The sequence below is a fragment of the Scatophagus argus genome, chromosome 6, assembly GCF_020382885.2.
Source record: "Scatophagus argus isolate fScaArg1 chromosome 6, fScaArg1.pri, whole genome shotgun sequence".
Taxonomy (NCBI): Eukaryota; Metazoa; Chordata; class Actinopteri; family Scatophagidae; genus Scatophagus; species Scatophagus argus.
This window is the reverse complement of record NC_058498.1, coordinates 26,350,470-26,494,648: the sequence shown is the minus strand read 5'-3', so window position 1 is coordinate 26,494,648 and position 144,179 is coordinate 26,350,470. Positions and strand designations below refer to the sequence as shown.

The 144,179-nt window shown below is 40.4% G+C and overlaps 2 protein-coding genes across 13 annotated transcripts; both read left to right on the top strand.

Annotated features, from left to right (window-relative positions):
• Nucleotides 1-31,947: 31,947 nt before the first annotated feature.
• On the top strand, nt 31,948-111,775 carry nfic (nuclear factor I/C). Of its 12 annotated transcripts, XM_046390806.1 has the most exons (14): nt 31,949-32,140; nt 52,607-52,777; nt 53,952-54,128; nt 54,420-54,603; nt 64,014-64,088; nt 64,476-64,550; nt 65,872-66,004; nt 74,551-74,672; nt 77,036-77,149; nt 77,256-77,413; nt 79,304-79,487; nt 82,501-82,589; nt 109,406-109,480; nt 111,607-111,775. In XM_046390806.1, exons 1-14 carry the CDS (start codon nt 32,060-32,062, stop codon nt 111,646-111,648), a joined length of 1,680 nt encoding a protein of 559 aa, XP_046246762.1. In that variant the 5' UTR covers nt 31,949-32,059; the 3' UTR covers nt 111,649-111,775. The 12 variants fall into 12 exon arrangements, with proteins under 12 accessions (XP_046246768.1, XP_046246762.1, XP_046246764.1 ...); XM_046390808.1 differs by lacking the exons at nt 109,406-109,480; nt 111,607-111,775 and adding an exon at nt 90,613-90,696; XM_046390807.1 differs by lacking the exons at nt 109,406-109,480; nt 111,607-111,775 and adding an exon at nt 83,908-84,974.
• A 3,633-nt stretch (nt 111,776-115,408) lies between these two features.
• On the top strand, nt 115,409-143,754 carry sass6 (SAS-6 centriolar assembly protein). The gene is made up of 16 exons (XM_046390804.1): nt 115,409-115,654; nt 119,682-119,742; nt 121,477-121,556; nt 121,670-121,774; nt 122,525-122,693; nt 123,184-123,261; nt 131,494-131,613; nt 131,824-132,015; nt 135,956-136,150; nt 138,317-138,406; nt 140,151-140,330; nt 141,604-141,685; nt 142,497-142,600; nt 142,694-142,809; nt 143,089-143,180; nt 143,389-143,754. The coding sequence occupies exons 1-16, from the start codon at nt 115,593-115,595 to the stop codon at nt 143,439-143,441; spliced, it is 1,779 nt and encodes a 592-aa protein (XP_046246760.1). The 5' UTR covers nt 115,409-115,592; the 3' UTR covers nt 143,442-143,754.
• Nucleotides 143,755-144,179: the final 425 nt, after the last annotated feature.

Genomic DNA, 144,179 nt, shown 5'->3' with positions numbered 1-144,179 from the left:
GTAACATAAGGGCACACACATTCTGCATTCTGTGTGTCTATGCTGTGCGTGTCAGTATGCACGTGCAGCACCAGGCAAGCTATAGCGTGCATGCTATTCATGTTTTGGCAAGTGAAACTGTGTGCAGTTTTAAGATATAGTAACATGATGCAATAGAAGTAAGTTTTTTAAATGGAACCATGATCTCACACTAACTAAAATGTTGTTGAATGACCTTTGTAGATGGATATAGCTAAATTCTTTGGATGAAGCAGAGACAGGAGAGAGATGAGGGATCTGGCTGTGCTTGGTGATACACAAGCTAACTAGCAAATGTAGCAATTTGCTGCAGCCTTCAGTCAGCACAGGAACTCACAGAAGCACTCGCATCCTATTAGATATGATTCTGATTTATTAAAACGTTATATCAGACCCATATATCAGTTTGTATGCAGTCTAGTCTACTAAAATAGTATAAGGGCAATCTGTGACACTAAAGTTTAAACTACATTTTACACAAATTTATATAAATCAGAATCATACCAGATTACTGCTGTATGTAAATTAGCTGAGCAGAATCTATTCTCAAGTTACATAAATAATTAAAACACTCACACAGACAATCAATAATGAAACTGCTATCTTGTATTTCTTTCCTCTTTCCTCAAATCTGCACGGATGTTGATCCTCACACCCCACGAACCACAAGTTTATCTGTTTGCAAATGCTACAACATTCCCTCTACTATTGTTGACTGCTAAATGTCATCATGAGCCACCCAACGTGTATTCTGTTAACAGAACAAATGATCAAAAACATTGAAATAAAATTAAAATCTCTTCAACAAAACAATATCATATTGTTTACACATTGCGGTGGAGAGCAACTGCAGCCGCCTGGCTAAAAAACGACGACCACCTCAATCTCGCCATTTTATCACTGCCCACGCATGCATGTCAGAGTAAGTTGGGATCAAGTTGGACAATACCATGGCAAATGCGGTTCCGTGTATGGACTCGAGTCCTTCCGAATCACTCGATATACTGTTGTGAGTTACTTGAGGCCTTTGAGTCACTTGAGTCAATATCACTAATGTGCAACCCAAGTCCACAGTCCTCTTGGGTCATGCAAGTCCGAGTCTGCACAATTAAGGGTTCACATCACTGTAAAACACATGGTATTTTCGCTTCCAATGAAAGACTGGAGCAGAGCATAATACTAATGTTGGTCTAAATACTTGCTTCAAACATTAAAACTTGCTATGTGGTGGGTGGCATGGTGGTGCAGCACTGTCACCTCATAGCAAGAGGGTTCCATGCTTGAATCCTGGTGTGGGCCCTTCTGTGTGGAGTTTGCATGTTCTCCCTGTGCCTGCATGGGTTTTCTCCAGGTATTCCAACTACCTCCAAGACCAAAAAACACATTAGATTAATTGGCTACTCCACAGTGTGTGTGTCTGGGTTATCTGTCTTTGTGTGTCAGCCCTGCGAGTGACTGCCAACCAGTCCAGGTTGTACCCCACCTCTAGCCTGTAGTCTCACCCTGACCCTGACAGATATGCGGTCCCTGGTGAATAAGCAGTATAGAAAATGGATGAATGGATTGCTGTGTGGTGTCTTTCAGCATCATGTGTTTGACATAAATAAAGTTAATAAGGGTATTAAGCAAATGTGATGTAATGTAATAATACTGCTGACAACCCATGTTTCAATTCAAACTTTAAATTATGCCATTCATTGTCATTAAAACCTTCCTGATTCATTCTAACTATTTGTTAGCAAGGATGTGTTGTAACAAATAGCATAAATGACATGGACTAGCAGTGGTTGCTAATTGACTCAGGCCAATGGAGTCAAGTTAGAAAAACTTCCTGCATGGCCAGAAACATAGACAGTCCAGCTCAGTTGGTTACGCCCTGATCCAAATGAGCATGCAAGGATGAATGTGCAGGACTCACAGCACCAAACAGATCCAGGTGCACAGGACTCTGTAACCAAGAGCCAAGAGCCAGTAAAAATATCATTACTGTCACTGACTCCTGGGGAATATGGAATATGTATATATGATTATCTACAGTATACTTTAATTGAGATGGCTGAAATCATAAAGTGACTGGATTTTTGAAATGTTCCTTTTTCTGAAACTGTTCTGTTCCACAATTATTAATTATTATTGTTTCAATGTAGAATGCAAATGTGAAGGAAAGTTCAATGAGTTGAATCAGGTTTTGTTATTATTACTGATATTGTGTCCCAGTAGAGCTGTAGGTTGAATCCCTGTGATTGTGTCTATTTTACTACTGAAGTGGACTGCAAAATCTTCACATGTGCAGTTAGCAGACATGCTACAACACTTCAGAAAACAGGGTTAAATAAACAATCAAAAGTTGAGAGGAGGGGTTTGGGATTGTTCAGGTTATCAGTTTTGAGGAGTGAGTTTTCTTGTTTAATTGCTTTATTGTAAATAGTCAGCTGCTCATGGAAGATTTTATAATTGACTGTTTGACTGTACAGTTGACTGTATTCTTTATCCATCTTCTTTCTGCTATGTGACACTTTTCTCGAGGGATGGGAGGACTAACTTTTTATTTGTTTAATTTCCTTGTTTCTCCCAGGAGGCGTTAGTTTAGCCTTGATATTTTTCATTTTTAGTAGGGCCGAGGGCGGCACGGTGGTGCAGTGGTTAGCACTGTCGCCTCATAGCAAGAGGGTTCCAGGTTCGAATCCCGGTCTGGGCCCTTCTATGTGGAGTTTGCATGTTCTCCCTGTGCCTGCGTGGGTTTTCTCCGGGTTCTCCGGCTTCCTCCCACAATACCAACAATCAAACATGCACATTAGGTTAATTGGCTACTCTACATTGTCCCTAGGTGTGAGTGTGAGAGTGTGTGGTTGTTTGTCTTTGTGTATTGGCCCTGCGATTGACTGGCGACCAGTCCAGGGTGTACCCCGCCTCTCACCCGTAGTCAGCTGGGATAGGCTCCAGCCCCCTCGCGACCCTGACGGATAAGCGGTGTAGGTAAAATGGATGGATGGTAGGGCCGATTTGTCAAGGACTGACATTAATTTACTGTAAAAATTATCTACAATAAAATCACATTAGGAAGATAAAATGTTTGCAGGTGTGGATGTCATGGAAAAAATAGATCTAATCTATGAAAGAGAGGTGTCTGTGAACTCTGAAAGAGAGATGTTTGGGTGTGCCTTGAGTGAGAGGAGTCGGTGAAGTGTCAGTACCTGGCAAACTCAGTCACTAAAAAATAATGACACATCTAGATTTAATCTGAAAAGTAAAATTGAAAATCTGGACTATAATCACTATAAATGTCAGCATACTATCAGCACTCCCTACAAAGAGAGAGCACAGTAAGTAGTTGATATAGTGGAGGTTTAAAATTGTCAGGCCTAAGCTTTCAGACAAAAATGTTAAACAGAAATTAAAAAAAAATGTTGTTATGCTTCCATTGTCTTTTAAGGCTGATTATTTTACTCAAAAACAAAACTGCCATTGAATGCACATAGTCCCTCAAAAAATGCAGATACTGCACTGTGTAGATTTATGGTAAGATATAAATATATGTCCATGTAGTGCAAACAGTGCAATGGTTCATGCAATGGCAGATGGATTACGGGGAGATCAGGGAGACAGCCTGGGGGAAGAAACTGTTTTTGTGTCTGGTAGTCTTGGCATACAGAGCTCTGTAACGCCTACCAGAGGGAAGCAGATCAAATAGTTTGTGTGCAGGGTGAGAGGGGTCTGCAGTGATGCTTCCTGCCCGTTTTTTGACCCTGGACTGGTATAAGTCCTGATTGGAGGGCAGGTCGACCCAGATGATTTTTCCTGCAGACCTGATTATCCGTTGCAGTCAGTGAGGAAGTTCCACTGAGAGGTGGAGGCCGGCACTGTGAGCTGTGAGAGCTCCTGGTGGAGGGTTTCTGGAATGGTGGTGTTGAACACAGAGCTGAAGTCCACGAACAGGATTCTGGCGTACGCCCCTGGGGTGTCAAGGTGATGGAGGACGAAGTGCAGTCCCATGTTGACTGTGTCATCCACCAACCCGTTTGCCCGGGTGATGGATGTGAAAACCGGCACTAGAAGCTGTTCAGCTCCTCTGCCAGTACCTTGTTACCCACAGGGTGGGGGGATGGGCTCCTGTAATTGGTGATGTCTCTCAGGCTCTTCCACACTGAAGTAGGGTTGTTGGCTGAAAACTTGTTTTTCAGTTTCTCAGAGTAGCACCTCTTTGCAGCTCTGATCTCCCTCGTCAGTGTGTTCCTGGCCTGTTTGTACAGGGCCCTGTTTCCACTTCTACGGGCCTCCTCCTTGGCCTGGCGCAGCTTTCTGAGTTTGTTGGTGAACCATGGTTTATTGTTGTTGTATCAGAATCAGAATCAGAATCAGAATTCCTTTATTTATCCCTGGAGGGAAATTCTTGTTCTTACAGACATTGCATATGCAGTATTCCCGACCAAGAAAGGAGAAAAGTGCGGAGTATAAAAAATAGGATAAACAATAAAGATAGGATAAACAAAAGCTAAAATCTCAAAGTACAGGTATTTACAAAAACTGTATTCAAATTTTTTAAGAAAATTTAAAATGCAGGTATGTACATGTGTAGAAAATCAATATATACATTGTATATATAAAGTGAGTGTGTCCGTCACAGTGTTGAGTTTAACAGTTTGATGGCGACAGGCAGGAATGATTTCCTGTGTCGCTCTGTGGTGCATCGTGGCAGTAAGAGTCTTTTGCTGAACGAGCTCCTGTAGCCGATCAGCACATTGTGGAGAGGGTGAGAGGGAAAGTCCAGTACAGTCCTTATTTTGGACAACATCCTCCTCTCAGACACCACTGTCAGAGAGTCCAGTTCCTCTCCCACAACATGGCTGGCCTTCTTGATGATTCTGTTGAGTCTGTTAGTGTCCCTCACCCTCAGGCAGCTGCCCCACCAGGCAACAGCATATGTGATGGCACTGGACACCACCGACTCATGGAACATCCTCAGCATCATCCTGCAGATGTTGAAGGACCTCAGCCGCCTCAGAAAGTAGAGGCGGCTCTGGACCTTTCTGTAGACCATGTCCACGTTCTTGCACCAGTCTAGTTTGTAAATGTGCAGAAGGTTTTGGTCTGCATACACGGGTCCTCACAAAAACTGATGTAGGATGTCACAGTGCCAGTCAGTTCATCCAGGTCTGTGGCAGCAGCCTTGAAGACACTCCAGTCAGGGCAGTCAAAGCAGGCCTGTAAATCCACCTTCGACTCAGCTGTCCATCTCTTAACTGTCCTCACTACAGGCTTTGCTGATTTTAATTGCTGCCTGTAGGTTGGGATGAGATGGATCATGCAGTGGTGATGAGGACTGCATGATTTTCTTAACGCTGTGACATCTTCACATCAACCTTCATTGACAAAAAAGCCCGTTCCACCTCCCCCCGTGTTTTCCAGAGACCTCCGTGATGCTGTTGGCTCAGAAAAGCTGGAAGCCTGGCAGCTGGAGAGAAGCGGCTGGGATGTGTTCGCTGTGCCAGGTTTCAGTGAAACACAGGGCGGCGGAGTCAGAGTTTTTGGAGATTAGAAACAGCAGTTTGTCCATTTTGTTTGCCAGGGAGCGAGCATTTTCCAGGTGAATAAATGGGAGTGCCGTGCGTAATCCCCGTTGCCTCAGCCTAACGAGCGCTCCTGCGCGCTTCCCTCGACGGCATCTCCATCTCAGCGTAATTCCATAGAGAGCCGCTGCGCCACTGACCAAAAACTCTAGAAAACTTGCAGAATTGTGGAAAAGTTGTGGAAAATTGGGTAGAGATGTATCTCTTATGCTTAAGAGTTCTTCTTTGGTGTAGGATAGGCTCTGCAGCGGGTGATTAAAACAGTCCAGAACATTACTGGTAAACCATCTACCGAGCATCAGTTACAGCGGTGAGGTGAGGGGCCTGCACAGAGTTCACCATGCTGCCATCCAGCAAAAAATACAAAAAAATCCATTGCCGTACCACTAGAGTATAGACCAGCTTTTACGTTCAGGCTTTGAGATTCCTTAACTTAAACTCTGCACTCACTTCTGGAGAACTTATTTTTGTGATGTGATTACTTGTTCATCAGTTTATACAATTTGTGTGGCGGGAACTATAACCTGGATTTTGCTTTATAATCTTGTGCTGTTAATGGAAATTTAATTGCTTTTGAAATCGTGGATCTTTAACCATTTTAACCCAAACCATAACCTTTTACAAACCTAACTAAATAGTTTTGCTACCCTTTTTTGCTACCTATTATCATACTCTTTTCACAATATGTTATTTGTTACAGTATGCCTGTTGCTGGTAGGCTCCAACAGTTACCTATATCATTTTGGGAGTCCCTTGCAAATGACCTACCTCATTATTTAGTTATGAGGATTAGTTGCAGTCACAATGCATTGTCAAAGCTGAACAGTGTAGAATAAATGATAGTTTTCTGAGAAATAAAAAAATAAAACAATTCCATGTCCTATCAATTCAGAATATGTAACCTCATGTCCAACCTCTGTGCAGGTGATGTCATCTTTTGTCAATGAGGAAATGATAATTTATCTAGTATTTTGTATGATGTGTTTTTATGGATTATTACTGTGTTCTGCTTTTTTTTCCTGTTGCGCTTATATGTAATTCTTACATGTGGATTTGGTCAAATTAAGAAAAGGCCAAGTGCCTCCCTCTCACTTGAGTCACATCCAATTTAGGCTTAAAGAACTCACTGGGTGGCAAGTGAACTGTAGGGGGCCAACAGGCAGTAATGACGGAATGGAGAAGAGGAGGGAGGAGAGGGAGACAGACACATCAGAGAGGATGAGGACTTGAAAGACTGAAAAGACTGAAAAAAGACTGAAAAACAGTGAGAGGAGCAGCTCATTACCAGAGATCATGCAATACTGACACAAATACTGTGGAGAGTTCGTTGCATAACAATACAAGCTAAAAACAGCTTGTAATTATACTTCAAGGCAACACAAATGAAACTGTACAGATACTTATGGATGGCGAGGTAGACATATAAGGAGTGTTTAAATTGTGCTTTGACTTGGAATTCTTCACACCTGACATACTTTGTTCAATGTGAAGACAAGATGTATAATATGTAGATGTTTCTGACTCCTGTTCTTCAGTGAATGTTACATATACATTATTTTGACTCCTCCCTGGCCATGCGCTTATAGGTGACTCTGTGAGAAGTGGGACATACTGTATAAAGCTGAGTGAATGTAATGTCACTATGGTATGAACAACATTTTCTGTGATGCCAAATCTGCACTGAAATAAACCATATACAAATATCAGGACTTTCAGGACTAACTTGGGCTGAACTACTTTTTATTCTTTTATTTATCAAAATACAACAATTACAAATTTTACCATATCATTTATTGTTCCTGCTGAACAACATGGTTTGAGCTTTTAAAAAAGTTTACTGTTATAGAAAACATGAAGTCAGCAGGCTGTTTGTTGGGAGTAAAGTGGCTAAAGGCCAGTTCATCAGATTTAGCTGTAGGCATGTAAAGAAGGTCAGAGTAGAAGTGATGGGCCAGTCTACCAGTAAAATCTTAACATCTGTTCTGAAACTGACAGACCAATGTGGTTACAAACTTGACTGATGTGATCAGGTATTCAAGTCAGAATATGAGCAGGTAGGAGCAGCATACTGCCGATAGATTTGATTTGATTTGTCTTGAAAGAAATGATTCATGATATTTTAAGATGCTGAAAGATTGTCTGGGAACTGAATGGAGACTGTGAAGTGCCAGTTATAGTGTAATAGATCTAAGCCTTGTTTAGGCTATTATCATTGTCTCACAAATGCCCTCTTCTTCTTGTAATTATTACTGTACAGCTTATCTGTAAATGTCACAGAGGAGAAGAAGATTGAGTTGAAGCCATTTGGTCCAAGCCCTCTGACTGTCACCTCTTAATAATTACAACAACTACCATTTCATCAGGGAGGCTTTTTGCTTGCCAGAATGTTTTATGTTAAGAACCTATAGTGGCAATGGTGTTTTAGACAGTACTTTAAGTCAGTCAAGGAGTTGAAGCAGAGATGGGGTAGTTTTTTCATATTCAGCATTAGTGAAAAAAATATTCATATCCCCTCCATATGTAAAGGTACACTCTAAGAAATTAAAATAAAACAATGGGAAAAGTACAGGTAGTTCAATAATGGGACTTTGTGCTATAATTTAAAGTATGGAATTTATTTGCTAAAGACATCCATAAAATAACAGAAAAAAATACTGTCAATGGGACTTAACTGCGTAATTCAAAAATTTCATTTTTCTGTTAATTAACAATGAGCTCACTGTATAAAACAGAACATTTCTGTTAATAGTATTTCCACAGCACAAAAACTAATCATTTTCTGTTATGTAAAAAATTTTCTATGTTATAAAATTGGATATTTTCTGTTATTTGATAGTCTTTCCTTAGTAAAGAAAACATGACATTTTCTGTAGTTGAGTAGTTCTTCAACAGTATTAAAACAAAACCTTTTCTGTTATGAGAAAATCTCTCCACGGTATCATAGAGAACATTTTCTGCTATTTCTTAGTCTTTCCGCAGTATAAAATCAGAACATTTTGTGTTATTTGCCAGTCTTTCCACAGTAAATAAATATCTCTAAAAAAAAACTTCAATAACTTGGTCCTGCAATATCAAAACGAAAAATTTAGTTAATTTGTTGTTTACCCACAACAAAAAAACAAGAAAAATACATTTGTATATGCTACTTGCAGTAATAACAATAGATTATAACTTAATTAAAAAAAATGAACTTTTCTTTTAATTAATGGTGGACCTTCAGTGAAACGTATATCTCCGCGGTGGTGGGTGGCTTGGTCCGCAGAGCAGGAACAGGAACAGTGGACCTCTGCGGCAGCTGGGGGCTCAATCCGCGGAGTCTGCACCGGCAGTGGGGAGCCGGGGGGGGCAGTCTGGTGCCCCAAAAACGAGACTCTGCGGGGTTCATATTGGTCAGAGAGTTCTGTCAGGGGGGTCGGCGTCGCTGACGCAGAAAAGGGCTGATCCCTGATGCAGAGTCAAAAGGCGGGCAGGCGAGGCAGAGGTCTGAGCAAAAGTCTTTATTTAACAAAATCTAAATTGAAAAAAAAGCACACTTAATGTGGCATGGGGTCTAAGAAAACTGTGGCAAAAAAACTCCTGATGATACATGGCATGACAAGGCAAAACAAGACAAATGGTTTCCTGGCATGATCACTAAAGACATAGAAAAAGTAACGCTCTGACAAAGGTGGCTGGGAAGACAAGGACCAAATAGACAAGACAATGAGACACAGTTGACACACATTAGGAGGGAGAAAGCAATCAAGAAAATTAAAGCAAAGCTACAAGAAAACAGGACACACAGGGGAAGTGACGCTTTTCAAAATAAAACAGGACATGACAAAAACCTTGAACATAATACATGGAAACATATGACAAGACAAACATGAAACATGGCACATGGACTGAAATCAAAAGACAAAGCATAACAAAAAACACCAGGCATGACAGACAACAGAAACTCCTCAAATGACCCTGATCAAAAGTTGACATACCCTGGAGATTTTGACCTGATAACATCCACACAAGTTGACACAAACAGGTTTGAATGGCTACTAAAGGTAATCATTCTCACCTGTGATCTATTTGCTTGTAATCAGTGTGGGTGTATAAAAGGTCATTAAGTTTCTGGACTCCTGACAGACCCTTGCATCTTTCATCCAGTGCTGCACTGACGTTTCTGGATTTTGAGTCATGGGGAAAGCAAAAGAATTGTCAAAGGATCTGTGGGAAAAGGTAATTGAATTGTATAAAACAGGAAAGGGTTCTAAAAAATGTCCAAGGAATTGAGAATGCCAATGCCAATTGTGCTGTATAAGCCCGTGCTGCTGCCCGTAGACAGACCTGTGGTCCCGCAGGAGTTATGGAGGAGATGCCGGGGTTGCAGGTCCGGAGTCAAACGGAGGGAGAGGAGGAGAAGACATAAACCAGTGGTCCCAGTGATCATAATGGGGAATGTGAGGTCTTTGGGGAATAAGATGGACGAACTGGCAGTGCTAGTGAAGACCCAGAGGGAATACCGTGAGTGTAGCATATTTTGCTTGTTGAGCTCCCAGGTTACAGACAGAGGTGACAGAGACTGTTCCAAGAGTTGGAAGAAGGGTGGCGGGCTTGCACTTTATGTGAGAGGTGGTGCAATCCCGGACATGTCAGCGTGAAGGAACGGATCTGCACCCCGGACATTGAACTGCTAGCAGCGGTGGCCTGTGGAGTGGTCAGCTCCACCACGGCCAAACTACAGACTGAACACCCGGATGCATTCATAGTTATTACAGGAGATGTTAATCATGCTTCACTGGACAAAACTCTCAATAGCTTTCACCAGTATGTCGACTGCCCCACCAGAGACAATAAGACACTGGTTCTCCTGTATGCTAATGCCATGGATGCATATGACGCCACAGTCCCCAGGTCTGGAGATAGAGAGGAGCAGTGGAGGGTCCAGCATGAACTCAGGACATATAAGGACAACTACAGGAGGAAATTGGAAGCCAAACTCCAGCGGAACAGTGTGAGGGATGTGTGGATGGGAATAAAACACGTCACGGGGATAGGCAGACATTAGGGAGCCTGGATAGAGCAAACCAGTTTAACCAGTTTTTTAACAGGTTTAGCTCACCTCCTGCCACCCCGTCAACACTCCCAGCCTCCCACACACCCACACTGTCCCAAATGGCTCGACCCAACCCCCAGCATTCTCCTGTACAGCACCCCTCTATCTACCCCTCCTCTCTCTCCCCCACCTCCTCCATGGAAGACATCATCATCAGCCCAACAGTGACTACAGGCCAGGTTAGGAGGCAGCTGGAAAAACTACATCAGCGGAAGGCTGCAGGTCCTGATGGCATCACACCTAGGATCCTGAAGACCTGTGCCAGCCAGCTGTCCCCTGTACTGGGACATCTGTACAACCTGAGCCTGAGTCAAGAGAAAGTCCCGACACTGTGGAAGACATCCTGCCTTGTTCCAGTCCCCAAGAGGTCGAGGCCATCTGACCCGGCAGACTACAGACCAGTTGCCCTCACATTTCATGTGATGAAGGTCCTGAAGAGACTGGTCTTAGCCCAGCTGAGGCCACAGGTGAGGACGTTTCTTGACCTCTTACAATTTGCCTACCAGCCCCATTTAGGAGTCGACGATGCTGTCATCTACCTGCTGCAACGAACCCATATTCATTTGGATGGTGGGAGAGGCACTGTGAGGATCACATTCTTTGATTTCTCCAGTGCTTTCAACATCATTCAACCTCTGCTACTGGGTGAGAAGCTGCGGGTGATGGGCGCTGACGACGATTACTGACTACTTGACAGGCAGGCCACAGTTTGTCCGGCTGGGCAACGTCCTGTCTGATGTGGTGGTCAGTGATATAGGAGCTCCACAGGGAACTGTGCTTTCTCCCTTCCTCTTCACCTTATACACCACTGACTTTCAGTACAACTCTGAAGCATGTCACCTGCAGAAGTTTTCTGATGACTCAGCTGTTGTTGGGTGTATTAGAGATGGAGAGAAGGAAGAGTACAGGACACTGGTGGACAACTTTGTGGAGTGGTCCGAGCAGAATCACCTGGGACTGAATGTCAACAAGACCAAAGAGGTGGTGATCGATTTCAGGAGGAAGAGGACGCCTTCACAGCCACTACGGATCAGGGGGGAGGAGGTGGAGGACTACAGATACCTGGGAGTGGTGATTGGCAATAGACTGGACTGGACTTCTAACACCGAGGCTGTGTACAAGAAGGGGATGAGCAGACTCTATTTCCTGAGGAAGCTGAGATCCTTCAACATGTGCAGCAAGATTTTTTTTCCCCTTCGGGGATAAATAAAGGAATTCTGATTCTGATTCTGAAGATGTTGGAGATCTTTTACCAGTCTGTTATTGCCAGCGCTATTTTCTTTGCTGTGGTGTGTTGGGGCAGCAGCACCAGAGCCAGCGACACTAACAGACTTGATAAGATCATCAAGAAAGCTGGCTCTGTACTCGGTCTCAGGCTGGAGTCTTTTGAGACCGTGGTGGAGAAGAGGATGCTGAACAGACTGTTATCCATCATGGACAATGAACAGCACCCTCTCCACCACACAGTAGACAGACAGCGGAGCACCTTCTTCCACAGGCTGCTAGAGCTCCGCTGTCGAATAGATACAGGAAATCTTTCCTGCCACATGCCATCACACTGTACAAGAACAGCTAAACTCTGGTCATAACATACTCACTACGCACTTTATATGTTTTACTCACTCAGTTTATTACACCTTACATTCTACTTCTACTTTATTTTGTACTACATTACACTGTTTATTGTTGTATATACATGTGACGAAGGACACATCGTCACCTGGTTTGCACATATAGCACCACGCACTTTGACTGGGTATGACTACATATGCACTTTAATAACTTCACAGACACTTCAAGAGCTACAGCACTTTATTGAAGATTTGCACAATACATTTTAACACATTGCTTGTTTACCCATTTATATGGATATATTTATCTTATGTATTGAATATTTATCATTATATTCATTGTCCTTTTCTCAGGTCTGATATTGACTTGGGTGACATGGTTGGTGTGTGGGCCACACAGCTGTACCTAGAGGAGAGGGACAGAGTATTAAATGTGTATATTTAATATGTGGTAATTGGTTAGAAATGAGGTAAGCTAAACTGTATTGGGTTGCTCAGAGAGTGTACTAACAAGATCAAAAAGTGTTGTGTACTCACCAGTTGTTGTGCCTTCAGGGTGTGCGGGCAAAAGGCTTCCCCAGGCAAGAGACAGTGTGAACTGGTGTGGGGTGATGAGTATGCGTGCAGTGTAGTACAGCAAATGTAAGGTGATTTAGATGTGTTTGTTTTTAGTAATAGTTGGGGTAAATGGATGTGTATAGGCTATGAAATATGTTTGCATGTGTATAAAGAAAGAAAAATGGTGGGTTACTTATGTTGGCTGGCAGTGGATCCCCGTGGGTGGAATCTTCCAGGGTCATTAGCTGAGACACACTATATATAGCCGCCATTTTAACAATATGGTGTGTTGCTGCTTAAATGATTCTGTGCTGTTTGCCAAATTGAATGAATAAAAGAACCACACCTGTGACACTCCTTAAACCTGCCGTGGATTATTCTTTTTGCTGTACCAACCAGCTGTACCAACCAGCCGTAATTACAATACACTTTTTTATATTGCCTTGTATATATTTTTTATATTGCCACTTTTTATTTTGCTATTTTTAACATTTTGTTTAGCTTGTTGTGTGTATTGCTGCTGCTGCACTGCAATTTCCCAGCCTGGGATCAAATAAGTATATCTGTCTATCTATCTAATCACGAGTGTTCAAATTCTAATTAAACCATGGTCAGGTAGACCAACAAAACTTTCAGCCACAACTGCCAGGAAAATTGTTCAGGATGCAAAGAAAAAACGACAAATAACTTCAGCTGAAATACAGGATTTTCTGAAAAAAAAGTGGTGTGGCTGTTTCAAGATGCACAATAAGCCCAGCTTATGAACACAACTGTATGTTAAGTTATGCCAAAACACAAATGACCTGCCCGCAGCTGGCAGGCAGTTTGGTCACCTATGAACGTGAAAGTCACCTAGCTTATGTCGTGAACCAACACATTAGCAAACAACTGCATTGCCACGACTAAACTAGAGGCCAGAGAAGAAATTTAAATTAGAACTTGTGTTAGCTACTTCTAAAATGTCAGGAGAACTGTAACTTCTTTAAAATCTACATGGAATAATTACCTTTTACAAGCAAAACTGAGCCGGGGAAGATTAATCTTGCCACTCAGAACTATTGGTTGACACACAAAGTGGAGAGGAGGGAGGGTATGTTAATTGTTTCATGTGAGCGCTCCTGTTCCAATTGAAAAAACTGACAATAGAACCATAAATTCACAGATACTGACCAATTTGGCATCATTGAGAACAGTGTTTATTTGTATTGATGTAGTGTTACAAAAAATTGCATACAAAGATATTCAGGTTATAAAAAAATCTGTTATTTAACTATTATTTATCCCAAACCTGTGAGTTTGCTCACTGAGATTACATTACATTACTGATATTCAACAACAATTCTGAATCATATGTAACTTACACATGACCATCCCAGACAATATAACATTTACAACTCTTAATACTGCCAATAAAAGTCAATTTAATCATTTTTCATAGACATACTTCTGTGTGTAAGCACAGGATTTTTCAGAGTAGGGATTAATTTCCCATCATGCAGTTTGTTACTTGAATAAACAGAAATACACCTGTGAGTACAAAAATTATACAATACCAGAGACGCATTATGATTTTTTTTCAGTCTGGACACGCGATCGAGGCTAATACACACGTGACATTCTATTCCACCCTTTTGCAGTCTGTGCCCCTATCTGAACCCCTCCTCCCCCCAGAAAAAAGGAATCCTAGACTCACCCCTGTCAAATAAAACGGAATAATGGCGAAAAGGTTAGGTAAGAGAAAAATTGATTCAGAATGCAGGGTATTTACCAGACAGAGACATGGCTTTGGCTTTACTGAAGACCTCAGCTAAGTCATGGTAACATGGCGGCACATTAACTAGGTCTAGGTTTAAGGGATCGGGAACAGCAGCTGGATTACTGGACATGGGAAGACAGGAACCAGCGCAATCAGGGCCCCAAGCGGTAATCCTCCCACTGCCCCAGTCAAAGTCGGAATTATGGGCCCGGAGCCAGGGGTGACCCAGAATTATCTGGTGGGCCACTGAGTCAAAAATATGAAAACTCAACATTTCAGTGCGAGTGTCAGGGAAAATTAGCTTCAGGCTGACACCTGGCGGGGTTACGGATGACGAAGCTTCTACTCACCAGGAGCTGCTTCCCGGACTCTGCACTGGCCCCCTTGATATAGCAGGCACTTACTAAATGGCCAAGCTGTCCGCAGTAATAGCACCTTCCGTCCCGTTGACGACGGAGACGCTCCTCTGCTGGAAGGTGGATCCAACCCAGCTGCATAGGTTTCTCCGCGGGGTGGTTAATGGGAACCAGGCTGGATTCCGGCGGACAGACGTGGTTCGGGCGATCCTGGGAGTCGCTCCTCCACCCGCAGTGTGGCGACGCACGAGCCCGCAGCCGTCCCCTCTCCTGATCGCGCTCAGTGAGTCTTTTGTCAATCTTAACGGCCAAAGCAATGAGTGAATCTAGGTCTTCTGGTTGACCAGTATCAGCTGTTCTTTAACTGATTCTGAGAGTCCTTGAAAAAAAGCGTCATTCAACGCCGCCTGATTCCACTCACTTTCAGCGGTGAGAGTATGGAAGTCGATCGCGTAGTCAGAAACCCTACATTTACCTTGCCTTAACTTGAGTAGGGACCTGGCTGCTTCTCTGCCTGGCGTGGTGTGTTGAAACACCTGCTCGAGTGTTCGGGTGAAACTGGCGAGGGAAGAGCAGGCTGCCGATCTGCTCAGCCGTAGCCCACGCCTCAGCTCGCCCTGTGAGGTGGGAGATGATGAACGCCGCCTTCATCAAGTCCGAGGGAAAAGCCGCTGCCAAAAAAGGTTTAACGTCACCTGATTCCCCGGAGAATCGCTCAGGGCGAGAGAGCTGAAGGCACGATGAAGCGGCGCTAACCAGTGGCTGTGAGTCCGAGGGTAACCCCGGAAGAGTGGCTGGGTTAGGCGGCGCCGCTGTAGGAGTTTCTCGTGGCAGGTGACTGAGTAAATCTCCTAGCTGTGAGCCCAATGCTGTCATCATGGAGTCCTTGCGGAGCGCCAGCTCTCTCAAAACAGCACACAGAGACGTGAGCTGCTCCTGTTGCTGAGCTTGCTTTTGTCCCTGTGCCCGAAGGGCTTAACGAACCGGATCCGAGTCGGCTGAGTCCATAGTGGCCAGTTCGTACTGTCACGGTCCTGACAATGCAAAAGGAGGACTCAGCAGCGCGACTGGAGACGGTAGAGCAGAAAACAAGGTTTATTCAGGTTGGGGTCGGTACACGAAAAAAGACAGTCAAGATCAGGCAGAGGTATCCAAAAAACGAGCAGGGATCAAAATCACAAGAGACAAGACTATGACAATGCTGGAACGCGAAGCGAGAAACAACGACGAACTGGCAACAAGACAAGACACAAGAGGGTATATATACACAGGGCTAATGGGGAGTGATATGAGGCAGGTGCGGGGGAAACAATCAGGGATCAGGTGCACACAGACGGGGAGGAGGCAGGGCAGACAGGAACCTGAAACAGAGACAGAGGTGAGTGATCGTAAAATAAAACAGGAAGACAAGACATGAAACATGAGGGAAAAATAAAACACTTAACAAACAGGGATCATGACACAATGTTTTTAATATTTTTTTTCAACAAAGTCCAGGTGGAGGGATCTTCTAATCTGTGGACCCGTCCTCCAGGAGGAGTGGTTCGCAGTATGGACGGATAGAGAAGTCCAAATTTAACACTTTTGATGTCAAGTATGGTCTCCAGATGAACATATTTGGGATGAATTCATTGTAACTGGACTAAAGTATAAGCCTAAAAGATGTATTTTACCAGTGATGCAGTTATATTTATTATTAGACTATCTTGAAGATTTACATTAGAACACAATAGAAATTATATCAGTGCAGTACTAGGAAGTATAAGTGTGTTGTGCACTAGTAGGTGCAATTTGGTTATTGGCAAAAGAGTCAATGATTATGGGAAATAATCATTAAAGCAAAAATTAGTGTATGCTTTATACACATAAAAATCGGGGCACCACCCTATCACCAGGGACCAATAGCCAAATTAATTAACAGGAAATAACAGTATCTTAAAATTATGAAAGATGATTCTGAGCACTGACTGTCATGAATTCAGCTGTTATTACAAGTACTTTCACAATAACCACAGACAACGACAGGTTAAACTATAACAGGATTTATTAACCAGCAACAACCATCCAGAGATAAGTATCACTTTATAATAAACACTATTGTAATCTAAGTTTATCAACACACATTAACTATTAACTAAAGATAACATAGGTAAAGCAGCAAGAGTATATGTATACATGGGTATACATATATACAGGAGTGTATGTGTGTGTGTGTGTGTGTGTGTGTGTGAGAGAGAGAGAGAGAGATAGCAGTGTAGACCAGGATGGCAGAGGGATGACGCGGGGGGGGGGCGTGTCCCTCGAAGCCAAGATACCGGGTCGTCGCGTGAGTGACGTCAGCAAGACCAAGATGGCGATAGAGTGGCACGCAGGACATACAGCTCAGAGCCAAGATGGCAATTGCCCACATAATGTGGCTGACATGGCAAACAAAGACTACAAAGGCAAAGACCCTTGAGCGTCACGTGTCTCGTGAGGAGATTTGTGTTCGCGTGCTTGGACTCATGCCCATGTAAAAATGTGTGTGAGAGAGATAGGAGAGGAACTTGAAGAATTAAGAACCCAGTAAAGATCACCTCTTCAGTTCTTTCGAGACTCACACTATCACCACACAATAGCGGAGTCAGTAAGTTTATCTGCTCAAATATTGATCTTTTAACTGGTGACGCCCAAGCTCACGGAACTGATGGATTTGGGTGATCGGTAACAAAAATTAAATGAGTGCGGCACTTACAAGCGAAAGTCCACATTAGCAACTCTATCTTAATAATGCCGGTACACAAATAAAATGATTGCAGCACATATAAATGAGAGTCACACGTTAGCAACTCTATCTTAATGCTGGTAATAAAAATTAAATGATTGCAGCACATATAAGTCAAAGAAAATCATGTGTAAATAACCCTACTTTACACTATCTCTGCCTCAATAATGCGTCTGCCTTAATAATGCCTCCGCCCAGACATAAGCCTCTTACTGTGAGTTGCTCTGGTCCTTCGGAGTTGGAAAATTAATAGTCCATCTAAACGTTTGCCGCGTTGCGGTGCTGGCGATCCGTTGTTTCGCTCCTTTGGCGATGCGGCGTGTCACTATGGGTCCCTCAGCGGCAGCGGGGAAAATCACAGATGAAGAAAAAGAAACTAACTTTGTTTCGTCCTTAAACAAAGTCGGCACGTGGCTCGTTAACGTGCGATCAGCTGATTGCAGCAACCCACGTCGGCAGAAGGAAAAAAGGAAAAGTTACAAAAAAACACAGCAGTCTGTTTCTCGGCCTGTGAGTTTAAGAACTGTGACCTAGGATTTTAAAGTGATGATAATAATCAAACATTTGACTGTTGCTCCCTTTCGGCGAGCTGGACACCTCAGAGAGCCTGGAATAGCTCTCATCGTCACAGCAAGCACAGGGAAAAAGCAGTGACTGAGGGTCGCAGTGAACTTTTATTACCTGAGTGACGTCACCTCGGACCACTGTGGAGATGGCACACAGCCAATGTGTGCCGGTCCTGAGTTCGAATTCAGGAATTTATGGGTGGGTGTCATGGGTGGGGGTCTCTAACAGTTCGTCACTCTAGCTCAGGTCTCTTGGGTTACATGTAGGCCTCTCTATTGTTCTCCAGAGTGCATGGCCAGAGATCCCAACAAGTGTTATGTTGCTTTTGTTAAGAGCTTTCCTGTGATGTGTTGTGTTTGATTTGCAGTGTGTTTTCTGAATTCTGTGCAAGTTGTCAAATTGATGAAGATGTTTTCTTAATGTTACAATGTGTTGATCTCTCAGGTATCATGGACCACACCAAAGAAGGTGATATGCACCCCAAACGAACTAAAATTTATTCAAATAATGATTAATTACTATTAATTCATTGGGCATGCTGTGGATATTGTGATGTGTGTGTTCACTGACAGTGTAAAATAAAATTATGGAACCAAATCAAAGCCAAAAGTTGAATTCATTTGAAAAAATAAATGCTTAGAGCCATGTGGAATCATGAGTGATAGCATAACAAAGTAACAGAGAAGGCTGAAGGCCTTCCATGGGAACATACTGTAGATACCGTGAGAAGTATGACACCACACTTTCTATACACCATATTCACATTATGGGCAGTGAAAAAAAATGGTATCATTGATAAGGTTCCGTTTAGGAAGCCGTTCACCGAACTTGGCACCAATCACAGTACAAGAGTAATAAACTATGCCATATTGTGCAGTTCAACAGCCACAATTTAACATTTGACGTTTCAGACTTCCACTCCACAACCAGCAGGTTGAAATGTCCGCGTGGGTGAAATGTTGGCTATTTTTTCTTTTAACAGATAACAACTTTATGGCTAATTTTTGTAACATAGGGGCATACTTTAAGGAGAATTTGCTAATTAAGCATAGGAATAGCAGAGTGCACATTAGCTGGCATATCCTGGCTACTGGCCAGTACCATGCATTGTTGTCCAGCAGAGGAATAATTCAATTTAATTCAATTTGGTTTTATTTATATAGCACCTTTTACAATCAAAACTATCTCCAGGGGCTTTACAGGGTTAAGATAAACAAAGAAAAGTTAAGATGCTTATAATACTCTGACTTACTGTTCACTTTATATTCAAAGTTGCACAAAAACACCTCCGCACGGATACGCCTCGCCTCCCCTTCCTCCTCCTTACATGATCAACCAACCAAATCACAAAACAGGAACACATTCACATCCACAACAACTCTCGTGAGATTTAATCATTCATGTTCAAAAAATAATTTTAAACACACTTCTGTTTTTTATTTATCAACATATTGTGAACCATTTATGCCTTAAAGTGTTATTTAAGTGTTATTCTATTTTATGACTTTTAACTTCATAGGAACTAAATGTATTTAATCCCTACCAGGGCTACATTTGCAATCTGTAAATTATTTATTGATCAGATGATTTATTGATCTTGGCAATCACAACCAGTCTCCATCAACAAAAACAGTAATTTTACTCTTTAACACAGGAAACCAGGCAACCTGGCCAACTTGTACGTGGAAAAGGTTGAATGTTAAGTCCTGAACTCCTTCAGAGCAACAGCACCCAGCCACTGGTTCAGATATGTGAACGACACATGGGTCAAAATTAAAATCCAACAGGTGCAAGCCTTCACCAAACACATCAACTCAGTGGACAGAAACATGAAGTTCACAAGAGAAGATGTCAAAGATAATTGCCTTGAAATGACAGCAGCCTCCACATTGGGGTGTACAGAAAATCCACACACAGACCAATACCTAAACTATACACAATACCACACAGAACCCGACAACACACATCTGATAATATACTGAGCAGCACTCAGGCCCAAGAGAAAGAGCGCAAACACCTGAGGGATGCCCTCAAACTTGTAGCTATCCCAGTTGGACATTTGTGAAAACAGCAACATGTTCCAGAGAGTCATCAACGCTATGGACTCTAAGAACAAGAAAAACAAATGCAATAACATAGTTATTCCAAATGTGTCTGGAATATCTGAGAAACTCAGCAGGATTTTTAACATGACATACATGTTTCCGTCAAACCCAGTAACTGACTGCACATCATACACCCACAAAAGTAACCTTGTTTATGCGGTCTGTATTTATGTGGTTGAGGCTTGATGTCGACGTCTTCATTGGCTAGACAGTCAATAGGTCGGTGAGTTTCTTTGTGCATTTCACCTGCATCTTAATTCTCTAAGTCATTTGCATCAGTGGAGAGTAGATAAACTGAAAGAATAGATGGGGTGGTAGACCATGTGTTGAGGGTAAAGATCTAAGTACTATCCATCAAAGTATTATCATTTCAATGCAAATGCTAATCGAAATTCCACTACATTCAAACAATACTATCTGGCTGGCCTATGATCCTCTCTACTTATCGCACTAAAAGGAACACATGCATCCCCCCAGAGCACTTACAGGTTCACATTCAGGGCCATTCACACCTGTCCCTAACAGGTGCAACAGGCATTCCCCCAAAAAATCCAGAACATTCAGAGCCTTTTTTCTAATGCTAATGCTAAATTGCTACTTAGGCAACCCTCATACAGAAGTTAAAAAACAAACAAAACTACAGTGTTTAATTATGGTCTAAGCTAAACTAAGTAAAAATTTAACAGAAAAGCACATTTAGAACTTTGTTACAATGAATCACCTAACACTTTGAATTTTGAACTACAATTTTTTCAATTTGTGACCATGTGAGAAGTGCAGTGTCCTTAGGAGCACAGACTATTTTGACTACCACTCTGGTCCAACATGGTAGAATTACAACATAGACATAACAAGCACTAAATCAAATTTGATGAATGTTTTCCAAAATAACTAAATATGCATGTGTTCTAGACATTGTAATAAACACAAAAATTTAAGGAATTTTACTTCAGAAATTTTAATCCAGTCATGCAAAAAAAGGAGATGAGCGCAACACAAAGTTTGCAGGTAAAGTGAATTCATGGCCAGATGACCGGACCTATAAACACTTCTTCGATTCAATAGCATTGTGAGGACAAACAATAGGACCCATTAACTATGTAAATGTGGTCTTGAGAAAAAAAATGTTAAAAGTGATATTGTAATTCTGCAACAGTGGACTTTTGGGACTTTTTTGTGTGCAACTACGCCAGTCGTTGTTTATTTGTTTTATGGGCTTTGGCAGTAAGTCCAGGTGCAATATCAGTGTGTAAAATAGGTGAGGGAGATGATATAACGGGAGCTACTGGTATAAAAGTCTAATGGCTGAGAGTAAGAAACTTTTTAGTAGTCCGTACCCGGATGCTCTGATAACGTCTGCCAGACAGGAGCAGTGAGAAGAGTCTGTGACTCTTGATGATGTTCTGTACTTTTCTGAGACATCATGTGTTGAAGATGGTTTGCAGAGAGAGGAGGTGACAACCAGTGATTCACTCTGCCGTCTTCACCACCCTCCAGAGAGAACTGCAGTCCGCAGCAGAGCAACTGTTGTACCAGGTGGGTCTCCTCCTGAGTCTCCTCAGGAAAGACAGTCTTTGGTGTGCAGTTTTAACAACTTTCGTGGTGTGAGTGGTCCAAAAGAGGTCTTCACTGATGTGCACAAGAAGGAGTTTAAAACAGGCAACCCTCTCCACTTTTGACCCCTGATGTAAATGGGGTGTGTCCTCCATACTTACGCTCCCTGAAGTCAATAACCATCTCCTTGGTCTTTATGTTGAGAGAGAGATTATTATCTTGGCATCATGTTCCAGGGTATGAACTTCTTCCCTGTAAGCGGTCTCGTTGTTAGAGATGAGACCTACAATGGGACGGTGGTGTCGTCTGCAAATTTCAGGATGGCATTGGAATTGTTGTAAGTCATCAGGGTGCAGAGGAGAGGGCTGGGAACACAATCCAGAAGGGCACTGATGCAATGTGGAAGAGGAGAAGCTGCCTATGTTAACCACCTGGGGACTATCTGTCAGAAAGCTCAGAATCCAGTTACAGTAAGATGAGTTTAGACCAAAGATCCTGAGCCTTTGGATGAGCTTTATAGGTATAAGGGTATTAAATGCTGAGCTGTAGACAACAAACATCATTCTCATGAAAGTGTCCTTGTGGTCCAGGGCAGTTTTCAGGAACGTGAGTGATGGTGTTGTCTGCGAACTTATTTGGCCTATATGCAAATTGCAGAGAGTTTAAGGAATCATAGAGGGAGGTGCAGATGTGTGTTTCAGCTAGCAGTTCAAACCTCCATCTTCAGAAGTGCTCATGATGGTAGAGGTTAGTGCAATAGGGCGGTAGTCATTCAGGCAGGTGATGGTGGATAATTGTGGTTTCTTTGAGACATGTAGGAACTGTGGTATGCTTCAGGGAGTGGTTGACAATGGAGGTGAGGACCTCTGCCAGCTGGACAGCGACTGCTCTGAGGACCTGACCTGAAATACCTTCTGGTCCAGGTGACTTCCGTGGGCTCTCCTCACGTTAGTAAGCCCGTTGTCAGGGTCAGAATGTGTCCGTCTAGATCTTCATCCAGCCTCACAGCAGGGATGATGATGCTGGCCTCAAACTGGGCATAAGAGTTCAGATCAACTGGCAGCAAGGCACTGATCTGGGCAGTGCTGAGGTTCCTCCCTTTATAGCCAGTGATCGAGCACAGTCCACACCACAGCTGTCTGGAGTCTGCTGCAGTTGGACTCAAGTTTATCCCTGTAGTTCCCCTTGGCATCTTTGATGGCTCTGCAGAGGTCATTTTTGGCCCTTCTCAAAGCCTCCAGGTCCCCGAAATTAAAAGCAGATGCACATGCACGGAGTTTGGCATAGTCACTACCATTAATCCATGGCAACTGACAGAGCAATTTTTCCTGTTTTAGTCTTTGCCCTTAAGATGGGGAGAAGTCCCCCTCCCAGGGACTCCAAGAAAGTGCTCTGTACTGTTGTTTGACCCATAGGCTGGAACAACAGTGAGAGACCTGTCCTTGACCCGAAGGTGCAGGGAAGTGGCCTTCTTGTTCACTGGGGAGAACTCCAACACATTGCGGCTGAGCTGGGGGGCTATAAGCAAGTCCACACCAGCTCACCACCTCACACAATAGGCGACTCCAGAATAAAAGAGAATCCTCTCTCAAGGAGTTGGGTTCCAGAGCCCAGGCTGTGCGTGAAAGTGAGCCCAACTATCTCTAGCCGCTACTGGCAGCCGTGGCCTAGAGGTTGGAGAAGCGGCTTGTGATCGGAGGGTCACTGGTTTGATTCCCCCACCGGACGGGCAGGAAAAATTTGGGTGTGGTGGAGTGATTAATGCAAAAAAATGCCCCCCCCCCTTCATTAGCCGGCTGATGTGCCCTTGAGCAAGGCACTTAACCCCCCAATATGCTCCCTGGGCACTTGATGCTGCCCACTTCTCCTGTGTGTGTTTCACTGCATGTAATTTGCCGGGTGTTGCATGTGTGTGTTCAACTAAGGATGGGATAAACGCAGTAGTCAAATTAAGTATGTGTATGTAAAAAATATATATACTGCCAATGAAGTTGATTCTTCTTCTTCTTCTTCTTCTTCTTCTACCGCTCAATTTCCCGCACTAACTCAGGCTCTTTATGCCCAGTGAGGTGACATTCCATGCCCCCGACAACATAGCCCCTAGGATCATTGAGGTGTTCAAACCCCTTCACCATGTTAAGGTAGCAGTTCAAGGAAAAGTTTTATAAAATAAGTAGTGGAATACATTGAGATTAAAAAGGAATTTGAGTACAGGACATTAATTTTCAAAGAATTAGTCCTGCCAGTCAGCAACCATGGTAAAGCTTCATTGTTTGACATTGGCTTTAACTTGTGCAATCAAAGGGGAAAACTTGGAGGGAAAAATACATGGATTCATAGGTATCGAATTATTTTGATTTATTTTGATTTGTTTTGATTTATTTTCGTCTGCCCTGTCAGATTGTCAGTTGATGATATTGGATTGTTGAAGTTTTAATGCAAGGTTGTTAATTGGATAACAAGCGCTCTCAAACTTGTTAACTTTGTACCCTTAGAATTAGCTAAAATCTTTCAAAATTCATTGGCTAACTGCAATGCTTTTGATTTGGTTAGAGACATACAACAAATAATGATGAGTGTAAATTTGTTGCAACAATGCATTACTCCCTCAAACAAATATTAAGGAGATTGACAAAGGTTCTATTGCTAGTGTAAACAGTTGGCGGGACAAAGGACACCATGCAGTGGTGTCAGTGGTGTCTGATGAAGACTGAGAACAATACAGGGGATGAGTAAAATTCTTTAAAGCCTCATTTATATCTTAGGGTTGGCAATCAGCAAACTGTGGAATAATATGAGAACCTGCTTTTAATCTTAATTGATGCGCTAGAAGCCTAACCGCCTATTTGCTCAGTGTCACTGTTCACAGCAGGGGCGTTGCTAGACATACACCTCTACTGGGGCCACTTCCACCACCCCCCCCCCCCTTTTTTTTTTAAATACTGGTGTATATGAAATAAGCTATACTGCTATAATATGTTCTGCTGTCACATTCCAACTGAAGCAACTATTGGTAAAGGTAAAAATGTAGAGATATTATTAATGTAATAATATGTATTAATTAATTTAATTAAAGAATATGGTCATGACCTGCTCTAATTGGAAAGTGTCATGAGATAACTTTTGCTGTGAATTGGTGCTATATGAATAAACTGAATTGAACTGAACTGAATTGAATGTATGAAGGTAATTATTTCCATCCATCCATTTTCTATACCGCTTATCCGTCAGGGTCGCGGGGGAGCTGGAGCCAATCCCAGCTAGGTAATTATTTCAACATACATAAACATTCTTATCAGTTTTTATAGCAGAAATGGCATAATTGTACATGCAAATAATAACTAAACCTGGCTCAAGTCACTGAACTTTCTTGCACATTTTCATCTACATTTCACAATAATAATTAGCAATAACAGAACAATTTCAGAATAAGAAACATTTCATGAATCCAGTCACTTTATGATTTCAGCATTCTTAATTAAAATAAACCCAGATAAGTTGACTGTACTTAAACCATTTGTGTCAAGTGTTTGTTTGTGTTCAAGTATAGTCAACTTAAAAGTACAATAGTCAGAATTTAACATATTTAAGTTATATGCACTTAGAAAGAAAGAAAGAAAGTGACATATTTTGTCATTGGAGGGAACTCACTCCAACGAAATTCGTGCTCTGCATTTAACCCACCCAAGTGACGTGCACACACACAACAAACCCGGGGCAGTGGGCAACCGCGTGCAGCGCCCGGGGAGCAGTGGGGGTTAGGTGCCTTGCTCAAGGGTACCTCAGCCATGGACACTGGTACGGGGAATCGAACCAGCGACCCACCGGTTACGGGTCCGATACCCTAACTGCTGATGCCCCTATGGTTTAATAACAATAGAAAACAATTGTGGAGTCTACTTAAAAGTAGTACAGTCAAAACTTCAAATACACTTAAAACTCTAGTTGTATTAAAAATATAAATACATAAAATAAAAAATATAAAAAACTAAACATTTAAATAAAGAAGCCAGTTTAGCATGTGCAGCATAAATATGCATGCGCAAGTATGTGCAAGTCCAAGAAAGTAGTCCGTAATATTGCACTTGTGATACTGCACTTGGATATGGATAAAGTGTTTGTAGTGCAGATCTGTGTGTCGGGGGATCTGCAGGGCATGGCTGGAGTTCAGCAGTCTGACAGTTTCAGGGAAGTAGCTGTTTCTGAGCCTGGTAGTCTTGCTCCGGATGTTCCTCAGTGGCCTGCCTGTGGGAAGGGGTTGGAAAAGTCTGTGTGCAGGATGGGTGGAGTCCTTCATGATGCGGAGGGCCCTCCCCCTGCGTTGTGCTGTGTAGAGGACTTAGGTGGGAGTGGGACTGCAGCTGGAGACCACTTCCACAGCTAGGGGGTAGGGCGCCTGTCCCTGTCCCTGTCCACCACCATCTTCTGGTCTTCTTCACATTGATGCAGAGGTCCACAGTGTGTGACTCAGACCAAGGGTGGAGAGTTTCTGTACCAGGGTCTGGGGGATGATGGTGTTAAAAGCAGAGGAGAAGTCCAGGAAGAGCAGGCAGACGTAGGAGTTTCTGCTCTACAGGTGGGTGAGGGCTGTGTGGACCACTGATGAGATGGCGTCATCCGTGGAACGGTTTTTCCTGTAGGCATACTGGTGGAGGTCCACAGTGACATCAATGGAGTTTTTGATGTGGGCCATGACCAGCCTCTCGAAGCACTTCATGACTACCGGGGTCAAGGCTATGGGTTGATAGTCATTCAGGCCTGTCACTGTGGAACACTTTGGGACGGGGACAAGGGTGTCAGTCTTTAAGCAGCTGCATTCTTCTGCTAAAAACAGAAGAATGCAGGCAGAAAATGTATTGTCCAAGGAGCACGCAAAATGCTAGGACCTTAAATTGCTCTGTGAAAACTAGAAAATGGCACAACTTTCTCTGTAACCTCCAACGGACAAGCACAGACTCTCTCACAACAGAGCAGCACTGTGGCCTGAGGTAAAACTTGATAGTTTAAGTTAGTTAAACTTACAAAAATGAGTACACCCGATGTCTGTCTCATACTGTCTCATACGCTCTTCATATACCGTACTTATACTGTTTAAGTAATGCACTAAAACTGAGTAAATACCACTTGGTATTGGGGGTTTGCATAGAATGAACAGTGTACTGTATTTATTCTGAAACTAAAAAAAATGTATTCCCCAGGAGTTTGAGTGTCTAAAATGACTTCATTTTTTGAGCATTAAACTGTAAGACCTATTTTTGTGTTTCTGTTTTATTTGTATTTTATGTGGCTAATTCATATGGTCTCATTCATATGGTCAGTCATATGGTTCATATGGTCACTATGTGCATATATGGGATTAATGCATGGGAGGAATACAAAGGAGACATCATTGCAGCTGTGTGAAAGACAGTGAGCAGACCAGGATAGTTAGCTCAAGATGTTAAGGATAGCCAAGAACTCTGTTGAAGTTGTGTTTGAAAAAGACGTAGGACCATCATGTCAGGCTAAAAGAGAATTATCCTATTTGAAACATGCCAGATCTGCACAGATTTGATCACTGGCAATCGGCGCACAATGCATGCTGGTTAGATTTTTGTTCAACTTGATCCTGGTTGGCTCTAACGTCATGCACATGCATGCAATGATAATTTTGCAATATTGATGCAGCTGCAGTTTTTGAGCGAGGCAGCTGCAGTTGCTTTCCAAGAGCTGATTGGTTAAGAAGTCAGTGCAACATTATGATGTCTGACATATGCTTTTCCTTTTTTGTTGCACTGGAGAGATTTCAATTTTATTTGAATAATTTTGAATGATTATTCTGTTAACAGTTGGGTGGCTCACTTTCCAATTAGAGCAGGTCTAGACCAAACTCTTTAATTAAATTGTAATACAGAGAGCCCAACCTTCCCCTTGAGCAAGCACTTGGCGACAGAGGCGAGGAAAAAGAAGGCAGAAACCTCGGAGCAGACCCTGGCTCAAGATGGGCAGCCATCTGCCTTGACCGGTTGGGTTGAAAGAGAGAGAGAGAGAGCAAGGGAGAGAGGGAGAGCAGGAGGAGAGAGAGAGAGAGAGAGAGAGAGAGAGAGAGAGAGAGAGAGAGAAAGCAGGAGAGAGAGAGCAAGGGAGAGAGGGAGAGGGGGTGGGGTGTGAGAGAAGGAGCACACAAGCAGAGATGCATAGCAGCAGTAATAATACCAGAAGTATCGCAATGTAGATAATGATAATGATAGTAGAGAGAATAGATATATTCATATTGTAATCTACATACAATACATCATAGTTGTACTCACAGGCCTGTATTAACACTGGACTGCTTAAATGTTGTAAAAGTGTTTGCAAACAGATAAACTTGTGGCATGTGGGGTGCGAGGATGCAGAGAAGAAGAAAGAAATACACAATAACAGTTTTCATTAATGTCAAATATTTAGACTAGTTTTTTGATGATTTATGTAATTTGAGAATGGGATCTGCTCAGCTGATTTACACACAGCAGTCTAATATGATTTTGATTTACATAAATTTGTGTAAAATGGAGTTTGAACATGAACTTCAATGTCACAGATCGCCCTTTAGTATTCTAGGGACTGCGTACAAACTGATTTATGGATCTAATTTTAATAAATAAGAATCAGATCTAACAGGATGTGAGTGCTTCTGCGACTTCCTGTACAGAATGAAAGCTGCTGGAAACTATCTGAGTTGACCAGAGCATATTTGTCTCCACTGCCTGTTGCTGCCACCTCCTTTCCTCTGCTTTCCAGGCGAGGCGCAGCTTATCTCAAAGAAGCCTACTAACTTGCAAGAAATTAGCCTGGAATATTATTTTTAACAGCTCCCTTATCACGTATCTTCAGTGTAGTCTAGACTAACGTTAGATTTATGGCATCACTCCAAATTCGTGACAAACCCTCTCACAAGCTAAATACCACCTCAAGCTAACTTAAACACACCGTAAATCTTGCAAGTAATGCTACGTTTGCTAAGCTAGGTTGTTTATCACTAAATACAGCCAGATTTTACTTCCTTCATCCTCATCTCTCCTGTCTCTGCTTTGTTCAAAGAATTCCCCTATATCCATCTACAAAAGTCAGTCAATAATGTTTTTGTTAAGATGAGATCATGGTTCTATTTGAAAACATACTTTTATCACGTTGTGTCACTATACCTTAAAATGGCACTCAGCTTCGCACAGCAACACATGGATAGTTGCATGTGCAATACAGTTTACTTGCTGCTGTACATGCACTCTGACATGCACAGCACAGGCACAAAGGATACAGAACGTGTGTGCGATTCTGTTGCAAAATACTGTATCTTAATATTAAACATTTACTTGAATAAGCAGAGTAGGAAATGATTTGTCCCTACAAATATGCTTTCCTTGTCTCCCAAGGGAGAGAGTACAAAGTGGAACTCAGATGATTAGTGTATTGAGCCATTTTCAACCCATGAATTGCCATTCTTTCTAAATTTGGTAAATGGTAAATGGATTTCCTTTATATAGCACTTTTTACTGACCACTGACCTTTTTACTGACCACTCAAAGCACTTTGCAACACACACCACATTCACCCATTGACACACACACATTTATGGCAGAGACTGTCGCAAAGTCGCAAAGTCCATATGCTGATGTAATTTAAGGGAACACTGATTTCAGATTTGCATGGCTGAAATCTCTAGCAACAATAAACAGTCTGTCGGGGTGCACATTCTGCAGTTCACTGATAGTCCCATAGAATTCACATAGTGCCTCCTTTGCATTAGTGCTGGCGGGAATGTACATCCCAGTGTACACTATGAAGACATTGGTGAATTCCTGTAGTAAATAGAATAGTCTGCACAGCGTTGTGCCTTTCCATGTTGATGTAAAGACATAAGTCACCACCACGGGCCTTATTGTACAGAGCTGCATTTCAGCTGTTAAACAAGGTGAGTTCATCTAGCTGAATGGCAGCATCCGCAACTCTGTCTCTTAGCCATGTCTCTAGTCTCTAAACTCACACCATGCAGTCTGCTGGAGTCGGATGAAGTCCAGTTTATTGTCCAGGGAGCAGATATTGGAGAACAAGATGGACAAGAGAGACAGCCGGGGTTTATAAAACTCCTGCCCAATTCCGCTTTCTTGCACATCACTTTTGACATCCATTTTTCGGCCACCAGCATCAGGCAACACTGAGCTCTGAGGTCACCAACTACAAGGCTAAAGCCCCCACTCCAATGACGACCTGCGACTAGCCAACAGTCTGAATGAGTTCTACTACTGCTTTGATGGAGCCTGGAGCTGAACGTCCAGGAGACAGTGGAGAAGATCATAGACTTTTGGAAAGGGCCAGCTCCATCGCTCCCCCTCACCCTGACAGACACCTCCATCTCCATGGTGGACTCCTTCCGTTTCCTGGGTACCACCATCACCCAGGAGCTCAAGTGGGAGTTGACCATCAGCTCCCTCATCAAAAGGGCCCAGCAGAGGATGTTCTTCCTGCGGCAGCTGAGGAAACTCAACGTGCCAGCCAAGATGATGGTTCAGTTCTACACAGCCATCATTGAGTCCATCCTCAACTCCTCCATCACTGTGTGGTGCGCTGGGAAGGTGATCGGCTGCAGCCTTCCATCTCTCCAAGACCTTTATATCTCCAGGACTCTGAGGCGTGCAGGTCGGATCACGGCTGACCCTTCTCACCCTGGCTATGGACTCTTTGAGCCACACCCTTCAGGCAGGAGGTTAGGATCCATTCGGACCAGAACTTCACACCACAAGCACAGCTTCATCCCCTCTGCTGTTGGACTGTTAAACACTAACTGATTAACATACTGCTCTGCACTTTAGTTACTTTAATGCAGTCACTGTTCTATGCTACTGTCATGATGCACCTGCTGACCATTTGAACTGTTACTTCACTTGCTTGCACTACTTCCACTCTGTACTACCTCATTCTTGTACTACCTCACAGAACCATCTTTACTTTACTTTATTTTGTTTTACTTTATTCTATTTTATCTTATTTTATTTTATGCTATTATTATATGTTCCTCGTTTTTATGATTTATGTATGCACCAATCACTAAGGCAAATTCCTAGTAATGTAAAACTCTTACTCTTACTCTCCACTCCACAATAAAGCTAAGATTGAGGAGCTTCTCCATCAGATAATCAAGTAGGTTGATTTTTGCATAATTTCTGTAATGGATTAATGACATGGACACCGGTTCTTATGATGTCCTTGCACCTTAAAGTTTCCAGACAAGAATAGTACCATTTTTGTGTATGGTGTGCCATCTTTCAACATTTCACAATCTCTTTCTAACCTCTCATAACCTTAGTTTGAGAAAATTTCTCACTTGGGCTGTGCTTAATAGCTTTTTCTTGCAGCTTTGAAATGGGCCTTGTGGCCTACGTAAGCAACTGGAGTTTACTCAGTTGCAGTGAATGTAACTTAGTACATTTACTCATATGTATTTTGCTTAAACACAGTTTTGAGGTACTTGTACTTTACTTGAGAAAAACTGTGACTTTATACTTTCACTTCACTACATTTTGGAGGCATATGTATACACGCGCACACACACACACACACACATATATATGATCAACTTTTTTGTAATTTTGATAGGCATAAGAACATTGAAATTACTTTGATACTTACATATACTTACATTTAATATACTGTAGAACTTTTACTCAACTACTATTCATGTGGGCCATTTTCACTTTTACCAAACATTTTAGCTCAATATTTTTATTTAAGTACGACTTTTGGGTACTTTTAATAAAGTGCTCAGTTGTAGTCATATAATTTAAGTGTAGAACTTCGTGTAGAACTATAAAGAGGGAGGATATGTCTCAGGCAAGAGTGGACAGTGAATGAGACTGTTGAAAAATGAAAAGTGAAAAATAAATGAGTGGATGCTAAGAGAACGGACTAGAAGGGAATAGAAAGATAGACCCAAACAGAAAGAAACAGGGTCAGACAGAAAGCTTAAACGAGAGGTAGAAGTAGATGTAGCATTCTGTTCTGCCGCAGCCTACCGTGCGGGCGGGGGGGGGGGGGGGGCTCTGATTCAGAAGCTTGACGCGGGACGTTTCTGGTCTCGAGCACCACGGATTTACTCCACCTGGCACACGTACGATTATAGAAATGAATATGGAATGATAACGACTGACAGCGTAAGATGGGCAGGCGTTAAGATCGGCTTTAACATCCCCGGGTGGCGACTCGGCTTCGAAATGGTAGGACTAAGCCTATTCCGGTACAATAATGTAGCAGAGTACCCCTTCATATCGGTATGCTTTTCAAAAAAGAGACGCAATGCGAGGAGTGTAAAGACTGACATCAGCTACGCATCTTAAAGTGAAACGGAATCCGCGAAACCTATTTGATTTATGTGTCTAAGTCTTTTAGTTGATAGAAACGTCTGAACATTACACCGCTGTCCGTTACGTGACGTTTTCTTCGTAGAGAACCAGTCGCTAATTTTCATTTAAAAATCTGGCAAATAAAATACACTGCTCACGCATACAAACACACGCTCCTGACACAACATCTCTTGAAAACAATGTGGAATTATCAGGATCCACCCTTGGATTCGGCAAGCACACCACAATCAAAACGCCACACACCTTAACAATATCTAAACTTTTAAGATCGTTTTCGCCTGTTTTTCCAATTGGCGTCATCCGTCACACACACTGTACAAGGCGGAAGCCAGCAAAGTGAAGGGATAAAAAAACTTGACATTTTGTTGACAAAAAGATCTTTTGGGGTATTATATATACGCCGAATTTGTCAAAAGAGTATCAAACAGGAGAAGATTTTATGTCTCACATGAGACGGTAAGTATGTCTGACATGATACGAATGAACTCAAAACTCTCGGAGTTTTGCATGAAGTTTGGATTTGCGTCGTCCTAGTGCAGGGAAAGGGGGCGTTTTGGCGTTATACAGGCTTTCCCACTGACAAATGTGGCTTCTGACGACCTTGCGGCGCAACGGACAACATGTCTTTTGTGTATATGTCACCGCGTACAGTCGTTGGTGAAAATTATTTAGTTTGAGGCTTCTGACGAAGAGTGTGCATGGGTAGGCCCATCTGCCCCCTTGCCATTTGTCACGTGGAACGGCGGAAGGCCAAGTTGAAGTTCGTATCAAGCAGCTCCCTTCTCTCAGTGTGCGTGTGTGTGTGTGTGCGCGCGCGCGCGCGCGCGTTTGTTAGTCAGCAAAAAATGGCCGCATTGAGAGCCAGCGGGCTGAGTTAGTATGACGGGCCGACAGAGGGCTCTCTGTCCCGGGATACAGCCGGGGCGGAGAGTCACTGGGATAAACGCAGAGCTGCTGCTGGTGGAGGCAGTCCTTTTAAGCTCGACCTGAAGCAGTCCCGTTGGAAGGACTCGGAGAAAGATGCGAACTCAAGCCGGGGAGTACGAAAGACCTGACTTGTTGTGTCGCCATCATCATCAGCTCTATTAGATGATACGTGGCATAGTTCAAATATGAAAATAGACTCTTTTTGAACCCAGGCTGGCACAGGTTGTAATGCCCACAAGGCAGAATAGATAGACTTCTTTGAAAAGTAACAGTGTTCATTTGTTTGTTTGTTTTTATTGAGGTTCATCCTAAAAGGCAGATTTTAAAACAAAAAAATAAAATAGGCTTTATTATATATTGACAGCAGGAGTAGGCTAGTAATTTAAAAGACTGATCATGATGATAAAAATATACATTAAAGTGAAATGATGTCTAATTTTTTTGAAAAATGTAATATTAATCATTTGTAACAACACTTTATAAGTACATGGTCAAACTTTTTCCCCCCACTGCTTTACATATTAAATATTTTCTATCTGGTTCTGTTGAAAAACTGCATAGGTATGTGCCTTTGTGATATATAAAAAGTAAATATAGCATTTATCCTCCTTATCCTTTGAAAGACAGCAACATCATATCTTGATCAAACTGCCCAACTGTATATAAAGCAAAAGCATGTCTATGTCCGCCAGCCACAATATTAAAAAAAATGTTCACATGTAGATGCCTTAGTAATAATAATCCTTTCATTTATTTAATAATAAAATGTGATTCACTTCATATAATGATGTGAAAATACAAATTATCACCCAAGTAGCCTCTGTTTATTGGGTTTATCCATAAAATACATTGTTACATTTGTTTCTTCTTTCTTTTGTACAACCACATCCAATTTTCATTTATTATTCTTTTGATTGGAAGTTTCATTTTTAAGAATCTGGTTCTTAAAAGGTGCTATATAAAGAAAGTTATTATTATTTATTATTATTATTACCCCAACTTTTGTAATCTTTCTAATCTTTCTGTGGATTCATTCACCTTAACATACATGTAAGTTATGTACTTTTTACTGGTTGCACTGTGAGGAACTAAACAGCATTTAGGGTAATGGTGTAACTATAATTGAACGATCCAATATCAAAACAAAACTGTGGAGAAGGAAGTATTCATTTTACATTGACTTAGGTAAAAGTCCATAAGAATTATTAGCAAAATGTAGCTACAGGGAAAAAAAAAACATTCAGTGTATAAAAAAGAGTGTTATGGTTACAATAATATTAGATTTTTACTATTATTAGTATTATTTTATTGTTTTGCTTGGTCAAGGTAAAGATAATCTTAAGTAAGGCATATTTTACATAGCATACTGTTGAGTAGTTTAATTTATAACAATGCATCATATTACGTTAGCTCATATTTTTACACGTAAAATCTTAATTTGGTAAGTAGACCAACTTAAGTATTACGATCAAAATAATGTTGCCCAGAAAAAAGTACAGTATTTCCCACTGATTTCTGAGTGTTAGTATAAATTTACAAATTACATTACATTACACTGTTGCCTCACAGCAAGAGGGTTCCAGGTTTGAATCCCTGTGCCTGCGTGGGTTTTCTCCGGGTACTCCGGCTTCCTCCCACAATACCAAAAACATGCACATTAGGTTAATTGACTACTCTACATTGTCCCTAGTTGAGAGTGTGTGGTTGTTTGTCTTTGTGTGTTGACTGGGTGATTGACTGGCGACCAGTCCAGGGTGTACCCCGCCTTTCGCCCGCAGTCAGCTGAGATAGGCTCCAGCTCCCCCGCGACCCTGACGGATAAGCAGTATAGAAAATGGATGGATGGAAATACCCAAGTAAGGTAGAAGTACCTCAGACCTGTATTTAAATGCAGTACTTTAGTAAATGTGCTTAGATGCACATCATAACTCTTGAGTCGTGGATCAGCGGTTAGGGTGTCGGACCCGGTGGATCGCTGGTTCGATTCCCCGTACCGGTGTCCATGGCTGAGGTACCCTTGAGCAAGGTATCTAACCCCCACTGCTCCCCGGGCGCTGCACACGGTCGCCCACTGCCCCGGGTTTGCTGTGTGTGTGTGCACGTCACTTGGGTGGGTTAAATGCAGAGCACAAATTTTGTTGGAGTGAGTTCCCTCCAATGACAAAATATGTCACTTTCATCTTGACTGTATGAACTACCCAAGACTGTAGGAATAATCTTAAAGTGAAAATGAAGTGCTGCTTTGTTTTGAGGATGTATTCAGAAAATGGATTTTCTTTTTGAAAAACACATTAAGTCATAACCTACTTGATAAAGACCTTCTGTGTTTATAGGTGTTATGTTTCATAGTTGAACAGAACAGGCCATAGCAGCACTTACTTTGGGTTACTGCACTGTGTAATAAGCGACCGTCTGTGCACTGTTTACAGTCTGAATCCAATATGCTTTTCAAAATTGTATTAGATGCACAACAGAGTTTGATACAAAGTCAGTTTAGTGAGATAGCAGCTGCTGCGGCTTTAAGCATATAGTTTGGGATGGGCTGAATTCATAACGTCATTTCAGTACCTCCCCATCTGCTTCCCTTTCTGAATGAAACAGTCCCTCTGCTCCTTTACACCTCCTAGCATATTCTAAGGATTCTAAGGATGATTATTCTGAACTTTCCCTGTGTTTCTCTTCTAGTGAGGCATTTTCCCGGAGCCTCAACTTTTATGGCACATCATCATTTCTTGAATTAACAAGGCTGAGTCGTCTGAGGTGACCGAGGTCTTTATTTCTGGATTCTTAAAAAACAAAAAAAACCCCAAAACAGTAACAACAACAAAACCGTTTCATAGCCCAGGTAATACAGCATTTTCTATACCAATGCTTAACTGAATCAGTGAAGAGGAACGTGTAGAAATATTAATAAATAAATGACAGTGCTATGGAATTTAAGTTTTAAGCCAAGGGATGTTTACATTAATGTAAGGCGTGGTCTGATTCAACTCCTTCTCATCAAAACGATTTTTTCTTCTCTCCCCCTCTCAGGTAACTGAACTGTGGTTACCTGAGCCTTATTATAACCCTTGTTACACTGCTAGACTAGATACCCTACAAAGCTATCATGTAGGTAACTAATTATAATAACAATGAGTTGATTTGATGATGTGTATAAAAAAAACTATTTAATAAAAAAATTTGTTGTTTAACAATCAAAAGAATTCCTGGGTAGTTGCTCTTGTGCTACAAAGAGTAGAACGAGATATGAATCATAGATTAATATCATGAGAACAGAGTGAAGTGGCGGAATCACATTCTCACTGAATCACATCGACTGCACCAGGCCTGTTAAACAGGGACTAGGAATGTTTTTGACGATAAATCGTAAACGATAACATATTGCCCATCCCTAACAGGGAGTAGAATTAACACGTTTATTAGCTTGAACATGCTGAATGCAGTGTTTGAAAGACTGCATGCGTGCACGTCTTGACCTTTTGTGTGGGGAATTTGACCGGAAGCCTTTGATGTGTGCAAAGTGCAGAGTTTTTCAACAGTTAAGATTCAGTTTATTTTTCATTATATAACACAAAGTTGTACAAAGAAATTACATATGCTAATAACACAAACAAAATTCTATTTGGATGATTAAATAGGTCACAAAGTAAAACTTTTCATCGTGGAGTATGAAGGATGAGTTCAGGAGTCTCAGTCTGATTAAAAAACTGCCCCATAGTGTGAAGGTAAATGAACTGTATTTACATAGCACTTTTGTAGTCTCATCAACCAGTTCAGTTCAATTCAATTTAATTGAGTTCAAGTCAGCCTGACGACCAGTCCAGGGTGTACCCCACCTCTCGCCCGTAGTCAGCTGGGATAGGCTCCAGTCCCCCCGTGACCCTGGCGGATAAGTGGTATAGAAAACGAATGAATATTCTTTAGTATACAGACACACAACAACCCTCCATGGACAAGCACTTGGAGACAGTGATGAGGGAAAACTATCTTTTAGAGGTCAGATACATATAGACAGGTCCCATCCTTCTCCTCTCCAGCGACTTTAAAAAGATTTAGGAAGTTGCAATAAATGCCATGTGCCACCTACTCATCAGGAGGGAAAACCTGTCATAGGTACACTCACACACAGATCAAAGGGCCAGCAGGACCAATTTGAGGTTCAGTATCTTGCCCAAGGACACTTTGAAATGCATACTGCAGGCAAAGGATTTAACAATCAGCCTTCCAATTAGTGGATGCCCCGAATTGCTCCACTACTGGAACCACAGCTGCCCTGGTGGTACAGCAGCAGATACATCTGTGTCTTTTGCCAGACAGGAGAAAGTGAACACTCTGTCTGAGGTGACCTCACTGATATCACTGATGCTCGGTAGATGGATACAGAAGGTGTTCTGAGTGCTGCAGAGCCCCCATGCTCAACCTATCCATGGTTAAATGAACTCTGTGTAACACAAGAGATAGAAATCCATAAGGATATGTTAGGAGAGGCCTGGTTCTCAAATACTGACCTATGACACCAACCATCTTATACAATTGAGTTAAATCAACTTTTAACATCATTTCAACTGTATATTTTAACACTTTGCGTAGCACTGGAAAATGAATAATGAGAATTTTGCTGTGTATATCAGCATCTTGTTTACAACAAGATGATGTTCCTAGCAATTCAGGAGACTCTTATCATGCTAATTTGCAAGGCAAATCTCCTATGGCCCTATTTCCCTGCTCTCAGTAGAGAGTAAGGTGTATCCCCTCCTACTTGTACATAAAGATCTGACTGGCTTTATAAAAAAATGAAAAGTGTCTCTAAACAACCTGAGGCGCCTCTTCCACGTAATTTCATAAACAGGAAGTTTAACAGAGTCACCCTCTAATTGTCTCACTAAATGGCAAAAGGTGTTCAATCATGTATAATGTTTAAAGTCCTTGAACACCTCAAATAAATACAATAAAATAGTGGGGAACTTATAAAGAGAAACAGGATTAATTTTGTGTTTGTCAATAAAGAGAAGAGCATTAGGACTCAATGATAGTTATACTAGTGGGCTGCTCAGTTTAAACCAATATTTTACTGGTGTGGAGGTGAATCCCTCTGTTGAACCCCTATTAACCCAATCAGGCTTAACCCAATTAAAATTTGAGGCAAACTTTATTGTTACGTTGAATATAAGACTTCTTTGTCTCCACTCACACGTATAATGTCGAACTCCGTTTTAGAATTTGTTAAGAAAGAGCAGGCCTTTAAAATGTGAAAAATATAATTAAGATTGATGATCTGTATGATGGTGACACATTGATGTCATTTGAACAATTGAAAGACTCCTGCCAAATACCTGCCCCACACTTATCCATAACAGTGACACTCTATACAATCACAAGTAGTTGAGAGACCAAAACTTTCTCCATTGGAGTCTCTATTAACCCAAGGAATCGATTGTAAACATGCTTCTTTGACTGCCTCTTAATGACACATAGCAAAGCTAAGCCTAATTTGGTCAGAGGAAAATGGGAGCATATATATATATATATATATTTTTTTCTTCTTGTAAATATTTATTCTTCTTTTTATTATTATTATTGCTTTTTTGTATTTTGTATGGTGCACAGGACAGAGAAAAATCCGGAGTCAAATTCCTTGTATGGTCACACATACTTGGCAAATAAAGCTGATTCTGATTCTGATTCTGATTCTGATGACCTCAGAATGCAGTTTGACAATGATCAGTGGTCCCAAAAACTTAGGGGAGCACAGAAAGACTATTTTAGTGTTAGATATAAACTTTTATTACTATTCATAGATTGTTTTATAGTACTGAAAAGATTAACCATTTCAAGAGCTAGATCTCCAATTGCACCAGATGTAATACTTAGATTGGAAATTTTTTACATATGACATATGATAAGCGCATCCCAGTTAGGTTGGAAGCCATAGAAGCTACACTTAAGAGAGTTTTGGGGAGATTACTTTAATCTTCACTACATTTCATATTTTATCTCTTTTTTTGGGGCTAGCAATAACCCAAACTGCAAAAAAAAATGTATCTTGTCTCAATGGATTGCCGAGGACACTCGAAGCCATTCACAAGAGGTGGATGAAATTAACCAATGTGTGCCAGAGAAGATCATGTACAATGTGAGAAATAGTCCACAGAGATTTCTTAAAACATGGCAAGCCTGGATTGAATTTCTTAAAGTATAGTTGGGTAAGTCTGTACTGCTCCGTTAATAATAGTAAAAATAATGATAATAATGTATCTATTTATTTGTCTATTGATCTTCTCTGTTTTTTCTTTTCTTTTTTTTGCATTTGCGTTTAGGCGTTGTGGATTTTGGGAGCTATACAAGATGCATGATAACATAAAATGTCATGGATCTTTCTACATTTGCTATGGCTCTCTGGGGTAGTGTTATTACCTAATGGGCCACTCTTAAGCGAAATGATAAATTGGTCAGAATATAGGATTTATGTGAATTATAGATGGTTACAATACGAGTTACACAGAATTAATCCTCTGACCAAACCAAACATAGTGCAGTAGTGCACATTGCTACTGTAAGTGAAAGTCATACTTTTCAGCAGAACTTGGAAGGTACCCTGTATAATTGAATTGATTTTGTTTTTCTTCTTCTTCTTCTTCTGATTATTATTATTAACTTTTTAATATAAAACTGTATAAAAGTTCAATAAAAACAATGTTCAAAAATAATCCATATTTTAGTATTTGTAGCTTCTTAGCATATTTTCTTTATTATCAAAATTAGGGATGGGCAATCTGATGATTTTAGATGGAGATCGATTTTGAAGGCACTCACAATCTACATTCATTGATATGTCATGGATCTAACTGCCTATCACAGTAGAAATAGACATGACAACAGCCAGTCAGCCTCTGTGCCTGAGCTCTCTTATTTGTTGCCTGTCACCTGTTTTGCAGTGGGGATGGGGTTATGCTCACACACAGAGAGTGGACAGCAGCAGGTTTTGGGCAACAGCTGAATGGGAGAAATGCTCTGATATCTGTTTGTCAGTGGGGAAGTTCACTAAGTCCTTGATGAGGGTTTTTGGGGTTAGCACCTTCTGCATGGGAGGCAGCAAGGGGATTGCTTACTCTCAGGCAGGGAAGTAATCAGGTTTCTGATTATGCCATCATGTTCAGACCCTTGGCAGCTGAGAGTGAATGGAATTCTCAGTCTCTTTCTGACACATTCTTAAATTGCCTGTCAGAGAAAATATAGGACTATCTAGCCCCTCTTGATTTACCCACAAGCTTCAAGGATTTGGTGGCCCTTACTATTAAGGTTGATAACAGGCTATAGGAACGCAAGAAACACAGAGGGGGAGCAGCACCTTTTGCATCTCACCAGTGGCTGCACAGCTATGCTTCTCCCCCAGCAGCCACATTGGCCAATTCTCCAGAGGCAAGATATTCGCAACCAAGCAGCCATGAGGAACCCATGCAGGTGGGATGGACCCGCCATTCCCCTGAAGACCAACGCTGTCTCCGGGAGGGGCGGTGCATTTACTATGGTGAGCTGGGACACTTCCTTGCCAAGTGTCCAGCAAAAGGCAGGGCTCACCAGTAACTGGAGGCTCACTGGTGAGCCTTCCTGTTCACTCACCCTTGTCCTGCTGGTCACTCCGACTCTAGGCTCTCAAACTCCTAGTGCTCATTTACGCTGGGTCAGATGACAATTTAATGGATAGATCCCTTGTGGAGCAGCTTCAGCTCCAGCTCCGGCCCCTACCTGGACCCCTAGACGGCCGCCCGCTCTGCCGTGTGACTCACCTAACCATAACTCTACACATGTCAGGTAAACATTCAGAGACTATTACTTTTCATGTCATTGATTCTACTACTTGATACTCAATTCACTGCAATACCAGGTTACCCATGGTTATATAAGCATAACCATCTGCTTGACTGGGGCACTGGTAAAGTTATGGGGTGGAGTCCAGCCTACCATGCTTCATGTCTGCCCCTTCTTCCATTTCTTCCAAGCCTGAAAAAGATCATTGGGAGTTTGCGGATTTGTCCATGGTTCCCTCAGAGTACCTAGATTTGAAGGAGGTCTTCAATAAAGCCCGAGCCACTTCTCTGCCACCTCATCATCCCTATGACTGTGTCATCAATCTCCTCCCAGGCACTGTCCCCTCCAAAAGTCATCTCTACCCCTTGTCTGCTCCAGAGTGGAAGTCCATCATCTTCTCCAGCAGGAGTGGGATTCTTTTTTGTGGAGAAGAAGGACAAGAATCTCCGTTCCTGCATTAATTATTGAGGCCTAAATCATTGTAAAGAACAAGTACTCTCTTCCACTCATCTCCTCTGCTTTTGAACTTCTCCAAGATGCCACTATCTTTACTAAACTTGGCCTGCATAATGCTTACCATTTGGTTCGAATGAGGGAAGGGGATGAGTGGAAGACTGCCTTTAACATCCCAAGTGGACAATATGAATACCTGGTTATGCCCTTTGGACTTACTAATGCACCTGCAGTCTTTCAGGCTTTGGTGCATGATGTGCTCTATTTGGACGACATTCTGATTTTTTTTAAGTCTCTCGAATAACACATTTATCATGTCAGGCAGGTCCTCCACAGGCTGCTCCAGCTGAGTCAGCTTTTTATTAAGGCTGAAAAGTGTGAATTTCACCAGTGCACTGTCTCTTTTCTGGGAGACATCATCTCTCCAAGTCGAATCAGAATGGACCCAGAGAAGCTCAGCGCTGTATTGGACTGGCTAGTCTCCTCAGGCCGTAAACAGCTGCAAAGGTTGTTGGGTTTTGCTAACTTTTACAGGAGATTTATCGGGAATTACAGCACCCTAGCATCTCCTATCCAGGGTTCAAGTTTGAGTGGTACTCCTCCACTGAGGAGGCCTTCCGGTGACTGCGTCACAAGTTTGCCATGTCTCCCATCCTCGAGATGCTGGACCCAAATCTCTTTCTTAACTAAGAAACTCTCCCCAGCAGACCAGAACTATGATGTAGGTAACCGTGGGCTGCTAGCAGTTAAACTGGCTTTAGAAGAGTGGAAGCACTGGCTTGAGGGAGCAGAGAAACCATTCTTGGTGTGGACTGACCATAAGAACCTGAAGTATATCAAAAGTATATCAAAAAAGCTCAATTCTAGAGAAGCTAGGTGGACTCTATTCTTTACCAGGTTCAATTTCTGCCTCTCTTATCCTCCTGGATCCAGAAATATCAGGGCTGATGCCTGGGCCCACCAATTTGATGCTGACGATGGCACTGCAGCCATCTTGCCTCCTGAATGTGTCGTTGGAGTGGTTTCCTGGAACACTGAGGAGGAGGTATGTCAGGCGATCACTGGGATTGAGGCTCCCAGTGAGTGTCCTCTGGTCCGCTTTTTGTGCCAATTGCACTCTACTCCCAAGTCCTGCAGTCCTGCAGTGCTTCCAAGCTCGGCTGTCATGCTGGGGTAAGGCAGGCACTGTTTTTAATTAAGCGTCGATTCTGGTGGCCCTCCATCAGGAAGGATGTAGAGGGTTTTGTGGCTGCTTGTCCTGTTTGTCCCTGCAGCAAGAACTCTCACCAGTCTCCAGTCAGTCTGCTGAGACCCCTACTAGCCTACTGGACTTTGTTACAGGGTTGCCTCCTTTAGAAGGTAACATTGTAATTCAGACTATGGTAGACCGTTTCTCCAGAATGGTGCATTTTGTGCCTTTGCCCAAGCTCCCCTCTGCCAAGGAGACAGGATCTGAAGGCCATTCTGCAGTGTCTAGTTTCCCAGAATCCATCCCAGTGGTCCCATAAGTTGTTATTGGTGGAGTATCCAGCAATATGCAAGTCCATTCTACCTTTCTCCAGAATTAAACCTGTGAAAGTGAGCCCCCTTGGCTGTCTTTGAGTTTGAACCCTGCGTGTCTTATTTGGATTTTGATTGTTGCCTAGTCCCTGCCTGTACTGTTGTCCTTTTTTGGATTGTGTTTTTGGATTTTTGATCTGTATCTGGATTGTGGACCTTTTGTTGCCTTGGTGTGCTTGTGTCCTTCTCTGCAACTGAGCCAACCAGTCTGTTGGGACATTACAGGAGATAATGAAATGGTCAACAACAGTTGTCATTGTGCTTAAGTGCACCAAAAGGTGGACAGTATGGTCAGTTTATCATGAACAACTGCTGCACAAGACAAAACAAACTTGCAGAAATGTGATGTCTTTGGCCTCTGTCAATACATCATGAATGAAGAAAATACTGATTACATTACTTGCAATAATTCTCCAACATTTACTCAGCAAAACTAAAAGCTGGAGTTATAAATTTGACAGGATAAAGGAAACCCCAGAAAAAAACAGAGTTAAACTTTTTGTTTAATAATAGCTCATAATAATAGCTTGTTTAATCAGAATCAGAATCAGCTTTATTTGCCAAGTATGTGTGACCATACAAGGAATTTGACTCCGGATTTTTCTCTGTCCTGTGCACCATACAAAATACAAAAAAGCAATAATAATAATAAAAAGAAGAATAAAATATTTACAAGAAGAAAAAATATATATATATATATATATATATATACATGTAGTGCAACCAGTGGAATGAGGTAGTGCAAACAGTGTGATGGTTCACACAATGGCAGGTGGTTTATGGGGAGATCAGGGAGACAGCCTGGGGGAAGAAACTGTTTTTGTGTCTGGTGGTCTTGGCATACAGAGCTCTGTAACGCCTACCAGAGGGAAGCAGATCAAACAGTTTGTGTGCAGGGTGTGAGGGGTCTGCAGTGATGCTTCCTGCCCGTTTTTTGACCCTGGACTGGTATAAGTCCTGGATGGAGGGCAGGTCGGCCCCGATGATTTTTTCTGCAGACCTGATTGTCCGTTGCAGTCTGTTTCTGTCCTGTTTGGTGGCCGATCCAAACCAGACAGTGATGGAAGTGCAGAGAACAGACTGGACGATGGAGGTGTAGAAGATGGTCAGCAGCTCCTGAGGCAGGTTGAACTTTTTCAGCTGTCGCAGAAAATACAACCTCTGCTGGGCCTTTTTTCTGATTAGGTCTACGTGGGACTTCCACTTGAGATCCCGGGCGATTGTAGTTCCCAGGAACTTAAAGGAGTCCACAGTAGACACTGTGTTGTTGAGAAGTAGACACTGTGTTGTTGTTTAAGATCCACTCATTATGTCTGTGTAGAATCTCAGTAATCCAGGTCATCTTGCATAGAAGAGCTTAAGTTGGAGCAACTGGACTTCAGTTAAAAGTGAAGACGTTTCATCTCTCATCCAAAAGGCTTCTTCAGTTCTGATTAACTGGCTGGGAGTCCTAGGCATTAAAGCTAGGTGGTAAACCTGCTCAGCCAACATGTGATTGCAACTTGGCTAGGCAGACCAGGATTCTAACCTGGAATCCTCTTGCTATGAGGCGACAGTGCCGCCCCCCATCCATATTTTAAATAAATGATCTGCAAAATATGCATCATTTGATGCCAGCTATTCTGCCATTGTTATTGCTATTCTAGTTTAACTAATGAACCCTCTGGTTTCTTTGGGCTTTAGTTGTTATCAGGAAATTGTTCAGAGAATTACATTATATATTATGATAAATTTTAATATTGATCAATATGAAAAAATAATGTGATTATATTTTTTTGCGATATTGCCTAGTCTTATGTTCATTACGTATTTAAGTCTGGACAGATGTGAATGTAAACTGCAACTTCAGTTCAATTCAATTCAATTAGAGAGGGTGTCCGTCTCCTGGACTGAAACCGGAAGATGGTTCAATAGTCAATCCGGTTTCAGTCCGGAAGATGGTTCCATAGTAGAGGAGCTTGATAACTAAAGACCCTGGTTCCCAATCTACTTTTGAAGACTCTAGGAACCACAAGTAGCCCTGCATTTTGGGAACGGAAACCTCTGGTGGGATGATAGGGAACTATCAACTCTTTAAATTAGGATGGTGCCTGACCGTTCAGGGCTTTATATGTGAGGAGGAGAATTTTAAAATCTATCCAGAATTTTACAGGCAGCCAATGGAGAGAAGCCAATATGGGAGAAATATGATCTTTCATGCTGGTTCTTGTGAGTAATCTTGCTGCAGCGTTCTGGATTAGCTGGAGAGTCTTTATGGATTTATTGGGGCAGCCTGATAGAAGGAGGTAATCCACCCTGGAGGTAATAAATGCATGGACTAATCTTTCTGCATCTTTCAGACTCAGAATGTGCCTAATTTTTGCAATACTGCGGAGGTGAAAGAATGCAGTCTTTGAAATATTCGATATGTGTGGGTTAAAGGACATGTCCTGGTCAAAGATAACTAAATTCCTCACAGTGGCGCTTGAGGCAACGGCTAAGCCATCTGGCTTTGCAATATCACTGGATAATTTGTTTCTAAGGTGTTCAGGGCCCAGAACAATAACTTCAGTTTTGTCTGAATTTAGATTTGGTTTCATTGACAAGTGCAATTGTGTGTCATCTGCATAACAATGAAAATGTATGGAGTGTTTCCTAATAATATCACAGATGGGGAGCATATAAAGGGTGAATAATATTGGCCCAAGGACAGAACCTTGGGGAATTCCGTCACTAAGCTTTGTGAGTGTGGACGATGTATCATTAACATGACCAAATTGAGATCGATCTGATAAATAACACTGAAACCAGCTTAATGCAGTTCCTTTGATGCCAATTTGGTGTTCCAATCTGTGTAACAAGATAGAGTGGTCAATGGCGTCAAATGCAGCACTAAGGTCTAACGTTACAAGGACAGAGATAAGTCCGTTGTCTGATGAAAGTAGGAGATCATTTGTGACTTTGACCAATGCCGTTTCTGTGCTATGATGAGCTCTAAAGCCAGATTAAAAATTCTCAAACAAGTTATTATTTGGAAAAATGTCACATAGCTGATTGGCGACTGTTCTTTCAAGGATCTTAGAAAGAAATGGAAGGTTAGATATTGGTCTGTAGTTACTTAAAACCTCTGGGTCAAGTGTGTGTTTTTTACGGAGAGGTTTGGCTAGAACTACTTTAAAGGACTGTTATTAGGGACAGATTGATCATGTCTAATAGACAGGTGCTAAGTAAAGGTAAAGCTTGTTTGAGTAGGTTAGTGGGGATGGGGTCTAAGAGACATGTTGTTGGCTTGGAAGAATATAAGTGAATAGCTGATGAGGGTCAATAGGAGAAAAGCAGTCAAGATGATTATCTGTTTCTACTGTTGTTTCTAAGGCACCAGTGTTTGATGGTAGATCAGTACCAGCTGAGATCAGTATGGGTTGAATTTTTTTCTGATGTTTAAAATCTTGTCGTTAAATAAGGTTATAAAGTCATTGCTGCGGAGGGTCACAGAGATACAAGGCTCGATAGCACTATGGCTCTCTGTCAGCCTGGCTACAGTGCTGAAGAGAAACCTGGGATTATGCTTGTTATCCTCAATTAATTTCGAGTAATAGGCTGCTCTGGCAGTCCGTAGGGCCTTCCTATATAATCTAAGACTGTCTTGCCAGATTGAGTGAGTTTGGAGGAATGCCATTTCCTTTCAAGTTTTTGTGCATTTTGCTTTAATTTGCGAACCTCTGTATTATACCAGGGTGCAAGTCTCTTTTGCTTTATGCGTTTCTTTTTTAGCGGGGCAACAGAGTCTATCATCGTCCTTAAAGAGCTTGCAACACTGTCCACAAAATGATCAATTTGAGAGCGATTGTTGTAGTGTTCACTAGTATTGGGACACGATACTGAAGTAAATGACAATAGAACTGCTCCTTTAAATTTAGCCACAGCACTATCAGACAGGTATAGTGTAGGAGTTTTTTCTTGGTGGTATGAAGTCAAATAGTACAAACAAAAAAGTTATTAAACAATGGTCAGATAGAAGAGGATTTTGTTCAAAGACTATTAAATGTTCTACATCAATGCCATATGTCAGAACAAGGTCAAGAGTGTGATTGAAACAGTGAGTGGGTTTATGTACACACTGACAGAAGCTGATTGAATCTAATAGAGAGATCAATGCTGCGCAAAGGCTATTATTACCATCGCCCACGTGGATTTTGAAATCGCCCATAATAATTACTTTATTATTTTTAAGGACGACACTCGATAGGAGAATTCTAGTAGAAATTCAGAGTATGGGCCAGGAGTGCAGTACACTACAACAATAAAAATTGATTGCACTTTTTTCCAGGTAGGGTGTGAGAGACTAAGAATAAGGCTTTTGAATGAATGGTAGTTGACTTTGGGCTTTGGATTGAATGATAGGTTTGGGTCAAAAATTGCTACAACTCCACCTCCTCGGCTGGTGTCTCGAGGAATGTGGCTGTTAATATGACTGTGGGGAGTGGATTCATTTAAGCTGACATATTCTGCTAACCGAAGCCAGGTTTCGCTTAAACAAAATAAATCTATATTATAGTCCAATATTAACTCATTTAGTAGTACAGCTTTAGATGAGAGAGATCTAACATTTAACAGTCCACATTTAATTCTCCTATTTGTTGTAGCTATGGAGGTATTGGTGTTGATCTTTATTAGATTTTTATGTATAACTCCTCTTTTTGTATGTGATTTAATTAATTTAAGTGGTCGGGGGACAGACACAGTCTCTATGGGATATTGGGTGGGTAACTGTTCTAGTGGAAGTGCAGAGAGGCGTGCAGGACTGCAACTGTGCCTCCTGGTCTCAACTATGGGTTGTCAGGGTTTTGGTTTAATAAGAAACTGAGTCAGATTTCTAGATATGAGAGCTGCTCCATCCAAAGAGGGATGAATGCTGTCTCTCTTAATGAGACCAGGTCTTCCCCTAAAGGTCTGCCAATTATCTACAAAGCCCACATTATTTGCTGGATACCACCTCGAGAGCCAGCAACTGAATGATGACATGCGGTTATACATGTCATCACTGGTTAGATTGGGTAGGGGTCCAGAGAAAACTATGGAGTCTGACATAGCTTTTGCAAAAGTACACACCGATTCAACATTAATTTTAGTGACCTCCGACTGGTGCAGTTGGGTGTCATTACCGCCGACATTTATTACTATTTTACTATATTTACGCTTATCCTTTGCCTGCAGTTTTAGATAAGATTCAACGTCGCCCGCTCTGGCCCCAGGAATGCATTTGACTGTGGTTACTGGTGTTGCTAACTTCGCGTTTCTGACTACAGAGCAGCCAATTACCAAAGTTCGTTTGTTAGTGGATTCACTAACAAAGGCCAGTAAAGGTTTTGTGCGCCATTTCAAAGATTGCAAATACGAGTGCTATGAGTGGCTAACAGCTAGCACCAAGCACAACAAGCTATATAACAAGCTACAGCCTCTGTGGAATGCTTGTTTTCTCCATACAGTCCCCGTCAATGGCTACTGGCTTTGGGTGGGGCCTGGGCCTTTAGAAGTCCACCACCATCTCCTTGGATTTGAAGGTGTTGATGTAGAAGTGGCTAGACCTGCATTACGCCACAAAGTTCTTCACTGGGTTCTTATGCGGCTCCTCCTGTTCATCTCTGATGCACCCCACTATTGCAGTGTCATCCGAGAACTTCTGCATGTGACATCACTCCAAGTTGTATTTGAAGTCCGAGGTGTAAGGGGTGAACAGGACAGGGAGAGCACTCCCCTGTGGTGCTTCTATGCTGCTGACTATAGTCCCAGAGGTGCAGTCACTCAACCTGACAAACTGAGGTCTCTTGTGGTGTGAGTCCATTCCCATCACTGTTGGTTCGTCTCTCAGCAGCAGGGGCTGGATGGTGTTGAGGGACTGGTGGAGCAGGTAAAGGATGACTGGTCATGGGGACACTCTGTCAGTGCCAGCAGCTTTGTAAGTGGAGCCTGAGCTGTCATCATGTCCAACTCCTGCAGTTTCTGCTCCACTTTCTTCTGTATTTCTCTTTCACTTCCTTTAGCCAGACCTTGTTTCAGTTCCTCCTGGTCTCCATCCTTAAATGCCCTCTTTTTTGGTTGAGGAGGTCCTTGCTGTTGCTGGTAATCCAGAGCTTGTGATTAGAGAATCAGTGCACAGTTGTGGTGGGAACAACAACATCCATACTGAGAGAGACTGGAGAGACCTCTGATGATTGGACTGAATGAAGACAAGAAGAAAGACAGAAAAAGCTCGAGCTAATAACTCTACTGGCTGAACAGTGTGTGGGTTATGCAACTTTAACCAGGGGTAGCCTAAAATTAGCGGATTTTTGAGAGTAGTAATAATCTTGAAGGATATAGACTCTTAATGATTTCTGGAGAGAATTAGGGACAGTACACTTTAGCCTGAAGGTGGGCATCTAAGGCTGTAGCAGAAAGTTGTTGTATCTCTTGCTCCTTCGCTCATCCTGACCATGGGGCTCAAATGGGACTCCATTTAATGCTTTTTTGGTGGTGGTGTCTTTTTTTGCACTTTTAGGTTGTCTTCATGTTAATAGCACAGTTGCCCTTTGTGGTCAGTTGTGGTGCTGAAAAGGTGGTCAAATTTTGTTTTTGTATTTGTCTCTTTAAGTCAAAACAGTGTGATTGGTAAATTACTTTGAGTAAAGATTACTTGCACAGTCCACATAGATGTTTTATATTATATTTTGGAAAATAAAAAAAGTAAACATATCACATATTTTTTATCTGTAGTCCCTTGACCAAGATGTTAAACTGCTTCCTAAAATATGTCAAAATGAAACAGTTTAACAGCAGTTTAAAGATAAATGAGTCGTGGCATATGTTCAGATAGAATGACGTTGCAAATAAGCAGAACACATAAAAAGCAAGGGTATAGTGCTGATACACTATATGGACAAAAGTGTTGGGACATATCTACTTATTATTGAATTCAGGTGTTTCGAGAAGAACCATTGTCACAAGTATAAAACCAAGCACCTAGCCATGCAGATTGAATGAGTTGATCTGAAGAGCTCAGTTAATTCAGGCATAATACTGTGATAGGATGCCACCTTTGCAATAAGTCAATTTGTGGAATTTCATTCCTGCTAGATATTCTAAGGTCAACTGTAAGTGGTATTGTTGGAAAGTGGAAGAGTAAAGGAACAACAGCAACTCAGCCATGAAGCAGAAGACTGTGTAAAGTCACAGAGTGGAGTCACAGAATGCTTAGGTGCATGGGTGTAAAAGTTGCCAACGTTCTGCTGATTCCCTGGTGGAAGAGTTCTAAACTTCCACTGACATTAATAGCAGCAGAAAAACTGTAAGGCATGAGCTTCATGGAATGGGTTTCCTTGGCCAAGCAGCTGCATGCCAGTCTCATATCACCAAGTACAGTGCCAAGTGTCAGATGGATGGGTATAACCACTGGATTTTGGAGCAGTGAAAACCGTGTCCTGTGGAGTGATGAATCACACTTCTTTGTTTGGCAGTCTGATGGGCACAAAGCAAGGTCCATATAGACATAGTTAGATGAGTTTTGTATGAACTTGACTTTCCTGCGCAGAGCCCTGACTTCAGTCCCATTGAACACCTTTGGATGAACTGGATTGGAGATTGCAAGCAGGCCTTTTAACAATAAATTTGTTGCTAGAAGATCTATGTGTTAAAATCTGTCTATATGTGAATTTATGTATTTTAAATATTTAATGTTATCAGTGCTTAGTGATAGTGATAGTGATCCAAGTGATTTCAGTGTGACACAGTTGACCTGGGACCAGCTTGTCAAACAGTAAATAAGAGGCATGAATATCATAGCATATAGAAATATCTTGGCAGCCCTTGTAGACATGTTCTAATTAGAAAAACATTTTTTCATGTGAAAAGGAAAGGTTAGAGGTTCAGTTAACACCCCAAGATATTTGAGTTCACACAAACCTCAAATTTTTCACTTATGACAAGTATGTGAGGGTCACTAGTGGGTTTATTGCAGAAGAATATATGCTGACTGTTTTAGAGATATTTCGTGGCACTTTTTCAGTCATGTTGTGACCTGAGCTATTGACCTGGCGAGCTTTGTTGCCACATCTGGTTTGATTCTGTCATGGTCAAATAGTGTCTGTGTACCTTACAGGAAAAACAGATGAAGGGTTGTTAATATAAAGACTGAATATGAGTGGACCAAAAGTAGATCCAGTAGGTAATTGCAACAACATGGATTGATCATTATTGATGTAAACTGATAGAGACCAGTTAGTTTAGTGTGATTGCATCCATTTCATTGTAGCATCAGAGAAATTAACTTTTGATAGCTTTATGAGGAGAACTTTAATATTGCCAGTGTCTAAAGACATGCAGCACCTAGAACAAGACCCAAAGTAAGGATTTTAGTTTTCTAAAAGGGGATGGTTAGTCACCTCTGTCAATTGTTTGACTCTAAAGCCTAATTGCTTGTGGTGGAGAGATGCAGAGCTGTTTTTGAGATGGAGTATTATCTGCTCAGCTGCCCATTTCTGAGCAACCTTGGATACTGTCAGGAGAATGTTGATTGGCCTAAAACTACATATAGGAAGTGGGTCACCAGATATGAAGATTGGATTGACAATAGCAGATGTCCAGACATTTGGGAACTGCCCATTCTATAGTGAGAGGTTAATGCTATAAGTAATGTGATTAACCAGTGCTAAAACGAGGCCTTTCAAGTATAATTGTATGTATTTTAAGGGCATTTTTTGCTCTGGAGGGTTTGAGGGTCTTTCTGATTTTTATGGCTTCTTAATCAGTGATTTTATTATAAAGGCAGATTGGATTAAAGTCACTGGGCACACTCTGTCCTGGAATACTGAAAAATCCTGGTTGATATCAGCTACAGATTAAACAATGTAGTGATTCAAGGGCTCTTGTATGGGTCCTGGTGAGATTATCATTAAGGTTAATTTCAAGTGTTTTTGTGGTGTTCTGTCAATTTTTTGTAACTAACCCCAGATCATTTTACCATTTCTTCTGGTTTTATTTTAGCTATTAGCTATGAAAGAGTTTGACTGGGCCTTTCTAATCTCTTTCACCACTTTCTAGAGCAAGGTCATGCTTTTAAGTCAATTCTAAAACTTCATCATGTATTTAAGGAAGACAGTTCTTTTTAGCCAAGTGTTTAATCTTACAAATAAATTATGCAATGTTCTGTATTTTGCTAGACAGTTAACTCCTGATAATATTTCATTCCCATTCAGCTGTTGAACCTATGTTTCAAAATTGCTCTGCTCACTCTTTGGGATTCTACTAGATTCACTGGCAGCCAGTGGATCTTGATGGTGTTATTCTATATTTTTCAACAAATCTTATGAAAAGACAGAAATCATTAGAAACTGTATCTGAGTGTTTTGACATAGGTGGTGATATATTAGATCTGAACAGTACAAGAAGTATATTCATAATATATCCCATGAAAACTCAGCTGTGCTGATTATGCCAGTATACTGTTGTGAAAATAGAGCCAATTTTACATGTCCTAACATAGGAGGTTGTTTGCTTTAATAACTGCATGTACTGTATGATGTATATTTATGCTTGTCTGTCCATCTGTAGGATGAGTTCCATCCATTCATCGAGGCGCTGTTGCCCCAGGTTCGTGCCTTCGCCTACACATGGTTCAACCTCCAGGCTAGGAAAAGAAAGTACTTCAAAAAACATGAGAAAAGGATGACAAAAGAAGAAGAGAGAGCTGTCAAAGATGAACTGCTGGGGGAGAAAGCAGAGGTGGGATGAATAAATTGAGTGATAGACAGGAAATATAAACTTTTTATTTAATTTTACAAATGAAGTAGCTAAAATTAAAAATTATAATTTAACTCAAGACATTTTATATGGAGTCAAACCAGTCTTCTGTTGATACGTTTTAAATAAATATTTTATATGTTAGTGCAATACATTATTCACAACACTGATTCCAAAAACATTCAACTTATAACAGAATGTGATAATTTGCTCATCCTCTCTGACATATTATAATTATATAATACAAAGACAATATATTTAATGTTACGAAGTCACAAAATGGAGGACCCACAAAGCAGACATTGATGGGAGGTATAAGGTGAACAAAAGAAAATGTAATTAATAAACCCTACTCAAAAAAGCAACAGAAGCAACCTAGGTGGCTGGGAGTCCAGGTAAAAGAGTCCGAAATGAAGAATAATCCAAATAACTCCAAGGAACACAGTGAAACATGGAACACATGGGATTGCAGAAAACAGACAAGCTGACAGACCCACATAAAGACTGTTGAAAACAATCAAGGCTGAGAAGCAATCAGAATTACAGGAGGGAAAGCAGACAAAGAGACAGGAAATGAAAAGCTAAACATGATACAAGGGAAGAAAAGCTATAAAACAAGAAACTAACCAAACAGAAACTTCTAACCGTGACATTTAATGAATATGCTAATTCTGAATTTGATACCAGTAACATAAGTTGGAGAGGAGCAACAAAAGATTGAGAGAGTAAAAACAACTTTGCTGATCATGATGTTTGAAACATTTCACAGGGAAACAGGTTCGTTGGTAATATGTATACATAGTATTGTGATAATGTATGAAAGGTACATCCTCAAAAGACTCTTTCATTCACAAGCAAGGATGGGATAAAGTTCACCACTTTGTGAAAAACTGTGGGTAAATGTTCCAACAGTGCTCCTGGCCCCACCTTTTTGAAAGGTGTAAGTATATTTTTACATAAAACAAAACAAAAAAACCCCAGCTCATCAGCTTATCAGTTTGAATATTAAATATCTTGCCTTTGTACTGTATTCATTAATGTATAGGATATAGGAAAAAGGACTTGCATATTCTTGCATTCTGTTCTTATTTACATTTTACACAACAACTTTTTGTAATTAAACATCATTCTCTTTTCAATATCATTCTGTTGCTAGGTGAAACAGAAGTGGGCCAGCCGCCTTTTAGCAAAGTTAAGAAAGGACATTCGACCTGAATGTAGAGAAGACTTTGTCTTGTCAGTAACTGGGAAGAAAGCTGCATGTTGTGTCCTATCAAACCCAGACCAGAAAGGCAAAATGAGACGCATAGACTGTCTTCGACAAGCTGACAAGGTAATCTATATTCTCCCTAATAGTACATGGTAATTTTCAGTAGTTCTGTTCCACAGTTATGTTTGAATCAGGCAAGGTAATAAGTAAATACTGATGAAAACATGGATGCAGTACCATGTGCCCACTGTCTCACACTATTCATTTTCCCTTCTGTAGCAGTCATCATTTGATTTTATTTTCTCCATTTCACTTACATGAAACACACATAGTTCTTTTTTTAGCATCAGAAAAGTTGAGCATTATAAACGTACACTCAATGTCACAATCATGTTTGTGTTTTTCTTTTTCAAGGTGTGGAGGTTAGACCTTGTGATGGTCATCCTGTTTAAAGGAATCCCGTTGGAAAGCACAGATGGAGAGCGGCTGGTGAAAGGAGGCCAGTGCTCCAATCCGGTCCTCTGTGTCCAGCCTCGACACATCTCTGTCTCTGTCAAAGAGCTCGACCTCTACCTCGCTTACTATGTCCAAGAAAGAGGTGTGTACCAACACACACTTTTATTTTGCTTTTTGTGTGAAATTTTATCTCAACACACACACACATATAGCACATACACGTATACGAGAGAGAGAATGAGAAAGAGAGAAATTGGACATTCTGAAGTGCCTGTGGAGACCTACAAGATGAAATTGTAAAGGCAAAAATACAGCTTGTTACATACATGGCAGTTTCTCTTCTCTTTTCATATTAGCTTAGAATTTGCTTTAAGTTTAAATCAACAGTCAGATATTTACAGAAAATTAAAAAATGAATCAAAATTAGACACTGTATGGTCAACTAATCTTTGGTAATGTTAGCTAATTGCCAGTTGTAATGATTTCCAAAGGCATACTGCTACCTTCACATTATAATGGAAGTAAAGTGCAGGCAATAACCAAAGCATATTAGAAGAGCTACCCTCAGCAAATCATATCATACCTACCTTTACAAAGTTGATTCTGTTTTAAAAAACATAATCATTCTGTGTAGGAAAGCAGGAAAGACATGCATGGAAATAACCTGTAAAGGTCTGTATACTGTTTTCTCTCAGGTAGAATATCTCCAGTTACTCAGAGCTACCAGAGCTTCATGATGATCAGCACAAGTGAAGTCAAAACTCAAACACGACCTGCAAAATTAATTATGGAGATGCTATTGATGATTGAAACTGAAGGCACTACTTCAGTTGTTTCTATTTTTGTTCTTTTGTTTTTAACTTAAACTGAAAGGTACACCAATCAGCCACAACGTTAAAATCAACTGCTTGATATTTTACCAAAACAGCTCTGACCTGTCAGGGTGAGGGACACAGGACCTCTGTGGTATTTTGTGGTCACAGGCATAGGAATGTTGGATACTTTGCAGTGAAGTGGGGCCACCTGGTGGGAGGGAAGATTTGGTTAATTCTGGTTCATCCCATGGATTCTCGATCATGTTGAAATTTGGGGAGTCTGCAGGCAGTTGTTGTGGTCCTTGAGATATTCCTGTGCTGTTTTTGAAATGCGATGGGGTACATTGTCCAGCTAGGGGGAGGCTGCTGCTGACAGGATGAGCGGTTCTCATTGGGGGGGCAGTATTTTGTCTGCAGTGTTGAGGTGGGTGGTTTGTATATCCACATGATTGCCAGAACCCAAGGTTTTCCTGCAGAACATTGCATTGTAAATATGTGATTAATGTTATCCACTTCATCCGTTAGTGCTTAATGTGGCTGATCTATGTATGTTCACTAAACATTAAACAAGAAAAAATATTTCTACAAAATGCTTACAGTTTATCTGCTCTGTTAGGAATAAAATTAAAAGTTAAAAAAAAAAAAAGTTAGAACTGTTATGAGGAGAAACCACATCTGTTGAAGACATTTCTGAAGTGACCAAGAAAGGCTTCTAAGGCTTGAAACACCTAAGGAAATGGCTTCAAAGGTTTTGTCTTTGCTATTCATTTTGCATCTCTATGTGGAACTGCTGCATAATCCTAAATGTCAGATTCACATTATTCAAGTTAAAAGAATATTACTGCTGAAATAGTACAAACCCATTCAGACTGATAGATGCAATAGTAAAGAACTCAGGGACATGAGAAGACACTTTAGTAAGAAAACATGTTTAGATGCCTAAATGGTAATTAAGCATTTAGCTTTGTGTGTGTGTGTATACAGTGCCTATAAAAAGTATTCATCCCATTGGATGTTATCTGCTTGTATTGCTCTAAAAATGGAATCATAGTCAATATAATTTTTTTTATTTTTTTAACAGTAATTTACCCTGCCCAAAAAACAGTATTGTCAATTAATTACAAAGATTACATAAATATTCACCCCACCGACACCATCACAACTAAACTGCATCACTCCTCTGTACCTTATATGAATTAATGTTAGACCAAATGTCAGGAACCCTGAAGAGCTTTATGACATCAACCTTATTTTGAGAAACACACTAGCAAGGTTATGCAGATATGTTACTCACACTGAAGAAATATTACCAGCATACAATCAAAGCTAAGTTTCAATGAAACCCAAACTGTTTTCATGATTTTATTTCCTCACAACAGGGACGACTGTTACTTTAACAAGTACAAATCAGATCAATCAACAGAACAGTACAAAATGCGGCAGTGAGACTCATAACAAAAAACAAGAAAAGAGAGCACATCACTCCATTTAAGGATTGATTTTAAGATTTTATGTGCAACCGAAAGACTAAAGGAGGCTGAACATTTGCTGTTTAATGTCCCTCAGCTGTAGAACAACTTGCATGAGGAAATCCACCTTGCTACATCATTGTTTTCTTTTAATCATTTTTATTTTCTTTCTTTTATTTATTTTAGTAATTTTGCTTTTACCTTGCCTATTTTTATTCTTAACCTTTCAGCTACACTATAGTTTACACTTGGCGTGGCACCTGCACTCACTGTTTCCGTATTTTATCTATACACTCATGGAAAAAATTATTAGACCACCCTTGTTTTCTTCAATTTCTTGTTCATTTTAATGCCTGGTACCACTAAAGGTATATTACCTGAAGAATACAATGAACACTACAGAAAATGCAGCTGATTCCATCATACTTTATGTCCTATTTGACATGCTTAAGCTTTATTGTATTCCAAGGGTATATAAGCATTGTATTGCACATGCAAAGGCCTAGAGTGATTTCCTGCTTATATTCAAGCCGTAGCACAACTCAGAAGTTGTTAGCTCTCACATAATGCCTAAAACAAAAGAATTATGTAAAGCCACAAAGGCAGCTATCTTGGCACTGCTGGAAATTGGCATGAGTGAGAGACAGGTAAAACTGAAGATCTCCAAGACAGCCATTCATTACACCAAGGAAAAAGCAAGCCGAACATGGTACTACCAAATCGCTAGCTGTTCAAGGCAGGAAACCTCTTTCTTTCCCACGAGAGGACCGTGCACTCATCCATTCCTGTGTCAGGAATTGTCGTCAACAATTGCTAATTTAAGTCGTGGTCTTTTGCAATTCCATATAAATGAACAAAACCAGCCATTCACCGTCTTGATAGTATTATTATTTAGTAGTACAGGAATCATTTGAAATTTGTAGAGCAAACGAGGTAAGATATTCATCTTAATCAAAGAGATTCTTCCCAGCATCGAAAGTGGTAAAGAAGACCACCTCTCCAGGTCATCCAGTTCTAATGGCTTCTGCCAATGGCTCAATTGCAATTGCGAACACCAAAGGTGATAGGGGGCACCCCTGATGCGTGCCCTTCCCCAGAGCAAAATAGGGAGAACATTTACCATTTGTGCTAACAGCCCCTAATGGATTATGATAAAGCAACCTGACCCATTCGATAAACTCTTTACCGAAATCAAACTCCTTGAGTGTGAAGAGCAAGAAATCCCATTCTGTATGATCGATATGAATGCTTTTTCTGCATCCAATCACACTACCATACCTTTAAGATTATTTTGCTGGCACAACTGAATAATGTTGAGTAACCTTCTAACATTATTACATGTGTTCCTTCCAGCAACAAACCCTGTTCAAGATTCAAGATTCAAGAGTCTTTATTGTCATTATGCAAGCATAACGAAATTTTGTGCAGATTCTCAGCTTCAAAACACACTTATAAATAGGAAAATAAAAAATTGCACACCTTAGAAGAAAATATAAAAATATAAAATACAAAGTACAAAATGCAGAATACAGAGTGAGGTAGATAAAACAAAGTGCACTAGTGCCAGACTATGTGTATGAGTGTTTCACTGTAGGGGGGTTATTGCTTTAACAGCTCTGGGGAAGAAGCTGTCCCTGAGTCTGTTGGTGCTGGTTTTAATGTTCCTGTACCGCTTTCCTGATGGAAGCGGTACAAACAGTTTGTTGCCCGGGTGGGTGGGGTCTGTGGCAATGCGTCTTGCCTTCTTCTGGACTCGGGCAGTGTAAACTGAGTCCAGATCTGGTAGACTGCAGCCCACAATCCCCTGTGCTGTCCTCACCACCCGGGCTAAATCTTTCCTGTCCTGTGCTGTGCAACTGCCATACCACACAGTCACACTGAGACACAGGATGCTTTCGATCGTGGCTCTGTAAAAGTTCACGAGCAGCTGAGTAGACAGTCCAGTCCGTTTCAACTTCCTGAGAAAGAAAAGCCGCTGTTGGGCCTTTTTCACCAGGTGTGAGGTGTTCACTGACCAGGAGAGGTCAGAGGAGATGTGGATGCCCAGGAACTTGATGCTGTCCACCCGCTCAACTGCCTCCCCAAGTATACAGACGGGAGCGTGATCAGTTTTCCTGGATCTCCTGTAGTCTACTATGACCTCCTTGGTTTTGCTGATGTTCAGGATGAGGTTGTTCCTGGAACACCACTGTGTCAAGTTCTGGACCTCATCTCTGTAGTGGGTCTCATCATTGTTAGATATGAGACCCACTACAGTGGTGTCGTCCGCGAACTTGACGACCATGTTTGTGGGGTGGATAGCAGAGCAGACCCTGTCTGGTCATTATTGATGATAAATGGAAGGATTTTTTCTAGTCTCAAGGCTAGTATTTTAGATAAAATCTTGAAATCTAGATTTAACAAACTGATAGGTCGGTAGGATGAGCACACATCTGCTGGTTTATCCTTCTGAAGAATCAGGCTGATCTTCGCTTCTGTAAGCGTTTTGGGAAGAACTCTCTTCTCAAAGGAGTGATTAAGCATATCAAGCAAAGGTTTCACCCACAAGGGCTTAAAGTGTTCATATAAATCCGAGTTAAAGCCATCAGGGCCCGGAGCCTTTCCTGATTGTAAAACACCAATTGTTTCAGTTATTTCTTCCAATGTTATAGGTCCATTCAGTACAGTCTTTTGTTGGTCATTAGGCTTGGACAGATTCAGATTGGAGGAAAAGCCCTCCATGAGTTTAGAAATCTCCGCTGTCTGCTCACTCGTGTATAGCTTTTCATAAAATTCTGTGAAACCCTTATATATGCCATTGCTATCCATTTTCACCTGCCCAGAGATATCTTTAACTGAAGATATGTTCTGAGAATCAGATCTACCTTTGGTCAGACTGGCTAAATACCTGCTGGGATTGTTACCAAATTCATATAGTGTTTGCGTTGCGAATCTTATACTCTGCTCTGCCTTCTGAGTGAGCAGCAAGTTAAGTGTTGCTCTTGATGTGTTATTACAAGAAAAGAAAATCTGAAACTCAGTCTGCAAAAAAGATATAAAATTCGGGTCATCCAACAAATGATTATTAAACCGCCATTTACTCGACCAAAGCCAGGCCTCTCCATGTGAGAAATTTAAGTAAACTGGGGCATGGTCCGATATCGTAACGCTCCCAATCTTGCAAGATGTAACAGAATACAACATTGTTTTAGGGAGTGATCTATTCTAGAACTACTTTTATGTACTCGAGAGAAGAATGTGAACTCTTTGTTGTTTGGATTTAATGCTCGCCACACATCCAGGTATGCTAGTTCTTCACATATACCCGCTATTGCTCGCCCCCGTTTAGTAGGGTTAATTTCTTCAGCTGATGACTTATGAATGTGAGGGTCTAATATGCAATTGAAGTCTCCACCAACAATTGACTGAGCACAGTCCAACTTTGCTAAAAAAAAGCTCAGAAAAAGCTTTTATAAGGCTTAACAAGCATCCTTTTACTGCAGCATATCTACCTGCATTATCCTTAGTACAGGATTCTAGCGCAAAAGAAAACCGTTTGTTAATAAGGATACAAACTCCTCTACTATTGGATGTGAACGATGAGAAAAATACATGTCCTACCCGTGTTCTATGTCTTTTAGATGTGTTTCCTGTAGTAGTGCTATATCCACCCCTTCTCTTTTAAGATATGTCAATATTGTTTTCCTTTTCACAGGATCATGTATGCCTCTAATATTCCAAGAACACATCATGCAATTTTTGTTGTTATCATTATATCTGTCTTATGTTCTTTAAGTTGTCCCTGTTTTGTTCATACATTACTATGTATTTTTTGTGTTTATCTGTTTTTTGTATCGCTTTGTAACATTTGTAACACGGTTTGAAATGTAATGAAATCTGAGCTTGAAGAAGATAGATAGATAGATAGATACTTTATTGATCCCGAGGGAAATTCAGTGAAGACCTTGAGAAATGGTTGAAATCATTGAGCTTAGTTTATGTAGTTACACATACTGGTCTAAAAAGTTACCCTGCGGTCTACATGTCAAAGTGTCCTTGAACAAGATACTGAAAACCAAACTGCTCCCGATGGCTGTTCTATCTGTGTTTTTGTGTGAATGGTCATTGCACCTGTTGTGTCACCTTGCATGGTTTCCTCTGCCACTAGTGTATGAATGTTTGTGTGAATGGGTGAACATTGGCTGGTGTTGTAAAGATCTTTTATTGGTCAGGGTAGGTGAGTGCTGTATAAGTGCAGTCCATTTACCATTTAAATGGCTTCAACTGAAAATGAAATGCTTATCACGTAGCTGAAACACAATATAATTAAAGAACTCTAGAGAAAGTATATTTCTCTAGTATATAATTATATATAATTATCAAATAAAAGGCATTTGAGGTTACATTGTTTGAGCAGTTGAGAAGAAGAACAGAAAGAAAGGCAGCAGATCAAATGGCAAGAGGACTGCAAAAAGGAAGGATAGAGGACAAGTGCAAATATAGCGGAGGGAAGGAGGCATTAGGAGAAAAGTTTGATATTTATTTTTAACTAGTTTTACTGCAGAAGGGTTAGTGTTTAGTGTGGTGTAACTGTTATTCAGACCACTTTATAGTTTTACTGTATATATATGTATATATGTATATATATATAGAGTCAACCAAAATAATGTATACACACATCAGAAAAAGAAAAACAAGTATAAATATTTCAGTACTTCTATACACCTCTTTCGAAGTTTGATCAAATTACGATAACACTGTGTACTGTTGTACAATGTTTCCCCAACAGATGGCATTACCCTGTTTCCTGATGTGTGCATACATTATTTTGGCTGACTGTATACAGTATATATTCAGATCTGTTAGTAGCTACAGTGGTCATTATACGTTGCAGTATAAAAATGCTGGTTGGAAAAAACAATATACAAACAATTCTGTTTTTTAAATAATCATTTAATAAATTGGCTCAAACAATACTGTGACACTCTGACTTTACAGAGAGATTTAATTCAAATCAAATTCAAGTAATTGACTAGAAATGTACTCAGATTAAACTAAAGAGCTAATCAGTGAAATGGGTTATATGGTGATATATGATGCCATTGTTAAATTAAAGAACACTTTTAACCACAGTTACATCCAATGTTGTTGGTTTATGAATAACACTCTTTTTGTGTGTTATCAAGGAAATAAATAGATAAAAATAAAAGTCAAAAAATTCACATCAATTCAATTCAGTTTATTTATATAGCGCCGATTCACAGCAAAAGTTTTATTGCAGAGGTGAAAAAATGCAGTCTTTGAAATGTGTGTTATGTGTGAGTTAAATAATAACTCCTAGATTCCTAACAGTGGAGCTTGTGGCCAAGGTTAAGCCATGAGTTGCCATATCATTGGATAATTTGTTTCTAAGGTGTTTATGGCCCAGAACAATAACTACAATTTTGTCCTGAATTTAGAAGTAGGAAATTGCAAGTCATCCAGGTTTTTATGTCTTTAAGACCTGCCGTTGGCCAGCTAATTCATCTGGTTTCATTGACAAGTATAATAGTGTGTCATCTGCATAATAGTGAAAATGTATGTGTTTCCCAATAATATCACCAATGGGGGAGCAGAGATAGATAGATAGATAGATAGATAGATACATAGATACATAGATAGATAGATACTTTATTGATGCCGAAGGAAAATCATATATAGCATATAACGGGGATATAGTATTGGCCCAAGCACATAACCTTGGGGAACTCCGTGGCTAATTTTTGTGGAGTTCAGTGAAGTGGATGATGAGTTGACGATGCATCATTAACATGAGCAAATTGAGATCGATTTGATAAATAGGACTGAAAGCAGCTTAAATCATGGCACCTCCACCCAGGAGACCAGTGTTTTGAGTCCTGTGTCAAACCTGTGTGAAAAGTCGGTGTTGACTTATTTTAACTCATGTTTTTGTTCTGAAACCTAACCAAGTACATCTTCTGGCCAAAAACCTAACCAAACTGTAACTGCAGGTTAGACAGTGGAAATCATGTGATGAAAGTATCCTTACTTTGTCCTTTCCTGCATGTCTAAAACTCATAAAATGCGACCTAAAATGACTAGAGAAAAAGCTTAAAATGAGAGAAATGACACGTAAAATGTAACATATGACGGCAGACATTTTTAAATGTCATTAAAACCTGTCAGTGCATATTAAAAACAGTTCATTCAGCCTCTCTCTTCCACTGCACTCCTCAAAGTTTTCAAACATTTAGAGCTGAAAGAGGCTATGCTGTTGACTTTGACAGAAAGAGTCAGAAAGAGCAAAAACACCTTAAACACTTCACTGAATGAAAGTAGAGGTTTTGCATTAGTGTAGCACAATTTGAAATCACTGTTAGAAGATCCACCATGAGTATTTTAACATTTAGGTTTTGGCCAAACCCATTATACCATTGCAGTGGGATGTAGGGCTGTTGGGTTGCATTTCTCAAAGATTAGTTCTGTTTTTACCTTTTTTTTCCAGAGCCACCGCCACAGCCTAAACATACTTCCAAGATTCATGCAGAGTTCCATACATACAAATGATTCCTCAGTTTTCACTTGTGAAGCAAATGGGAAAGCAGGAGAGTAAATGTTGCAATTTATATGACTGAAAACTCTTAGGAAACTTGTCAGAAGTTATGAGACCATACTTGCCATCGTGATTTCTTTGTGTTTGAAAGAGTATTCATGCACATCCCATGAACACTGCACTACTTTCTCTGTAATGTAGTGATTCAGTGGTAGAAACCAGGGTAAGCTAGTCTTATGACAGTTCACACATATTGTTTCGTCAAATTTGCAATAGTTAGTTTCCTATTGTTGAAAGCTTGGTTGTTAGTTAGACACTTGTTTTGGTGACACAAACCAATAACATTAGTAATATACTGGTGAAGATTTAGTTCCGTGCTTATTCAATAAACCTTTCTTACAGCATAGATAATAACAGGAAGAGTTCAACTCAAACTTGTTACATTCATGATAATTCAAGTGAGCCAGCTTGCTCATATTTATTTATTTTGCGAGTAAAAGAATTGAGTATTGAGTATAAATTCTTCAAAAATAATCAAATCATTGTGAGGACAAGTGTGCATGACACAGATTGGCCAACACCATGGCCAGCTAAGAGGAACAGTGACGGATGTGTGGCAGTGGGTGAATTCTGGGAAATCCTGCAATTTTTCTTCCTCTTTACCTGACTGTTTTACATTTGTCAGCTGAAATCAGGAATCGTGTTCTGTTTTCTCTGTCTGTGTCTCTGTCTCCAGAGGCAGAGCAGAGCAGCAGTCCCAGTCATACAGGAGTGGGCTCAGATCATGAGGACAGTCAAAGTGCCACTATGGGTAATGTAAAGAATCTTCCGTTACAGAGGAATATTATGCTTTTGTAACCTGGTCACAATTCATTCTCTAATCTCTAACAATATTCAAAATATTTGAGAGATGACAAATGTAACCTTTCATCCACAAGTAGTCAAGGTTTATGATGTGTACCAGTGGTCATTATCTGCCTTGCCTCCTGATTGTTTGGTATCATTTTCACTAGAAGCTCAGGTGATCAGGTGAAGAACGTCACTGACAAATGTCATGTGCAGTAACAATTGGTGCACTGGTTTCATGTTTGGACCACTGCTATTGGATTACAAGATTTTCAAAATATGAATGAATTATGTTCTAAAGCCTTTAGAAATTCCCTTTCTCTTACACGTAACTGCTGTTGTGTTTCTACAGATAGTCCAGAGTTCCAAGAGAGTTTTGTAACATCAGGAGTTTTCACTGTCACCGAGTTAATCCAGGTCTCAAGAAGTAAGTCTGCTATTAGCTTTAACCTTGACCGAGCTTTACGACTATATTACCATTCATTTTATCAACCACCTTTTATTTATGAGTTTGAATCAACATGTCATATCAGTTCAGGACAGCTGTATGATTGCAGAGTTGGCCATGTGACAGTTAAAAATACTATGGATGAATAATGCCATTTCTGTAAATCTCATTTAAAAATAAAATAAATTATGGGCATCATGACTTTACCACTTGTAATCATGACTTAAATATTAATAAGAATGCTATTTCCAAAGGCTGGAAATTACCAGCATACAACACAAACTTAGTTGAGCATTCATGGCATATTTTGGAGAGAAATTGCACTGTGGACTCATGTGGAAATACAAGTGCAATTTGATGCCAACGAGAATACCAAATGTCAGAATTAGTTGAAAAGGGGCCCAAAAGTCAGACACAGACTCAAAGGAACCCCAGGTGAGAAACAATTGCGTTTATTTGAACGGTAAAGGTTAAGTGGAGGGCTGGCTTGTGGAGGACACTGGTGGCATGGTGGCACAATGGCATGATGAATGAAACAGAAGATTTCCTGTGCTGGTGATGGGAGCAGGGGCAGGCAGGGGGAGCCGCATGGTGGTGAGCTCAGGCGCAAGAGAAAACTAGACATAGAAACAGGAGTTAGCAAACAAAAAAAAAACTGACACTGGGAACAATGACTCAGAATGATAACTGAGTGGCCACAAAAACCACTAGTAGAGCAAAAGAAATAGAGACAATGCCCAATCGATCATACACACAGGAGGAAACACAAGGGAGAGAAAGACACACGGGAACAACGGTGAAAAAACAAACACACAGAGCCATGACAAATAAAGTTCCAAGTTTCCCAAGTGATAAGCATAAACACATATTATGCATATCCTCAGCTGTGCCCTGCAATCCTTCTCAGTGAAAGTGGTTTAGTTTAAAACTAAACTAAGTTAATAAACAAAGCAAATGGTGGGCTTGCTCCAAACAAAAGTGGCATTTCAATCAAACCATTGGTACTGCTGGCTTTTTGACAGCCAGAAATCTGAAGGCCATGTGTGAGGGATGAGATATCACTGATGAACATTTCCCTGTGCTATATCTGATTGGCTGCAATCAAAGCATATGCAGTTGTCAATGAAATGAGAACAGAAAGAAAGTACAATAAAAAGGCAGTAAGTCAGATGTCAACCAGCTAGTTAGGATATCTGATAAACATTTTTATTAATGTAGTAGAAATACAGATACACAAGTATTGAGAGGCTGTGTTGTGTGTAGGTCATAATCACAGTGTGTGTTTTTACTGTGTGCATAGGTCCAGTAGTTACCGGAATAGGACCTAGTTTCTCTGTGGGGGAGCTGCAGGGTCATCTGGCCTACAACATCAACCAGTCTGTCAACCAGCCAGTCAGCCTCAGACGATCACTGGCCAGCACATCGTCCAGCGGGTAAACACAAACGCACACACACACTGCAAATTACCATTCATGTACTTTGACTAGCTTGCATTAACCTCTAGAAACCATTAGAACCTGAGAAAGCACACAACCTGCTTTGTTAGTTATTCTTAAACTCATCCCAGTACTCTGCTTAACAATTGTTATATGATTGCATGAGTAACATCAACCCAACCAACCACCCTCAAACAGCCTTTGAAGAAAGTTAGTCAAGCCAAAAGCCAGTTTTCAACAACAAATATCGCTTAACAAATTGACAAGAAATGATGCAGCCATTTAATTCCCAAATGTGGAGGAAAATCATGTATTCTTTACAGTCTTCACAATGTCAAATTTATAGTCACTACAGTCATCAGAAAATCTAGTCTTGCCTGTGGCCACACATATGGATACAAGACGTATGTACAATGTAGTGAGACCAGAGGCATCATTTAAACAGGCTTGAAATGTGTACATAAACTGACAGACAAGGAAATCTGTGTGACCCATTTATACGAACATTTTAGAGACAGGAGGAAATTGGCAATGATGAAAAGTGAGATGATTGAAGCCAGAGTGTATAATGATGACTCTCACACATTTAATTTCACTTCCCATCAAGTGTTAATTAGAGATACATTATATCCTCTTTCCACAAGTTATTAAAATTTTCTGTGGTCTACATGAAATTCCTGTGACATGATTTAGTCAAAACACCACTTGGATGAAGCTGCACATCCCCCCTTTTCAGAACGAGCAATTTTGAGTGCTTGACTGCCTGCCTGTTTGAGTGGTCCAAAACAGAGTTGTAAAAATTACCAGAGACCCAGACTTGAGTAAAAGATACTCTACCAAAATAATTACTTGAGTAGAAGTAAAATTTTTCTTTAAGAACCATACTCAAATAGAAGTATTAAAGTATTCAATATTTTTTGTACTTAAGTATTAAAAGTAGTCTGTAATCTTTAAAATGTACTCAAGTATTGAAAGTAAAAGTACAGGTATGAAGTTTTAACATGTTATGTAGTTAATAAAGAAAGCAGTCAAAAATTTGAATATCACATTGTTTATGAATATCTTTATCAGAAGCAAGTGATCAGAGCACCCTAAACACTAAACTTAACTCTTTGTAAACAAAACAGAACAAATATCTTGTACTTCTTCCTCCACACCTTATTTCCTTCTGAAACTTGTATGCATGAAGCACAGTCATTTTCCAGAATGCAGAAATTTTCTGTTTATCCTTAAAAGTAGTTGATTTTCAAAATTGAGCAAATTCAGTCTCACTCTCCTGGGGCTGAAGACTAATCCTGCAATGCTGAATAACCTTTCGCAGGCTGCTGAAGCAGGTAGAGGTGTGTTCAGCTTAACAAACAACTTGCAGTCAGCTGGAAAAGATTTTAGCAAGTCCATGTTATCTGCTGAACCAGTAGGTAGAATCTGCAACACAGGACTGCAGATGTGTTAGCTGATTGCTTTCATCTTTCATTGATAAATACAATTGGCTGTCATCAGCATAACAGTGAAAATTTATAGAGTGCATTCTGATCACATTGCCTTGTGGGAGCATATACAGTGGTATGAAAAAGTTTGGGCACCCCTGATCATTTTCAGGATTTTCCTTTATAAATCATTGGTTGTTCGGATCAGCAATTTCAGTTAAATATATCATATAGCAGACAAACACAGTGATATTTCAGAAGTGAAATGAAGTTTATAGGATTAACAGAAAGTGTGCAATAATTACTTAAACAACATTAGGCAGGTGCATAATGCAAATGCAGCACTGAGGTCCAGAAGGACAAGTACTGAAACACAGCCATGATCAGAGGCCATTAATGGGTCGTTGGTGACTTTAACCAGAGCGCTCTCTGTGCTATGATGTTCCCTAAAACCTGACTTAAAGACATTAAATAGGCTGTTATTATGGAGATACTCGCACAGCTGACTGGCGACGACTTTCTTTCTGAAATAAAGACCAGATTGGAGATAGGCCTATAGTTTGCTAAAACCCCTGGATCAAGAGTGAACTTTTTTTTTAGCAGGGGTTTGATTATAGCAACTTTAAAATTCTGTGGGACATAGCCTGATGTCAGGGACAAATTAATAATGTCTAGTAAGGAGGTGCCAAGTAAAGGGAACACTTCCTTAAGCAACCCAGTAGGAATACAATCTGAGAGACAGGTCGTGGATTTAGAGGCAGGAATGATATATGCTAATTGTTGAGGGCTGACAGGAACAAATGAGTCCACGTAGGTATCTGGCTTAGTGGTTATCTCCAATGCGGCTGCAATGATGGACAGATTTGTGATAGGTGATGCTAGGAGGTGCTGAATGTTATCTGTAATGGTTACAATTTTTTCATTAAAGAAGTACATGAAATCACTGCTACTGAGATGTGGAGGAATGGATTGCTCAATAGAGTTATGACTCAGGGTCAGCCTGGCTACAGTGCTGAATAGAAACCTAGGACAGTTCTTATTTTCTTCTATAAGTGATGAGTAATAATTGGCTCTGGCTGTACGGAGTGCTGCCCTGTATGTTTTTGGACTATTTTGCCATGCCTGATAGAATTCATCCTTTGTTGTTAAATACCATTTCTTCTCTTTGTGTCGTGATCTCTGCTTTAACTTGCGTGTTTCCTGAGTGTACCATGGAGCAGAGCTTCTTCTAGTTACAATCTTTTTAGATAGGGGCGCAATTAGGTTAAGTGTGCTGTGCAGTGAGCCTGCAATCGACAAAGTTATCAATGTGGTGGCAACTAGAGGTAGTGCACGAGTCCCCTGACACACTGACCCTGGGTATTGCACTGAGAGTCGACAGAGCTGCATCCTTAAATTTGGCTGTGGCATTATCAGACAGACATCTAGTGAGAGTGCTTCTGCTGTGCTTGTGTGGAATCAGCTAAAATAAAATCTGAAGTTATTAATTGATGGTCAGACAAAACTGATTTCTGAGGAGAGACTGTTCAGTGTTCAGTTTCAACCCCATATGTTAATACAAGGTATAAGGCGTGGTTGAAGCAGTGAGTGGGTTTGACAGAAGCCAATTGTTTCTAGTATGGAATTGAATACAGTAGCCAAGCTATCATTAACCACATCTACATGGATTTTAAAGTCACCAGTAATTATAACTTTACCTGATTTAAGGACCAGGCTTGACAAGAACTCAGAAAATTCAGATGTGTGAGTATGGCCCTGGAGGACAGTACAATACAGCAAACAATAAGACCGGCTGACCTGTCCTCCAGGTGGGATGAGACAGACTAAGAGCAAGACTTTCAAATGAGTTATAACCTGTGTTTGGTCTGGTAAAGATGGATAAATAAGAATCAAAGATCGCTGCAACCCCACCTCCTGGACCAGAGGGAGGGCATCAGGGGGCATTAGAGTTAATATGGCTAGGTGGAGTAGCCTCATTCAAAAAGACGTAATCATCCTTAGGCAGCCAGGTTTCAGTTAGACAAAACAAATCAATATTTTTATCTGATATGAGTTCATTCACAAGTACAGCTTTTGAGGACACAGACTGGACATTCTACAATCCACATTTAATTCTCCTGTCCAGCACAATAATACCAGAGCGGCTAATTTTAATAAGATTATCTTTAATAGCTCCTCTACTGCGTACATTAGTTTTAGGTCTAAATAAACGAGGGACAGACACAGTCTCTATGGGGTTTTGGGCAGGTGACTGCTCTAAGAGAAGCGCAGAGAAGTGTGTAGGACTGCAGCTCTTCCCCCTGGTCTCAGCTCTGAACTGTCAGGGTGCTGGTATGCTGATAAAAATGGCCAAATTGCTAGAAATGAGAGCTGCTTCATCCAAAGTGGAATTAATGCAGTCTCTCCTAATTACACCAGATTTTCCCCAGAAGGTCTGCCAATTGCTAACAAAGCCCACTCCGTTTGCTGGGCACCACCTCAATAAGAGTCGACTTTGTTTTGGCATATGAACACACCTCCGATTGGTGTAGCTGGATGTCATTATTGCCGACATGAATAATAATCTTACTGTTTATGTTTAGCCTTAGCCAGCAGTTTCAAATTTGATTCAGTGTCGATCGCTCTGACCCCAGGAATGTAGACTATGGTCGCTGGTTTCGCTAGCTTAACGTTTCGCAAAACAGTCTCCAGTGATCAGAGCCAATTCTTCGGCGGGTGTGTTGCTGAGAAGAAGAAGAAGAAGAATCAACTTTATTAGCAGTATATATATTTTTACATACACATACTGAATTTGACTACTGCATTTATCCCATCCTTAGTTGAACACACATATGCAACAGAGTGGGGAATACCTATTAGAAATGTTAAGTGGTTGATGGCACTCCATGGGCTTTGGTCTGGAGCTATGCTTTCTACTATGATTTGTACATCACCCACAGGCCCTGGTTTTCCAGCTGCGCGGGAGTTGCCGGAGGAGAGCTAAAGGCTAAGCTATGTGGCTCCGCACTGGCTAACGGAGCCTGGCTAACTGCAGCAAGCGGTTTGGTTTCAATGGTGCGGAGCCGGCATTCCAAATTGCTAAGCTTTGCCTTCAACCTAACCAACAGACTGCAGTTTCTACAGATACCATTATCACATAGCGAAGTGCAACTTACGTAGCTATAGGCGTAAGATGAAAGTGATAAGGTAGAGGCGAGTGCTTAGACTTACAGTAATGTAAATTTTTAATGTGTAGATGAGCTCTAATATGGACAACAACGACACAGCAGTGTAACAATGCAACGCTTAGCACAGCGCATAACAAACTGGAAATGACGGAGTACGCCCACGTGAACACGTCAGAGTCTCCACATCCAGACGCTGAACTACAAAGAGTCCGGCAATAAAGTCCACGCTCCCGGCCTGCAGCATTCATCTGCTCACGTGCCCCATAATTAGGTGAATTGTAGTAAACTTTTCTTACAATGGGATTAATATGGAGTGGACAGGCTGTCTTTATTACAGCTTTGCACTTCCATGGCAACTGTCAAGTCCGAGAGAAACATGGTTACCAGAGAAAACACAGTGTCGCACCCTCATGATTGTATGACAATTGTGCTGCCCTCTACAAGAGGGCGCTTGGGGAACCTTGGGAACCAAGGATACAGCAGGACACTTCATAATGGTTTATTATGTTACTTCAACATTTTTTGGTATGTTTGTACGTCGGCTAAATACAGCCTTGCTAGCTGTTTTGCCAACAACCCAATGACTCCAGTATGTATATAGTATGTTTATGTTTCGGTTATCTAAAGCTAGGTTTATGGTATTTATATAAATACATATAAACTAAGGCAAACATCACCAAGCTGTTCCCGATAAAGCTCAAGCTCAAACGCTGCAGATATTAGCCAGTCATGTTTTCTTGCTTATAGTACAGGTCAGTGGGCCAATCAGGGGTTGTAGGAATGTCTGCCAACACCTTATAATTATTAGTAGTGTGTAACTTTAATTTTTTTTTTGTAATTTTTACCGCCAGCACAGCGTTTTAACATTGTAGCCTGAGAATGTACCACAGGTACCACAAGTACTATTGCAATTATGCAGTTATTACCTTTTCTGTCATTCTAGTTTATTTAATAGATTACAAGAAGGTTACAACAGCTTCAGACTCAACCAGCATGCATGGTAGATTATCCTGCCCTTGTGTGCTTGAGTGTGTTGTCACTACAGAATGTATTTAACATCTGCAGGGTGGCCCTTTACTTCTGAGAGGACAAATACAAATATGAATGAGGAAGGAAATATGACATATCACACTTACATATCAAACATTAAAAGCACGAATGACATAGAAAGTTTCATAGAAACCTTTATTATCAGTAAGATTGTTACAGCAAATGCCGCTTTTGCATCGAACTTTTTCTATGTACCACCAACTATGCTATTAATGACTGTTGTCTAAAAATCATAAATACTGGAGCTTTTGCAGCCGGAAAATCCAAGTGGTTCTGTCTGCCTACGTGGTGCTACACATACAGACTGGATCCTGGAAAACCTAACAAGATTTTGTATTCTTTGTGAAATTATATTGCGAAATTTTTGGCAAAAGTTTGTTAAACTTACAGAAAGTTCTGCTTTCACTGGCTTTGCAGTGCATTCTCCTTTCTTGGATTTTGGGAAATTGACTCCACGCTTCTTATTTACAAGTAATTTACAATAAAAGTAAATACAATCAAATATTTGAGCATGAATGTCTGATAATAAGGATATCTGCTCTGGTGTTTGCAAGAAAAAAAAAAGGTGAACCTGCACAAAGGTAGACCTCAAGCCATGGGTGGAGATACTCAGTTGGGGGCCTAGACTATTCAAATGTGCCTGCTCATTGAGTCACAAGGAGAGCAAAATTTAAACAGCTCACTGAATCCCATATTTCCTGATCCCCACAAGTTACTAGGTTGTCTAATTTCACATTCAGTGAGTTCGTAGGCACTCTAAATACACAAATATTTGTGCAAAAGCACTGAAAATGTGAGTTTTTCATAGTATGTCCCCTTTGAACACTGAAAACAGCAGTGTTTTTTGTACTTGCCATAATTATTCTATAAGCAGTTTCAGAGATCCAAAGAGTCAGTACAAATCAGAAATCCACTCCGTATGCTGTCTACAGAGAAAGGCAAAATTTAACCACAGCAGTCTCAAAACTAAAACAATTGTATGTTGCAAATGAACAACATTCAGCATTGTAGGTCCTGGAGATTTTTAGAGATCTTAAAAAAGAGAAAACAAAAGTAATTTGAGATGAAGAATTCTCTAATGTTGTGCACAGGTAGAAGGAGATTTGATTATAAGCAGAATATTATAAAATTATTAATAAATAATGTTAATTACACGCCCACCCTGTTACCTGGGACTAATAACCAATCCAGTATGGTGTTCATTAAGAAGTGTCAATATCTGAGAGATATCAACCCTAATCAAGTGAATGGTTAAGGCCAAGTTACCCCATTTGGATAAAATTTGAATGGTTGGAAAGTCGTCTCAATGGACGATGTCCGGTGTTATGTGCTCATTCTTGTCGTTGGACGCCCCCTTACGCTGAAGGCTCCAACGCATGGCACATTCTGCACACCTCCCTCTCCATTTCACTCTGTTGAACTTGCCACCACAAAGATGCAAAACTCAAACTGGCCCCAAGGGGCCCCCAGCAACCCCATAGGCTGAATCAGTGGCCTTTCCAAGCCTCGCCTCTCGCTTTGGACAGCCCAGAGTTGAACCATTACAGTTTGGCAACCTTTGCCAACCTCATCCATGTCAATTACTTGGGCCCTGTGCGATAAGGTGCTTGAAACGGACGATATCCATCTGTTTCGCATACCTCATCACTTAGGGCAAGGTGCTTGAATTGGATGGCGTCCAGTGACACAACACAACATACTCAACAATGTCCAGATTTTACAGTTTCAGGTTCTGAGACTTGGATATGTTGCTCTGTGGGTCTCCAGGAGCTGATTCTGGTGATTTTGGTTTCATAACATATGACTATGTGGCTGAACAATAGCTCCTCATGTGCTCAACATGCACTTAATTAAAGTGTAAATATTGTTGTCATAGCTGTAAATATTGTTGTCATCCTTGACACTGTTTTTTTTTTTTTTTTTTTTTTTTTACTCTGGTTGTTTTTATATTTATATAGTATTGTTTTATATTTATAGTAGTTACGTATTTTGTAGGTTACTGGGCTTATACCGGGACCAAGGAAACTAATTTCGTTCCACCTCATGTTTCAGCATGTGTGAAATGACAGTAAAGCTGCTTGAATCCTTGAATCCTTGAATTACAGTAGCTTAGGGCATTGTCCAAATTTTACAGGTCAGGTTCTGAAATTTGGGTATGTGGTTACATGCGTCTCCAGGAACCGGTTCCAGTATTTTGGGTCTCATATGACTTTATGTATTGCTCCTCTTTTGAGAGAGCATCTAATGGCATTAATTCGAGCCTTAGTTTATTGAAAATAATGGCCATTAAACAGAAGTTGTCCTGACATATTTTAAGTTTATCTGAAAATCAGTTATGTTGTTTCTCTGTCCAAGATAAAAGGCCTCCTAAGATGCAAAAGTTATGAAGGTCACCTTCCAAGCTTTGTCATCATTTCCCTAAGGTAGTGAAGAGGGGACAACACGTGTCCAGCAAAGAGATGGAACAAACCTGTTTCACGCTAGCATGTGATCCCTACATTCAGATGATTGTGGGTGTCTAAAGTGTGTGTAGGTGGGTTAGTAAAAGAGGAAAACGAGAAAAAGTAGATAGAGCAGGGAGGTGCAATAAACCAGCTTATTTTACCACACCTGGTTCTTCAGCTGGTAAAAATATCTGTTTATTGGCTTATTGACTGGCGGCAATAGGCTCAACAACAAAAGAAAAAAACAAAAATCATGAGCCTTACAGAATGAGCAGGCAACAGTTGAATGTTTTTGAGTGAGCTGGCCACAGTGCAAAATAATCATATTGTGTTGTTACCAACTAAGTGTGAGAATTAGGAAGATTTGACAGCTGACAGATCACACCTGTGACACAAGTGCACCACTGAACCATGTTTTTGAGTGTCCATATATGTGTCTGTATATTTGTCTGCAGGAGCAAACGTCACAAGTCTGGCTCTATGGAGGAAGAGGCTGACAGTCCAGGAGGAGAGTATTACCACTCACCTTCCTCTCCTGCCAGCAGCTCCAGGAACTGGACTGATGACATGGAAGGAGGTAATGGAACAAGAATGACTTTTAAAGTATCCAGTGTCTATAGTAGGAGAGACAAATAGCATTTATCAGAACATAATTGCATATATCAAATCATTGTTTGTCCAGTTTGTTGAATAACCTCTCTAACCCTCCTGTGGGGTGCTAAGCAGTTGGTTGAGTTCATTGTTGTTATTTATTCATGGTTGATTTTTATAGAGCATCTTCTGTATGTTAAACAACTTAAATCACATAAATTGGAAGCAGAGCTAGATATCATCCCATTTAATTTTGATTTTAAGTTTTTTGGCTGTACTGCATCAGCAGGCTCAGCCCCACAGACATAGTTGTCTTTGACTGACTGAATACCTGAATGATGAAGTTGCCTATTGGTGTAGCTGGCCAAGTGTTGGAGTCTGCCCACTGGCTGTTGACTTTCAAAATTCATCAGTGCAAATTGTTTTCAGATGAGGGATTGGGGGGCAATATAGCAAACATTTTATTATTGTGTTGCAAATACCTAATTTCACAGATATTTTTTTCAACAAATACTGAATGTATAATTTTGGCATAAGACGTACTTGGTCCAGGTGAAGGGAAGACTGAAGCATGTAGGGAGAGGATAGACCTGCCAGTCTATGTGATATGATTTATGAGTATAAAAGCGCTTTGCTTGGATAAGAAAGAGTCAGAGAGTCTTAAACTGATGCTTCATGGTTTCTTTTTCTTTATTTAATCATCTGGCTTCATACAAATGCTGTGAAGACTATAAAGTGATAAATAGTGAGAAATATCAATACAACAGTGACACCTGGAGGGGCGTGACTGGGAGGAATGGCCTCCCCGATCTGAACCCGAGTGGTGCTTTGTTGTTAGACTTCTGTGCTAGTCACAGTTTGTCCATAACAAACACCATGTTCATGCATATGGGTGTCCATCAGTACACATGGTACCAGGACACCCTGGGCCGGAGGTCAATGATCGACTTCGTGGTCGTGTCATCTGGCCTTTGGCCATATGTTTTGGACACTTGGGTGAAGAGAGGGGCTGAGCTGTCCACCAATCACCACCTGGTGGTGAGTTGGATCCGCTGGTGGAGGAGGAAGCAGACTTAACTCACAGAAAGCTGCTGGGCCAGACGTGCAGGCCAACTAGCAGATGTCCTCTTCAACCTCTTCCCTGAGCGGTGCTGTCTTTCTCGCATGCCTCAAGTCAGCTACCATCATCCCCATGCCAAAGAAGTGTCCATTGTCCTGCCTCAATGACTACTTTCCCGTTGCACTGACACTCATCATGAAGTGCTTCACTCCACAGATGATGCAATTGCCACCACCCTCCACCTGCCCTTTACCCATCTGGACAATAAGAACACATATGTATGAATGCTGAGCTGAACTTCAACTCAGCTTTCAATACAATCATCCCACAACATCTGACTGGCAATTTGAGCCTGCTGGGCTTGAACAGTTCCTTCTGCAATTGGATTCTTGACTTTCTGACAGGGAGACCTCAGACAGTCCAGATCAGCACCAGCAGCTCAAGCACCAACACACTGAGTAGGGCTGTGTGCTCATTCCACTACTGTTCACTCTGCTGACTCACAACTGTGCATCAATGTACAGCTCAAACCACATCATCAGGTGTGCTGTTGACAAAAACTCATCACTAATAACAATGAGCATCAGCAGATGAAACTTGATTCTGCAACACCTGGGTGTTGAATTCACAACCATCCATCCATCCATTTTCTATACTGCTTATCCGTCAGGGTCGCGGGGGAGCTGGAGCCTATCCCAGCTGACTACGGGCGAGAGGCGGGGTTCACCCTGGACTGATCGCCAGTCAATCGCAGGGCTGACACACAAAGACAAACGACCATACACTCTCACACTCACACCTAGGGGCAATTTAGAGTAGCCAATTAACCTAATGAAGCCGGAGAACCCGGAGAAAACCCATGCAGGCACAGGGAGAACATGCAAACTCCACATAGAAGGGTCCAGACCAGGATTCGAACCTGGAACCCTCTTGCTATGAGGTGCTAACTGTGCCTCCCTGAATTCACAACCTTTCCAACTAATTGCACCCTGTGCTCATATTGGGCTATCCAGCGAAATGGCAAAATCAGGGGTTGCTTCATATCTGGACACCTGGTTATGAGAAGTAGAAGTGCCTAGACCTTAATCATCATAATCAACCAGCACAAGGACAATAGTGTTCTGCCCCCTTGGGTTTGAAGATCAATAATGTGAAAGTCAATTCAAGCAAAATTTACTGTTAAGTTGCTTTTTAAAGTGAAAGTTAATAAATAAGAGGTTTATTCAATCAATAAATAACAACAATAAATATGTTGGGGGTAAATGTATGTGTTTATTTTTGTGTTTTAGGTCTGTCTCCCCCAGTGAAGAAGGCAGAGCTGGATAGTCCCTCTCCCCAGGAAGAGTCACCAAGATTGGGCTCCTTCACTCAGCACCACCGACCAGTCATAGCTGTTCACAGTGGTCAGGAACACACACACACACACACACACTCAATTTACTCCAATAAGGAGGACACAATGGACAAAATTTCATTTACTGTATTGTTTTTTTCTCTCCCACTGTCCAGGTTTGTCTCGAAGCCCGCACCCCTCCCCATCTCTTCATTTCCCATCCTCTTCTTATTTCCCTCATGGAGCAATCCGCTATCCCCCTCACCTGGCCCAAGACCCCCTAAAAGATCTGGTCTCATTGGCCTGTGACCCTGTCAGTCAAACTCCGAGCTCGGTGAGTGCAACCAGTTAAAAGGTCACACATCTCTAAATACTGGTCACTGGTTTTTCCACTACTGCCTTATATGGCTAACAGATACCATTTTACAAGACAAATAACCACACAAGTTTCTGCAGATAGGGATATGTGGTGCTACCTCTCATCTAGGTTTCTATTAAGCTGCAGTTGCAGCACTTTAGTGTCTTCGTTTAATGTCTTGCTTAACACCCTAATAAAAAACATTGAGCTCATTTTGAAAAAACAAAAAACATATTATCTGTATATTAGATACTAATATTCATCAGACAATGAAGACTTAATAAAGCTCACTTGTATTGTGTGTGAAAAAAGCCTGATGTATGTTAGAACGCGAAAGAACTGACAAATTCACTGGCTTCATCTTAAAAACTGTTACTAAGTGTGTTACAGCCAAACTTTAATAATACAACCTAAATAAATAAACATGCATGCGAACACAAGGAAAGAGAGAAGATAGTAATGGTAACAAGAAAGAAACTGCAGCTGTAACTCATTGCAGCACTCGCAATTTCAATTTGCAGGAGCTTATATTTGTTTTGACTGTTGAGGCAACGTCAGTATGTTTATTTATTTAATCTTTATTTAATCAGTCTCATATAGAATAGGATCTTTTTTTCAAGAGAGGCCTGAGAACAGAAAATAAAAACATTCACAGGAACACAATCACCAAACACAGAACAGCAAGGAATTAATTAAAATAATTATACAAATCATTTAAACATCAGAAAGCTGAACATCAGAAACTTATTTATAAGGCAGTTTTTCCTCGCCACTGTCGCCAAGTGCTTGCTCAAGGGGGAATGTTGGGCTCTCTGTATTACAATTTAATTAAAGAGTTTGGTCTAGACCTGATTTGACTTGAAAGTGGAAAGTGTCATGAGATAACTTTTGTTGTGAATTGGCACTACATAAATAAACTGAATTGAATTTAAAACAACCAAGACTCTAGTTTGAATGCAAGTTGTAGCTCATTCTATTTAAAAGCAGTGGTCAGTGCAAAAATCTGCTATTTGTGATAAAGCATAATACACTGATATACAGCTGAATAGTTGATGGGGTTGCATGACAGTACAGAATATTACCATAGTCAAGAACAAACAGGAGGGTTGACTACACAGTGATAAATAAAATGACCATAAATAAATGACCAGGAGAGAGGAAATGGTGATTAAAAGCTTCAGCCATTATTGATCTGTCGGTAATATGTTTGAAGGTTCGAATCCAGGTGTTTTCCCTGTGCCTGTGTGGATTTTCTCAGAGTGCTCCAGTTTCCTCCCACAGTCCCCAAAACATGCTCATTAGGTTAACTGGCAACTCTACATTTCCCCTAGGTGTGAGTGTCTGAGCGTGAGTGATTGTCTGTTTTTGTGTATCAGCCCTGCGATTGACTGAAGACTAGTTGGTGTACCCCTGCTCTCTCCAGTTGTCAGCAGGAATAGTTTATATAGAACAGTTTATAATCTGTGATGTCTTTGATGCAACATCCATATTTGAAGCATTGTGGTACATTGTAAGCTCATTGCTTTTCTTGATGTTGAGCTTCAGGATATCATGTTCCACGTGACAAAAGCTCTCTATTAGTCACTACATGTTTTACATGAATCCAGACAGAGATGGATGTACTGCAACTGCAACTTGACTGGTGCATGGAGGGATGCATCCACAAGGTCATAACTCTATTTTACATGTTGAACATGCATAGTACAATGCATGTCTGCCACTCTCTATGAGTTCCTGTCTATACAATGGCAAACTGTGTATATAAGGCTTTTATTTAAGAGCTTTTGGGGTTGCAGGTTTAGCAGTATTGCAACTCATGTTAAATATGGGTGTATATGGTTGTCTGCATTTTTTATTCTTTTCCAGCTGAATGGCAGCTCCCAGGTTAAAGTGCCCAGTCACTATATCTCATCTCAGATGTTGGCACCTCCTGGACCAGCACCCTCCCTGGTTCCTCCCCCATCCTCCCTCCCCAGACCGACACTGCCTGTTGAGTCAAAGTCAACTACCACATCCTCTGATGGGGGAGCAAACTCCCCCACATCACCCAGTAAGTGGTCAAAATGCAAACAAACCTCCACTGACAACACTGATGTGTGGAATGACACATACAGTATGTATATACATAAACCTCAGATGGGTGTTAAAATAGAATACAGTGTGTTACCATTTATAGTCAAATATTTGTATATCCAGAAAATGTTGAGATGAAAGTCCACTGAGAGATATCACAAAGAGTTTATCGGCATAAAGATTCCTGGGGGGAATTCCAAACAGTTATAAAGATATAAAATATTAACAAAGACACAACAATAGTCGCAGAAGTGCAATAGTGTTATAAAACGGTAGGATGCATTTTTAATTTATATGTCTATAAATTTCTGCATTACCTTGATTACGCACACATATAGTATTATGAATGTAGAATTAAATTTAAACAATGCATATCAGTAATGATTGTACTATTTTCAGCAAATGACAAAGACAAGTATTGAAAAAATATCACACATTTTTGGACCACCCTTTGGGTTGGTTCACCTAAACTATCACTGCATGCTTTGATTATCTATATAAGTCTGATACTGCACACAGGAGTCTGACTGTTTAGTGTAATTAGTAATCATCATAGACTGTACACACACACGTATTAAGTTAAGGAGGCTGGGGTTCTACGTATCCAGCGTGGACCTTTAGGCAAAGTCCGTAATACCTTAATGATATCGGCATGAGCGAAACTGAGCAAATAGGAGTCACACCGGCAGACGTCAACAAGGTCCGTGTCAAGTGATGGGGGAACAGGGCAACCTGATGAGAAATAAGCTACTGGAATAAGGCGTCCGTGGACAAAGGTAGAGAAAAGGGAACTGTTGAAATGCTACTACACAAGCAATCCCAGAGAGAGAGGATACATGCAGAAGCTTTGGGAAATACGAATGCTTTGAAAACCATACTATGCTAACAAAGAAGCAACTACTAGCATAGATGGCAACTGCTAGCACAACTAGAGATAGATAGATAGATAGATACTTTATTGATCCCGAGGGAAATTCAAGATTGATCCTGAGGGAAATTCAAGCTTGATGGTTGATGAGGTACAACAATGATGCTTCAACGGGGGAACCAGGACGACAGTTTGGGAGGGAGATATCATCAACCCCCCATTCCGAGATTGGGTACCAAGCCCCAATAACAGCTGTAGAGTCCTTGAACACAAGGGCAACTGACCTGATAATGAAGATAATGGCAAAGCTGGATACCTGGCACCCCCGCAGTGGATCACCATGGCTAAGAGACAAAGATGTGATTGCAGCACTACAAACTATCCCTGTTAAGTTGATAACCAATGAACTGATGTACAACACCGGAAAAACAGTTATCCTTGAGATGCTTGGCTACAAGGTTAACACTGTAACAAGGAGCAAGGAGCACTATCTTTCATGAACGAGGAGGATGGAGGACAAGATCAGGGCAAAATGAAGCAAAGTTAGTTGGCTCTCAAACTGGTGAAAAAAGGGCTGACAATGAAGTCACCTGAGGCACTGGAGACTGCCAAACAAAGACTTACAGCTCTGGCTGCCTGCCTGAAAAGATACACACAAGAAGTAGAAGCCAGGAGAATAAACAGGATATTCTCCACCGAACCACCCGAAGTGTACTCCCAATGGCAGGGTAATAACATGAGAATAGAACCACCCAGGACTGAGACTGAACAGTACTGGAAGGACATAAGGGAGAAAGAGGCATCATATAACATCCATGTTCAGTGGCTAGTTGATCCAAGAGCAGACCACAGCAAACCACAATCTCCCACAACAAGACCCAGCAACCATCACAATGACAGACATCTGACAAAGAGTGTCGGGCATGAAGAGCTGGACAACTTCAGGCCCTGATACAATCCACAGCTACTGGCTAAAGAAGCTAACTGCACTCCATGAGTAGCACAAATGAACCAGCTGCTGATGATGGGACTCAACCAGTGTGGTTAATCCCAAGGAAGGACAGTCCTGATCATGAAGGATCCTCACAATCATGTAATTCCATCCATCTGCCAACCAGTAACTTGCCTCTGCACAACATGGAAGCTCCTGTCAGGCATCATAGCAGCTAAGATATGTAGGCACATGGATCCATACGTGAGTGGGGCCCCAAAGGGAATTGGAAGCAATAACATGGGAGTCAAGCACCAGCTGCAGGTCGACAGAGCAGTCACTCGGGACTACAAGACCACACAGACCAACCTGTGCATCACCTGGACTGACAGCAAGAAAGCGTATGACTCAGTGCCACACACAGATACTGGAATGCCTAGAAATGTACAAAATCAACAGGACACTAAGAGACTTCATAAAGAGCTCGATAGGGCCATTGAAGACAACTCTAGAGGTTAACTCAAATGGTAAGTCTGTTGCACAATAGGCTTACCACCAAACGTAACACATACCAAGGTGATGTGCTATCCCCATTGCTGTTCTGCATAGGCCTGAACTCCCTCAGCCAACTCATCACAAAAAGATAGTAGATAAATGTGGTCAGTTGCTAACAAAGAGAGGGAAGATGATCAGAACAGAGGGGGCTGAGCTACCAGAAGGCCCATTAGAGGTTAAATACCTGGGACTCTCAATCAGTCTCAGAATTGAAGAAGTCTTTTGGATGAGAGGTGAAACACGCTCAACAACCTAAAGATATCCGGTTGCCTTCGCTTCTAGCACTTCAAAAAGGAAGGACCTGAGTTTGAGGAGCACACACCACTCCAGAGGGGGGTGAGAGGGGGATTTGTGTGTGTTTGTGTGTATGTGTTGTTTATTTTGTGTCCCTTGGTGCTAAATCAAACAACTATAGATAAACTGTGTAGTGACACTATTGACAGCAGAATTAGACGAAATTGTATCCAACAATACAAAGCAGCGACTCATGATTTCATGATTTGATGTTATTCTCTTTTATGATGTTGACAGATGATGACAGCTTTTGGTAAAGGTACCGCCAAATGCAATTTTACAAATAAGATGAAATTACAATAGACACTATGAGACTGACATTTTTAACACAAACACCCTCAGCATACTCGGCCCCTGGGACCCCTCCTGCAAATCGCACCTCATTCGTTGGAGTTACCCCTCGAGACACAGGTGGACTCTACCAAGCCCAGGTTAGTATGATTCATTTGACATTGTCATGTTTAATTTAGAGCAGAATCAACTTACCCTAAAAAACTCATATTATTGGAGCCTTCAGTGTCTGTTATTAAAACAAATTAGGTACCCTTTACTTGTATTGCTAGTCAGCCAATCAAATAGTTGCAGAAGATGCTTCTATATATCTACCTTTCAGACTTCTGACAGTCCCAAGATGCAAGCTGTAAGAGATTAAAATCATTTGGTTTGTGGCACTCAAAGACTTACTTATTTCAGTACATTTGAAAGTCAGCTAAGATAAGCCAAATGAAGAAAACAGTTGCATGTCAGTCAAATTTTAGTAATGCATTTGTTTTAAATTCGGATGACTGAATTTGATTTAATGTATTCACAAAAATATTTACAACACTGTTTCCAAAAAGTTAGGATGGTGTGAAACGTGAATAATACAGAATGTGATAAATTGTATCATTTTTAATATGTACACAACTGGAACAGTGCAGCAACAATTTAAATTAATGTTTAACTTCATCAGTTCCATTAATTTATGTAATGATATGTATATGTATAGCCTGAATTTAATGCCGAATAGTAGGTCAGTGGGTTCATAAGTGGCAGGTTTCAGGTGTGTGGGTATAGTAGTTTTAGTAGTAATAGTAGTTGCAGCTCCCCTCCAGTTTAATTACGAGCACAAGGCATTCATTAGCACAGGCTTTCATTGGTGTCACCAAAGTCTCTCCCTCATTGCAAATTTGCAAGTACAGGTAATAGTGACCCAAGCCCTAGCAGCGACAAAGAACATTAGTTTCACTTCAAACCAGACAAGTCCTCTTAGACATATGTTCTTAATTACAATAAAGTTCATTAACAAGCAAGCAAAATATTTCAATCAAACATTTGATTTTTTTAGCTCTAAACTATGAACTTAAAGAATTAAACTGACTCTGATGGCATTTACAGTCCCACCAAATCACTTGTTATTTCCTTAATGACTAATATGCTGAATAAGTGTCGTATTTATATGTATTTATGAACCTTAATACAAGTAAAGGATAGAGAGTTAAAGCTATACCGTTCTGCAGAAGCAGAATAACTGTATTGCAGAAAGGTCTCTCTAAGTAAACTGGCTTGGTGAGTCGCTGACCCTGGTCGTCCAATGCTTAGCAGCTGTAGCTTCCTCACACATCCATCATCACCAGGGTGAACCTTGATGGTGTTGTGTCACCTTGCACAATTACTACATTATTAATTTTTGTATTTCTGCATGTCTTGCGCCATATTTTTGTCTGTGTTGTAGGTTCAACAGGTACTCTTTTTTTTCCATCTGGCTAGGTATTGCACCTGACGTCATCTTTTGTGAAGATAAAGATCTTCTCTCACAAACTCTGTATGTGGTGGCAAGACCACTGATGACTTTATTATTAAGATGTGATTGACTGTAAGAGGCTGTGGCCCTGTTGGATCGTTGAGTAAATGTATTGTTAAAGGTCTGCTGTTTATGACTGGCATGACTTCATAAGGGTAAGTTCTCAAACATGAACCGTCAAGTCTTCAGGATGACTGATCCAGAATGGACATCAACACATTTCTTATTGTCCTGATCTGCCTTTCCCAGGCTCCACCCATGTGGCTTGCAGATGGAGTGTTCGTGACAAACTCACCGACAAGTTGCTTTAAGCACTCTTGATCCATCTGTTTTACAGTTTGCAGGAACTGACGTTTTGCAGTTAGTTAGTTCTCTGGTGAAATCTTAGACATCAAACATTGCCACACAAGGCAATGAAGGTACAAAGGGCAATGATAAAAGCATCAGTCGTCAAGCGCTTCTATGTGCACAGCACGAGAGCACAGACGAGTGAATAACACATAATAGTTGTTCAATTTCCTCCTTCCCTTCTTGATGCGGAATGCACCAAAGCAGTCCATCCCACAATAGTCAAAAGGAGTTGTTTCCATGTGTTCACGAGGTAAGTTTGCCATTTTTTATTTCTCCATGCTCTTTCTGAACTTCCTAAACTTGATGAACTTATAGAGGTAGGATGACACAGCATGATTTAATCCAGGTATTTAGATGTCATTTGTTCATTGCTCATTCATTGTCATGCCACGTCCTTGGTGTCGTACTTGTTGATAATGGTGCCTGATGAGTAGCTTAGATAGGTGGCTGATCTTTGGCAAGATTTCTGGATGCTTAATGTAAAGATGCAAAGCACTAGCTCTGGTCAACCTTCCACCCTGAGAATGCCATCTTAATCCAGGAAAGGATTAAATCTGTGCAACCTGCTGATCCTATCTTTGGGTATTACCCCCATCTTGTGTTGAAGGCTTTGGATTTCCTTCCGAAAGGCTACTCTTTGAGCAATTCTTATGATCAATAGTTCTGCAACCTTTCTCTCCGTTAGACTTGTAGCTTCATTGGGTCGTGGTGTCTACCTTTTAAATTCTTTGCAATGTTGAATGACTCTGGTGATGGATTTGACTAGCTTTCTTAAGATGGTGAACTTCAGAAAGCAATCAAGAAAGTCTTCTGTTTCAGTCAAGGTTTTATGTGCAGGAACTTCTGGCCCAGTAAACTGGTTTGAAGATATGAGCTCTTTCGCTTTGAGCCCCCTTGAGGCGTGATTGGCTGGGTTTTCCTCAGAGGTCTCAAATCTCCACTGACTGGCATTTGTACTTTCTTTGATACGCTGAATGCGATTTGCCTCAAATACGTGAAATCGTCTTTCATCATTGTCAGTATATCCAAGAATGACCTTTGAGTATGACCAGAAGAACGCTTTTATTTCCAACTCCTTTCTGAGCAGGTCACTTGTATGAACTGCAAAAACAGCTGCTGACAGCTTGAGTCTTGGTACTGTGATGACCTTTGTGGGAGATACTCTAGCCTTGCCCATGACTACAGTAGTAAGTACAGTGGATTTATTTTGATGCACTGCTTACTCTCAGATATGCACATGCTCGATAGTCTTTGTCAATTTGCTGCCCGTCCAAGGCTATGTCTTTGTTTTGCACTGTTTCAGCCCATTCCTCTTTAGGAATTGGTGCAACCACCCCTGGGAAATAAACTTGTGTATTCATAACTTAACAGTCTTGCTTCACTGACCAACTGGATTGCTTCTTCTTCTGTTGAGATGCTTGCCAAGCCAACATTCACAGAAGTTTCTTCCAATGAAGTGGATAGATGTTTCACTGAAGCGACCTTGTCCTTGAGCTGCAGTGTGCCGGAGGCCACCCTCAAGGTGACAACCTCAGTAGAGAGTAGAAGTGTCTAGAGCTCCCCATCAATTTTAAAACTGAAGCAGCCTTTCGGATGAGAGGTGAAACGTCTTCAACAACGCAAACATATCTGGTTGTCTTCGCTTCTAGCACTTCAGCTACCATGACCTGGATGACTGAGGGCCTACATCGACATATTCTCTAAGTTCCTTTATCACATCTGGTGGAGTGTTCCTAGTTCTTTGACTTGTTTTCAGCATATGTATCTGTTGTAGCCATCAAACTTTACTCGTGAAAGTGGCAGGTGATGCAAGCTGAGACGTCACTTGTCTCACCACTTCCCTGTGGCTGCTTCTAATTGCATCACCATAGTCAATAAAAGGATTGACACAGCTGACTATACTCCACCCAAGGTTTGTTCTTTGAGCAAACAGCTCATTGCCTTTACCAGAGACAGGTCAACATCACATTTGATCAAAGGTGCAGTTGCTTCAACAAGGTGATCTAGGTGAGGCCATGCCCTTGCTGTCCTGAGTGTAGGAATGTGACTTTTGTTAGCAGGAATAAACTCTCTTAGTAAGTCTCTGGAAGAAAGATTCTCTTTGATGAATACAAGCCCCTACTCTGCAGCCCTGTTAGCCTTTGACTTGAAATGACTGTCGCCTTGGATGACAATGTGAATGGCTTTAATTGCACAGCCTCTTTTTCTGTCTTTAGCGCATTCATTGATTTTCGCCACAGTCTTTTAGGATATCCAGACTCTTAATTTGAGTCTTTGCTGTTAAGGAAGTCTGAAAACTCTGCCAAACTTAGTTCTGCACTATTCTTGGGTGCTATTTTTGGCTATGAATTCAGCTTCTCCAACTGCTACTCCAATCACAAAGGAGCTTCTATTTTTCTTCCAAGATGTCCCAGGCTGAATGGTAGACCTCATCTGTGCTTAATAGGAAATAACTCTCAATGGCTTTCGTTGCTGGTCCTCTGCAACAAAGGTAGCAGACCTTGTCAGTTATTGGAATGTTCTTCCTGCCTATCAGTGTTTGACAAGACATTTTCCTGTCCTTGTACCTTAGTGGGTACTGGGAGCCGACTTGCATTAATGAACTCTGATATTGCTTCAGCAAGAGTTGTGATACTATCAATTAATTTAAGTAGCAGGTTGTATGTGTCACATGTGTTTGTACATGTTGCACTGAAAGACCCTTTGGTTTTGGTGTGGGTTTGCCTTGCTTGAAGTTATGAAGCAACTCTGCTGTCTCTTCCTCTGAGTTCACTTCTTGTTCATAGACTTGCAGCCATGTTTTTGTGGCATTCTATCTCTAAGCGCTCTATCTCATTGCCCTTCTCTTCTAATGCCTTTTTCCTTGTGACCTTTTCAACTTTGCGTTGTGCAACATTCTGTCTGTTTTCAGCTTCAAGATTTTCAAGCTCTTGTTTCTCATACTCTGTTTCTTCTCTTTAAGAGAACCTTGATCTTTTTCTTTTCGTTCAATAACATTTGACACGTATTCCATGATCTGATTTTACACAGCATCTCAAGTGTCTACTCTGCGGCTTGTCTCTCCATCAAGAGTAATATGTCGGCATAGGTACATCTGTGGAAGCGCTGCACATCTTGGTCATGAGACCTTGTAGGATTGCACTGGAGGTGGGTTCATCAAGTGCCTATTTGGCCTCTTTTACATGAGTTTTCCATTTATCATAAGGAACCCTGAAGAGATGCTGAAGCTTTTTAGACTGGATATCCTGGAGCTGCTATTTCCGTAAGTTTATTTGTTCTCTGGCTTCGTCTGACTCCTTTGGCAACACCTCGTGTCTCTACAGTTGCCTCATTCTCCTCTAATGGGTTTGTGTCTGGTTTGCTAAGATTCTTAACTTGCTGTTCAAATTCAGACCACTTTCATTATTGTTTTAATCGACTTTACATGTCTGTTGTTGTCTGTCATGTTGTTTAGATACTTAACTTCAGCTTCAAGAAGCTAGTTCACAAACTTAGCTTCAATAACAGTAACCAATTAAGCTTATTAGCACTTATCTTTTAACAGTGTTTCTTAGAATTAATTATTGTCACTCCTTTCATGACACAATGCACTCATTCTACTTAAAATAAAATGAAGAACACTGCAACACCAGCAAAGTCTTTCCCTCATGGAAAAGGTAATAATGACCCAACCCCTGAATATTAGTTCCACATCATATCAGAAAAATCCTTTTAGACTTCTTAGTTACACTCATGTTCATTTACATGCAAACAAAAATATGTCAATCAAACATGAATTATTATTTTTTAGATTTAAACTATTTATTAACTTAATGAATTCAACTGACTCTAATGGCAGTTACAGTAGTAGTAGTGCAGTGAAGGTGGTTGGTACAAAAAGTGCAGAAATGTGTACACAAAGAGGAGAGCTGGGCATTCTGTGTTAAGTTTTTATTGTGTTATTACTGTTGGCGATAACAGCAATATCAGCACGGCTAATACTGCTGAACCAGAAGCCCTGTGCTTCTCTCTCTGTTTGTCTCTCTGTCGCTATGAAATACATGTTGAGATACGTTTTTAGTGGTTTGTAATGGCAGTTCATTTTCCTTGGTTTTGATTAGTGTAATATGTCAGAAGTAACAGGATAGTTATTATGAAAAACAGGATTACAACTAAAATAAAATATTACAAATCAGTTCAATAAGCATATTCAGTCTATGAAAAACCTTGTGTTTGTAGATTCATTGCATGTCACATGGTGTAAAGTAGAACGTCTTAATTGCAATCTGTGTCAGACTGTATGATTTCAGTTTTAAAGCATGGCAGACCAACTAGTTTGAAATATGTTGTTGGAATCAATATTTTTCATATAAGTTGGAACAGGGCCAACAAAACTGGGAAAGTTGAGCGATGGTCAGAAAGCACCTGTTTGGAATATTTCATAGGTTAACAGGTGATAGTATCGTGATTGGGTATGAAAGGGTCATTCAAGAAGTATGGTTCATGGCTTTGTGGAAAACTACTGGGGCAAATAGTCCAGTTTAACATTTCTCATAACACAAAGGATATAGTAATTTCAGCATCTACAAACCATAATATTGTCAAGATTCTTAGATTTCAGGGAAATCTTTGCAAGGGGAACCAGCTTGTGACCTTCAATTCCTAAAGCAGCACTCTATTAAAACCTGACATGATTGTATAAATTATTTAAGCGAAGGAAGAAAAGAAAGTCTGTGTCTGTAAATGCAGTTCATTGCTGTATCTCCAAATGTTAAAGACCGTACCATGCAAACTAAAAGAAAAAAAAAAAATTAAAAAACTGTAGGCTGATATGTTTTAGAAAGTAGAAACCTTGCAGGAGTCCCTGGCGGGAGAGGGTCAGAGAAAGTAGCTTAACGGCAGGTCTAAGATTTATAAAAAAACAAAAAAACAAAAAACAAAAACCTGCATATCATTGCCTTTTCCTATTGTTAGGGTTTTGGTTTGAGAAAAAAAAAAAACCCCGACAGACTCAAGTAAATGGTTGATAAATTCTTTAGTGGACACAAAAAACACACAATGAAAATTGTTCACAACAGCAAATTAACCAGGCAGCAGGTGAATGCAAAAGTCTAAGGGAGATGTCCAGAATGAAGAATTTGAAACACAAGGGCAAAATCCCTAAGTTTGGGGATATCAGGCCCAATCTGGAGAGAGCTCAGCAGGGTAAGAGCAAAATTAGTCTTCTCAAAACGAGCAATGACAGAATTCAAAATGTGAGTCTGAGCCACTAGAGTAGACAGTATGATTTGGCAAGGGTGGCGAGGGATAGCTGGTCTTAAATATCCACGGGCAGTGATGGGTGGTTGGAGGCAGATGGGGAACGGGTGTGCAGGCAGGTGACTTATAGGACACAGGAGTGGCTCCACCCAGCTCCACTCCAGATTGGACAGGCAACAGAATAACCAACAGGAAACAAACAGAACAGAACACGAAACAAAGAGACAAAAACATCTCAAGATACTAATTCTGACAGTACAGAAACAGAGTTTAATTGCAGGTTAAAGTTCAAAACGATTGATGTTCACAATCGAAAATAGGCCAGTGAAACGGACTCATAAAGGACATGTCTTTAGCCAATAACCAAACATCAAAAAATATAGAGATAATAACAACTTACAAGTAAACACAACACAATATACAGCTATATACAAGTCTGGATAAGGGAAGAAAAAAGGACTAGACTGTTGAATTGCACAGTCTAACAGCAGTGGGAATAAAGGACCTGTGGTAGCGCTCCTTCCCACACTGAGGGTGCAGCAGTCTGCCGCTGAAGGAGCTGCTCAGAGCCTCCACTGTCTAATGCAGAGGGTGAGAGGTGTTGTCCATGATGGATACCAGCTTGGCTAACATCCCCCTCTCACCCACCTGCTCCGCTGAGTTCTGTGGGCAGCCCAGGACAGAGCTAGCCTGACCAGCTTGTTTAGTCTCTTTCTGTCCCGGTCCCCAAAAGATCACAGCGTAGTGAATAGCAGAGGCTACCACAGAGTCATAATATGTCCTTAGGAGGCGCCTGCACACTCCAATGGAGTCTCTTCAGAAGGTGGAGGCAACTTTGGCCCTTCTTGTACGGATCCAGGGCCAGTCCAGTTTATGGTTGAAGTAGACACCCAGATACTTAAAACTGTCTACCATCTCAGTGTCCGAGCTCTGGATGTTCACTGGTGTATGTGGTAATGTCCTTCTCCGGAAGTCAATCACCATCTCCTTCGTTTTTCTGGTGTTTAAGCACAGGTAGTTGCGCTTCCACCAGTCCACAAAGTCCACGATGACTGACCTGTACTTCGTCTCATTCCCCTCAGACACACAGTCAACAATGGCTGAGTTGTCGGAGAACTTCTGGAGGTGACGTCTGCTGGTGTTGTAAGTGAAGTGTAAAGAGTGAAGAGGAAAGGTGAGAGCACTGTTCCCAGGGGAGCCCCCGTGCTGCAGACCACCACCTCAGACACACAGTTACGCAGTATCATATACTGTGGCCTGTTGGTGAGAGAGTCGATGATCCAGGCAGCCAAATGTCCATCCACTCCTGCTCTCTCCAGATTCCCTCTCAGCAGCACTGGTTGAATTGTATTCATTGCGCTTGAGAAGTCAAAAAATATGATTCTCACAGTGCTCCTAGCTCTCTACAGGTGAGTCAGCGGCCAGTGCAGTAGATAGATGACAACGTCATCCACTGCAATGTTTGGCCTGTAGGCAAACAGCAGCATGTCCATCGCTATGCTCACCACAGACCATCTGGTCATGTCCCTAAGCAGTCTGGGGCTGATCCCGTCTGGTCCTGCAGCTTTCCTGCTCTTTAGCCGCCTCAGTTCTCTCCTCACCTGGTCCGATGTTAAGGAGAGGGGTTGGGGGGGCAGTAGGGGATTGGGGGGGGCTGGTGTGAAGTGGTGTGAATACAGGGGGGTGATGGGAGGTGAAGATGATGATTGTCAGGTGATGGTGGTAGTGTCTGCTGCCCTGAAGATGTGTGAAGAAGGGAGAGGAAGGGTGGCAGAGGGGGTGGGGTTGGAAGTAAATCTGTTGAAAAACAGGTTTAATTCACTTGCCCAGCACTGGTCACCTTCAGCTGTTCTTCTGACTCCACTCCATGTCCTGAGATATTCTTTAGGCCCCTCCTCACACCTCGTGTGTTGTCCAGCTGCTCTTCCAGCTTCTTCTTGTAGCTGTTTTTGGCCTGTCTGATTGCGTACTTGGGTTCACACTGAACTCTCTTCTGCTCCACTCTGTCCCCAGAAAAGAAAGCCCTCTTCTTCTGGTTCAGTAGGGCTTTTAGCTCAGGGGTCATCTAGGGATTGCTGTTGGAGAAACACCGTACCCTCTGGGTTGGCGAAGTGCTATCCACTCAGAAGTTAATGTAGTCTGTGATGCAGTCGGTATCAGTCCATTCAGCCAGGTCTCAGTGAAACACAAGGCTGCACTCCCTGTACTCTCTCTGCAGCCGGATCAGATTGGAGAAGGAACAGACATTTCCCATAATAACAGAGGGTAGATATGGTCTGTACCTCCGTTTCCTCACCTGGATTATTCCTCTCCTGGATTAGGGGGGCAGTCGTGGATCAGCGGTTAGGGTGTCGTACCCGTAACCGGTGGATCGCTGGTTCGATTCCCCGTACCGGTGTCCATGGCTGAGGTACCCTTGAGCAAGGTACCTAACCCCCACTGCTCCCTGGGCGCTGCACGCGTTCGCCCACTGCCCCGGGTTTGCTGTGTGTGTGTGCACGTCACTTGGGTGGGTTAAATGCAGAGCACGAATTTCATTGGAGTGAGTTCCCTCCAATGATGAAATATGTCACTTTCATCTTTCATCTTTTCATCCTGCTCTGCAGCCTCTCCATCTGCCCTGGTCTCCTTCCAGATTCTGCAGCAGTGGCGTAGATGGTGCTGAGCTGACAGCGCAGCCAGGTTAGTCTCCTGGGAAGGAGAGAGGTGGCAGGTAGCCCACTGATGCCTCAAAGGGGGTCAGCCTGGTAGCTGAACTTGTCAGGGAAGGCTGACTGAGGACTCAAGCAGAGCAAAAGGCCTTCCAAACCTGAGAGCTGAATTGGGGTCCACAGTGGGAGATGTCCAAGGGGATGCCATGGAGGCGAAACACATGATCGTTATTAAGTTTGCAATTTCAGAGCAAGTTTGGGAGGGCAATAAAATGTGCAACCTTGGAAAACCCATCACAGTGAGAATGACACTGTTGCTTTGGATGTGGGTAAACCTATAGCAATGTCTGGGGCTATGTGAGATCAAGGTCGGGATGGGATTGCAGAGGCTGTAGCACGCTGGCAGGTGGTTGATGTAAAACCTTGCTTCTGGCGCAAACCTCACAGGCCATGTACTCTGGTGTCGGCATCCATGGAGCTGCACCAAAAATGCCTCTTGAGTAGGGACACAGTTTGTCTAGCTCTTGGATGACAGGTGAATTTGGATGTGTGGACCCACTGGAGGACCTGGGATCTTACAAGGAAAAGTACAAACAAATGACCTGGAGGGTCATTACCTGGATAGTGTTCAGTTCTCTGGGCCTCCTGGACTGCAGGCTCAATTTCCCAGGAGATGGCTGCCACAACTATTCTGGAGTTCCCTCCAGATAGGTTCAATGTTGGATTCATGTTCATACATCATCGTCTGGAGAGGGTGTCGGGCTTGACATTCCAGGTATCTGGTCTGTAGGTCAGAGTAAAGTTAAAACGGCTAAAGAACAGTGCCCAACCAGCCTGTTTTTCAGGATCTGTCTGTCAGCAATAATGTACCCCAGGAAACTTGCCGATCTGGCTTAGAACTCACATTTTTAGACAGCGGTCTAATTCAATGGGGAACGGCGGTGGGTCTGCAGCATGGTGGTCTCTGATGATAGATAACTGATTAAGAGATGCAGAGGTTGGAGGATCCTGAGCAGTAGCTGAAGCACTGTTGAGACGACTTGATGAATTGATGAACACTTGATGAATAACCAGGCAGCAGGTGAATGCAAAAGTCTAAGCCAGATGTCCAAAGCAAAGAATCTGAAACACAAAGGCAAACCCCAAAAGTTTGAGGATATCAAGTCCAATCCGGAGACAGAGCTGAGTAAGGAAACCAGGAGCATGGAAGTGAACCTGAACAAAGAGAGCAAAATTAGTTTTCTCAAAACAATCAACAACAAAATTCAAAAAGTGAACCTGACAAAATACCGCCTGAGTAGACAGTATAGTCTGGCAAGGGTGAAGAGGGACAGCCGGTCTTAAATATCCACGGTAGTGATGAGTGATTGGAAGCAGATGAGGAACAAGTGTGCAGGCAGGTGACTGATAGGACACAGGAGCAGCTCCACCCAGCTCCACTCTGGATTGGACATGCAACCAATGAATCACAAAAAGACAGGAAACAAAGAGAACAGAACACGAAACAAAGAGACAAAAACTCCTCAAAATAATAATCCTATCGCCTATTTATGTTTGCAATGCGTTTTTTACCAATTTTTTTGGAATTAGGGTTGAAAAACACAGAATTATTATTAAAAAATATTATTATTAGTGTAAGTATCAAAAGTAAAAGCACTCCTTATGTAGAATGACCCATTTCATGACAATTTATAGCATATTTTTGGATTATAATTATTAGTGCATGAATGTCCACCAATGTTTTGGCTAGTGAAGGTGGGGCTAATTTAAACTGTATAATCAATGAAAATACATCAATACAGTTTATTTATGCATACATCCATCCATCTTCATTTGCTTATATGGAGAGTCCAGGGGTAGGTGAAATTTAGAGATAGCACGTGATCCAGGAGAGAATCTAGATAGCAGGGGGTCTTGAGGAAAGCTGGGCGAGGCAGGCAGAATCGAGGCAGAATGAACCACTATAGATGACTGTACAATCTAATCTGGATGAATAAACGTATCCTTAAATACTGCAGGAGTGTGGAAAAGTTGGTAGGTAGTAGGTCAAATAGGTCAACCCCGCCCAGCTCTGCACCAACACAGAAACATACAAAGAAGACATAGGGACAAAACAAAGACACAGAGAAAGGGAAAAAACACAGGAGAACATAAGGAAACACAGGGAAAACACTACCAAACCATAACACATTTGCCTCCGAACCTTGGTGGAGTAGAAATACTAAATGAAAAATAAAATGGAAATATTCAGAGAATGACAAGCGCCTCAATAGTATTGTAACTGCAAGTAACTTAAATACCATACCTCAGTAAATGTACAGTATTTAATTATATTTCACCATTGTGGCAAATTGTGATGAAGGCCTGGTGAATGGTAGCAAAAGATAAGATAAAATAGGATTATTAGTCCTACAGTGGGGAAATTGATATTGTCACAACAGCATAAGGATAGCACATAAAGTTGCAGATAATTCAAATAAAAATATAGAAAGTAAATGAGGGACTACACTAAATGCTTTTTTATAAAAAGAAACTATACAAAAGTGTACACAATATTTACAATATTTCACAGTTGCTTACAGTTGCTTTTTGCTGCTCATTAGCAGCAAAAAGGTACTGTATTGTACTAGGAGATGGGGGATTATTGCACAATGACTTATTGAAGTTCAGCTTGTGGTGTAGTGCATGGGGATCTCAGAGCAGTACTGATTGTACAGCCTCACAGTAGCAGGAAGGAAAGACCTGTGGGAATGCTTCATACACACACTTGGGCTGAAGCAGCCTGCCACTGAAAAAGCTGCCCAGTGCTGTCAGAGTCTCATGCCAGGGGTGGGAGTCCTTCTCCAGCAGAGAATAGCTTGTCTATCATCCTTCTCTCTCCCACCGCCTGCATTGGGTCGGGGGGGCTCCCTAGGAAGGAGCTGGTCTTCTTAATGATTTTATCCAGTCACTTCCTGTCTGCAGCAGAAATGCTGCTGCCCCACCAGACTACTCCATAGAATAGGGCTGATGCAACCACAGAGTCAAAAAAGGTCTTGAGGAGTGCCCCTGCACAAATGACCTAAGTCTCCTCAGCAGGTACAGTGAGCTCTGGTCCTTTATTGCAGTTTCTGATTTTCATATGAGAGTACAAAATTGCACAGTGTATAAGGGCCACAAAATATTAATTAAAGAAAGAATTTTTTACCTCCACACAGAAATCACTTCTTGTGCAGGGGCAAATGATTCAAGTTCATTCAGCCAGATTGCCTTGACATGACATTTGATTTTTGCCCACATGCATTTACAGTTTAGGTTGAGGAATGAACATCATGAGGAATGAGGAATTTGATGTAGAAAGTGTGTTATTTTGTTACCAGAGACAGTGTGTAATGGCAACAGAGAGCTTGACAAATGTAGTGATAGCACTTGGCCGTAAATGCCTGGTTGTGGAGCTGAAAGCAAATAGCTGATGAGCTAACTTGGCTTGAGCTGGGTGATTAGACACTTGAGTGGATCCCAGAGGAGTTAGAGGATAAAACTGCCTTTCTATTTGATCATCAATCAGTCACTTTAACAACAACTTCATAGTCTGTAAGAAATCATAAAATATGTTAACATGTCAATTACAAATGCTATGTTGTTTAAATATCTGAATAAATGCCTTTATGATTACTATTTCAGATTTTTAAGTGTGTTACAAAACATTTTACACTTGTAAATATGCTTGTAGGCTCAAAATTGTTCATAATGTAAATAATGTGCAATTAATTGCTTTGATCCAATGCCATTTGTCAGTTGCATTTGTGCATGAGAGAGAAATGCGGGCTGAGGTTCTACATATTTTAATTGTGTGTTTGTCTCTGTTCCAGTCCTGGTATCTGGGCAACTGAGTGAACTCAGGAAAGTGAACATGAAAGCTGATTGTCTTGGAAGTTCTGTCCTGGAGGAAAGAAAAAAAAAATTGTCAAGATTGCCAAAGGAAAAATATATTCAGCTTTGTAGAAGCATAACATGTGGTCATACATATATATACATATACAGTGTAATATATTTATATATATGTATATACCAAGAAGAGACAGCATGGATGGAAGATGGACGCTGTGTTCACTTGGCCATTTTGTAGCCACAAAATAAACTACATGACACTAAATGGTCCTCACAAATGGCCACTTACCTGAGACAAGGTACTGAAGTTCTGCATTCTGGTTGGTCCAGATAAACTGCAGACCAGAAGCAGGCCTCAACGCACCAGATCCTAAAAAGCCTGTAACCTAACTGTGTCCCCAGGATGAGGCCTGTTTCCCTGGGATGGATGTCAGCCTTTACCCCTGTACTTTGGGTCGTTACACTACGTCTAGTGTAACACCTCATCCCTTCTCCCCTTCAACACCCAGAATGCTCCTTTCTGCTGCAGGTGCTGCTTATAATATATGCAAATAAGCCTCCCTTATTTTCTGAACCAACTAGAAAGAGAGATCCTGTTGTTAATATGTAAAATTTCTTTGCACTTTTTAAAGTTACTGATACATCTGAAGCAAATTAAGTTTAAGCAGTGCAGTTTTCCTCTCTTCCCACCAAAAGACTGAGGCTTTTTCTTTTTTACTGACAATCATCAGCTTGAAACCATTAAGTTGCTTTGCTAAGCTCATGTTTAAAGACTGTTTGATTGTGCTTTTTTAAATCAAAAAACAATGAATAATATAAGAGCTATATTCATTCATCATTAGACCCAGTGATACTGGTATCAGGAGGTTGTCTCTTTAGAGGGAGACATCTTCTCACACGAATGTTCTGCTACTTCTTTCCCTGATTTAATTGATTTATCATAACAGAATTCATCCAAATGACCGAAGGCACAGCGTTCAGTTGGTTCAGTATCACTGAGAAAAAGCGAAGACACACTAAAATCAGGTTCATGTGGCAGCATAGCCATAAATAAAGGGGCTGCTCAATTCAGTGTGTTTGAAAACGGAGCAGGCTGTGTGTGTGTATGTGTGCGTGCGTGCGTGTGCACCCCTGTGCATTTCCACACTGCTCTGTGTTGAGGAGATTGGGTTTGTCTTTATGTAGTTAGATTAGAAAGAGATATAGCAACTATTGCACTCTGCTTAAGTTCAAATACCCCTTTGAGAAAGATGCAACAATGTAACATGTTACCAGCCTAGCAGGTTGTAGTGGTTATCACAGCAGATCATGTGCACACTGACTTCATCTGAGCCCATTGTATTCATAGGATTTCTTCTCCAGCTCCAGATTGAGTGGTGTTCTGACATGATCCGCATTGTGTAGATCAAGTCCAACCCAACCTGAACAATCTGTGGAGGGACCTTGATGGTCACCACTGGCAGCAAGTTAGCATTTAAATGAATTGGAAAATTAATACTCATCCAAGGTAATGCCCATGAATCCACACAAAAATTCTTAAATTCACACATTCATAGAAGTAACAAAGATGGATGTTGGTTCAATAACAATCCATTCTCTTTCTCTCTCTCTCTGTACATATATATGTACAGTGAAAGAGAGAGAGCTGTCTGTGCTTGGAAAAATTAAATTAATCATTAAATTAAATTAATTATCCTCGGGCAAAACCAAAGTTTAAATCTATTATCTTAGACGGGGGTACCTACAGTGAAGAAGAGGAGTAGAGCAGTGTGGCATGGTCGGTGGATATACTGAATTCATTTTGTCATTCCGAGCACAGAAAATCCGTAGAATCACAAAATTCCACTATAGTCAAGGGCAATATTTTGACTTTTTTTGTGAAGGTTCACAGAGTAACATTCAGAATTTGTGATGATGCCAGTGTACTCACTTGGTTAAGCTTTGCTGTCCGTGATGGGCAATTTGGCTTTTGCATCCTTCTGAGACTTCAACACATCCTCACTAGCTTGCAGTCTATCCATCAACTGTGTGTGTGGCGAATGACTCGTACTCAGGTTGGGAACTCTAGTGGGGTCTCATAATTTTCCTCCCATTTTTATTCCTCATGTCTATTTGCCGTTATCATTTTTTCTTTTTGGGCTGAAGTTGAAACATATTAGACTGCTTAGAATTTGTGTGTTTTAAGCCCACTTGCATTTTTATTCAGTGTAAAATTTGCTTTGCGTTCAGTCTGAACACATGTGTCCAGTTCATTTCCTATGGTTTTGTCAGGCCTGGTTCAAACTTTGTACTGAGGGTATTGATTTGAGCTAGGTTTTGGTAGGGACAGGTTTAAAATTTGGTTAAAGCTGGCTTAAAGCTGATGTATACTGCATGGTGCTGCCCGAGTCGCTCTGCTGACCTAATGAATGCATGGCTCAAACTGATGATACCTCTTCCTCTCTCTCCTGCTCCTGCCTCCTGCCCGCTCTCCTCCCCTCCTCTTCTTTCCCCTGTATTCTGTAGCTACTATATCAGAGAGCAGTGGCTGGAAGGACTATTTCTTTACATTTTAATAATAGCCCTGTTGTTAAATTTCTATTTTGCATGATACTTCATAAAACACATAATGTGCCTTGCCTTTAGTTAAAGAACAGTAATACATTTTATGAAAGTGATCACACTTTACATGGTACAGCTGGGAGCTTAAAAAAGCTGCATGTGTGATTGCTTGAAATTAATCAGTGTAGCAGGTACATCATTTTAGGTGAAACTGACAGTGTATGAACTGCTAGCTTAGATACTAGCTTATTGTAAGTGTTCATTAACTTAAGCTGAGGCTTGGACTGTGTTTATTCTCCACTACCATTCTACTAAAGTGACATCAGATTTTTAAAGTATGAGGGAACAGTCTGATAATTTGTCCAGTATCCTACTCAGTGCACTGGACCCACGTTGCAGACATGTTCAGTCAAGCTTTCTGCTAAATTAAGTTAAACATATCTCAGCTCTTACTCCAACTAGCTTAACTCAGTGCTCCATTTACTATCTTTTCCACTGCTTTCAAGCATGGTGACTTGACTCAGGTCCCACCCCGTGACATCATCATCTGAAGAATAACCAGAATACATTAATCCCTCTTGGAGAAATTCAATTAAGATGAATCATCACATGATAACATATATAGGGGTGGTCTAAACCGTATGTTGGTTGAGGGATTATGATCTGCCCTCCAGATACAAACAGCTCTCAATACATTACTGAAGTTCTATACTTTTTACGTGACAGTTGAGGGAACTCCTAGTATGCAGACATTGAGATGAGATGATTTTTTATCAAACTACTGATTTCAATGTCAAGAAAAAAACTGTACACAGATATATTTACCCAGAATATTGTCTTCTTCTGGCAAAAACTAGAATATAACTGTTGGACTGACAGTGACATAATTTGTTGATTGCACTTAAAGAGCTGATCTGGTTCATTGGCTCTACTGTTTACAGTGGCTTATAGGTGTGTATGCACTGCGGTTAATTGACCTTGATAGTGCTGCTGTGACAGATCACTTGCAGTGTTTTGTTTTGGGTTTTTTTGTGTGTTGTAAATAATGCACTGTTTTAGAGTATCCTCACATTATGGCGACCTTGGATCTGAAAATGCCACTTTGCAGTAGCACGCACATTGGTTCTGAAAGTTTGGTGGTAAATCCTGCCTAAATACCACAATACAAAAAAACATTTTCAGAGACACTGCTCAGACTAAATCATGTTGTAAGATCAAGTATTGATCAAGTACTGCATTTGGCAGTATTTATTGCAGGGAAATATCTGTGTGAATCTCTGTGAATATTTTGGGGCTTTCACTCAATCCCATCTAATGGAAAATGTTCAGAGTTGGGCTTCAAGGCTTTGTGATTGGCCATTAGAACACCGTCCTTTGCCTGTATGATGATCTGACCTCGTGCCTAATCAAGTGACAGGATCATACAAAAGGCATAGATAAGTTTCAGTTTTATATGAATGCATGCACTTAATACTATTCTCACGCATCTTCGATTTAAGGTTATTTTTTTGTTATTTCTTGAGTTGCTATTATGACATTGCTTGTACAATTATAGTTTTGAGCACAGCAGTGTGTAAAAAAACATACACAGAAAAAAAGGACAGTTATTAAAGGAAGGAAGGAAGAAGAATGTTTAAGTCTGTTGTGTTTATGTGTGTTTTAGTTTGGTTGTTTTAAAATAGTGGTCAAGCCTTAGAGTAATCCACCCATGAAATGGGAAAAATTATGGGTAGGCTGGTAGTAAAGTTTAGCCCTGTGAGTGATAATGAATGAGAGACAATGCATACACCTCGTAATGCGAGAGAGGTAATCTTGTAAGTCAAGTTGAATTATGGGGAACTGAAAGAGTGCATACCTCTGCTACATGCACACAATCATCTAAATGTGTTACTTTAATAACACATAGTGTTTATAAAACCTTTGACAGGATCTGAATCAAGTACACAGTGATAGACATGTAGCACTGATGAATGGTTGGCAGTAACGTTTTTATAATATCTGAATCTGTATGTATGGGATGAATTGTGCAAAAATACACACTGAATTATTGTAGTTTAGGAGTGGACATATTCAGAAAGTTTAGTTGCTCAAAGTGTTATTCAAGTTTATGTCAAATGGGTCAAATCTAAAAGAATGTGTGTGTTGTAAAAACAAATAAGTATTCCAATATTCAAAAATCTGGTGAAATGAAAGAGTGGGGTGGTAAGTGTTTTAGCAAAATTCACAATATTTGTTTCGATGTACATACTGATAGTAAATTGCAGTTCAGGTGGGTAGAAGAAAAGCTTGCTGTTCCAGATTGTAGACACAAATAATTCAGAAGGTGTGATGTTAATGAATACCACCTTGGGTGTTGTCACACATATGCAGAATTAACAGATCTAACTGACTCAGCCACTCAGTGGACCCACAGAGTTCTGTCAGAATTTCTGAGCCAAAGTGCTTTTTAAGTGTCCACATTATTGCATTATTGTTACAGATATATACCTGAAACTACCATTTGTTTCTTTTCACAAGACTGTATTTAAATCTGTTCAGTGGTACAGGATGTAAAACAGAAGTGGGAGATTATAATTGCATGCTTTTATATCTACTGAAGAGAAACAGCAGATTGATTGAGCAGCTGATTTTGGTTCTAAGCGATTGCTCCCTTTATATGAGACAGATTTGTCTTGACAGTCTGTGTGTAAATGTGTAATTTGTAAATGTGAAACACCTACACAAATTAAAAAAATGTAAATTCACTCAAAACATTTTGGAAATGAAAAACATCTCTTTTATTTTTGCTAAATATCTTCCTAAGTTTACGAATCTTTTATTTCTGGTTTTTCATATTTACAGATACATATTTATCTGTTCACACAAATAATATAGAGACAAATCTCTCTCTATACCACTGAAAGCAAATGGCTGGATTCACTTTTAGCCAAGTTATAATTACAATGAAAGAGAGAGTGCAATCATTAAGATTGCACTCTCTCTTTCAGTCAAATATAGATATAAAAATATATCTTGTCTCTAATGATGTCCCTATGACCATGGCAATACATCAAAAATGGGTAACAACAACATGAAGCTGTATTGTGGTACTCAGATTGCTGCCACTTAAAACTACGATCAGGAGAACAAAAGCTGTTTCTGTGCAATGTGTTAAAAAGATAAAGCAATTAGGCACCGGCAGACTTAACAAATGCATTCCAGGAATAAATGGGTGAACCTTTAAGATCACAGATCAAAAAATATACAGAATTTTTAGATTAAAATAAGACAGGGCAGAATTTAGGAAAACTAAAGTCTCTCTAGATTGATCATTGAGGTTAAAATTTAAGAGGGTAGACACAATAATACACATAAGTGCAAAATTCACTCATGGTATGGGAGACATGTCTTAAATGGCAGTTTTAAGCCCTAATTGCAACGCCACCTTCTGGCCAGTTTGACTCATATTTTTATTTTTATTTATTTTCATTTTTTCTATGTTTCTAGTTCATTCCAGCTCCTGACAATTTAAAGCACTGCAGCTGAAAAATAATAATTATGACAAACTGGCACAAGCACAATAGGGTTCTGCCTCTTCAGTTTTTTAACCCCAGTGATTTCAGCAAGGAGTGCCTATTATTTTATCTCTAGTTTAATTTGAATTATTTTGCAAGCTGTGCTTTATAGCACATGCTGCTTTCAGCCACCGCATGGTTGTTTAACTAATTAAGCCTAGGGACCAAGTGGGCTTAGCATTGAGAATATCACCAGACCTGGCCAGTAAAGATGGGCTGTGCAGAGCTGAAGAAAATCTAGAGGAACACTGACAGACTAGCTGCATTTTGAGGCAAATTAATGTTGAAGTGATTCTGGGTTTATTTTAGGTTGAAATATATTCAGTGACTAAAGCTTTGTTCTCTTTTCAAGGCTGCACCTGGCTGTCACAAAGACAGTAGGGAACAAACCAGCAACTTCATGCATAGTGTACTCCTTTTATGCTACACATACATAGAGCATATACTCACAGATATATGGATGTGTACCTATACATATATGCACCATTTAAGTATTCTAATCGCACCTTGGTCTCATTGTGCTCGCTAATCGTTTTTTGCAAGAGAATTTTTTACATGTCACTTTCGGACGAGTGTAGGTGTAAAACATAAAATGAATGATGGCTGAATTCCATTTTATTGCTTCAATTTTAGGGTCCTATATTGTGCATGCTTCCTCAAAACTGTCTTGCTAACCAACTGTCATGGCTTACCAGACAATTGAAGAATGGAGCCATTGCTAATGTAATTAGTAACTCCTGTTTTTTTTTGTTTTGTTTTTTTTTTACTATGAAAAAATTTTAGGCCTGACACAGATTATCTCTATATCAAGGCATCATATAATTTAATTTGCTTTATTAATCCCAAGCTGATAACTGATCATTACACTGTTACTACACACAGTAACACTTTCTTTGAAGCCCACATCGATAGCATGTTATGGGGGCATTCATTGTGAATCATAATGCATTCATACTTCTTTATGATTACACTCATAAACATACCTAATGTACTATATCATATTACAGTCATAAAACATTATAGATGTAACTTCAAGTGTCTTATGGATGCTTTGATGAGGTACAAATTAGAGGTTGACTGATCAGGCTTATAATGCATTATAAGCCTGATTATCAACTGCAGTAAAGACTCATTATTCCATGTGGTATCATAAGTATACATTGTATATGTTAAGTAAAGTTAAGTACATATTGATGGATCTATAATGATGTATGCTTCATCGTAATGTTTCATTTTTTGGTCTTAAGTGCATTTTCATGTATTTTAAAGAATCTATGCTGTTTTATAAGGGATTATTATGTAAGATGCCAAAATTCAGAGAATTACAAGTAAAAATTGTCTACACAGCAAATTCTAGTCTTTGGAATAAACTCCCTGTAAGTTAAAATCAACTCAGTCTGAGTGTGCATGCGTGACCACTGAATAGATTCAAGTGAAGAGATAATATCTCTGTTCCTAGAGTTAAATTTTTACCCTAAGTCTTCCTGGTGTTTAAATACTAGTCACAAACAGGGTAAAATGTAACTCTAAAACTGAGTTAATTTTAAGATGAAATCTTTACCAGTGTAAAGAACCAACGCTCAGTATGTTTAAATAGGTAGTTTAATTAACACTTTTTAATAAGATTAAAAAGTGGTCAGGGGGACAGACACAAGTGGATAACCGTTGCAGTGGAAGCACAGAGAGGCATGTAGGCCTCCTGGTATCAACTCTGGGTTGTTGTGGTTTTAGTTTTTTAAGAAACTCAGTCAGATTCGTAGATATGAGAGCTGCTCCATCCAAAGTGAGGTGAATGCCAGGTTTTCCCGATAGTCTACCAATTTTCTATAAAGCCCACACCATTTGCTGGACACCACCTCGACAGCCAACAATTGAATGATGACATGCAGCTACATCACTGGTCAGATTGGATAGGGGTCCAGAGAAAACTATGGAGTCTGACAAATGTACACACCGATCAAACGTTAATTTTAGTGACCTCCAAATGTGAACAGGTTGAGGGTGAACTGTGGACTTTTACTTAGGACTATACTTCCTTCACACAGTTACCCAGCCTCCCTGGTCTTGGGTCGGCTAGGATGAGCTAGACTGGATTGGTCTGCACCAGCTATTGGGGGTTGGCTAACTACTGGAGCTAATGATTTGATTTCCATGGTGCTGAGCCACGCTGTGGAAGGGTAAACTATGGAACAACAAAGTACGCAACCAGTACCACACACAGAGCATAGTCAAGCCCCCCTCATACCAACTCAGCTTACCACAAGGAGTAGGGTCACATATTCTCTCAGGTGGGAGTCACCACAGTCGGTCAGGGCTAGTCAGCCAAGTTCTTAGATGCTTCAACAGATGTGAGGTCTGAAATGCATGCAACATACAACTTAACAGCTAAAATACTGTACTTTGGGATTCTTTTCATCCACTCACACCTAATCAGACATTTTTTGATGACTCAAGATACAAATCTCTGAACGTATCTTTGCAGCAAGACATAAATTCTTAAATGCCGTAATCAGTGTTGATGACGTAACACATTTCTTTACCTGCTGCAAGTTCTGGAAAAACATCTTCATCCCTTTGTGCCCTGGTGATCTGGGACTTTTTGTATTCTCTGGGATCAACTTCTGTTGGACTATATCATACCAACAACACATTACAAAAGTACTGTTACTTTTGTATTGATAGCTTAATACTAAACATGTGACAAGCTGAAAATCTGAGAAGCCAACTTCTTCCAGTTTATTGTACTTCTTCCCTCCACATTGTACTTTTAAAATAAATAAATATAAATTACATTTTGTCAAGCTTTAATGAAAACACAATGAGATGACCGGCTGAGGTGTTCTCAGAAGTTGTTTATATAGGGTATATATATATATATATATATATATATATATATATATATATATATATTATATATAATATAATATAATATAATAAGCATCAATTGTGATAGTTAGGCCCAACACAACCCACCTATGCATACACTTACGGTATACCAACAAGCCAAGTTAGATGCATCAGTATGTACTTAAGAAGAATTAAGAATCACTTTATTGGCAGCATATATATTTTTACATACACACACTGAATTTGTCTTCTGCATTTGACCCATCCTTAGTTGAACACACATGCAACACCCAGCAAATTACATGCAGTGAATCACACAGGAGCAGTGGGCTGCCACTAATATCCACTATCTATCAAGTGCCCAGAGAGTAAATTGGGGGGTTAAGTGCCTTTTTTCTCATTGATCACTCCACCACACCCAAATTTTTCCTGCCCATCTGGTCAGGGAATCGACCCTCTGATCAAAAGCCGCTTCTCCAACCTCTACGCCACAGTTGCCCCACTAATGTACTTCACTTTACTAACAAATACAATGGTACTACATGGAATCTTAAAGCAATCTATGAGTCCAGTTGATGACAGATATAGGTGAGAATAGGTAGTTCTAATGTGTTATAATCCTAGAATTTATAATTCATTCATAATCCACAGAAAGAAAGCATTATAGAGAGAAAGCATTATATTTGTTTATGAACATAGTCATAAAGCATTATGAGTGCATTATAACACTACAGGTACTGTACAGTTAGTGTTGTGTAATACTTTGCATCATACTGAGTTGCCCACTTGGAATGCATAACTTTTATCAATTTGTTCACCACATCTGTATTATTTTACAGAGAACACAACATGACTGACATGCCCCTTAGCCCCAACCCCAACTTCAGGCTTTGAAGGTTGATTTAAAACAATACAGTCCATGTGGTCAGGATACACTGTTATTACATTCTCCAGGCATATCTTTTTACCATTTTTAGAGTGTCTTTGTAGTATGTAAGAGACTAAACTGTAAATAAATTACAGTGTTATGTTGTTGATACACACTATTTAGCCTTTGATTCAGCATTGTTTCAGTATTTGAGTTATTCAGGAACAATTTAAGTATCTATGCATCCTGTTTCATGAATATATCTGTAAATAATTAATTATCTTTTTAACAATCCTTAATTTATTCAGGGGCTACTAGTTGTCTATGCATTGGCATTTCCTTATTTTATCCATAATAGTTGGGAACCTCAAATTTTTTGTACCTTACGTTTCAGTGTAAATCGCACACATTATGTTTCCTAAAGGAGTTTATATAAAAGTGCATTATGAAAGATATTTGGAATTATTTGACAACATGTCAACTAAGATGTTGTTTATTGGGATAGATTAGGTATTAAGTTGCCTCTAGATTTTTCTTCACTCTGTGGTACAAACCAAGTGCAGTTCTGACCAGTGTTAATATTGTTAGCACATAATAACCAAATATTTCTCTTTGACTCCCACGGAGATGCATCATATCATAATGAAGTTTTTGAATATGATTGACAGGTTGCAATTAGTATGGTAAACATTTATAATTGTAACTGAACAATAGTTCTCCTGGTGATTTCAGTTTTTGTTTTTTTGTTTTGTTTGTTTGTTTGTTTGTTTTTTCAGATTAGCAGCTGCAGTCAATCAGATGTTAAGTTGAATGTTGTGTGACAGAGAGACTGCTAGATATCTAAAAATTACATATTGGTGGGGATTTTTTAGTAGAGGGCTGTTTTCTGCAAATTGTTTTTTTCAACACCCTATTGCTGTTATTGTGATTATTTTTCCTGTTTATTACATGAATTGCCAAGTTTTCTTTTTAAACTGCCCTTCAAAATAATTTCTGGAATTCAGTCTTAGAAAATGAGAGCTTCAGATTTTCCTGTGACACTGATGCCATATTATATACAAAACTTTATTCTCATAACTTTTTTTTCCTGATATTATAATAAATAACTGCTTTGCTTGCTTCAAAAATTATATATCCCTTACATTAGAGAGAGCATAAGCATGATCAGCTTTTATGAGTTATTGCATGATTACAATCCACACAGACCACATCCTTTTTGGATTAAATGCACATTAGGACATTATATAGTACATTTAGCTTTTAGACTAAAACTTTGGTAATCAGTGATACACAAGGTCCTCCAATACCTGAATAGAAAGGATAAGAGTCTCACACACACACACACACCATCTTCATTTATTTTCTGTACTAGCAAACCACAAAATTGCTTTATCATACCTTGGTCACTTTCTGAAAATATTGAATAAAAACAGAACTGTAACAGGACTTTCTTAGCCTACTTGATGAATTAACTTGTCATCACAGTTTTAATTGATACCTGATAGTCAACATACAATTATGCATGAGTTTGTAACCCAGCATAAGAAAATAATAGGGGGTTGAGGCAAGTTGTGTTTCTTATGCCAAGTCTATTATGTTTCGGGCTAGAAGAGTTGGAGTGCTCTCTGGTCTGAGATGTTCACTGTGAAAAAGACTGCTGCTCTGGTGTCTCATTTATAGAGGTGTGTGAATCCATACTACACATTCATACTAAAAGTGTACATGCACAGAAAAGCCAAAAATGGCATGCACCAAAAAAGAATCAGATTTATAAAACTGTGTGTACATCCAGACGCAGACAAATTTTAGTTTATAAATAAAGTCCACCTTGAAATGTGCGCACATGGAACACGCTCATCATTCACTCTTTACACACAGGTCAGAAAGAATCCATCATGCAGGATTATGTGTCACTGCAGTATTTGTGGGTTCACAGCAATCAGATTGACGGTTCACATCTTTCCAAATTGATCACTACAATCAAGGGTATCCCCCACTTTGGGATATAATTTGAAAATGGAAGTTTGATAGGTGAACACGATTTGTTTAAGCTTTGTTATTGTGAGCTATATTAAACTACAGTTGTACTGAAAATGTCAGAAACTATTGATGCTTTCTTCTGCACTTTGTTAAGTCTATTTTATGTTATCTTTGATTGTCACTAGTTAGCTAGTTACCATAAAGTCCAGCCCTCTCATCTGCACTCTGAGTGGACATCTTTACAAATTGAAAGGTGCTTATGTCTCACTACACTCACTACTTTGAATGTTTAAGATAATGTGGATCTCTAATTAATATGTCATTGTACAATCTGGCTGTAAGTCAATTCAGAATGTGCATAAGTTTTTGTATGCGTCTAGTATGTACACCTTTCAGGCCCCATTTTGTGCTTATGCAACGGTTATAAATGAGACTTCAGGAGTGCATGTAGTTTTTAGTTATAACAAGAGCTTTAAGTACTTTTTACTTTAGATATTTTTCAACTTTCAACAATCAGCCTTTGTTTATAAGCAGAGTACATTCAGGCAGAGACATAGTGAGAAAGAAATAATGTCATCACTGTGGTACAGTCATGTCTTCTCATGACTGCTGAAGTCATGCACAGTTGTCTGTTCAAGGTTGGACATTCTGCTCCTATTTGAATGAATCATAGTTTGAGTGACAGCTCCCTGGACCATTGTTTCTGACCTAATTTTATTCATCTGCTGTAACAGATATTAACATTTTTGATAATATGTCACTATAACCATATTTAGACTTTGCTATTATGAAATGCTGATGAATTCTTGTCTGGAAATAAGTATATTTCCCTATGCAAAATATACCATTAATAAACAAACTATGCCACAACCAGCCAACAGATCTGTTTATTAATTTCTTTAATATCTGCTCATATCATGATGACACTGCAGACTTACCTGCACTCTCAGCCTGTAATCACACAGAGAACACCATCTTGAAATATGAGGATGGTTTATCAGATGCTAAAACATTGCACCACGGTTCGTAATATTAAGAGACAGGACTTTACAACTCTGTAAAGTTATCAAGGAGTCAGTGTTTTTACACTTTGCCATGACACACATGAAGTAAACAGCAAAAATAAACCGATCAGCCACAACATTAAAACCAGGGGAAGAGACATAGAACCTCTGGTGGTATTTTGTGGTCACCAGCATAGGAATGTGACATTGTGAAGATATGATTAATTTTATTTACTTTACTTACGTCTGTGGTTTTAACGTTACATGAACCTTGTATTCCTGTAACCTTCAGTGGTACTGACTTGTTGAGGTTTTTTTTTAATGATTAAATTATTCTTATTTGAGATATAATTAGTCATCTCCTACCAGATATTTATCTAGACTGTTTTTCTTCCACTGACCTTCACCAACCAACTTCCTTTATTCTAGCTTCAGCCAGAGATAAAGAGAATCTTTCCCTGCAGCTTTTGCACACTACATAAAGAAAATGCAGGTAGCAGAGATTACCATATACACTATATGAACAAAAGCATTGAGCCATCTGACCATTACACCAACAGGTTGTCAGGAATGGAGTGTCGTGGCTGACGCAGAGAAGGCTGAACCCCAATGCAGAGTGTAAAAAGGGCGGGCAGGTGAGGCCGAGGTCCAAGCAATAGTCTTTATTTTTAAAAAAAAAAACAGCAAATAAACAACTCAAAAAAAGCACACTGTTACTGTGGCAAAAAACTCCTGGCATGGCAAGACAAAGCCAAAAAGGTTTTCTGGCTTGAACACTCAGGCACACAAAAGTAACACTCTGACAAAAGTGACTGGGTAAAAGTGACAGTAACATCATTATAAAGTTTGCTGACGACACAGCCATCGTGGGGTTAATCTCCCACAACAAGCAGGAGTCCTACAGGAAGGAGGTCACCCACCTAGAGAGCTGGTGCCAGGAGAATAACCTCCTGCTGAACGTCAACAAAACTAAGGAACTGATTGTGGACTACAGGAAGAAGCAGCAGAAGGACATCCGTCCACTCTGCATCGGCGGGTCTGAGGTGGAGAGGGTGGACAGTTTTAAATACCTCGGTGTGACCATCACACGGGACCTGGATGGGCAGCTGCACAAAGCAGGACCTCTCGGCCCTTAGGAGGGTAGTCCGCTCAGCTGAGTGGACGATCAGAACAACTTTACCCGACCTGCAGGACATTTACACCAAACGATGCAGGTCGAGAGCCGAGAAGATCCTCAGGCAGCCCCATCACCCCGGACACTCAGTCCTCTCCCTGTTGCCATCAGGCCGTCGGTTCCGCTGCCTGAGAACCAACACTGAGAGGATGAGGAAAAGCTTCTTCCACCAGGCCATCCGTCTGCTCAACAGTGAGCGTTAATCTGGACAATCCTACTCCCACCTGCACTACATGCACTAGATGTAAATACTATTCATGTAAATACTGCACATTTTCACTTTTTTAATTTTTATTTTATTTTTTTTTTTTTACAAGCGTTCTCTTTTGCAATATTTAAATTTTTTATTTACCTATTTTGTGGTAGCAGGGACATTAAGAATTTCACTGCACATTGTACCATGTATGATTGTGTGTGTGACAAATAAACCTTGTATCTTGTATCTTGTACAAACAAAACATGTTTACTCGGGTTCTTATTGCAATAAATGCCCTGTCTTTTTTAGTGTTTCTAGTGTAGGCTCAGGTTGAATCTCTCTAAGAGACAGGTATTTTGGGGAATGTTGGGCTCTCTCTATTTTACAATTTAATTAAAGAGTTTGGTCTAGACCTGCTCTAATTGGAAAGTGTCATGAGATAACTTTTGTTGTGAATTGGCGCTATATAAATAAACTGAATTGAATTGAATTGAATTGAAATATTTGTCCTGAAAGACTGTGAGATACTCTGTAACTATGGTACTCCTGTTAAAAGAAACAGTCACACATTTAGGAATTAAAATAAACAAGAACAAAAAATTTAAATGGACCTTAAATTTTGAACCAAGATAAGACCAAAAATGAACCACTGCTTACAGGGGAATTTATCTATGAAATGACAAATTTTGGTGACAAAAGTAGAAGGTATTTCCTGTCTACTCCAAACGTATAAACTGTCAGAGAAGATGGATTAGAAGAGGAAGTGCCAGAAGCTAAAGGCGACTCGGAATGTAATCCAGACCAAGAAATAACTGATGAAGATGAATCCAGTGATGAAGAGAACGGCCATGCTGAGGCTGCTGTCACATGGATTGATGACATCAAATCCTGCTTTGAACTGTTCCTGACTGAGTCCATCGAAACCACAGTGGTAAACCAACATGGAGTGAAAACAGACTTACAAAGACAATCGCAAGGAGGTAACCCAGACAGACATCAAAGCATACATGGATCTTTTGATTTTGACTGGTGTGTACAGATCCAGAAATGAATCTACCAGCAGTTTATGGGATGCAGAGTCTGGTTGGAAAATTTTTCAGGCCACCATGTCACTCCAGAAATTTCACATGTTGTCACAGGTGAATTGCTTTGACAACTGTGATACAAAACCAGGCTGTCGTCAACAAGACAAACTGACAGCAATCAAAGAGGGTTGGGACAAGTGGGTGGCGTGTCTGCCATTTATCTGTAACCCAAGTCCAAACATCATATTGGATGAGCATCTGGTCGCTTTTAGGGGAGGCTGCCCTTTCAAACAGTATTTGCCAAGCAAGCTGTCTAAATGTGGCATAAGGATATGGGCAACATGTGATGCCATTGCACATTTGCAGGCTACTGGCACATACTCTTGTCAGGGGAAGACAGCACGTTGACCCATGGTGTTATGTTCAACAATGCCGACATCTTCCCCGAACGCCAGCCTCTGCAGCAAGAGAGAGAGAGAGAGAGAGCGGTGACAACAGGAAGAGGTGCAGTCTGTGTGTGCCAAGAGATGTAAAAGCAAGCATAACGTGGCATAAATGCAATGTATATCTCAAGGAAATTCAATCGAATGCAACTGGACTTAGTTATTTGTCTTTGAAGACGTTTCACCTCTCATCCAAGAGGCTTCATCAGTTCATGCTCGCTTGACTAGGCTGGGACTAGTCCAACTAGCTGGTGTGGAGACCCAGGTATTTAACCTCTGTGGAGGCATTCACATGACCAGTGGTGTCATAAGCTCGTTTAGTGTTCCATTGTGACAAACGACAGTCGTTGAGACAGTCGTTGGGGATGGTAAAGTTGGTTTCGACTTCGTTACTGCTCTGTTGTGTTGTAACGACAGTCGTTAGAGTCATATGGGGTCCTTTGTGAATGGCAGTTTTCCTTAGAGGCTAAGTTGTGGAATCTCCTGGGAAGAGATGAAAGGGCAGCATTGTAAATTGGAGATAGGTGGTGTCTAATGATGGTTGATGGAGATGGTTTTTCTAATTTCACATAGATGGCTTCTTTTACTCCTCTTTCAAACCATCTATCCTCTCTGTCCAAGATGTGGGCATTGTTGTCCTCAAAGGAGTGAGCTTTCTCCTTCAGGTGTAGGTATACAGCAGAATCTAGGCCTGAGGAGTTGGGCCTCCTGTGCTGATACATGCGCTTGTGTAGTGGTTGTTTAGTTTCACCAATGTAGAGGTCTTTGCATTCCTCATTGCATTGGACAGCATACACCAGATTGCTTTTTTGAGTGTGTGGTGTTACATAGGCGTAGGCTAGTTGGTATAAGCCTTTGTTGTCTGCATCTCAGATTAAACCGTAGGTGGTTTCTGTAATCTGCAATTTTCCGAGCCAACTTTTTCATATTCAAAAAGAAAGCAATAGAATGTCTACAAAAACTACAGAAAGAAGGGATTATTGACAAAGCACAATATCACCGTCTTTATCCGCAAGATTCTATCCCTTGCTTATATGGACTTCCAAAAATCCACAAAGAAGGGGCTCCACTCAGACCCATTGTCAGCAGCATTAACTCGGTCACCTACCACATTGCCAAACACGTGGCGAACATCCTGGCTCCCTTGGTGGGCAACACCCCCCACCATATACAAAATTCCATTGAATTTGTGAACAAAGTCCGGAACTTAAAAATGGATCCAGATGAAACCATGGTATCCTACGACGTGACTTCTCTGTTCACTTGTATACCAACCATGGAAGCTTTGGAAACAGTAAGAGAGCGTCTTACACAGGACGACTCTCTCCAGGACAGAACAAAACTCAGACCAGAACACATATGCCAACTCCTGGATTTGTGCCTAAACACCACATATTTCCAGTTCAATGGCAAATTTTACAGACAAAAACATGGCTGTGCCATGGGTTCACCAGTATCTCCCATTGTGGCCAACTTGTACATGGAGGAAGTGGAACGCAGGGCCCTGAACTCCTTTGAGGGAGCAACACCGAGCCACTGGTTCAGATATGTGGATGACACGTGGGTCAAAATCAAAACGAAAGAAGTGCAAGCCTTTACTGAACATATCAACTCAGTGGACAGGAACATCAAGTTCACCAGAGAAGATGTTAAAGACAATAGTTTGCCCTTCTTAGACTGTGACGTCCATATAGAAAAGGACAGGAGCCTCCACATTGGGGTATACAGGAAACCCACACACACAGACCAATACCTCCTTTTCGACTCACACCACCCTTTGGAACACAAACTTGGTGTTATCAGAACTCTGCAACACAGAGCTGATAAGGTACCCACCAGCTCACAGGCCCAAGGGGAAGAACATGAACACCTGAGGGATGCCCTCAAAACGTGTGGTTATCCCAGTTGGACCTTTGTGAAAACTGCAGCTGGTTCCAGGAAGAACACCACCAAGGTGGTTGAGGAGGAAAAACAGAACAAAAGAAACAACATAGTCATCCCATATGTATCTGGGGTATCAGAAAAACTCAGGAGGATCTTCAGCAAGCACCGGATCCCCGTGTATTTCAAACCCAGCAACACACTCAGACAGAAACTGGTACATCCCAAAGACAGAACACCACACACTCAAAAAAGCAATCTGGTGTATGCTGTCCAATGCAATGAGGAATGCAAAGACCTCTACATTGGTGAAACTAAACAACCACTACACAAGCGCATGTATCAGCACAGGAGGCCCAACTCCTCAGGCCTAGATTCTGCTGTATACCTACACCTGAAGGAGAAAGCTCACTCCTTTGAGGACAACAATGTCCACATCTTGGACAGAGAGGATAGATGGTTTGAAAGAGGAGTAGAAGCCATCTATGTGAAATTAGAAAAACCATCTCTCAACAGAGGAGGAGGTCTGCGACACCACCTATCTCCAATTTACAATGCTGCCCTTTCATCTCTCCCCAGGAGATTCCACAACTTAGCCTCTAAGGAAAACTGCCATTCACAAAGGACCCCATGTGACTCTAACGACTGTCGTTACAACACAACAGAGCAGTAACGAAGTCGAAACCAACTTTACCATCCCCAACGACTGTCTCAACGACTGTCGTTTGTCACAATGGAACACTAAACGAGCTTATGACACCACTGGTCATGTGAATGCCTCCACAGAGGTTAAATACCTGGGTCTCCACACCAGCTAGTTGGACTAGTCCCAGCCTAGTCAAGCGAGCATGAACTGATGAAGCCTCTTGGATGAGAGGTGAAACGTCTTCAAAGACAAATAACTAAGTCCAGTTGCATTCGATTGAATTTCCTTGAGATAACCATGACCTGGATGAATGAGAATATTCACAGGCATAAATGCAATGCATATATTTGCAAGAGACATGCAACAACCTGTACATATTGTCAAGCATGTGCATGAGGAAAAAACACTGTGGAAGTTTGAGTTAACCCACTCCACCAAGCTTAGACGCCTGATTTTGCTATCGGTTTTCAGTTTTTTCTGTTATGTTAGGCCAAAAGACGTCAGAGAGACTGATGAACATTGTAATGTTATCAGAATCAGAAGCCTTTATTGTCATTGTACAAAGAATACAACGAAATTGTAGCTTATTGTGCTTGTTAGTTGTTCTTTAATGTATTAAGACACAGATCTTGGAATATTGTGAAAGTGTAGTTTGGGGTTAACTTCCTTTGTACACAAATGGTGTTACTTTATGTAAGTGTATAACATTTTTGCATGGTTTCAAAACAAATGTCCTTGGTAACTTTGACCCAAAGTAATCTGTGACAAACACTATACTATGTTTCATCTGATTATTTCTTATAGTCAAAATAATCTAGAAATTATGTTCTTTAGAACTCGAATTCAAGATGTGTAACCTTGGATCAATTAGGCATAAAGGCCATAAATAACAAATAGAAGTCTAAAACTTATAATGTTTACAAGAACTTAAGTTGATAAAAAAAAAAATCTAACACAAGTAGTGATAATCTATGTTTTATTGCACTTTTCATGATGAGTCGTAATGGAATGGTCATTTTTGACCGGGAACACAAAATTGTTTAACATGACATTAACTCAACATGAGGGTTAAGATGCAGCAAAAAGAAAAAAAGAAAAAAGAGAAAAAGTGCGGTTACACGTGCAAGTCCCCCTCCCAGTCAGTAGTTGGCGGTGAAGGCCTTTGATTTGCCAACGGTCATGAGGAAGCTAAAAGTCTACGAAGAAAATAACTCAGGGTTCCGTTTCCGGGGCAGTTTAGTTGGCGGCTGAAAAGCGCCAAATCAAAAGATCCTGAGGATGAAAACAGTGAAAAACTGCAGGGTTCATGCCATTAACATTAACTGATTTACTCACGCTTCGGGTTACCACCCCAGTGAAAGACTCGTTTAGTTTCCTAAAACATGGAGGAACTCTTCAGCAAAGTATTACACGTGAACGTGAGGTGCAGGGATTGTGAAGAAAGGTAAGACAGCGGACGGTGATGTGAGATTAACTGTCGTAGAGAATCACAATATAATATGACGTGACAAAATATGTTACGTTATTAAAAAAAGAATGTTCACATATGCAATTAACTGTTTGGTTCTGTAACTTAGCCTTATAAGGTATAAACCAACCTTGTTTATTTTATGTTTTATTTCTTAAGTTTTTACATTTTCCGAGTGTTGTAAAGGCAGACAGTCACTGAATGGTGCGCTTCAGTTGCTGAGTTACCTTCACGGATTGAATGGAAATCAGGAATAACTCAAATTTACGGAACCCTCCATGACGTGTAAATCTGTGCTGTCCAAGCTATAAACCTTGCGCACGGACTTTTCAATTGTGCAGGTCCTCTATGTATTTATAATCGTGTCACATCCATCGTTGCCAACTCATTTCCAGTGAAAGTAGTCAATTCCAGTTTCAAAAGTCGGTAGCAGTCGAAAGGGGAGACTCTCGACTATATACGCTATAACCCTCACCTGTGGTCACGAGCTATGGGTAGTGACCGAAAGAACAACATTACGAATACAAGGGCCTGAAATAATTTTCCTCTGTAGGGTGACTGGGCTCAGCCTTAGAGATAGGGGAGGAGCTCAGAGCAGAGCCGCTTCTCCGCATCGAGTGGAGCCTGTTGAGTTGGTTCTCCCGGACGTCTGCCTGGGGAGTTGTCCCGGGCATGTCAATCCGAGAGGAGGCCTGCTTGTCATACCGCAGAAATTAGTCTACTTTAGTAAACTAACTTACTTTAACGTACTTTAGTTGACTAGTTTGGAAAAAAAATAGTTTAGTGATTAATATTCCCAATTAAAAAATCGCTAAAATGATAAAAATTAAATTTTTTCCCATACTAATCTACTGCAGTGTGAGATGCAGGAGCAGATGAAGCTGAGAGATGGTTTTGGTGACTCTACACCTCAAGTCTACACATTTGTCAGACTCGCCTAGTCTAGTCTTGATAAACGTGAAAACAAGACAAGACAACTTTATTTGTATAGCCCATTTTTACAAGCAGTTTGTCTCAAAGGGCTTAACATAACATCAGCAACATCCTCTGCCCTTCGACCCTCACATCGACTAAGGAAAAACTTCCAGAAAAACCTTTAAAGGAAAAAATGGAAGAAACCTCAGGGTGAGCAACAGAGGAGGGATCCCTCACCCAGGACGGGCAGACGTGCAATGGATGTTGTACAGGCAGGAAAGCAGTTAACAACATGAGATATGGGATGAATGTTCAGTCAGGGGAGAGCTGATGGAGGCAGCTGGTGGGCAGGCTGGGCTTTGAACAGGGAAAGCTGGAGCAGCTGATTGGTTGATGAGCAGGGACGGCAGGCAAGGTAGAAGCACAGGGAAGGAGGTGATGCAGGTGGAGGCTGGTGCTGGTGGATCAGAATCAGAATCAGAATTCCTTTATTTATCCCTGAAGGGAAGTTCTTAAAATGGATGGAGCTCTGGAGAAATCTATGAAGACACAGAGAGAGTGCAAGACACCAAGGCCAGACTACACAGTATAACAGATAAAGACAGACCAGCAAATGTGTAGAAGGAGAGGAGAGGAGAGAGGAGGCACAGTAGCTGAAAGCTCTACCTCCCAGTCTGTTTTTAAAGATACTGGGAACCGCTAGCAGACCTGCATTCTGGGAGCGAAGTGTTCTACTGGGGCAATAAGGAACAATGAGGTCCTTGAGGTAGGCTTTGTTATTGAGAGCCTTTTAAGTCAATAGAAGGATTTTGAAGTCTATCCTACAGGAAGCCAATGGAGTGAGGCTAAAACAGGTGAGATATGCGCTCTCTTATTAACTCCTGTCAGTACCCTCGCTGCAGCATTCTGGACCAAGTGGTGACTCTTCAGAGAGTTTTTAGAACATCCTGACAAAAGAGAATTACAGTAGTCCAGCCTAGAAGTGATGAATTAATGGACCAACTTCTCAGCATCACTCTGAGAAAGGATGTTCCTTATTTTAATTATGCTACGAAGGTGAAATAAGGCAGTCCTAGTGATATGTTTTATATGGGAATTGAAGGACAGGTCCTGGTCGAAAATAACTCCAAGGTTTCTCGCCGCTGTAATAGAGTTAAAGGCGATGCCATTCAGGGTGGCAGCCCGGCTAGAAAAAGTCTCTTGAGATGTTTAGGTCCAAATACAATAACTTCTGTTTTTTCTGAATTAAGTAATAAGAGCTTGAGTTTCTTGAATACAAATTATGTCTGGAATACTGGGTAATTGATCAATTTTTTTTAAGTCCCTATCCATTTGCTATTAGATTCCTAGCATTCCATTCTAAGCTTAGCACTATCTACCCCAATCCATGCTGTCTTTTGGTTTGCCTGTGCATTGAAATGATTTCTTACCTCCTCCCATCTAAGTTCATTAATGTTCAGGCGATTTGCTTTTACTATAATCTGTATCCTTTCTATTTTTGATTTGGTTTCCATTGTGGCCTTTATGACTCCTGCTTTGAAAGTGACTAGTTTCTTTAGATCAACCCACACTTTGCCCTCTTTTGATTATTCTTACTGTTTCCTGTGTTGTTCCTCATTTATATTTTGCATTGGTTCACTATCTTAACAGCATCTGCGTATGTGATCTTGTTTTGTACCTTGATCTGCTGGATTTCTGCCTCCCTCTTCATGACCTCACATCCTCCATATGCAACACTCCACAATTGCAACATGTTGGTTTTTCCACAGTGTTCATACTGATGATCCTCTACATCTAGTACACCTTCTTTTTCCTTTACAAGTTAGTGCAGTATGGCAGTGTGAACTGACCATCATTCTCATCTGCTTCCTTGCTTCTACTCCACAAGAAGAATTTCCCCGTTTCTCTCTTTTCCTCTCACTTGTCTGACTGCTTTCCATACTGTCTTCACTTTACAACCCCTCCACTCTGGTCCATTCACAGCATTGTTGTGCCTATCCGCTGCTGATTTCACTTCTCCGTTTTATCTCCCCATATCATCCAGAGGGATCTATCACTTCCGATATGCTGATGTCACCCTCAGTACTGTGTTCATCAGTCAAGCTTTTGCTCACTTTCGATTGTGAACTTTTAACCATTTGTTCTGATTTGAAAATTCCTCCAAGGGTCCGCCCGCTCACATGTCAACAACTCAACTTTTGATAACGACTCCCTCCACTTTCACAAGAATCTGACAGTGTCACTCCCCTGTGCAGCTGTCTGAGATTTCGCTCTGGACAATTTTACACAATAACTCATTTGCCTGTTTAAGTGTGAAGTGATGATATATGTATATATATATTTCAGGTTATTGGAAAAAATCCTGCCATTATCACACCAATACACACAGAGATTTATTTATTTGTTTAATTTTAAGAGAAATGTGTAAATTTGCCCATCTCAGTCTGAACTGCAATACACATTTCAGTTGTACAGATATAAGCTTGAGCGAACCTTTATTAAATGTTACCTATAATCTTTTAGGGGTTATTTTAAAATAATCTTTAGGTAGTGTTGCTTAAAAACATCTTTGGGATCATTCCCTGAAGGGTTGCCTGTTTGCTGTCCTCATATGACCAGCATTCCATTTAAGAGGTTGGAGATGCTGTCCGTGATGGTCTTCTGTTCAGACACCATTTTCTTTTCAGCTACCACCTCTGGAGGAAATCAAACAAAGTTGGGGGCCATATGCTCAAGAGCAGCTGGCTGCTCATGCATGTGAAGAATGCCTCCATAGCCATCAGCATTGGTCTTCAGTTTGAGAAAAATACTTGAATACTGGAAAAAAGTACTAAGCATCAACTTTGTGTGTATGAGAAATAGTGTTACATCATAGAATTTATTTATATATATTTTTCTTGCATTTACCATATTAATTATCAGTTTTAGACATTATCAGTATTAATTTCAGGGAAATTATAACTGGTTGATGGTACAAATGTTTGCTCCAGTAATGCAGTAATGTATTTTTGTTGGCTAAGATTACATATTATGCATCGTGTTTGAAGTCTAAGTGCTGTTTACCAGTATTAATGGTTTAATTTTACAGGAAAGCAAATATTCGTGTCAGTATCGAGCTTCAGATGACAACAAGTCCAGGACACAAACGGGTGAGTAGGAATTTGGGGCAGCAATAGGCTTAAACCTATTCCTGCCCTTTCTCTGGTTGCACTGTGCACTTCAGTGCTTTAACCCATATTGTTTAATTGTGTGAATCACACTTGGTTATCTTCACTCTGAATTTCACAATTTTTTTGTGTTATTGTGAATGTTGATTCAGCTCAATCTTTTCTGGTGTTGCCCTGCTTTCTTGAAGCGCGATGGACTGCACTGAAACCACAGGGGCCCTGAAGTACTTGCCCGCAGCATAATGCAATGTATTTCACTCTGATTGCCTTCTATCCCACCCACCGCTGTTAATTTGAATAAAAACCCATTATCTCAACTTGACGCAATAGTGCGAACAGTAATTAATAAGATTAATATTTTTAATTGCTCGCCAACCCTAAAAAAGAAAAAGCTAAATAATCTCTAATAATAAATTAGAAAGTTGGGAGAAGGAGCACACAAACAGAGATGCGTATCAACAGCAGTAACACCAGTATGGAAGTATTGGAACTTTTTGTACATTTTGCTTTAATATGCAAATCCCAGTATTATACCGTGGCGCTAGTCTCTTTTCCTTTATGTGTTTCTTTTTTGGCAGGGCAATAGTGTGTTTACATCAACATAGTGTATGCTGAAGTAAATGACAATAGAATCACTACCTTAAATTTTGCCACAGCAATATCAGACAGGTATCTAGTGTAGGAGTTTTTTCTTGGTGGTATGTAGTCCAGTAATACACATTTAAAAGTTATTAAGTAATGGCCAAATAGAAGAAGAATATGTGGAAAGACTATCAGTTTTTTATAGTTATCAATTTCAATGCCATGTGTCCAAACAAGGTCAAGAGTGTGATTAAAACAGTGAGTGGGTTTATGTACACACAGAGAAACCGATTGAATCTAATAGAGAGATAAAATCTGTGCTAAGGCTACCATTATCATTGTCCACATGGATATTGAAATCACCCATAATAATTACTTTATTTTTAAGCACTAGACTTGATAGAAACTCTAAAAATTCCAGTAGAAATTCAGACACATGACTTTGACTTTTTTTTTATAGCTCAATCAGGACACAACGGAAGGACTGGTCATAGGTTCAGATGCTCAGAGAAATAAAAGCTGGCCTAAACTTGGACTCAACCCAAGCCTAGAAGCAAGAAATCTAGGAGTGATCTTTGATTCTAAGTTTTATTTTAAGGGTCATGTATGAGGTGTCATAAATTCAACATTCTATAATTGGAAGATTTTTCTCTCTGACCAGCACACAGAGATGTTTGCATGCTTTCATAACTGACAGGTGAGACTGTTGTAATGCTGCTGTTTCTGGTCTACCAAAGAACACAATAAATAAGTTACAATTAAGACAAAATTTGGCGATTTCACTCATTACACTTCAACCACTGGAAAGGCCTCCCAGAGGACCCGAGATTGACATTGATATTTTTGAATAAAAACAAAAAACTCAATGATCAACAGTAAAATATTGTTATAAAGAGGTTAGTTTTCAACTCTTTTCTACTCTGTACTTTGAGTTACAAACTCCATTAAGGCTTTCACATTTTCTGTATTCCTTTTTGCTGTGTAATATCCTCAAATAGTTAACAGACACTGGTAGTAGACCTTTGATTATTGTGCACAGGAGTCATCAGAAGCAGCAGTTGCACACATTTTCTTCATTGAATACATTTTTTCTTCCTGGTAACTAAGTTTCTGTTATTTTTTTGTTTATATTAGGATCTTCTAGTAAAACTAACAGATGATATAGATCCATATTTTCTCTTCAACCTCTCTATGTCAGAAGAAGATTTCCAAAGGTAAGTATTAGAATGGTATGCAATACATTGATGAATGTCTTAATTTAGAGTCATGAACATGTTTTTAATTTTTTTTTTATTATAATTGTTTTCTGTCTGTTATTGTTTTGTAGTTTGAAAGTCCAGCAGGGGTTGCTGATAGATTTTGCATCATTTCCTCAGAAGTTTATTGACCTGCTTAATCTATGCTATTCCGAGCAAGAGTCAGACAGTCCAAGGTATGTAGAATGTGAACCACCACACATCATACTGTTCAACTCGATAAATTATATATACGCTGACTTGTATCAGTCCCCATTCCAGTTTTTTACATAATTATTTTTGGGCTTGGTCATCAAACAATCTAGATACGGAATTGCAATAAAATTTATGTTGATAATTCCACCTTTAAAAATCTGGGAATTTGGACATTCTTTACTTGATCTGTATAGACTTATCAGCCTGTCACAAACCAGCAATAAAGATGACAACTGCCAGTCTGCAGTTTATGGTTTGCACATCAAAGTATACATTTTCTGCCACAAAGCATTGTAAGTTTCCACTGAAGAAGGTGGATATGAAAGTGGATGTCATCTGGAAAAGAGAGGAAAAAAAATTAGAGGAGTCAAGGGGCAGGAATGCTGTTTTTTCTTCCGTTCTCTTTGTTGTTGCATGTTTGCATGAGGGCAGGGCTGCTCACCCACACAGAGTGGACAACAGTAACTTGCTACCTCTCTTTGTCCTGTCCTGTGCCCTATCCTGGGTAATGGAGCTTGCAATTACTTTAAAAATTAAAAATAACGTGATTATGCTATGTCGATTACAATATTGTGATTGATTACAAATTCTTGGAGAGAAAATTACATGGCTGTAGTTACTTTTATCAGCTTATCAAATTCTAATCTAATATTAGAGACAGCTGTCACTAGAATTTGTCCCACTAAAGCAACATGACACACTGCATTACTGTTTTTTTTGTTTCTCCACAGGTTCCTCCTGCGCTTGTCTTGTCAGTCTCCAGTACTTGAAGGCCCTGTCAACTTCAGTGTTGTAGAGACAAATGCATTCAAACACCTGAATCACTTGACTTTACAGCTAGTTCCAGGCTCTGACAAAGAGGTTAAGGACTATCTGGCTGTGTGTCTCTCATCTTTGAAGGTTGGCTTGTTCAGCTTAATTCATCATCATGAGACTGTCTGACCATTTGAATAGAGCTTTAACTTGTAAAAGTCAAGGGTATCTGGTCAAATTGAGTTTGACATGTTGAAGTCTACAAAGGATGATGTCAGTCAACGGTGCCAAGAGCTTTTATATCTGTGGTGTTAGTTGAAATGGTAGATTGTGCACATTTCTTGAATGAATATTGTAAACTTCTGTTGGCTGAATTAAAGAAGTATAATGCATTGATTCTCCTATACTGTTCTATTTTTGAAGAGGTCATAGTAAAAAAAAAAAAAATAAAGTGAAGTTCGTTATCATTGGAAGTGTCTTTTGTAATTGGAAATTTCAAAGATATGCAGGTCTTCACAGGAATATTCAAGGAAATGTAGGCTTTAGTTGATATTCATAGAAATAATAGTTTCCTTGGAAATATCAGTTCATTAATTTCCTACATTATATTCATAAACATGTTATTTCAATGTTTTAGATGGAAAAGCAGGCCATAGAGATGAAGCTTAAGAAGACTGAAGAGGATCTGTCCAGGCAGCTGATTTATGCTCAACAGGTGAGCTTTGTCACAGTACTTGGTGTTTATAGTAGAGGTGTGCGTGATTAATCTGTAGCATCCTGGTGTCATTTGCATGTGATATAACCAAAGTAAAACAGATAGCAGTCTGGCAACACACTCTGGTGGGCACACAAATCAGATTTTACAGAGTCAACATATGTGCATGCTGCCTTCAGGTTGCTGCTTGAATTGAATTAATTATTTAAATATCTTTAGAGAATTTTCAGCAAACCAATCCATATCAGCCCGCACTCACAACTACCCCCGGGGCAATAATGGTCATTCTGCTTGAGCCAAATCCACCAGATGCTTCTTTCCACCACCTCTGAGAGTGCTCTGATGGTCTACTGCAGAGCCTGAAAGTGGCCTCAAACTTCTTTCAGAAGTCTGATGGTATATGGTGCCACAAACCCTGTGCATCCCACTTCAACTGAATAGACTCTGGGTTCTAGTCATGCTTTTGCTCCAGACTAACTTTTTTTAGTAGGGGCACAGTGACCCCTAACTGAAAATTTTAGGGGTGCAAGCAGAACATGTCGGGGCGCAACCAAAAATTTTAAGAATGCTAAAGTTAAAACGACAGGCAATGCTAATATTCACATTTCTACTCATTTCCAATGTTACTAATAAATAATGTGATAATAAAAGCAGAGGTTACCATGAGCTGTTTTAAATTCAGTGATACATTTTATTGTGAAACACACCATCACGCACCAACATAAATATAGCATATAAGGAGCACAATCAGTCATTATGGCACTAGAAAATACGGGAAATAGAAAATATACATTCAAAAATCATGTCTTTGTCCAGACTATGTTGTTTGACTGTGTTCAAAAATGTAAAAAAAAAAAAAAAAAGTAAGTTCTGTTTAACTGTGCTGTTTAGCCTTTTTTACTTTTTTGAAGCTCAAGTTAACCTTTAAATTTCGTGAAAGGCAGTTCCTCCTTTGCAATGAAAAACACTATGTTATGTGCTGTGATTAGCAGTCTCTTACCTTATACAGGCTTCTGGGAGAGATGCTGCCTCTGAACGGGTCACGGTATATTTTATGTTTTACACTAGCGTTACGTTTTACCAGTGTGTCGTGTTTCGTCTGAGTTGTGCCTGTATCTTCGGCAAATCTTGTGTTTCCGCCATGTTGTGGATAACGACAACAGAACTTACAGTTCATTGAATTGCTGTCTTTGCAGTACCAAAGCCAGGTAAATTCACGTAGCCATTCGTCACGAAAACTGCTTTTTCTGGGGGCTTTTTTTGTCATAGCTGAGTCAAGACGTGCCTCGTCCTCTAGCAGGCTAGTCTCTGGCTGTAATGGGTCTAAACCTGCAAGACAGGACAGGGAGAATGAACTGATTAATTGTTCGCTTAGTCATTGCACCGTACATTCATCCACTGCCATTGTTAACCAAGTCAAACTGACGCGCCCCCTTCCACTGATAAACTCCAGTCCAGGACCCTCCCCCTCTTACTCATTAGCTACTTACAGCCATGGATATCTATGCTGCTTCCATTCCCTCACTGACATTGGCCAGCCACTTGCAGCCTCAGATTCCAGAATATTCGCCCCTTCCACTTAAAAAAGAAACAAAATATAGGCTACTAATCGGACGTGCGCGTGTGGGTATGGAATTTACTGGCACACTGCCTGAAATTTATTTAGGCGCACAGACTCAAGTACCTCAGGTAATTACTCGCGCTGTCTCCTGATTTGGTTGGAAAATGCAAGTATTTGGCTGCAGTCTGGAGCCCTGTTTTGTGTTTCTGCTGTTAGGTCTGTGTAGCGTGGCTCCTTACACTCGTAAGCCTCCTCAATCAAGTCTTCCCAAGATACTGTGAGGTCTATGATGCAAGCAATCTTCACTGAAGAGGACCAGAAAGACAAAACTAGAGATTGGTGGAGGTAGTCCCAGGTGGAAAGATTAGTTCCAGCCATGCATAGGTATCCTGATTTGGTCGGAAGACTTTTGGGGATTTTCTGGCATTTTCGGACAAACATTGCCTTCAAAGGATTGGTTGTCCTTGGTGGCAAGGAGTTGGTTGCACTCTGCATGGTCTCCAGAGCTGATGCCAAGCTCCTGAGGACCAGGACCTTTTTGCCATAGAGACTGATGTCACCTAGATATTGCCAAGCCATTTAGATTAGATTCGACTTTATTGTCATTGTGCAGAGTACAGGTACAAAGCCAATGAAAAATGAAGTTAGCGTCTAATCACAAGTGCATAAATGGTATTATTTATATACAAGTTCAATTCAATTCAGTTTATTTATATAGTGCCAATGTACAACAAACTATGGAGGGTGGGGGTGGAGTGAGAGAGAAGGAGCACACAAACAAAAATGGATAGCAACAGCAATAATGCCAGAAGTATTGGAACTATATTATGTCTGCAGTGCTGTCTGCAGTGCATGTTGCGATGTTTTAAGCGCTTTTGTTGCGATTAAATTGCAGGAAACAATGAAAATTGCAAAAAAAAGTTGCAGTTTTTTTCTGAATAATTAAGTAAAAATCAAAGGAAAATTGTTCCACGGAGAACAAAACTGCATTCTGCTTTGTTCCAAGTAACCTTGCCAAACAGGCTCAGGATTATGTAAATGTGAGACGTTTGAGTCACACATGCCTGCATCTTCTCATCAAAAACAAGGAGGTGAATCTGGCAGCGTATGTATGATGCGTTTTCATGGGGACTGCTATGATTGGTGGAACTCGCGGAAAGCACCGATGATTGGTCCAATTTGCGGAAAAGTTCCGGTGATTGGACAAAATTGCAAGCTCACGCATAATAAGAGTTTGAAAGCAAAGCACTGAGCTACCAAACAACAACACCTAGCCACTGGTTTAGGTACATGGATGACACCTGGGTCAAAATCAAAACCCGATAAGTATAGGCCTTCTCTGAACACATCAACTCAGTAGACCATAACATTGAATTCACTGGGGAGGATCCTAAGGGAAATAAATTACCATTTCTGAACTGGACAGAGAGTGTTCCTTACAAGGAAGAGGGAAGAGAGATGGAACGTATACACATCAGGGAAGCGTTAAAAATGTGTGGGTATCCAAACTGGGCCTTTGTCAAATCAACTAGGAGACACAGAAAACAACGCTAATCTTGAACCAATGATGAACATTGTTGTATGTGTTGGGATCTCTGGCCATGCGTTCTGGAGAATAATAGAGCGGCCTACATGTACCCCATAAAGCCTGAGCTAGAGTGACTGTCGGTTTGAGACCCCCCCCCCATATGACGCACACCTAGCCATAAATCTGAATTCAAACTCAGGACCGGCACGGACATTGGGTGTGTGCCAGCCATCTCCACAGGGGTCCGAGGCGACGTCACTCAGGTAATAACCCTGAGTGGACCCTGAGTCGCTGCTTTTTCCCTGTGCTTGCTGTGACAATGAGCGCTATTCCAGGCTCTCCGAGGTGTCCAGCTCTCCGAAAGGGAGCAACAGTCAAACGTTAGATTATTATCATCACTTTAAAATCCTAGGTCACAGTGTTTCAACTCGCAGGCCGAGAAACAGACTGCTGTGTTTTTTTGTAACTTTCCTTTTTCCCTTCTGCCGACGTGGGTCGCTGCAATCAGCTGATCGCACGTTAACGAGCCACGTGCCGACTTTGTTTAAGGACGAAACAAAGTTAGTTTTTTTCTTCATCAGTGATTTTCCCCGCTGTGTACAGTGATTTAGGGCACGATACAGGGGGAGGGCCCTCCACATCATGTAGGGCTCCACCCATCCTGCACATGGACTTTTCCAACCCCTCCCCTCAGGCAGGTGGCTGAACAGTATCCGGAGCAAGACCACCAGGCTCAGAAACCCGTAGAACCGAAACATCATCATGGCTGGCACCTTCAGTTTCCTTCAGCTGCTGCCGGAAGAACATCCTCTGCTGGGCCCTGTTGATGAGGGAGCTGATGGTCACCTCCCAGTTGAGGTCCTGGGTGATGGTGATACCCAGGAAGCGGAAGGAATCACCATGGAGATGGGGGTATCTGTCAGTGTGATGGGGAGTGATGGACCTGGCACTTTCCAAAAGTCTATGATCATCTCCACTGTCTTCTGAGCGTTCAGCTCCAGGTTGTTGCCGCACCAGGACACCAGGCTGTCCACCTCCCTCCTGTAGGCAGACTCATCCCTGTCCGAGAGGAGTCTGATGAGGGTGGTGTCGTCTGTAAACTTAATCAGTTTGACAGACTGGTGGCCAGAGGTGCAGCAGTTGGTGTAGAGGGGAAAGTACACTTCCTTGGGGGGGTACCATTGCTGATGATCCGGGTGTCCGAGACATTCTTCCCCAACTTCACATGCTGTTTCCTGTCTGTCAGGAAGTTGGTGATCCACTGGCAGATGGGGGCAGGCACATTCAGCAGGGACAGCTTGTCCTGGAGGAGAGCTGGGCAGATAGTGTTGAAGTCCACAAACAAGTTCCTAACATAGGTTCCCGGGGAGTCCAGATGCTGCTGGATGAAGTGAAGAGTCAAGTTGACTGCATCTTCTACAGACCTGTTGGCTCTGTAGGCAAACTGCAGGGGGTCCAGGAGGAAGGCTGTGATGGTCTTGAGGTGGGACGGAACCAGGCGCTCAAATGACTTCATGCGGCTGGCTGATAGTCCATCAAAGCAACAGTAGAACTCATTCAGACTGTTGGTTGTCAGTAAATGGGGGGCTTTGGGCCTGTAGTTGGTGATTTGCCTAAGGCCTTTCCACACAGATGCCGAGTCGTTAGCTGAGAACTGCTGTTGAAGTTTGAAGTACAATTATTTAGCACTTCTCACCTCCTTGCTAAACCTGTACTTGGCCTCTTTGTAGCTGTCTCTATCCCCACTTCTGAGTGCAGCCTCCTTCTCTAGCCTCAGCTGCCTGAGTTTAACTGTGAACCAGGGTATGTCGTTGTTATGAGGAAAAACTTCCTTTTTGAAGGCAGAAACCTCAGAGCAGACCCCGACTCAAGATTTGCAGCCATCGGCCTTGACCGGTTGGGTTAGAGAGCAGGAGAGAGAAAGATAGACAGACAAAGAGAGGGTGCACGTCCGCACTCGGCGGGATTCAATTCAATTCAAATCAGTTTATTTATATAGCGCCAATTCACAACAAAAGTTATCTCATGACACTTTCCAATTTGAGCAGGTCTAGACCAAACTCTTTAATTAAATTGTAAACTGCCCAACATTCCCCCTTGAGCAAGCACTTGGCGACAGTGGCAAGGAAAAACTGACCTTTTAGAAGGCAGAAACCTCGGAGCAGACCCCGGCTCAAGATGGGCAGCCATCTGCCTTGACCGGTTGGGTTGAGAGAGAGAGAGGGAGAGAGAGAGAGAGAGAGCGCAAGGGAGAGAGGCAGAGGGGTTGGGGTGTGAGAGAAGGACCACACAAGCAGAGATGCATAGCAGCAGTAATAATACCAGAAGTATCGGAATGTAGATAATGATAATGACAATGAAGTATACAGAAGGTATTATGGTGATTTTGATAACAATAGTAGTAACAATAATGGTAGTAGCTGTACTGTGTCGTAACAGATTTAAATCTGATTATGACTAAACAGTAGTAATTGCAGTAGGTTTTGAGCAGGACGACAGCAGGACCGCAGCAGGAGGTCCAGTCATGATTGATAGTCATGATGATTGATAGATAATCTGCGGAGCAAGAAAGCACAGGGACTCCAGGGAAGAAGTTGAGTTAGTAATATGCATTAATGGGACATAAATGTGTGCAGAAGGAGTGGGAGAGGAAGAAAGCTCAGTGTGTCATGGGAGAGCCCCCGGCAGTCTAAGCCTATAGCAGCATAACTAGGGGCCGGTCTAGGCCAGCCCTAACTATAAGCTTTATTAAACAGGAATGTTTTTAGTCTCCTCTTAAATGTAGAGAGGGTGACCGTCTCCTGGACCGAAACCGGAAGATGGTTCCATAGTAGAGGAGATTGATAAGTAAAGGCTCTGGTTCCAAATCTACTTTTGAAGACTCTAGGAACCACAAGTAGCCCTACATTTTGGGAACGCAAAGCTCTGATGGGATAATAGGGAACTATCAACTCTTTTAGATATGATGGTACCTGACTGTTCAGGGCTTTATATGTGAGGAGGAGAATTTTAAAATCTATCCTGAATTTTACAGGTAGCCAATGTAGAGAAGCCAGAACAGGAGAAATATGGTCTCTCATGCTGGTTCTTGTCAGTAGTCGTGCTGCAGCGTTCTGGATTAGCTGGAGAGTCTTTATGGATTTATTGGGGCGGCCTGATAGAAGGGAGTTACAGTAATCCAGTCTAGAGGTAATTAATGCATGGACTAATTTTTTTGCATCTTTCCGACTCAGGATGTGCCTAATCTTTGCGATATTGCGGAGGTGAAAGAAAGCAGTCTTTGAAATATTTGCTATGTGCGAGTTAAAGGACATGTCCTGGTCAAAGATAACTCCTAAATTTCTTACAGTGGAGCTTGAGGCCACGGCTAAGCCATCTGGCAATGCAATATCACTGCATAATTTGTTTCTAAGGTACAAGTAACAATAACTTCAGTTTTGTCTGAATTTAGAAGTAGGAAGTTGCTGGTCATCCAGGTTTTTATGTCTTTAAGACATGCCTGAAGCTTGACTAGCTGATTTGTTTCATCTGGTTTCATTGATAAGTACAATTGTGTGTCATCCGCATAACAATGAAAATGTATGGCGTGTTTCCTAATAATATCACCAATGGGGAGCATATACAGGCTGAATAATATTGGCCCAAGGACAGAACCTTGGGGAACTCCATGACTAACCTTTGTGAGTGTGGACGATGTATCATTAACATGAACAAATTGAAATCGATCTGATAAATAAGACTGAAACCAGCTTAATGCAGTTCCTTTGACGCCAATTAGGTGTTCCAATCTGTGCAGTAATATAGAGTGGTCAATGGTGTCAAATGCAGCACTAAGGTCTAACAGTACAAGGACAGAGATAAATCCCTTGTCTGATGCCAGGAGGAGGTCATTTGTGACTTTGACCAATACTGTTTCTGTGCTATGATGAGCTCTAAAGCCAGATTGAAAAGTTTCAAATAAGTTATTATTTTGAAGAAAGTCATATAACTGATTGGCGACTGTTCTTTCAAGGATCTTGGAAAGAAATGGAAGGTTAGATATTGGTCTGTAGTTGCTTAAAACCTCTGGATCAAGTGTGTGCATTTTAAGGAGAGGTTTGACTACAGCTACTTTAAAGGACTGGGGTACATAGCCTGTTATCAGGGACAGATTGATCATGTCTAATAGACAGGGGCTAAGTAAGGGTAAAGCTTCTTTGAGAAGGTTAGTAGGGATGGGGTCTAAGAGGCATGTTGTTGGCTTGGATGAATATACGAGTGAGTATAGCTGATGGGGATCAATAGGTGAAAAGCAGTCAAGATGATTATCTGTTTCTACTGTTGGTTCTAAGACGCTCGTGTTTGATGTTACATCAGTATCAGCTGAGGTCAGTAGGTGCTGAATTTTGTCTCTAATGTTTAAGATCTTGTTGTTAAAAAAGGTTATAAAGTCATTGCTGCTAAGGGTCACAGGGATACAAGGCTGGGATGTAAACGGCGGCCAGAATGAATGAAGCAAACTCACGCAGAGAGTAAAATGGCTTACAGTGTATGGATAAGTACTCCAGAGCAGGAGAACAGTGCTGGGCGCTGATGTTCATGAGCTCTTCTCTGGTGTAAGAGCATGCAGACACACAATATGTCCACAAAAACAGACTGCATCAAAATACCAGGGCGTGAAGTTATGCATACTTGCTGTATGTGCAGCACACAGTTTTTTGGATTTGCGGTTTGTTATGCATTTATTATGCATTATGTTATGCGGTTTGTTATGCATTTATTATTATCAGTCCATTGCACGCACACTTGTCTCACACAGACATGTGTGAGAGATGTACATAAAATCCTACTGCATTCTCACAGCTGGCAAAATAGTTTACAGAAAATATATTTGTAGGCTACTATTTGTGTCTGCATGCCCAGACATGTGGCTTTTTAATTGAACCTGCCAAATTTCAGTTATAGCGGAGAGACCTAATATGTTTGGTCATACTTGACAGATTTTTCAGAAAATGCACAAATGAAACTGTCCCACCCTAGAGCACTGGTTAAATACAGACTGCTTTAATCACTTGAAACTTTATTTTTTTATGTAGAATAATGTACACAGCCAGTGGAGCACTTACAAGAGAAACTGCTTAACATATTTGGATTTTGTCTATAGACTCTGTCTGAGAAGACCAAAGAACTGGACAAACTGCGCTCAGAGTGGACCAGTCAGACCAGCTCTCTGTCCAGCCGCCATTCTCAGGAATTACAAACAGAAAGAGAAAAAGCTCAAGAGGTATGACTCCTTTTCTGCACTGTACTGTTTCTAATGTGAGTAAAAAGAAAGACCAAGGCTGAGCAATATGTTGTTTCTCCACAAGAATGTGTTGTATTTAGTAATTTGCTGTGGATGTATTCATCTTTTTGGAGTATATAAAGCAAATGGGTGCATTATGGTGCAGTTGTCAGAGATGCTTATTTGGCATATCTTAATTGTGTCTTTCAGTTACAGAGTAGGCTTCAGCAGCAAACTGAACAGCTTCGTCAGGAGCTAGAGAGTGCTCATAAAAACAGCAGCCAGCAACTTCATACCAGACTGGTGGAGCTTGAGGCCTCCTGCAAAGAGTTGACAGAGAAGAAGTACAAGAATGAGTCTATCATGAGAGACCTGAAAATCAAAGTAGTTGGTGCAGAGGAGGTAAGTGAATGCAGAGGCAAGATGGGAAATGACTGGTCCAAGAATAATGGAGTTTTTCATGGAGCCCAATCAGAGCCAACAGTTTCATTAATTTGGAACAAAAGGATTTGAATCTGAAAGTTGAAATTTCGATTTTGAACTTTGAAAAATACAACAAACTAAACAAAAAATAAGTGTTTTTCAGTTTAGATATAGTTTTTATTTAGTTCTGAAATTCTTTTGAATAAATTCTCAATTTATTTTTTTTCTCTGTCGTCAATTTTCACTTTCATATATATTTCAGTAGTCAAGGTCTTATTGTTTTCAGTGGCAGATTTTGTGTTTTCAGAGTCACATCTTCTTTTTTTCCATTTTCAAATCTGATCTGAATATTTGTTCCACCACTGAACATCTCACAATGACACAATCTAAATAACCTATACAGCAAGGGATACTCCAGCAACTACTGTGTTTTGCACTGTAAAATTTCTGTTTTTGTTAATGGAGCCTGGTTACAGTTTTTTCCTTCACTTATTACTAGTTTGTGTACAATGTTTTTTCAGTTTTTTAAAATTCAAAATCAAAATTTCAAATCAGTTTCAAATCTTTTTTTTTTTCTTTCAAATTAATGAAACATTTGGCCCTGATTTTTGGCTCCATAGTTTTCAGCTTTCAATTACTGATGTTTTTTTTTTCTTTGGGTTAGCAGAAACAAGTGAAAACAATACTGACAAATCAACTTTTAAATAGGTATGGTAAACTTGTTGGCAATAGTGCCAATAATACAAAGCAAAAGAGTACCACTTGAAAAGTGGAAAGTTGTCTGTTTCCGTTTTAATCTTTATACCTTATACCTTTATATCTTATTTTTGTTTTGTTTTTATGCTGTAACACTTTGTGTTTTCAGAGTCACATCTTCTTTTTTTCCATTTTCAAATCTGATCTGAATATTTGAGCATAAATTTACATAGCATTAGGTTAGGCAATATCCTCTTTGAATCTTTGAATCTATTTGACTATGCTATAAATACAGTGGTAATGGCTATTAATGTTTATATCAGGAGTACTGGTGCCTCGGATTTCTTTTGTTTTTGTTGTCAGACTACGGTAGGTAAATGTTTGTGAATTAAAGTATCTATAAAGTATCTATCCATCCATCCATCCATCCACCCACCCACCCATCCATCCCTGCCTGGTATGGCTTAGACTGACACAGGGGTAGCATTGATTTATTAATTTTGATCTACTTTGCTTTGTCATCCTATGATCCTTTTTGAATGTTGTATTACCGGCCTAATGCAGTATCTTTAACGGGAGACAGGAGTGTATCGATCAGATTGAATTTATTCATATAGCGCCAAATCAAAACAAAAGTTATCTCATGACACTTTCCAATTAGAGCAGGTCTAGACCAAACTCCTTCAATTAATTCTTTATCAAAACAAGTGTTCTTACTAAATCATAAAGATTATAATTATTTAAAATAATGTCAATGATAGAGTATTTAGTTAACACTGGGAGTTCAGCAGAAATAACAACCTGCCATGAATACAAGCCTCCTTCATATAAAGCCCTGGTACCTTCTGCAGTTGAGGTAAAGAAAGGCCCCCATCACTATTTGACAAAATATGTTAATAATAATGTATATTTCCATTACTTTAATATATTAATTTTATTTATTTTATTATAATTCTATTTTCAACACTTCTTCTAGACTACTCATGTTAAAGGTATTATTATTGTTCAGTTTCAGTCACTGTAGGGTGCTAACATCTGTATCTAGCTAGTGAACTCGCCCTACATAATCGGACCTTCCTCCACTTTGTTTTTGTCGTGCTACATGCAGATGGTGTCATCGAGCAACATACCTGTTAAATGACTGGCTGAGTTTGTGACTTGTAGCACACTCCATTATTAAGGTATATTATGCGGAGGTGCAGAAGCCAGGAAATAATGCTGTGGTTGTAATTCAGTGATTTTCACCAGAAATACAGTAGTAACAGTAAGTCCCCTATTCCATTAATGCTAGTTTTACAGAAGAGCATTCAGGCCCAGTCAAGAAAAAAAAAAAACAAGAAAACAATTTGGCTGGTGTAACCAGTGCCAACTGTATGTGTGAAATATATATAATGGAAATCAGAGTTATATGCTACATGACTGCTTTCATTGAATGTCAGGACATAAAACAGAGCAGAAAAATTGATTAACAATCACAGAAGACATTTGATGTGAAGGACCAGCCACTCTACTCTGTGTTCACTCTGGATGTCCAAGCTCCTTACCCTCACTCTAATGCTCAGCCCAGCAACCCAACGAAGGACGCTTATTTCAGCCAACTGTATCTGTGATCTCCCAACTCATGCCCTGGTGGTGATCAGTTGACAGCTCTGCTTCTCTCTTCAGTCAAGTGTTCAAAACATAGAGCTGCGGGTCTGTTGGCACCACCACAAAGTTGGGCTATGATGGTCTGGTTCTTGTACATTTATGAACCACCTTATGGTTGCACATAATGTTTGTTTTGGCCAATCCATGACTAGCATATAAGTCTAATAACAAATCAGACAGGCTGTTCCATTCAGTCACTGCCTTTCAGGTTTCTCTGTCATTGCTCATAGTCCCTTGATGGAACCCTTTCCAGGATGCCACCCAGAGATTCCCAAGAAGGCCAGATAATCCAAACAAATTTTTGGTGCACAAGCACACACAATAGTCAGAACCTTCCACACAGCAACACAGAGTCACGTGAAGGCAACCCTCTCATTTTCCAAGAAAGAAGCGAGTTTTTGCAAATGTCCCACTCCCACCAAGTGCTTTTCACCCCAGGAAATTCCAGATAAGAAGATGAGTTGGTACTGGTTCACTGCCTGCACTAGCTGCGGGTTCTTCCCCATCAGAGAGGTGACTTTTCGTATCCCTGCAACCAGTCTGTGATGCCAAAGAGAAGAGTAAGCCCAGGTCCATGCTTTATGTTGGTGTGTTTGTTTTTGAGCTGTGCCAGACCCATGGATTAGGGCTTGGCCTCCGAACAATTGCTGGCAAGGTTTCCTCCGAAGCCTGGTTATAGGAGTGGGCCTCAGCTTCCCCATTTCTGGCGAGGTTCTACATTCCTTTAAACACAATGTATTCAGTTCAGTTACATTTATTTATATAGCACCAAATCAGAGCAAAAGTTATCTCATGACACTTTCCAAATAGAGCAGGTTAGACAAAAATCTCTTAGTTTTTAATAGAGAGACCCAACAAAATGTAGTTTATTTTGATTTGTGTAGCTGAACTCTAGGCTAACCTTTATGAAGTATGAACTTACACAACACTGGCAGCAGTGGATGAGGGGGGAGTTGAATGCTGAAAGTTTAAGATGTGTAAGTTTATGTTCTGTTTGTTCAACAGTGGTTTGATAAATTAACACATTTAGAGAGGATTTTAATTGTTCAATTTACTCTCAATATTTATCATTTTGGAAAAAATGACTTTTCTTTGGTGTTAGTTAAAACCTCTTTGGCAGTTGCCAGAAATTCCTCAGTGCAGGAAAAATCTTACACACACAGAGGGATTATACAGTTATCCTTGTTAGCACATTGCATTGACTTCCATTCATTTTGTACGGTGTCATCCAAACCCTAACCAATTCATGCAATTTATGAACAACTTTAAATTAGCTATATTTTATACCACAGATCTAAGCCTAACCACGACCTCAGAAATGACATTTTGCCAGATTAGGGCAGGTTTTTGCTTCCTACAAGGACTACTGATCCAACCAAGGTCAGTGTTTATATTTGAAAAGGTCCCCAGTAGGTAAAAAAAAAAAACAAACAAAAAAACTCTTTCTAAAGATGGAGAAATGAGAGTTTTCCCTTGGTTGCAGTACAAGTCATGCCCCCACCCCAAATAAATAAATAAAATAAAATAAACATAAATATTATGCTGTTATTGAACACACCTGTTGTTATGTCTGCAGGAATGCCAGCGTTTGAAGCAGCAGGTCTTGTCTCTGAGGAGGGAGAACAGCACTCTGGATGCAGAGGTCCATGAGAAGGAGCGTTCGGTCAGCCAGCTGCAAATGAAAGTGGCTGTTGTAGAACAGGAGATCAAAGATAAGGACCAGCTCATGTGCCGCACCAAAGAGGTGCTAGAAGCCACTCAGGAGCAGAAGGTGAGAGATACAGCTTCAAATATGCTTTTTTTGTACTCACCTGAAAGTCATGTTGAGGAAAAAACAACACATTAAGCTTAAGGTAGTTCATAGTGCAATTAAAGCTGAGAGCACATGAGTTTCTTATTTGTAACTTATTCCTCTGAATGACTTGTTCTTTCCAGTGATGGGGACTGGAGTTTGCAACATGCACTTGAGTTACACAACTTAGTAGTAACTCGTAATTTGACTTGATGTTTGTTCTCCTAGAGACTTGCAACTAAACTCATTCTCAGGATTTTGTACTTGTGAACTTTATTTTCTTTATTTTTTGTGAATTAACAAGGAAAAGTCCCTCATTTTCATGCATAACCTTCTGCATCTGGTGTGCACAGCCATAGATGACTATATGCTCAAGTAAGACGTTATGGCAAACACACTTGCAGCTGGTGTGCCATTTCTCATAATATTTATTTGTGTGTTTTCCTGCTTGCTACACTTGTTTGCATAGAGAGCTAATTTTGCCTCAACTAAATGGTTGGCTTTCTGTGTTTTATTATCTTTGCAAAGAGGTAAGCATTCAATACAGAGTGCATAACAGTCTGCAGAATGTGCCAAAAAAATGAAACGAAGCAATGAATAGGTATTTATATTAACCAGGATGTATCCAGTTCTGTGGATGAGAAAAATCAATAGCCGTGTCCGAAGAAAAGTTGAGCAAGTTTCACATTCCTAAGCGGAACATGGTATATAATCAGCTGAATGTTATATTAATATTTTCCCATCACAGTAACTTAATAATAAACTAAGAAACTGAAAGAAAGACCTTTTTAATTATTAACATCAGCTACAGGAAGGTTGAAGGTTCACTGTTGACCATGTAAGGCTTATTAGGTTACTGTTAACAGTAAATTCGAGAGGCTAAAGGGTTGTGTTAATTTAATGTTCATTAGCTAGTAGATTAATATATCTATTGTTAGCAGAACAACATACAGTTATAGTAACATTTATGACCTTATTACTGCTTAATATTAACTTTGCTAAATTTAATGGAAGGTTTTTTTTCCATGTTTTTTTTATATATACCCCAATTGCTCATTTAAAGTGATCATATTCCAAATAACTAGTCTTATAATGTATGCTAATAATGTACACTAATTAGCAGAGGTGCACCGATTGCATTTTTCTCAGCTGATTCAATTCAGTTTGATTTCCAATTTTTTGTGTGACCTGCCGATACCAATTTTTGCATATTCTTATTTTCTTTCTAAAACTTACAGCATATACAAGCAAAAATCAGCTTTTCAGTGCAAAGTTTGTTAAATTATTAAACTTTTCAAAATAAAGTGTTCTGCAACTGGAAAGAGCTACAAATAACTACATGAAAATGAGCTGTATTCCCAACTTTATCTTTTATATTTTACTTTACCAAACAAATGCAGGTGCAACATATTTAATTAAACAAGGGTCAATTACTTATATCATTTTACAGTATGCTTATAAATTAACTAGGGCTGAGGTAATTTATCAGGTTTCTGAAGCCTCCTGTTAGTTCTCCTGCTTAGTTTCCGAACTGTGGTTTGGAAGCAGGGGAGATTTTCCTCCTGAAACAGCACTCAGGAGCCCTGCTTGGTCCTAAGAAGTCATACCATTTGATTACCAATTGACTGTGACTTTCATTATTATTCTTATTATTATTATATAGAAATAACTGAAAATAATGGTAGCAGTATACACACACACACACTATATGACCAAGTTCACTCCATGATATTTGTATTTAATTCTTCTTGTCCAAGGACTTTGTAAACTTGTTAGGAAAATAATTAATCGCTGCTATAAAGAAAAATATAGTCCCCATCATAGCCACAATCTGTTCCTGTTTGAGAAACATCTACCAAAATTTACAGTGGCTAGGATGTACGGAATCATTTTTATTGTTTTGTTTGTTTTAAACAAAAAATATTTATTTATTTATTTTCTAAGATTTGCATGGGAGCAGAAACCAATAGACTTTGGGGTGAAAGACACTGATGGTACAGAATTCCGAGAGCACTAAGAAACACATTGTTGGTACTGGTATTTGTGGACAGTAAGAAAAATATAGAATGCACCAGACATTTTTTTTCATCGGCTCTATATCTACATTTTTAACCCCTTGTTTTTTTTGTTTGTTTTGTTTTCTAGGAATTAATGGAAGAAAATGCTGAAAGTAACCAACTTCAGATTAGAAAGCTTGAAACAACTGTGAAATCACTTTCTGAGGAGCTGATAAAGGTTTGTGAAAACAGTCTATACTCTGCACAGTATTTTACATTGAAATTAGATGTATGTAATAAACTGGTAACTGAGTTTATTCAGATTCAGATGGTTTTATTCATGTACTAAGAAAGAAAAATAAGTTACATGTGAACACTTTACAACAGATGTACATGAAAGGGAACCCCCAAAGAAGCAAGAGTGCTTATAGATAGGAGTCCCAAACAACCGACAACATCCTCACCCACATCCACCCCTCAACCCCCATCCCTTTCCCCCCAGCAACATACCTACATATTCGTCACCACCCATTGGTATTTACGCACAGTGATCGACATAATCCACAGACAAGCACCCATACAAACACTAATAGGTACACGTACACACACATACTCATAGAGCATCGTTTCCAAAAAATACCTGATTCTGAGGGAGATTATATTATAGATAAGAGGACAGTAGTTTCTTTCTAACATTTTTTGAAGGCAGAAAAGGAGTGTGAATATTTAATGAACCCATCTAGCTCATTCCAAATCTGTGGACCCCTGCATACAACACTCAGGCTGGTACATTTACGTCTATGCTTTTTCCCCAATATGATTTTTTTGTTCTTGGTGTTGTGAGTGTGCAGGGGACAGGGAGTTGGGATGAGCTCGCATAAGCGTTTATTGAGTTGGTTGATAACCTGATACATAATACAGGCATTGCGATAGATGCTGAAATCAAGAAGCCTCAGGAGATCAAAAGAGTGGAAAATGGGACCAGTGAAAGCAGATCATGTAAATGCACAAGTGATTTTCTTTTGTAAAGAGCGTAGTTTGATGAGATGATTTGGAAAAGTGTTACACCATATTATATTAGAGTAGTTGAGGTGTGGTTCAATGAGGGATCTATACAGAGTAAGGAGAGCTGAAGAATAAACCATTGATTTATTTTCAACAAACTATGAAAATAGTTTGTTGATTAAGATATCAATGTAATATGTAAAATTAATGAATTTGTCTAAGTGGATACCAAGAAATTTAGTTGAATTTACCCTGCCGATATTTTGCCCATTAATATTAAGATGGATATGATTGGTGTTACTTGTATTTCTAATGGAATGAAATACCATGTATTTCGTTTTCTTGATGTTGAGTGATACTTTGTTGTATTTAAACCAAGAATCAACTTTCTCCAACTCCATATTAGCTAGTTCCTGAAGCACAATCGGACTCTTGTGAGACAAGAGCAAGTTTGTGTCAGCCGCGAACAGGACTTTATGAAGAATGTCAGATATGTTGACAAAGTAATTTATATACATAATAAATAATAAAGGCCCCAGAACAGAGCCCTGGGGAACCCCATAATTAATTATTTTTTGCTGGGATTCCTTGCCATTTATATAGACATACTGTACTCTGTCCTGTAAATAACTTTTGAACCAACTCAGATCAATGCCTCTAACGCCATAGAAATGTAGTTTGCCAAGCAGAATCTCAAAATCAATGGTGTCAAAAGCCTTTGACATGTCGAACAAAATTCCAATAGCATGTTCATCCATTGTCAATAGCGTCATTGATTTTTTTTCAATTAAATGAAGAACTGCCATGCAAGTAGTACTGTGTTTCCTAAAGCAATACTGGGAGGAGGTAAGAATCTTGAATTTGTTATGGTAACCATGAAGTCTGTTGTACACTATCCTTTCCAGTACCTTATTACTGCATTTTATGTTTGAATGCTCAGGTCTCACTTCTTTTTATTTGATTTTTATTTTATCCAGGCTAATGGTATCATTAAGAAGCTGCAGGGAGAGGTTCGAGGTCTAATTGGAAAAATAAAAGTAAAAAACACCGTGACAGTGTCACAGGAAAAGGTCCTCCAGGAGACATCAGACAAACTTCAACATGCTGAAAAGGATCTACAGAACACTCAGCAGCAGCTTTTCATTAAGGATGTGGAGGTATCCAGACCTTTTTTTCTTTTGTTAATAATGTAAAGCAGCACTCCCTCTATGACTCTGAATATGTAAATGTCTCCACACATCAGTACAAAACATTATACTATATGTGAACAACAGAAGCAGTGTGGTGTAGTATAATCACCTGAGCTTAGCTGAATAATTCAGTTCAATGCAGTTTATTTATATATCACCAAATCACAACAAAAGTTGTCTCTTGACACTTCCCGTTTAGAGCAGGTCTAGACCAAACTCTTACTTTTTGGAACAGAGAGACCCAACAAAACTCCATTGAGCAAGCACTTGGTGACAGTAGTGAGGAAAAACTTCCTTTTTGAAAACAGAAACCTCAGAGCAGACCCTGGCGCTAGGTAGGCGGCCATATGCCTTGATTGCTTGGGTCAACTGATGTCAGTAATGCTGCTGTTTCACTTAGTAGATGTTGTACTTCTTAGAAGGGACTAAATGTGCTCTGATGCAATAGGAGCAAAAGCCAGATAAGAACCAATGCAGCCTGTTTTGATTCTTACAGAAACAAAAGCACATAAAAATAAAATATATGTAAATATAAGTATATTTAACACTTAAACTGATAAAACAATTTTTGTAAGTATACACGCATTCCAATCTTGATGCCTGCAACATGTTCTCAAACAGGCTTTTGAACTTTGTGCTGGTAACAATGTGGATGGTCATTTTTTTACCTGGTGGAGAGAGATTTCCAAAAAACAATTTGAAATGAATAAATTGTATTCCATTTTTATTTAGGCTTGTTGGGATGTTAAGTGTCCCAACTTATTGGGGGTCAGGTTTGTATTAAAAGGAGAACTAAGGTTAGACATCACAGTGGTACACTATCCATAAAGAACATATAATTATCAGAGCTAATAATCTGGTTCCATTTCTTCAAAAGGCTGAATGTGCTTTGTTTCTCTGTTATTTTGATTCTAAATTAAAACAACTTAGACATTTTTGACCTTATATTAACTTGAAGTCTAACTGAAATTAAATTTCATGCTTTAATTTTCTGCCATATATATATATATATATATATATATATATATATATATATATATATATATATATATATATATATATTGTAAATCTTGTAAATCACTTGTGTTCTCCTTTGACAAAACTCAGAAACCACAAAGGAGATGTTTCTATTTTACATTTTTTGGTTTCATGATGGCAGACAAAATAACTTATTATGTTTGTGAATACAAAAGAAATGATTTGATATAAGCTCGATGACAGTAACATTTTTATGTTCCAGGTATCAAAGCTGAAAGAGCAGTTGGAGACAATGGTACAGAAGCTAAATGAAAGCAGAGAGGTGCTAAAAACAAATGAGAATGGTGAGGATGCTTCAGTTAATTTTTTTTAATTTTTCAAATTTATATAGCGTGAATTCAAAGCAAAGGTTATCTCATGTAGTGTGTAGAGTAGTGGATAAGCACACATCCCCCATGCTGACAGATAGGGTGGATGAGTCTCACTTGTGTTCTCAGTACTGGTATGGTGGCAGTGGAGAGGAAGGGAGCTAACCCAGGTCATTGTTGCCCCTTTCAAAGCTGGCATAAAAGTAATTTAGTTCCTCAGCTAAGGTGGCACCACTGTGGAGGGGGAGAGATGTTGTGCCCTTGCAGTCCGTTATAGCCCTGATTCCCTCCCAGACCTGCTGAGAGTTCGTGAACGTCTCAAAGTGGGCCTTGGCCCTGACCTTACGTAGGTTCTCCCTAGCTTTGATTAGTAGTCTGACCTTTTGAGTCATCCACAGTTTTTGGTTGGGAAACACACAGATCTGCCTCCTTAATAAAAAAAAGTGTTTTTTCAGAAAACAGAGGTTCAGGTTGAATAATTCCTCATAATGAACGTGACACCATCCATCCATTTTCTATAATGCTTATATGTGCAGTGTATCTCAGCTGAAAATGGGCAGGAGGTGGTGTACGCCCTGGACTGGTCACCAGTCAGTTGCAAGGCTGACACACAAAGACAGACAATTTCACATGCTCACACCCAGAACTTTCTTGCTGTGACTCAACAACGCTAACCACCGCATCGCCGGCCACCCCAGAACATGACTGATTATAAATTGTAGACAGCAGTGTGAGGATCAAAGCAGATTTTCGTCCGACTCTCATCTTCTGTTTTTCTGTTCCACAGTAATAAGTTGGCTAAATAAGCAGCTAAATGAAAAGCAGCTCTCCAGAAAGTCACCTGAATCTTTGGAGAATCCTTCGGTTTCATCCACAACAACAGGACTGAGGGTAAGAGATGCCTTCTGGCTGTGTTTATTGCTATACTAAATCAAAGTTAGTCATTAGCTCTTTTCAACAATTAAAAATTGTGTACTTTTCCAGGCACAGTTTTATCAACAGACAGTCAAAGCTGCCGTATCTCCAGTGATGGCTGCTGACGTCACTGCTGAGGTCACTCCTGCTGAACAGCAAACAGTACAGTCAGCCAATAGACACATGTGAGTTTCCGCTATTGCTTTTTTCCACTGTATGTACTACATACAGTATGTAGCATATACTAATTAAATTAAGTTGCTAAGTTGCTTTTGCTAAATTATTTCAGAATGAACCTTGAAATGAGAATTTTGTCTCAAATTTTCTTTTTTCCTCTTCAGAATGTGTACCTTGTTTGTGGGGAATTTTCTTTTAGAACACCTACTGTGAGACTATAAGTAGGACTGAAAGATGCATCTTTCAATTTCATTCTGTTCCTCAAGCACATGTTTTCTTATCCTCAGTGGAGACCATGTTGGTCTAGATTCTAAGTACTTTGAGAGGAGAGATGATAGCATCCCAGTCTACGGTCTGTCATCTAATTGGTTTCACAGAGGTAAAAGCACTCATCTGCACTGCATGGAATAATAGCTTCACAATTTCAACATAAACTGTAAATGCATGAAAGGTCATGAAAGGTCATGAAAGGTCATGTCTTGCAGCATTAATAATACAAAAGGTCAGCAAGTTTGGTGTTGGGACAAAGGAAGAAATTGTGCACAAAAGGATATTGTGATGGATGTTTTCCTTTTTTTTCTTTTTAGAGCTTCCCCAGCGAACAAAGCCCGCTATAGCATCTGCTTACTTCTCTGCATGAAGCAGATTTAATAATCAGCATATAAAATGCGCTAATTTCAGCTCCAGGTGGAAGTAAAACCAACGCTCCCTATCGACTTCAGCTCCTGTTCTGTGTAGGACCTGCTTTGTTAAACTTTCCATTTTTGTGTTGGTCTTCATGACTTGCTTCTAACTAAGGATGACAGTGTATACACATCATCAAATTAAAATTATTTAGTTTTCCTAATAGAGCATATTAAATATGCCACTATTAAATGTTTCTGTTGTTTCTGCTTCTGTACTGTTTCAGAAATGAAGTATAGTCTTTTAATAATAAACAGCATTTCCATACACATTAGTGTTCAGTCATTTCAGGATGTCTCAAGGAAATTCAATCGAACGCAACTGGACTTAGTTATTTGTCTTTGAAGACGTTTCACCTCTCATCCAAGAGGCTTCATCAGTTCATGCTCGCTTGACTAGGCTGGGACTAGTGAGTCACTAGACCTGTGACTGGATGAATGAGAATATTCACAGGATTTCAGGATGTGTTTAATCTCTCTTTCAGACCCCATCAAATAGTAAAACTGTAAAATGTAAATATTGGTCCCATTCAGTGTTTGTCTAGATCACTATTTAATTCAGGAGTCATCTGATGCTATACAATTTAATGAAGTGTTATCAATGTGACAGAGACCCACATAGCAGCAGCAGGAACTCTGGTTGGTCTGCTTGCTTACAAATCTTTCAATTAAAACAATAATGAAATGCCAACTTC

Coding starts and splice junctions, on each gene's coding strand:
- sass6 (XM_046390804.1), top strand. CDS start 115,593: ATGGAGGAACTCTTCAGCAAAGTATTACACGTGAACGTGAGGTGCAGG. Junction 119,743..121,476: donor CAAGTCCAGGACACAAACGG/GTGAGTAGGAAT, acceptor TGTTTATATTAG/GATCTTCTAGTAAAACTAAC. Junction 136,151..138,316: donor AAGCCACTCAGGAGCAGAAG/GTGAGAGATACA, acceptor TTTGTTTTCTAG/GAATTAATGGAAGAAAATGC.
- nfic (XM_046390805.1), top strand. CDS start 32,060: ATGATAACGACTGACAGCGTAAGATGGGCAGGCGTTAAGATCGGCTTT. Junction 52,778..53,951: donor TGCTGGGGGAGAAAGCAGAG/GTGGGATGAATA, acceptor TTCTGTTGCTAG/GTGAAACAGAAGTGGGCCAG. Junction 77,414..79,303: donor TCAGTCAAACTCCGAGCTCG/GTGAGTGCAACC, acceptor ATTCTTTTCCAG/CTGAATGGCAGCTCCCAGGT.